Source organism: Typopeltis vanoorti, chromosome 3 (assembly GCF_054136105.1).
Source record: "Typopeltis vanoorti isolate ZY-2024b chromosome 3, IOZ_Tvanoo_1.0, whole genome shotgun sequence".
Classification (NCBI taxonomy): Eukaryota; Metazoa; Arthropoda; class Arachnida; order Uropygi; family Thelyphonidae; genus Typopeltis; species Typopeltis vanoorti.
The window spans coordinates 145,294,377-145,414,086 of NC_143551.1; the positions used below are offsets into that span (position 1 = coordinate 145,294,377).

At 35.1% G+C, this 119,710-nt stretch overlaps 1 protein-coding gene across 1 annotated transcript; it reads left to right on the forward strand.

Moving 5' to 3' along the window:
* The first annotated feature begins 200 nt into the window (after window positions 1-200).
* On the forward strand, window positions 201-83,354 carry LOC150108634 (uncharacterized). The gene is made up of 3 exons (XM_090416091.1): window positions 201-405; window positions 81,001-81,107; window positions 82,788-83,354. The coding sequence occupies exons 1-3, from the start codon at window positions 332-334 to the stop codon at window positions 82,940-82,942; spliced, it is 336 nt and encodes a 111-aa protein (XP_090272217.1). The 5' UTR covers window positions 201-331; the 3' UTR covers window positions 82,943-83,354.
* The last annotated feature ends 36,356 nt before the right edge of the window (window positions 83,355-119,710 follow it).

Here is a 119,710-nt window from a genome sequence, read left to right on the forward strand (position 1 = left end):
ATCGCTCACACAAACATATACATTGTCTGCCGATCCAGTTCTGCTGCAAAATAAAGGGGGGGGGGAAAGAAATCTACCTATGACGTCACCTCTCCATCTGTCTGTTCCTCCGTCAGAGGGCAGTTAGATCGTCCACTGCTACCTGCTCCCGGAATCTGTAACGGCACGTGCCGAATATTACACGATTGCACTTCCTACAGCCGCCCACATGCTGTGAGGTAAAGCTGCGCTATTAGAAAGGCAACCAGTCGCTTTTTCGGAGGATCGCACCTCTAGCCTAGAACGGAGTATACGAAGTACCAGTGTCATAGGTCCAACTGACGTTAACGACATGACCGAGCTGCTCTCTAAGAAGCCTGCCAAGAGTATTCTGCGGAAAAGTTCCACAACGTTCGAACACAGAGAGTAAGTACCCTCAAGTGTGCTTCTTATTTTTACGTTTTTGTCCATGCAGTGAAGCACAGATGATGCTAGTTTCTTTTCCTCTCTCTCTTCCCATCATCCGTGTGCATGCGTCAATGCCCGCGCGTGAAGGTGCTAGTTTGAGGTAAATGTTACCAGACATTTTTATAAGCATCGGTGCAAGCCGCTAGCTAGTAGCGTGCTTTTTCATTGAATATAGTGCAATTAACCGTTAGTCACATGTAAGCGCGAGTTTATCTTGTAATCATTCAACACAGGTCAAAATGCACATGCGTACTTTAGCAAGTCCAGCAGACGTAAAATGTACCAAGATCGTTACTTTAATGTTAGGTTTGCAGTTCAATTTTTGTTACAAAAAGAGGCCAAAATTTACTTGAAATTATTCGTTTAGTTTTAAATGTGACATGTGTGACTTATTTAAAGAAATGTGACAGTTTATATTCCATATCCAACAGTTGATAAAACACACTCAAGTATGGGCTTTCCAAATAATCATTAATTATGGTCGCCATGATTGTTGCCGTATTAGTTATGATTACAGAACAAAAGGTTATCTTGATATTAACAAATGCTGAAACGTTATTTATAATTGGCTGCACAATTTACCTGCATTTTTAGATATTTTTATGCACTGAAAACAAAATATTAGTTTTTTTTTATTCTTCTAATGCTAATCTGTTAATTTATATACTAATGGTAAATTAACTAAAATCTGTTAAATTATATACTAATGGTAAGTTGTAATGGTAAAGCCATTTCGGGAGCTGGGTCAACTAATCACAGACCGAGCTCGAACTAAAAGTTTCCTAAATGCAATTTTTCCAAAATTTCGTTTTGGCAGATAACAACTGCCATCTCATGAAGGATGCTTTGCCTCGTGGCACAATGACGTCCTTCATGAAGACCATTGGAATGTGAGGGGAGTGGCCAATGATGTATTGATTTAGACAGATTTTTTTTTTTTTTTTAACCTATGCTGCTTTCCATCTTAGCTTTAAAATAGAAATACTCGAAACCACTTGTCTGTGCTGCATAATATAAGTTTCTGGTATCAACCAAGAATACGTGGAACAAACTGAAGAGAGGCAAGATGAGAGGTTAATGACTACAGATCCAGGCAATGTTCCAAATACTACAGGAAACTAAATACTTGCACGTGGGACGACATACCTTACATACGCTAACACACAACGAGACTGATGGAAGCTAGAATACTGGGCTACGACATAATTGGAACCAAGAATTCTCCACCTGCCATTCATTAGCCTAACGTTTGTATCGATTTGGGAACTAATGCGAGGTTGTTGCTATCCCCGTGCGAACAGGAATGTATCAGAGCGTTGGGCTTTGCTGCTGCTACTGCTTGACCTGTCTGGATGTGGAAATCGAATCAAAAACATTGCCGTTTATGATTCGACTGGTCAGTCAAACTAGTTAACAGTTTTACTGACTGTTAACTAGTGTACATACAGACCAGTGTACATATTTAACAATACCTTCTCCATTTTATTTTCTCATACACTAAACAATAACGGACGTGTTGCTTTTTAACTTTTTTTGATCAGGAATTGATCACCTCCCTCCCCCCATACAATATGTTACGTGTTAAGATAAAATCAATTTCTGGAGTTTCTAATCCTCTCTTCAAAACAATTGCGTCTAACTACTTCTATATCGTTAAGTGCTTACGTCATCAGCAATTTATATTAATCTGCTAATATAATATCTGGCAGTCCCTTGTTCCCCGCACTACTATTAAAGATTTAGGTTTTACTCGTTGACTAGCCTCTGACGTCAATTGATGCTTGGATCTCATCGATCGGTAAAGGCAGCTTCCGTACTCATATGAAATGCTTAAAAATTGGCACACGTGTACATCAGGAGGAGAGAGAGATGAACCCCTTAGCAGCCGCTAGTCCAGTTAGTCTACTGTTGTCTTCAAAATCGATCCTGGATAAAATAGAATTTAAAGAATAGTGGTTAGTCTCCAGAATTTACTGGTAATTATAGCTGACTGTGAGAGACAATGATGGTGATATATATTTGATGAACAGAGTTTTCTTTAAGTCGAATCCATGATAGAATGCCATCCCCTTGCTTACAATCATGATGCATGCGTTTTCTCCATAAAGATATAATTCTTTATGGGGATGAGAAGGGAATCATAGCAATAGTTAGTGATAACGTACCCTGACTATATCTTTTGTAGGATGTGTACTTTTTTTTTAGAGAAAAGTTTCAAGACATAACAGTTATGGAATAAAAGAAGCACGTCCCCTTACATATCTGATTTTTTTTTTTTTTTGTGTGTGTGTTTATTTTTGGCCAGCCAACGATTGTGAAATCAATTTGTGATGGTGAAAATGGCTGATAAGCACCACTTGATTTTAGATTGCATTGAGATGCGTACGTAACAGCAGTTCAAGATAAGATTTCATACGTTTATATTAAAGTATGCCTTCAAGCACTCTGACCCGATTCTATAAATGGGTAAGAGGAAAAGGTTACTCAATGTCATCACCAGGTAGACCCACCATAAGGAGGGAGGAGGGGGGAAAGAGTCTAAAAAAAGAAAGAAGGAAAAAATGGAGGCAGCTTGTATGGATTCTAACAGCTGAACATGTCATCTTATCTACATCGTTTTCAGACAAAAAAAAATCAGTAAAAACTATAATACAGTTCCTATATACAGGAGGTTTTCCTACAATTCATGTAAGTTCGGGTAATTACCTCATCAATTACCTCTTCGCTTGGGGGAGGGAATCTACTCCTCTTCAGTTTTACAATGTGGATGCCTCGGGCTCTTTCTAGCTATAAATTATTCTAAGCATCTCGCATTCTTGGCCTACACACCATTGGCTAAAGGCTTCCAGTATTTCTCTTTTTAACCTGACTTTTCTTGGCTCCGCATCTGTTCTTCGAAGATGCTTTCACACAACTATTGATCGCCCCTACCACAGTGAATGTTATTTTGACACCATCACCATTCCTGTTCTTTGTTGTTTTAAGTGTGAGATTCGTTGTCTACTTTGTGTTGACTTAAAACATCGATTTATGATGAGTTTCTCGGGCAACGATCGCTTAAATGAACTAGTTTCTCGCTCCACCTCCTCCATGTTAGAGCACAGCTCTACATTGACCAGAACAGGCTATAATATTGTTCGGCATTTTATTTTTCCTTAGCCGGACTGTTTTTATTGGTTACTTCGTACGTCTACATGTCCTTTTTTTATTTGTCACGTTGTTTGGTTTTTAGTAGGTCATTCTTATAAGCTCAAGGGTCACCGTTACAATGATGTAAGATTCTAACCTCCGATTGTTCATGAAGCCTCACTTAACACTTACTCAACTGTTATTTTTATCGGAGGCTCGTGTCAGCTAATTGGGAGGTGTTATTATTTATGTGCATTCTTCACCTGTGGTGTATGTATTCAATTATAGTTTTCTTTCAATGACGTAGCTGTTTTTTTTTCAATAAACTTGTTGTTTTGTTTGACTAAAACTTGTTTTTCCTAAGAGGAATTCTCTTGTGTGTACGTGTTAATTAAAATAGATGACAATGACTTTCCTATTCAGTTGTTATTTATTGAATTAATGTATATACAGTTTTATGTGTATATAATTGTAACTTGGTTTGAATCTCTTCCGATCGAAGTATCCTTATAAAGGTTTCTTCATCTGAAGGTAAGTTACCTGGTCTCGTAAGGAAGTGATAGGGATTTTTTCTCCTGGAAACCAGAGAAGAAAAACTAGGGTTATATATATATATATATATATATATGTACGGCTAAAAATTTACCATCTTATCCTATTAAAATTATGGTTACGGAAGTCAAGGATAACTGGCAGGACCTGAGGGCCTGTAAGCAACACTCATGAATGAATAATGTAATCTTCTTGGATACAAAATCTTTCTTTCCATCAGATTACTTTTATTTTATTTTATTATTATTATTTTTTATTATTTTTTTGTATGGCTTGTTTGATGTGCTTCTAAACTAGTAGTGTGCTATCAACAGCGTATCAACACAGAATAATGTGTTGATACGTTGATATGAGTGAAATGAATTTGTATGTTTGTGTTCATGTGCTCTCAAAGACGAAAGTTTCTGTTTTGTATGCGTTACGATTAAGATATTTAGACATCAGCATATTAAAGACCTTCATACATCAATTTGTAATCATCGGATATGATGACAATTTCTCCTTTCCCCAACAACTTAGTTACTTATCCAGGAAAGAAAATGTATCTTCGATGGACGATATTTAGTTTTGTTCAAAGAGTTTCTTGGTTTTATTATTATTATAGAGTCCCCCCCCCGTAGCTCACTCGGTATAGACGAAGCCCTTTGGTCGGAAAGACCTGGGTTCGATTCCCGTCCAAGACGTGAGGAACCTTTATCCGATCTCTTTCGACTAAAGGTGAGTTAGCCGGTCTCATACGGAGGGAAAGGGTTTTTTCACCTGGAAACTCGGGTTTTTCGTCCCTCAGAACAGACAAACCGGCCCGTGAACACACACGGATCTACAGTCATAAAATACATACTCAATCCCTCATTAGGAGGGCTCGACTTGTCCTAAGGGACGGAAGAGGAAAGGGAGGAACCCCACACGAATAAATAAAAGAATATTATTACTATTGTAGAGATGGGAAAATGTATGATAGTTCATCGTTTGATCAACACATGGCGTTGGGTTTGTCAAAAGCTTAGATCCTTTTTTATTATTATTAAAAGAGTCCGTTAATTTGTCCTTTGAGTCCTTTTTTACAAAAAAGGACTCAACTGAATGCTTTTTTGTAAGTTATTTAAACTTAACTTTTTCTCTCCTCCTTTCCCCAAAAAGAAATTCACTTTTCATCTGAACTTAGTTGACGGTGCTTATGTTTCATCTTTATTTTATTAATGTTAATAGCAAAGCTTATTATACCATCAGTCCGCCTTCCCAGTCACTCAATCAGTTGGTATTACATTGAAAATTTAAAGAAATATAAAACGTTTCTGCTTTGATTATCAACATTACCAATAATTCAGTTACTGGCAATGAAATTAAGCAGTTGATGTGCTGCTACTGATTATTGAAGAATATCAAATGAAAACACTTAAGTGATCAAATGGGTTTAGTTTTGAGCTCAGGAATCTCTAAGGATGATCATTCAGCTATAATTGTTTCCAAATTGTTCCTTAAATACGCCTTCATATTTAAGGAGTAATTTTAAGAATCTTTATTCTTATTTCTTCTTAATTTTATTCTTTCATTTCTTATCATTTCTTTTATTTCTTCATTAAATATGGTTTTAAATTTCTTTGTGGTTTTAACTAGTTACTTTTTTTTTTTGTTTTACAAAAAAAAAATTCATGGATCATTAAAATTAACAAACGAAATTTAAATTAATTTTTTAGCTACCAAAACGTTTCACCAATTGTGGGAAATTCCAGTTTCTCAATTAAATACTATAAACATTCGTGATTTAAGTTTTTAAGTTAAAATTTCATCCTTTTAAATTGAAGTGTGTGTGTGTGTGTGTGTGTGTGTGTGTGTGTGTGTGTGTGTGTGTGTGTGTGTGTGTGTGTGTGTGTGTGTGTGTGTGTTCCATTTTACTGTTCAGAGAATGTCATGAAGTGACACAGGATTATAGGTAGCTTTCTCTCTCTCTCTCTCTCTCACACACACACACACAATATGCATTGAATGAATAGATGCAATTAGTTTAATGTAATGCCTACATGTCTAGAAAGTAGCCTGTGGCTACGTCGATGGCCACAGGGTTCGCCCTATTGCATGTTTACCTTGAGGAGTTGTCGTTATTAATTATTCGCAACTGCTATCCATCAACCCCTCTTTGGCCGTAGTTCATCTCTTTAGTAATGAGACTCACCTAACATCGTTACGTTGTCCGAAGACCGGGTCGATCGCGTAACGTATGACCTCAACGACGGCAAAGAGGCTTCATCGTTCGTTCTTCTGGTCGTGCATTTATGCTGCATGAGGTGTGCAGCATTTAAAGCCTTTCAGGCGACTGATGTAAGTGAATCCTAAGAAGTGTTAGGATAATGCAGAGAACAGCAGATTTGGAATTAGTACATTAATTCCGATTATTACGCAAAATGTATATGTTTAAGAATTTCTTGAAACCATCTAGCATATTATTGGAATATTTATAAGTTTAATTTAATATTTTTTAAGAAAAAATCCATTCTTTATTTAGGTATATCAAAAAAGTTAGCTAAAAGACCGAAAAAATATCCAACTTGACACAAATACAAATATTTCGTGTTCAAACGTCTAATAATGCGCCAAATGGAGCTTGAAAAATAACCCCTCTGCTTCGGAACAGAACAGTGAGTTTCCGTCTTTTTTATTATCCCTTCTTTGTGTGCCAAGATGTTTCAGAGAGAGAATTCTTCAGAAGATCGAAGGCATTTCTCCTTTTGGTTATTCGTCCAGTGGGATTTCCACCTTTTTCTTTTCTCTTTCCACCACTCTTTTTATTATCATTCCCTGTGTTTTATAAGACATCTTCTTTTTCTACATGATGAAATTCCTGCCGAAAAAAAAAAAACATTTCAGTTTTCGCCCCAGTTTTCTTCTCTGCAAAGAGCGATGCTATGGCTTTTTGCCAATCCTTTAGCATCTTCGATGGACGTCACGTTTATTCTTTTTCTTCATCCATTATATAAACTCGAAGATTTTAGAATTCTTACTTCATGTTTCTTTATTTTTGTTTTTCTAAAATGCCTTTCCACTATTTATTTTTTGGTATAGTCTGCAGTCATACTACAGTCATGTTTTGCAGTATATACTCATAGTCACAACATAATTTTATAAGAAATATTCGGAATCAATGCTATTTATATTGAAAGATACTGTATAAACCAGTATCATTTGAATAACCCAGTCTTTATCTTTTGGTAATGCTACATTGTTTATATGCAATAACTCCAATACTGCGTGAATACAGAAATGCGAGTAAAAATGCGCTTGCGCAGAATATTATTTATTTTATGACGATATTTCCTCTCAAACGCTAAAGCACCGCTAATTAACAAGCAAAGAAAATTAATAAAATGCATCGTATTAGGATTTCTTCCTCGAGTCTCACTAAACTGCAAGAATGTAAGGAAATTTAGATGAGTGGATTTAAAGTAAAACTGTTAAAATAATAACCATTCTAATTAAGTGTAGATTTTATATGTAGCTTTTTTTAACCCTTTTAAGATCACGAATTTTGAATCCATGTAAAGGCTAGTAAAAACCACACACATCTTTATATACGTCTGGGAGTTCGCTGTTCATATTTAGTGTTGTTTCACTACAATAGTCTAATTCTACCGTGACGTCCCGATTTGCGCAGAGGGCGCTTCCCAACGATCAGGAAATCTAACACAAAAGCTTCCTTCTAAATAAGCTCCTAAAACTTGCGGGTTACATCACTGTTTTATCGCTGGCCTACTTTTCTTAAGGAAAATGCGCTTATCTGGTCACCATGTCTGTGTGTGTGTGTGTGTTCCCTAATAACCTTTGAACCTCGAATGATCTTTATAAAAACTTTGTATGAATATCGTGCTACCGGAGGCAATTTAAATGTCATCTTTCGCAAATCTTCAAAAGTGCTGAAAGAGGACATTGAATGCATGCTCATTTCCTGTTAGAACTGAAATTTTATATTGAGTGTAAAAAAAAAAAATGAGTTGATCAGAAAAATATGAAATTGTTGAATAATAGTATAGAGCAGGGGTCGCCAAAGTTATTTGCCCGTTGACCCCTTCAAGAGTTTGACTTTTTATCGACCTCCTCTATTTTACTATTACGTAATTATAATAGGGCAAGCGAAAAAGACACTTATGCGAGTTTTTAGATTGTTTATTTTATAGTTACAGTGTTTATTGTATGTATAATATAGTATATATTATTATATTACTACTACCAGTACTATCACTAGTAATATCACTGGTATTACCACTGATATTAATATACTGGTATTAATATCACTGGTATTACTACCAGCGCTTCTCAACTCTTCAACATAGAGAAGTTTAGTTCGTGAATGAATAACGATTGAATTATAATATGTATGTTGATGAATTTTAGAACATTAACGCTCACTTGTATGTCGATGCGCAAAAATGAAACTGGGATCGAATACTTGTAAGTATCAGTAAATAAGAACCACGCACGTGTTGCAATCTCGCTCCCACTACCCCGGCCGACAGGAACCACCAACATCCGTTTATTGGTAAATACGTCATTTTGGCCTACTTGATTGGTAACTATTTTCATGACCTTACTCCATCTTACAGGTCCATGAATAGGACCTGTAAGATGGAGGTACTGACCCCACGATTCACTCTTAATTGCGTTGTCATTACCTCCATGTCTTTTGTCATGGAGATAATCCAAATTAACCGAATTAAATATTACCCATACAATGATGTCTTATATTTTTCTGTCGGCCCCCAATCGACCCCTGAGCCCGAATCGATCCCTAACAATGTTATATCGACCCCTTTGGCGACCACTGGTATAGAGCCATGAGTACAGAACTGCGCATGTTGCTTCTTTTACGTACTGGGATTTGAAAATGAGTTTAGTACTAAATTGGTTGCAATGAGGGATATGCGTGTATATATATATATATATATATATATATATATATATATATAATAATAATAATAATAAAAATCAGCAGCCTATTTTTCTACTCACTGCAGAGTGAAGGCCTCTCCCATTGCGGGAGGTTTTGGGTCTCCCACGGTGACTCAGTCCATATTGAGAACAGACAATCACAAACATCCATGCCTACGTAGGATTCGAACCCTCAGTTTCTTGTCTGGAGAGCGGATATGCTAACCACTCGGCCAACCGGGCCGTCCGTCTCTCTCTCTCTCTCTCTCTCTCTCTCTCTATATATATATATATATATATATATCAGTGGCGTCACGTGCCCGTTTCGGTTGGGTGTGATGTCGTGCATCAATAAATGTCTTTTACTTTTTTTTTGATGTAATTATTTGTCGATATAAACTATAAATACATTATTTTCATTTTGCATGAATTTTAATGATGTGGGTTTAATGTATGTGGGTTATAAAAAATTGACCGGCATATTTTATTAAAAATCAGCTAATTAATTAATCCTAAATCAAATTATTCAGTTTAAATAAAAAAAAATTGACTGGCATATTTTCTTAAAAATCAACTAATTAATCCTAAATTAAATTATTTCAGTTTAAAAGCAAAAAAAATCATAAAACTAACAAGTAAAATAATATTAAATTACATACACTTACCTTTTAAAAATGTATGTTTCTGTTTAAATTTGTTTCACTATAAATTTACAATTCACACTTCACTCAGTGACTCCCTAGACACAGAGGTCAAACGAACTGGTCTCACTGTTCACAAATCAGAAAAAGATGAACCAAAAACAGGAACACGTGTTTTATTGCTGCAATAAAACACATATTCTATGGCTACCCCACAACAGGCCAACCCATACTAAAATTTTAAGATAGACAAAGCGTCCCAGGGTCGAGGGGTGTAAGATTACATATCTCAATCAATTTTACGATTATAATTTGTGGAATTTTTTAATAGATCCCAGGGAGTAGTTCCTCCCAGTGGACGCCCACGACCGTGTGATTGCATTTTTATCGATGTATGAAAGTTTTGAGAGGGCATAGCACATCAGCGCTCATCTTAATTGGTCCAATGAAATTAATTGCAGGATAACTTTGAATACTTCTGCGTAAAGTGGGGGAACGATCTGTTTGTTTTAAGATTAGAAAACAACAATGAAGGAGAATGCTATATTTGGTTGGTATATCTGAAATACTCAAAGATGAAAATATGTGAACCATCATTTATAAGACATGTAAGAATAGGAAAGAATACATGTGAGTAGAAACACTTTCATTAATGGTAAACGAATAATTAATAATTATCATTTGTGATGTGTGTGTGTCCTATAAGTTGCTGGGTAGAGCGAATGGCACGATCCTATAAAGTCTGAACATGAATAAGTGAATTTATGATGGCATAATTAAAAAAAAATACTTATGAAGAGAGAGAGAGAATTGCAGGAATAAATATGGTTTGATGGAGCAGCAAATCATCTCGTAAAATTTGTTGCACATGTTATGTGTATTTCTCTGGTTTGTGTATATTTCGCTCCGTTTTTCAAGAATTTTCTTTTGTTTACTGAAACTCAGAGCACATAACATCCGATCATTATCGGAATTATCCACACTTTCGGGAATCCTACATTCCTTAGTTTTTTTTTTTTTTTAGTATCAGCGGTTCTTCTGTCTTATCAATCTCACATATTGCTGGTATTTTGTTGTAGATCAACAACGTCTTATAATACACAGAATATTCATTTTTATTCGGATAATTTTTACTGTCTGTTGTTTCTGAAGAGTAGAATAAAAATGTCTCTATACCGTTAAAAAACTTTGCAACCTCAACAGATGCTATACTGCATAGCAAGAGAAAAAGAATTAGCATTTTTCTCGTAATATCCACTTTCAAATTTTCAGTTCCAGAAAACATGTGTACCAGCTGTTTATAATACAGCCATCGCATACAAAAAGCACTCAACTCATGACAAGTGACAACGTTGAATTGGATTGGTTGACACAATAACCAATCACAGACGCTATGTGCTGGATGAGCTCAAAATGTTAGGTCACCTAGCCTGCCTTCTCAGCGGTTTATAAATATTAGAAAGCTAAGAATCTGACCCATTGTGCCCTCTTCACATCTTTTCGAAGGGCTGAAGGGTGTATGCATTTTGAAAGCACACCCGAGCTTCACGCAATGTTTACGCGTCGAAATGTGCCCTCTTCATGAAACTAATGCTTTATTGCCCTCCTGAAGAGGACAATGAAGCATTAGTATATTGTGTTCAATTTTAAGTCTGCAAATAAATGGGGGAGTCCTGAACGGGAATAAATGCAAATATATAATATCGATGATACTGATATTTCGTGGATGAGCACCGCACACCTAGCACACCCGAAATATTCGGGTGTGCTAGGTGTGCGGTGTATATATAATATAATTATATATACATATTATATATATATATATAATGTGGTGGTGCTCCATCTTGCTGGAACACCACATTTGGCTGATGACCTTCCAACTAATAGAGTAATAAACTAATAATTCACCACTGCCACTGTTTTTTTCCGCAAAGAAAAAGGGTCCCCAAACTTCAGAACATGACAAAGCACGCCAGACATTAACCTTTCCACTATCTCTTTAGAGTACTCGAATGAATTGAGAATTTTCTGATCACTGTATTTTGCAGTTATGACGATTTACCCCCCCCCCCCCCATGATATGCAAAACGTTGCTTCATCCCTAAATCCATATCCGAAGATAATTTAATTTTCATGAGCTTTAACTTTTGACAAAATGTCTTGGGTGAATTGGAAACACCGTGGTTTATCTTCTGGCTGTAAAGCCTGCACAATCTGCAGTTTGTAGGCACACAGTTGAAGGAGTTATGAAGAACCCTCCAAACAGTCGTGCATACCTAATGCAAAGAAGCTCGTCTAACTGATTTTTGTGGGCTTTGATAAAATGCGTCCTGGATTCGATCAACATCTTCCTTCGAAGTGCTCAGTCTTCCCACTCCTTTTTCGGTGCCGAGTCTCTTGAAATTGCTTTAACCTACGTTAGATAGCATTATTAGGAGGTGGATGTTTTCTATACGACGCTGCGTTGTGAAAACGGACTTTGTTTCGAAAAACCAAAGGACGCACATTGCTTTCTCTTGAACAGTCGCCATTTTGAAGGATGACGTCATATTATATCGCAGACATCAATGCGGAGAGTACAGCATTGCCAAATAAAACTTTTTGAGTTACTTTCATATTCTGTAAGCAGTTTTATTTTGTTCTTTCCGGTTTGAAAATTATAGGCCATGGAAATCCCGACAATAATTTAGAATCACCCTGTCTATTTAAATATCTGTTTACTGTGTGTTCTGTCAGTTTTCTAGTTGTAAGAAATAAAAATTCCGCATTCTGGAAGGGGATAAAACCTGCCACCTTTGAGGCCTAACTCATCTCTAGTTGGAAAAAAAAAACAAAAAAAAACATAAATATTCTTCGTGTTTAGACGGGATTTGAACCCAGATCTTTCTTTGAGAGCGAATTTTTTTTCTGGAAGTAACGAAATACTTGACGTAATAATATTCTTATGTGGATTCTTTTCTTTGTACTTCTGAATCATGTGATTAAAATATGGATTGTGCATGCTTCCGATTTCTTTTATCTTATCAACTCCTTCATATAACACTTGCATAACTACCGATTACAGCCGATTTTACACAGATACTACTTCAGTCAGGCACAGTACATTTCCATGAAGCGTTCTTGGTATCGTCGATGTTCGTATAACCTTTAAATACTAATTAAATCTTTCCATCAGCGCACATGGGATACCCTGATACCAGGGGCGAATGCTGGTCTTGAAATTCACGCTTGCACTTGTTATCATTCAGGAGTGAGAGGTGTGATTGAAGTCTAATTGTCGGAATAATGAATTACTGACCATTTAAAACTATATATTTAGAAATTTATGTACATTTAATCATACAACATTTATTTTAGAAATGATATTCTATATTTTTCAATTTAGCTACTTGAATACAAATTCTACCCTACGGTTCTTCTTTATGAACTGGTCAATAACATCGTCATAAAAAGTTGGCTGTAACTTAATTTTCCCAAGCAACACGCACACTTGTAAAGGCTGGCTGAAGCTCATTAGCTACAGCTACTTTGACTAGGTATGGTCTGTGTTTAAGACGACGTGAAGGGAGCGGAAATGGCTATGCGCATCATGAAATCGCAGTGTTGCTGCGAGGAGCTGGAAGCTCCCACAATCGAGCAAGCCAAGGTAGCTTTGACTAGACGAGCAAGCATCGGCCTTCGATACACAACGCAAAGCTCAATTATTGACGCGCAAGCTTAAGACGTCTTCTGTCTACAAAAATAAAAGCCTAAATGGAATGCTTATAAATGCATGCATTTATTAACAAATAAATAGTACTTCTTTCTCAATTAATGGAGAATTCGCCCCTGCCTGCTACTAATTTCGGGAAGAACTGGAGAAAGATTGTTTTCGTTATTAAAAAAACGGACAGGAGCTATCTTATTTTTGTGCCAACCTTTATAAATAAAACAATCTTTCGGATCCTTTGAATATCGTAAAGAACTCTCTCTATGTCTACTGAATGTCAAATAGAAAAATCAAGTAGCGCTCGAAAAGCAATCCAAATCTCATCACGATTCTCCTTGAATTGATGTCTGTTAACTGTCCCTAATTTGTACTCGTGGAGGACTGTCCTTAATCCATTTTATCTCGCGGGCCTTGGAAATATCCAATGGGTTTAAACACGTGCAGGGCATAATTTGCAGCAGTACGTTAGCCATTTTAATGAATGCAGATTGTTAATAGCATTAATATGCCATGAAAGTGATGCTCAGTCACGCCATGCATTCTTTAACTCCAAAAAAACTTTCCTAGCACAACGAGTGCCCTACACGATCTTGTGCTCAAGTTACTTACGAGTACCCGCATTACAATTCTCGGAATAATTCTACTAATCGTGTGCTAACTGACCCAGTAATATAATCCCACAGCGGTAGTAATAATGATTACATCAACAGTAGAGACATCTGGCGTTCGCTGTATAGTTTTGCAAGGTTACTTTCAACTGTATGTTTATTTCTGCTTGCTAAAAAGGTTTTGGCTTGGGAATTTGCTAACTTGTACGGGCTTTGTCATGCAGGAAGGAGAGACGAAGCCGATTAAAGTCATTCTCAATTAAAAAATAAAAGTTTTTGAGTACCTTCAAGTTTTTTTTTAAATCTTAATCTGCCATTTCGAATATAGGTGAACCTCCTTTTGTTTATTTTAGTTTTTCATTGTTTTATATGTATTGTGAATAAACGCCCCAATAAATCCGACAGCGAAAATTAGTACTTAATACTTTTTTTGCAAAAATAATAATTTATTTATTTGTTACATTAATTTTTTTCCAAACATTATCATGAATATAATATTATCATGATATTAATAATGATAATTATTAATATCATTAATGAAACTCAATTTAATAACTCAATTTATTATCATGATATTAATAATGATGATGATAAGCTTATCCGGGTTATTACAAAATTGATAGATTACACACACCAGTATAAATCTAACGCAACGAACTGCTCAAAAGTATTGGGATAAAAATAAGATAATTATGGCATTGGTTAATTTCTAAATATATACATTTATGCTATACAAACTATTAATTACTATATTTCATCATATTCCTGGCATATTTTGGTTCGTTTTGTTTCTCGTTAATTATAAATATTTGGGACTAAAAGTTAACACTGCCATAGATTATTATTGTTGTTGTTATTGTTTGTGATTTAGACATTAAATAGCTTTTAAACCCCGATCCAACCTGGTTGACAGAGTGGTTAACGTACTCGCTCCCCAACCCACAGACTTGAGATTCGAAATCCGTCATGGGTATGAATGCTTGGGATTGTCTTTAGGTGGGAGATGAACTTCATCACCTGATGTGAGATCATCGCTCTTCTTTTTTTTTTTTTTTTTTTTTTTGAGGGTGAAGTTGCTTGAAAAAAAAGTTCGATGTTTGATCTCTAGAGCAGTATTTCCTGATTATGTAAAAAATTAACAAAAATGTAAATAATAATGGGAAAAAAAGTCTTAGATCACCTACGGTACTAATGTACTATAGATTTAAACCTTTTGTAGGTGAGAATCACTTAAAAAATTAACAGCATCAACTCTAATTTTTTTCAAGTAGAATATTATGGGATATTGTGTCCAAAACTTTCTGCAGGTCTAGAAAAATTGATAACGTTTCACAATTTTATCATTTTGAAAGAAAAAAAAATTAAATTAATGAGATGTAATGATATTATTAACTTTATTGTTAATAGACTAAGCTATCTTAATTAAATGTAACAATATTGTCATCGTCTTAATATACAATATAAAAATATATACATTATGGAACTTATTTCAAAATATTCGCTGGTTTTGTAGAATAATAATAACCTGGAAAATCGTTAATTCATTTGAATAACATCGATCGATTCACCAGCCAAAGTTGCTAATGCGTTGTAAGTTTATTTTTTCGTGGTGTGAGATTAAAATTAAGTTTGTGAAGTTCAGCCATGCTTATTCAATACGTAGATTCTGTCTAAGAAGTTTTTTTTTCCTCCTAAAAATTGTACTAATCTAATTACGGAAAATGGGCAAAAATTTTGTAGAAAAACCAGAAGGGAGATCTGGTTTTAAATTTTAAGATAATTTCTGCATCCCTTTTTATGCACTAGTACTATTACAACTCTGTTCTACCGGAAATGAGCCAGTTGTCGATGATACATTAAACATTTGACACTCTGGCACCACACGTACTTTAATGCCATCTTAAATAAGCTGGAGAAAACAGATGGGAGCGCTCAGATTGACATTTATCATTAATGGCTTCTTTTATTGAGGGAGCACTTCGACTTTGTAGGTTGCAAGGGAATACTGTATTTGATGGATACTTATGAAGTTATTAAGGGAGCTGAATAAATTGAATTAAAGATAAGAATTAGACATTAGTAGTAAAATTTAACATAAATCATAACGTATACGTACTTTTCTTTTATTTTTCCATTTTCAATTTAAAATTTCCATTTTAACATGTCATAGTAATAGCCGCAAAAAAAAAAGGATTACTTTTTTTTTGCGGCTATCCATTTCGTCTCCTTAAACTAATTAGAAAAACGATACAAGGAATATATTTCATATTTTACTCTCACGTACTCAATGCGCCAACTGCCTTTCTCCTCACATTCACTCACGAAAATGAGTTGTATGAGAAGACGTAAGACTATATTTAACTTTTTCTTTGTCTGATGCTTCCTTTTAATTGTTCCATCAACAATCCTTGTCATTTCTTGCATCATTTCCTTTTCTTCTAAAAGAATGCAACAGTACAATGAGAAAAAGTCATTAATTGCATTTTTTTTTTGTTTTGTTTCTTTGATATGGCAACTGCTTCATTACAACTTTTGTCGGTCAAGGCTATGACGATGGAAAGAGGTTTCTGTCTCATTCCCCTCACCCCCCCCCATCCTCAGAGATGCCACTCACTAACGATGTACGATGTAATTAATGTTTCTGTAGAAAACACAGACCATTAGGACACTTATAAAGAAATAGAAAGGATGAACACAACAGTCATTAATTCGGACATATGAATATGGCGTCCTTTCATGCCGTCCAAATAACCTTTTAACCTTTTTAAGTGTGGATTTTGAATTAAATTATTTTTTTTTAACTCTGTCGCTTTTAATAAAACTTCATTTTGCGTTTACAACATCAGACGGGTGCTTAAGAGAAACTGGTTCACTTCTCGAGGGAGGAATTAACTTCTCTTTCGACATCGTAACACTGGATACATCTTATTTAAAGAGATGAAGAAACTCTACGCTTAGAGATGATGGCTAAACACGACTCTACAGGGATTGACTCCACGCCAGGCAAACATCCATTAATTTTGTTTTTCTTTAAAGGAGACTGGATAAATTCGAAGAACCACACTCCGAAAAAGAAAGACCAAAATGAAAAACGAGGTTAGCAGATTGATTTAGACATACAACCTTAGATAACTGCACCATCAATAATTAGATTTCATTAAATGAGTATTACTATTACTTTAGCTCATATATAAAATAAATTTTCTAATGCCTTTTATTCCCTAAAGGGAGTACGTGAAGCCGTTTTATTCCCAACTTTTGCAAACTAACTTTTGGAAACTCAGCAGCCAATCACAGATAACTGGCTCAAGATTATCAATGATTTAAATTAGCATGCGTAGAGGAGAGTAAGGCAAACTACTACCGCCATCTAGTGTTCTCTAACACTACAATAATATGGAAATTGTACTTATCAATTGATTTTGAGTAATCGAAATACCGTTAGATACCTAAAGGCGGTGGAGGAGCAAATAGTGAAAGCAACTATTAGCGAAAGTTCAGCAGTTATCTGAGTGAACCATTTACCAACTTAAAATTCAAAACTGTCTTAGGCATGTGCATTATTGAAACATGATTGGTAGATGATCTTGATTAAGAAATATCATATCTTATCTCCATTACACAAGGTCTAGTGTGCATAAAAATTATATCTCGTCACCAGAACAGGGTTGTGAGTGTTCTAGCCTTTGGTCACCCAAGAGTGTTAACTCGGGTACTAAATACCATACGTTTTCAACTGTTTATGGGGCACTAAAAGAGGAATTAAAAAATATAACAGCTAAGAGGGGAGAGCACTATGTTACACTAATGACCATATTTCATTAGTGACTATGTTACACTAATGACTATATCTCAAGTAAGAGATCCTTATCCTTAAGATAAGGATCTCTTACTTGGAGTTCCCCGCAAATGGGATTTAAATCCCAGTTTCTTTACACTTCAAGAAATGAAGTGTATGAAGAGCTTTCGGAGGCTTCTCCCACTAGGATTGTCGTTAGGGTATAATCCGCCCCTAAGCAAATATTATTTTGGCATCTCTAAATTCAAGAAAGTATGCAAAATTTTTTAAAGAAAACAGCAGTGCCTTTAGTGGGTTACGACGGCTCTGTCTAACCCCCCCCCCTAAACAGAACTGCTCCGCGGTTAATAAATGCCATATTTCACACATATCGATCCACTCAGAGCGTCCATGTTATGCACATGCGGTCAGACGCAAATTTGGGTTGAGAACGTTGAAGCTGAAAGAGTGCCTGATTGGCAACATTTCTTTTAAAAAAAAGTAAACTGTGTTGATTTACATTAAATATTCGTTTTCACTATCGCTACATTCCATCTCTCTCTCACACACACACAGCTTTTTTTTATTTTACTCTCACTCACTCTGCATTTATTTCTTCTTCTTCTCCTCGTGTGTGTGTGTGTGTGCGCGCGCGCGTGTAAATTTTGTACATGGCAAGCATAAGTTCCTCAACATCAGTAACTGCGTAATAAGCTCCCTGTCACTTTATGCATTCGAATCTCGTTTATACTATTAAGATTATTTTTTAAATAGAAAAAGAAGAAAAAATGCGATATTTTAACACATAACGTGCGCCGAAGACTAGCATTTCAATAATACTTTGTTGGTCGTAGTATGTTCAATACTTTAATCTAAAAGCCACCGAAGTATCGAACATACAGTGAAGAAGAAAATATTTGGATTAAACTTAAAATGGCGCACATTGGAATCCTTTCTCCTGCTATTGCAAAAGGCCAAGAGCTTTACACATCTGTAAGCTTCATCTGTGTTTTAGCTTCTGCGTGCGGTTGTTTTTGAGTTTCTTGAGGAAAAATACTATGTTTTTGATTATAAAAGGCAATTAGAGATTGATGAGAATAGTCTGACATTGCTGATAAAAAATGAACGTGTGAAAACCTTTTCCATTAAGATAAAAACACAGATGTGATGCGATAGAACGGTATTTCATAAATGTGAAAGTGCACCTTAAATAAGCATGCGCAGAATATTTCTTCATGGCCAGAAAAATTATTCAACAATTTTGTCGGTTACTAAGTACAGATCATTAGAGCCACCGTATCTCAGTCCGTTATCATGATGTCCTTTGGCTAGAAACACGTGGGTTCGAATCCCGTATCAGGACATTTCAATTGAATATGAGCTAACCGGTCTCATACGAATGCTAAAGGTTTTTCTCGTGGAAACTCGTTTTTTTTTTACCGTAATCAGGAAAATGTCTGGAAAACGCCCTCAATTTACACACAAAAATATATAATTAGACATAAAATTAATTATCTTATTCTAAAATTATAGTTAGGAAAACAAGTGGTGAGTCTCAAGGGTCCGTAAATATTCTTATTCTTACAGATGTAAATCACTTGTCTGCCGTAATCTCTTCACTGTTCCTCTAATTTTTCTCAGAACTCTCATATCCGTGGTTTATCTTTATTTCTAATTCAACTCTCAGATCTATAAGTTGAAATTGGTTTTAATGTTATTTTATATGATAGTTTAGGATTTGGGCTATTTTTTTTTTTAATGTGAATTCTAACCAAAAACTACGTACTCAGTGTATCACGAAAGATATATCAACGTGAACTGAACCGAGAATCCTACTTTAGAGACCAAAAATAGTACTTTTCATGCCTTTAAAAAAAAACACTTCTCATTAAGTACACGATGAAAATCTAAAAACATTTGCAAACAACGAATTGTTGTTTGCAAATGTTTTTAGATTTTCATCGTGTACTTAATCGTGCATCGTGCAAATGGATTAAAACCCACAGATTGTTGCTTAGAGAGCGGTACGACCACTCCGCCAGTCAGGCTGGTGTCTTCATGCCGGAGAAATTTATGCAATGGCTAGCCACCATAACCTTTGCTTATTCTGTTATAAATTTCCATATTTAATTTTCTATATTTGCCATTTTAATGATAAAAATTGTAGCTAAACTGGAAAAATGTTTTACTTGTTCTATAGGCTTGCCATTGAAAATATCGTGCATGTTTTCAATGATCATAGTTTTGTTTAATGTTTTTTATTACTGATTTTCGTGCCAGATTTCTTACAACAATTATTCACTTTAAAAAAACCTTTAGACTTGTGCCAGATTTAAGTTGTAATAATACCATCGCATAAAGTGAACAGGTAAGTTTAATTACTCCGACTTTGATATCAGATTTAAAACCACTTTTTTCTTTGTGATTATTGTTTAATTCCAAGATCCACGAGAACGTCATTTTTATTGAAGATATCATTTACTATCAAGAGCGTGCAACATTACAACTCCTGAAGTTTATTAACTTAAAAAAAATACGTATAAATCAAGAATTCCAAACACATTAAGAAAACTGCATTCAACTAAAACTGTATGAATATACTGCAAATATCCACGTGCGTTGAATGTTCCACAATTCAATCTGAACTTATAATACAGGATGATCCATAAGTCACGAAGGGGGTTTAAATTGTGTATAACTTTTAATTTTTTTTTTTCACGTATTCTAAAGAACATTTGGGAAGTTAATCATAGAAAAGTTCGCAACCCAACGACGAACCAAATACGTGCAATTTTATTTTTAAAATTAGCATTCGATTTCAGCGTTCTCCAGATCTGACGGCTCCCCACTTTTCCTTTTGGGTTTAGCAGAAGGAAAAGATGTACGTGAACAAATCCCCAGACAATCCAACAGCTGAAGGAGAACATTTTTACAGAAATTATGACGTTTCAGGCAGAAACATTAACAGCTGTCATGGAACGTGCCGCAGAAAGGGCCCGTCTTTGTGAAACCGAAAATGAAAGGTATTTAGGTGATGTGGTCCTGAATAACTGATAAAAATATCTCCAGGTTCTGTATTTCATTATGACTAAAAAAGAATAAAAATAATTAATTTATAAAAGTTATTGAATGTTTAAATGCCTTCGTGACTTATGGGTCACCCTGTATTAAGCGATGCACGATGCTGCAGTTATGAATTTATCCAGTATTGTCTTTGTAAAAAGCTTTCTTTACTCTTTTTCCTTTAAAAAGCATGGATTTTTTTTTATCCTTCACTGTATCTATGCATATATTTCTAACCTCCTCCTCCTCTCCAACTTACACCGCTGTCTGAAAAGACTTCTCTTTAAAGTACAAAGCCATGTTTTGTCAAACATTTTTCATACGCTTTCACTTATTTCATGTCCTTGGACAGGAAAGAACAACTACGGACAACAAGAAGAATAATGAAAGATTTTTGTCTTTCTTGTCATGTTCACCGACACCGAACCGCCAACAGAGCTTTGTTTTCGCAAATATTTGTAGATATTAAACAGCTCAAACCTCTTTTTACTTTCTAACAGCATAAAGCCAAGCAGACTACACAACTCTCGGTAGAATTTAGTGGAGGAAAGTACTCACATGTGGAGTGCTTTTTATTGTTTTTTTATTTATATTTTATGGGGGAAAAAAAGATCAACACGTCAGAAAGGATTTTTTTTAATCTGTTATTTGCTATTATTGAAGAAACATAAATTAAAAGAAAAGTCAAAATCTGACACTTATACAGTATGATAAAGGAATACAAACACAGAACGATATGTCCATTGTGCACGAATATTTGTGATTGTTTTTAGATGAGAGATGAACTTCACCGCCCGGTGTGAAACCACCGACCTGCTTATTGGAGGCCTGAAGTGGCTTTCAAAAGTTTTGTTTGGTCTCGAAATCAGGGTTTCCGTAGATAAAAAAAAATTATTTAAAATACGAACAATATATAAAATCAATAAAAATAGAAAAAATATTCGTAATCCATGCGTTAATGTATTACAGATTTACAATATTTTGTAGATGGGAGTTATATGAAAAAAAAAAAGTCCTGATTTTATAGAATGCTAGTAGACGCTAACAAGGGTGATGGGGAGAAAAAAATAAAATAAAGAAAAATGGTCAGATGATAAATAACAGCATTAAAAAAATACATGTAGGTATGTACATATCATAAGATTCTAAGGGGGGGGGGGTAGAAACAAACAGTAGCATCCACTTAGTAACTCAACGATAGTGGAAGTAAAATATCTGGTTTTCTTTTCTTTTCTTTTTTTTTTTTTAGAAATAGTCGAAAAAATGACCAAGAAACGATTTGCTTTTATTCTTTACAACCAAAGCGAAAGACGACACTGGTCGCCAACGAAAATGGATGAGATTGACATACCAAACGTGATTTTCCTGTTGATGCAGGTCTCTCCCTATGTCGTGTTTCTCATCCATATCTCGCTCGGTAACTTACCGGCTCTTTCTGAAGGATTTACGCTGGTTCGCCAAGGCAGCAAATAATTGAAGCGAGGACCAAGAAAGCGACACACTACAACAGATAACGACAGAACTTTTCAGAGCTGCCAGGATGAGATTTATGGATGAAAAGGCCCAATCGGAAAAGAAAAACTTCAATTTGTTCGAAACCGGTGTAGCAATTTGCGGACAAAGGAAATGCGAAAAGAGTCAACTCCAACGTATGTCAAACCTCATTACGGAAGGACATCGGGCCACTGAGATGAACCCGTCGAGCGGAAAAAACAGTAGAGTTACGTGTCGAACGACATCCTTTCGATGTTTGCACATGATTAAGGAAAAGAATGAAGAGAAGAGATGGAAATTTATCGGCTTTCATTCTGCATCATGCGAGATATCCGATGTGACGCATTTTTAATCTTTCTTTCTTTTTTTCAAATTTATTTTAGGAGGTATCAGCTTTCCGTGCGAAAGTTTATCCGCTGTTTACCGTAGCTATTTGAATCAGGTCACAGCCAAATAGGCTTTTTACTTATTTGTATTCAGAATGTACGCCTTTAAAAAATTGCTTCTTAGCTATATTTTTCTTGGCTGTTTAAGACAAGGCTGAAAATTTCAAAAGAAGAGGGCGTTGACATTTGCTACAGTTGACAGAAGCCTAAGATGCTCCAGCAACTCTCTATGATAGATTTGCATATTTTCGATAAAGGCTGTCTAACGTATTTTTCAGTATCCACTAAAGGCGACGATAGTGTTTGTATGAATATATATATATATATATATTTGTTTGAAAAGAAGCTTTAAATATTTTAATCACGAATAAATATCATGGTGTTCTTAAAGTTACCATAACGACGTCATAGCTGGGAAGGGGTGAGCGGGGCGTACATCTCTCAATATCTTCCACGATTTTCGTATTTTTAAAATACGTAGTAAAACTACCAGGGGTTGTTATTTCTTTAATTTATTTTATTGCTTTCTATTTTACTTTTTGATAAATCGTTTTCAAGTCTGATGGTTGTTAAAGAGTTCAGTCCTTTCCACTTCGTTTCTCAGATTTCAATCTAATTTCTCGATCTTTAATTTTAAACACATATTCAAAGTATTTTCGGCATCGTAGTACTTTTATTTTGTCAGTTTTATAATTTTACAAAGAGACAAAATTTTGAAAAAACAAAATGTATTGCCATATAGTAAGTGTTTTTCAACTTATTATTCGTTGCTGAAAGATTTTCATCCTATTTATTTGAAGAAAATGGCGTATGAGATGAAAAAATACTAATTAAGGACAACGAGCCTAAACAAAGTCACAATGTGACTTGTTATTTACAACAACGGAGATAACAACACTGATCTCATCTGTGCTACATTATTGCTGTACATCATTTTTCTGGCAGTTAAAAGCACAAAAAAATTCGTTCCGATTCCAACTCTTGAGGTATCCACATACGGTAACTGAACATGGATGTAATCATATCTTTATTCCCCACAAGTAACTCTGAACATTTACTTTATTGATTAACACAGAGAATGCTTAGGCAGACAGAAAACTGTAATTGGAATGGCATATCGGTTGGTACTAATGGAATTCTTGGTATCAATACATTTTCTTGCTTACCACTGCAGTCAGAACAGTTACTTCAATTACACATTGTCGTAGTTACTTAAATGCATTGCATTTTTTTTTTCATGAGCAATCTTATTGCATCTGGATTTTTTTTTTTTTTTGTGAAAAATAATAAAATGAACAAAAAACCTTAGCTCTGTGAGCTAAGGTTTTTTGTTCATTTTATTATTTTTAGTTATTTTTACATAATCCGGAAACTTGGATCTAGAGATCAAACACGGCAACGAGATCTCCAGTACACGTAGTAATGGTCTCACACTCACGATGAAATTCGCTTCCCACCTAAACGGATTTACAAGCATCCATGTCCGTTGTAATTCGAACACACCACTTAGTTGGAAAGCAGAGACGCTACTCTTTCGGCCAACCAATCCACAGCTCTTAACATGTCATAATATAATATATAACATGTAATAATAATAATACAATAATAAAATTGCGATGAAAAGTAACCGTAATGATACTAATATGAAAAGTACAAAACCAATGATGTGACTATCCCCCACCCCCAACAAAAAAACGTTTCCGAGCAATATCCTCGGTTCTTTCTGCCCCTTCCCTCCATAAAGTGAAGTATTTACCGTGTAGTTCATTTGAATCTTTTTGACGTGACAATATACTGTATATAGATACCACAAGAAGGTAAGTTTTTGCGTGTATTGTTTATTTCTTTACAGTTGTAAATATGAACTCCAGAAGATCTTAATGTGATCTTTAGTGATGAACCCATACACTAAGTATTATTAAGTAAAACACTGAGAATTTGATTTGCACGTTCATGTATCTTATATAGATATCATTAGTCATTCTTATATCCTTTGTCAGATGCGCCATAGCTTTCTGTAAGTGCAGCACATGAGCAAACACATATTTTTCAAATTAAAATTCTTTAAAATCATATCATCTAATGAAATTGGAAAACAAAAATCCTTTCCTCTCTCTCTCTCTCTCTTGATGACTAATTCGGATTCCTAGAGTTGGTGGTTATAAGTTTTACTGCTTAGAATACACGACACAAACAAAATATATCTATATATTCCTTCTACACACGCACACACATTAAAATTTTTTTTGGTGTAAGTTGACTCGAATACAGAACAATTGAATCCATATAGTACGATCCATTTCACAATTGAAATGACAATAATGGAACCGGTCGTTGTCACGGAAACATTATGTCACTGGTGTCTGAAGCATCAAACAAAATTAGATTATATAGAGAAAAAAGATGTGCAATATTTGTAACACGTACTAATAAAAAATACATTGGAAAATAGGCAACAAAAAGGACTATTTACATATTATAAGAATATACATTACAGAGAAAAAAAGGATTTTCCTTTTGGATATACAAACGAAACGAGTGTCAAAAGATACATGAGTGGTGGAGAGGATTTGTCTTTTTAGTAAAGGAGTGAACATTACAGTTCAGTACGACTCTTAATTATCTTTCAATTGAAGTGTATCGTCGTCGGAAATCCAGAACAGGTACCAGTCGGATTCCACTCCTCTATGAATTTCGCTACAGTTCTTGTTTCTTTGTAATAATCAAATTCCAGTGAAAGCCTGTTTTGTAGTTTCTGACGTAGGCTGCACATGAGGGTTTATACCGATTCGGTGATGGATGGATGGGTGATGGTTATTTCTTGTGTGCTTAAGGTAGAAGCTGTAGATGATGGCCTTAGAGCAGATAAAGAGGAAATTGCATATCATGTGTCCGTTCTCTTCTATGTGGACTAAATTCCAGTAGTCGTCTTAGCTGTGTGTGTGTGTGTGTGTGTGTGTGTGTGTGTGTGTGTGTGTGTGTGTGTGTGTGTGTGTGTGTGTGTTTACAGGTGTTAGAGGCAGTATTCAGGGCAGAGATGATCATCGCTTTGTTTGCAGGACAGGTTAGATGACAAGTTAGATATGCGTGTTCCAAGGTACTTGAAACTTCGCAGAATAGACACTGATCCGATTGTCTTAGCTAAAATTTATACAGCTTAGTAGGAGTTGGCAGGATATTATGCCATAGCCTCCACTGTATGTCGGAATCTGGTTTGGCACACTTCAATTTATATGGAAGATCCCGCTGAAAACTGAGTGGCATTTGCAGCCTTGTAGATGAGAGGGTTAAGGATGAATATACGAAGGACGAAGTTGGTGGCACTGACATGAGGAAGTGATATATTTTCTTGTAGTTGGAACGAAGAATTGGAAATGAAGCTTCGGATGATACAAGATGAAAGATGGGTTCCCCACAGTTTCTAGACGGAATACGGATTCGCTGATCAGGAAAGGCTTTTATAATAGCAGCTTGCATCTATTGATATTGCTTTTCAGATTCTGGGTTTTTCAGTGGTAGGCATGTAAATGTTTTCCACTTTAGGGTCTGGGTCAGGAGGTCCCCTATGATTCTTATTCCTGCCCAGTTCCATGTAGGGAAAAGAAAGGGCTAGCCAGTTGTGAGACTTGTTATGTTTCTGTTCGAAAACAGTGGTTATAGACAAATCGGAGCCGATCTATATACTGATACGGTACTACATACTTATAGCAAATATTTCAGTTCTGGTAATGCAGTGAGAACATAACGCAGTTGACAATTCAGAGAAAAAGTTATCACCTTACAAGTGAAAAGTCTTTTCTTGCTTTTAAAGGACTAAATCGCATGAGTGGAAAGGTAGAAGTTTTATGAGAAAAACTTCTAAGGCAGATGGTGTCTTGAGGCAACTAAAGTTTTCGACTTCTAAGTTCTTAGTTCTCCGTATTTTTTACGTTAAAAAAATGCGAGACGTAACTTTAAAACAGTGCTCTATTTTGAAAGATTCAACATTTTTCCCCTAGGGGATTTTTTACTTCAAATTCAGAACATCTGGCATTTAATTCGTATTGTTGGTACTCTCTAGTGTCCGATGAACTTAGAAAAGGAAGAGCATATTTATTCGGCCTTAAGTATCTCGAATGTTTGTAAGGGGGAGCGATCACAGCAGTTTTCAGTTGATTGAAATTTCAACAAAGGTAAGAACATATCCTGAAGTTAGACTGTTAACAAATCGCTAACAGACCATGAAACTAAAATTAAAACCAAGGCGGAAGAAACAGTTCAGTGGACCACAGCTAAAATACAAACGTGATCAGCTGAAGGACACATGCACCCACGCACGCGCACACACAACACAGTTATCAGTGTTTTGATCATTGACAATACTCGCAAAGGGATAATGTTCGCTAAGAAACGGGTACAGCATGTCAATATCTGGCTACAAGTGCTTTGTACGCGAAGCACCAGTTATGTATTTCCTGTTGGTCGTAAATTAAAAACTGTCACCAATTGTATTTCGGATTTGCATCAATTAAGTACTGAAAATTGAGGCTACCTTTATTTCTCAACAGAAAGGTCTGTGTTGTAAGTACTTTTTTGAAATTGTATACCTATAATAATATTGCGATTTGAACTGGAAATAAATTGTTTGTATGCTGATAAGTTTTACAGATAAGTTTATATCGCATTATCATCAGAACCCCCAAAGACCAATAAGTGTTAGAACGTCTAACCTGCTAATGAAATTGCCACACTGTGTAAAAATACCGAAATGAGATAATGCGAGGCTGTTTTAAATAGCCAATGGACGTCAAGAGGAAAATTCCAGTCGGATTCATCAAATTGTCCACTTCAGTTTTACCGGGATTTATTTTTTTTCTTTTCAGATAACTGAAGAGTTGAAGTGATAAGGACAAGTTGACTTACATTTAAGAGCTCTATAAATATAGGATAACAGTTAACTCTGAATGTATATCTAGATAGCCAAAGTAACTAAAAAACGAACAATGGACAGGTTGGAAATCAAAATGACGATTTAATTCAGGCAGTTGGGAATCTCAGCAACATGTAGTGGGAGAGGAATTTTATTGACACACGAAACATTTTTGAACATCCGCACAGGAAGGCGTTGTAATCCACAGTTAGCTTTTCACTATACAGGAAAACCTCGCTTAACGCGAATTCGATATGTGCGATAATCAGTTAGCGCGATCGAGTGAAATGATACTATTTCCTGCTTTAAGCGAGTGATTAATCAGTTAACGCGATTTTTTACGTTATGCGAAATTTTTTGTCGCTAATCTGCAGAAAAGCTGGAAGTCATTAAGAGACATGAAAGTGGCGCTAATAATACAATGACTGTGCGAGACTTGGGATACAGCTAGTCTAGAGTTTGGACTAAGATTAAATAAAAGCAAAGAATACAAAGAACAAGCAAAAGTTGCTACTGCTTCTTTAAGCATGCAGATCACCCGAAATAGAAGCCATTTAATGATTGAGATGGAGCGTCTTCTATCACTCTGGATTGAGGATTATAACCAAAAAAGAATACCTCTTAATACAAGGAATATTCTGGCAAAAGCTCTCAATATTTTTACCTCATTGAAAGAGACCAAATTTCAAGAGGAATGTGAAAGTTTTACTGCGAGTTTAGGATGGTTTGACCGTTTTAAAAATCGAACTGAACTGCATAACGTAAGAATAACTGGGGAATCTGCTAGTGCTGAGAAAGATTCTGCGGCCAAGTTTCCTGAAGAATTGCAAAGGAGGGTGATTATGACGATCGATAAATTTTCAACGTCGACAAAATTGGTCTCTTTTGGAAGCGTATGCTGACAAAAACTTTCCTAGATAAAACTGAAGCATCTCAACTAGGATACAAAGTATCTAAAGATCGTCTTACGCTTTTATTAGGAGGCAGCGCAGAAGGAGACTTTAAACTGAAGCCTACGTTAGTTTATCGTCCGAAAAATCCAAGATCTAATATTTTGAAGAAATCATCACAATTGGAAAAGAACCTGGATTTAATGAGCTGGATAATAAAGATGCCAGAACCTTGCTCCATTTCCTTTCAGAACAGTTAAGCGAGCATGATCTCCTTCAACTAGAACAACAGCGTGCATATGAAGAAGAAGAAGGTGTGCGAACAAGAAGAGAATGTTACGACTAAGAAGCTAACTTCAAAAGAACTTGAGCTAGTTTTGAATCACATTGAGGATGCTCAGGAAATTTTGTTTGATGTTGACCCTGATATGGAACAAAACTTTGAAGTCCACCGAAATCTTGATAAAGCGTTCGCCAGCTATCACAAATTGCATGACAAGATGAAAAAGTCGAGCACGATTCAAACATCTTTGCTTAATTATTTGGTAAAAAAGCAACTCAATCAAATGTTTAGGCATTAAATATCTAAGTAACTGATTTTTTTTATTAACTTTGATGATTTTATCCTCTATTATAGCTTATACTCTAATTTTTTCCTTAAATTTACGCTAACGGATGGATGAATTATAATTATTCCTATTGTTTATTGCATTCGCTTAACGCGCATTAATTGATGGATTAATTAATCGCGTTAAGCGAGGTTTGCCTGTGTATACACATATACACACAAGCAAACCGTGTGTGTGTGTGTGTGTGTGTGTGTGTGTGTGTGTGTATACACACACACACTTGCTTGGATAAATATGATAAGTCCAACACACCACTTTCCAGACGTAATTCTACTGGAAAACAAATTGCCCCAGAGTTTTACTGTTAGGATAGACCTGGTATTTAACATTCTTAAGTATAAATTAAAGATACCAAGAAAAATTATATACTTGGTTTAATCCATTATCCAAGTGTAAGCAAACAAAGTTTGCGCCCGAAGTATCTGTCAGGTCTGGGGCAACTCGTGGCAAAGGTGGTATATGACTTCACATCACTTGCCTTAGTATCCCATAATGCAAAGCACATCTCCTTGAGAACATGTATAATGCTATGCATTACGGGAAGGGTCACTACCCGACCTAGTCTCATCAGTGGGAGCCAGACCCGGAGATGAGATACCAAGGTTGAAGTAATGCAGAAGTCATATTTTCCTGTATGAGTTGCCAAAAAGTATCACACCTTATTATTAAAATACTCTGGATTAGAGATAGATAGTTGTTGAAAGTTTTTCACTTGGTTATAGTGATCCTTCCCATAATGCATAGCATTATACATGTCCGCAAGGAGATGCGCTTTGCATTATGGGATACTAAGGCAAGAGATGTGAAGTCATACCACCTTTGCCACAAGTTGCCCCAGTCCTGAAAGATACTTCAGGCGCAAAGTTTGTTTGTTTACACTTGGATAATGGTTATATTATAAATTAAAGATAACCAAGTGAAAAACTTGCAACAACTATTCTTGAGTATGTTAAATACCAGATGTACAAGGACTTTCACGTAGATATGTCAGACGCAACTCGAGTCGTCGTGTCGGGTGGTCCAGCGCAGGGCCAGGACTTCTCTAACCATTTCTTCCCCTTTCTTACCATACCCCCAGTGAGACGAGTGTTAATTATGAGGGCGTACAGACACACCCAGGAATGCGACCCGCTTTGAATTATCCATTTCCAAGGACATCCCTGTTAGAAGTTTAACAAGTTTAAGATCTCCTCATATCCCCATTCTCTTCGGGAACTAGGGAGATCTTAAAACTTTCTGATGGCAATCAACTTGACGTAAAAATGTCAGAGTCTACTGTCAAATAGATATAATACTTAATATGATTACTCTTAATTATTATTTGTAGTGTATGCGATGCAAGTAACAACTGTGAATACTTTCATTATCCTCTATTCAGACAAATTTTACAAATTGTAATTGTCCACATACTTCGCTTATCATTCCTGAAGTAAATAATAAATTAATCTTGTAGAACAATGTTTCCTATTACCTTTTTTTCAATGTTGATCACCTTATATATAAATGTCTCCGTGCTATTACAGATAAGTTGGGTTTATTCTATAAATAATGTTTGAATAATTAATAAAAATCTAAAGAAAGTTTTAAAGAAATTGTGTCTGAACGTTGGCATGTATCAGCTGACAGGGCTGCGTTGTTCGAACTGCTTATATTCAAAGTTTAAATTCAAATAGTTCGAAAGTTTAAATTTAATAATTTTTGTTTCTACGGTATGTATATTGGATTCGTATAAATAAAATTGTATTTAATAATTTTAAAAAATGTTTGACATGCAATAATTTATTATAATGCAAATATTAATAACAGTAAACACGGTTATAATTATTCCCGTATAAATGAAATATTATTGTAACTTTCCCCAAATTACCTTTTTGCTGTTTCAAAAGTGCAATAATTTCTTCTTCTTCTTCAACCATTTGATTCTGTTCACTGCTGGACGGAGGTTTCCCACCATGATTTTCCAGACCACTCGGATTTCTGTCTCTCCCATGCATCTCACTCCTGCAATTTGTTCCAGTTCATCCCTCCACCTTCTTCTCGGTCTTCCTCTTTGTCTTGCTCCATCCATTGGTCTCCACTCTGTTGTTTTTCTAGTCCATCTTCCGTCATTGCATCTGGCAATATGGCCAGCCCATCTCCACTTAGCCTGTTTAATGTATTTTACAATATCCATGACACCTGTTTGAGATCTTATCCAGGTATTTGTCTTTCTACCTCTTAATGTTATTTTTAGCATACTTCTCTCCATGCGATAATTTACAAGCACTAAAATAAAATACAATTATTTGAACAGTGCAATAATTACAATTGCTAAAATAAACAAGTTATTTTAATGTCTTATTATATTAAATTTATATGATATTTGTATAAAAAATGAAAAAGGTATCTTAAAAGTTTATTTGGAATTTCTTTACTCCTGAAATAAATTTCAAATATAATTAATATTTTATTAAATATTAATACTATAACAATTTTAGTATAGTTTTAGAGTAACATATTGTTAATACAAATAAAATAACACGAGTATAGCTGCATATAAAAAGTGAAGGTAAATCGAACTAAACTGGACTCTTTCGCTTTCTATTATAAATACATCTTGTAAATATCTAGAATTGCAATTAATGGAATTGATTCACCAAAGTATAAAGATGTAAATAGTCGTTAAATTAGCTGTCGTTAGCAAACCAAGTTTACAATCGTCTTTGCATTGCTATGAAATCTTTCTCAAGAGATGACACGCAAAATAAAGCCCGTCGTTTGGAGTTCACTCACTACTAGTACATAGTTCGTTGGGCGAAATATTTTGGTACTTTTCCAAATCTTTATCTTCCAGCTACGACGTAAGGCAACACGAAAAGCAAACGGTTGGCAAAATCATTTTGAATTCCAGCCAGAGTAAACGTTTGCCTTTCTTCTGAAAAAAACCTTAAGTTAGTTCAGTGTCCGCTTGACGTAACCGAACGTAAACGAACTCGGAGTTACTTTGGCTGCATCACCAATCTTTGGTCGTAGGCTATCATGGGTCAAACATTTCATGTGGAGTGTCTAGATAAGAAAACGTCCGTAAATCTTAATACTTGCCGACATAAAGCACTAACTGTAAATGCTATCCGAGTGGTGTTATTTCGTTTTCTCCTTTTGTGTGGTGGCATGTTAAAGAACATTAGTTCTCTGTTACTTTCACGTACATGAAAGATAATGATTTCTTGATAAAATAAACTTCTTATCTCCTCAGAGGAGATTTTGTAATGTTTGAGTTTGTGTAGAGATAGCTAGTCGGTGTTCGAAATTTAAGAACACCTATTTAAGACTATCCAATCTTAGAAAGTTCATACTTGCAATGAGTTTTAACTTTGAGAAACAAAATTATTATTATTATACGGGCATCTCCATGGAGTCAGAAGACTCATCACGGGAGACCCAAAACTATCTACACAATCTATTATACCTCTTCTTGAACACATTGAAGTTATTATTATTTTAAACAGAACGAACTATTTTGAGTAGTAGTGAAAACAATAAAGAAATTTCTTTATGTCGTAGAGGTAAGGATACAACAATTTTTTATATCTTTACTGGAATAATAAAAAAATAAATTACTGTTGCTATATTGCCAGCTTTACAACTGTCATGAAACAGATATTGGAATCTATACAACCGTGCGTTAAAATAAACATAAAAATGTCTCGAGGTAAGAAGAGCTGTCTTGGAATGGCGGACTGAAATCACGTTTAAAAGACACCAGAGACACCTTGAAATAGAACACACATGTCAACTTACTTTAGGAGGCTTTTTCAAAGTAGAAACGCGTACAGGCGTTGCAGCAAGCTTTAGTAGCTGTAACATAAGCGGGTGACAGCTGCAACGCACACCTGCAACCCCGAGTGGTTGAGTATGCCGTACTGCTTTTTTTCACAACGACAATCAGCCTTGAAGATGATTCCATTTCAGTTTAAAGAAGGGAGAGAAGACAGCTTCCTGTACTGAAATAGAGAAATCTCGTACGAGATTTACGAATCCACTGGCAACAGGTGTTACGAGTTCTGTTCTGTTCTACCAACGCGAACAAAATCTGTTTCGTGTCTTGATGAAAGTAATAAAAAAGGGTGACGCAGTTGCAAAATGCATGTAATAAGGAAAATCTTACGAAGGGGATCTGGAAAGTTCTGATAAACACGTAGAACAAAAGTGATATTAAAGCAATTGATATAACCACAAGAAAGAACATACTAGTAGCAGAGTTATAAAGGTAACTTTTGTTCTTTCTTGTGGTTATATCAATTGCTTTAATATCATTTTGTTCTAGATGTTTACCAGAACTTTCCAGACCCCCCCCGTACATGATTTCTCTAATTTACTGTTGTTTTATTTAGTCAAAAAACACAGTGTACGAATGATCTCAACACTTGAAGAAAGCAAAATAAAAACAAAATAATAAAAAATTTCAAACTTGCTAACAATCGGTGCAGAGGACATATTTTATTTAGCTTTGTTTTTATGTTTATTATTATTTTTACGCTCCCCCCCTTCCCACGGTAGGACCAGGTTGATTGGTTTTACACGAAAACGGGAGATTTCCTCTATCTCTTTTAAGCATTTTTTTTTTTTGAAAGGCTTAATTTTGAAACCAAGCATACATGATCGAATTCCGAAAATGCCACAACTATCTGTGAACTCGCCACATTGAATAAGGCTGATTCTCTTATCATATTACAGATCACGCGTCTCTGTGACATATTGCTAGCGGCGACGACCTTTCCTACCTCAGGTTTCATGTAGAGATAGCACAGTTTAATAAGCAAAATATCAGGTTTCACATAATATGTGCAAACAAGTCAGAAAATATATGCAGTTTTTAAGCATAATATCCTTCTTCATAATAGCCTTGGATTCGTTGACATAATCTAAAACCTTGAAGTAGAATCCAAATACTAAGATGAATGAATAGGAAGTGTACATACAGTTGAATCCTGATTAAACCACATCCGTTTGTGAGGGTCAGCTTTGGACAAGTTACCGTAGCTTCTAAGGTTTATATTCCTGCTTTGTAAGACTTATCTTAAATAAAACAACGAAAAAATCTTCGGAATTATTATCAAGGACACTTTCGTTTATTAATAAATGGTTGTTGGTTTGATTTTACGGCTGAATCAAACTAAGGCTACGAAGTCAGCGTTTCGTATCCGTTCAGAGTTTATCTGGTGCCGGTTTATCTGTTTTGCAGAATGAATCCGAGTTTCTGAAAGATAAAGATTAAAGAAAAAAAAATCTGCCATATGCTCATGAGAGGCAGATTTTCAACTGAGGTTGAGACCAGCTAACTTACTTTCAATGAAAATCTCTTATAAAGGTTCGCGTCCTAGACGAGATTCGAATTCAGGTAATTTCATTTTATATTTTTTGATAATGAAAGTACGATTAAATCGTCTTTCTAGTTTGAATTCACTCAATTTACAGACAAAATACTGATGGGCGGTAGATGTCGTTGTGTGTAGATGGAGGATTAAGCAGTAGAGACGATATATTGTATCGAGTGGGGTGTCCTTTCCTCTCCCACGATGAGTTATTATTATTTATTATTATTATTACGCGACACCTCCAAGGAATCCAGGGAATTATCATGGAAGGGCCCACTATTCCACTACAACCTCGCCGTCTCCAACTACACAACACAACACCATCTACTGTCTGCCGCCACCAATTTTATATTTTGTCTGTAAATTGTGTGTGTGTGTGTGTGTGTGTGTGTGCGTGCGTTCTCTTGGCTGATTTGCTTGTATGAAGATAAAAAACCCGAGTTCCCGGGAGGAAAAAACCCTGCTAACTCGTCTTCAATTGAAAAAGCCCATATAATGACAAGAACCGAGTTCGATTCTCATCATGATGCGTATTGAACTCAGATCTTTTCTAATCGAAGGGTGCAATATACCATCGTTTTTTCAGTTGTGCTACGGAGGTTTTCATGGAATCCTTGGAGGTGTCACGTAATAAAAACAATAACAATAACATGGTGTAACTTCCACCCCCCCCCCCCCCCACCCCCCCCCCCCCCCACCCCCCCCCCCCCCCACCCCCCCCCCCCCCCACCCCCCCCCCCCCCCACCCCCCCCCCCCCCCACCCCCCCCCCCCCCCACCCCCCCCCCCCCCCACCCCCCCCCCCCCCCACCCCCCCCCCCCCCCACCCCCCCCCCCCCCCACCCCCCCCCCCCCCCACCCCCCCCCCCCCCCACCCCCCCCCCCCCCCACCCCCCCCCCCCCCCACCCCCCCCCCCCCCCACCCCCCCCCCCCCCCACCCCCCCCCCCCCCCACCCCCCCCCCCCCCCACCCCCCCCCCCCCCCACCCCCCCCCCCCCCCACCCCCCCCCCCCCCCACCCCCCCCCCCCCCCACCCCCCCCCCCCCCCACCCCCCCCCCCCCCCACCCCCCCCCCCCCCCACCCCCCCCCCCCCCCACCCCCCCCCCCCCCCACCCCCCCCCCCCCCCACCCCCCCCCCCCCCCACCCCCCCCCCCCCCCAAATTTTTATTTAATAAGGTCAAAGCACCTTATGGTAACTTGTTTTGGTAAAATACTTATAAGCTCTGTATTACTTAACCTTGGTATTTCTAAGCCTGGCTCCCACTTGATGAGACATTAAGGGTAAATATTAAGAAAAGTGATCAGAGCTTATTCCACCTTTACCACGAGTTGCCTAAGACTTCCACTACTTTGCGAGTCACCCAGACTTGCACTACTTGCAGGAGCAAACTTGACTTACTTCTCTGTTTGCTTACTTGGGAAATGGATTAAAATCAGGTTTAAAATAGCTTGGTATCTTTAACACACACACACACACACTTTACTCTTTCCTGACTCTTCAAAAATATCTTCGGATTAGCGAAGCCGGAGTAAGACGTGTTTTGGGTGGTTTGCGAATTAGTTTTGGAAGAACTGCTAGCGTTATGGAAAAATAATACGTTCTTTTTCGTTATATACTGCATTTTTTTTCTTCCCCAAAAGGGATATTTATTCAAAGCTATTTGCCTTACACCACTAGACTAGTGGTTCCCAACCTTTTTCCACTTGTGTACCCCTTTTAAACAAATTCCTAAAAATTGTACCCCATGTTTTCAAAATAGCTGTTTTTATATGCTGACATATTTATTCGGTGCCTATCTTCTACTTTACTTGTTTTTTCCCCCATTACTGATTATTTTTCGTGTACCCCTGAACGGCCAGCAAGTACCCCCCCCCCCTCGGATGTTACGCGTACCACCGGTTGGGAACCGATGCACTAGACCATTACTGAAAAAATCAAATTTAAATTTAGTTGGATATGTAAATGATACAAATGACTTCTAACAGGAAATGAAAATGACCTCCAAAAGGCACTTATTTAAATTACAACATCTGCAGCAATTTGAACACGAAAATATCAACAGAGAAAACAAATACAACGGTAACTGCAAAAGAACCAATAAGATGTAAACGTAGGTAAGCAGAAAAATATTACAATTATGTAATATAATTTCAATACCCAGGAATAATTGCTACCAGTGAATTTCAGACAAAACTGTGTGAAAGCTAATAAAATAGTAGGATGTTTAAATCAACAGCGAGGAAATAATAAAGATCTAACAAAAGGCACAGATCTAACTATGAATCTTTTGTTAGATCCTTATGTTTCTTTAAATATTAACTCGCCCAATATTAACATATGCACGTGAAACAATAATAGAAACATCAAAAATACAACAAATAAATACTGTACATCGTGTGAAAAAGGAATAGGTTGAAACAATAGTTTTAAAACCCAAAAGATGTACTTGAACTTTTAAAAACAGCACTAACATATGTTATAACAAATTTGTTAGCACAAACATTAGTTTGTATGTGTGTGAGTGTGTGTGTGTGTGTGTGTGTGTGAATTTAATGAGGAAAAAACCTATAGAGTAAAACTAAGCGAACGTTTTCACGGAGCTTGGACCACCTTTGCCAGGAGTCGCCTTAAAATTCACCACTCTGAAGTATTACATACTAACTCGAAGCAGAAGTGGTTCATCCTCTGTAGTTCAAATTATTTAATATCATTTCTTTATTCTATTTGCTTCTTAGTCGAATTTACTTATGTAGAGCATCATATTTAAATCGTATAACAAGATTTAGAGGTACACCTTTTATTTATGAATATAGGTATAGTACTTTACTTTAACAGGAGAAGTTTACAGAGAATTTCTAAGATTAGGAAAACTATTGAGCGACAACTGGCCAGGAAAAGTAAAGCTGTTAGATACATTCCCCCCCCCCCCTACAGCAGTCACAGAGGATAGGATGGATGATTTTAATGAAGGAAGTATGTTGACTGAACCAGAATTAAGTCACTCCACGAATATAGAGGATGCTGCATCTCTGGATAATACTCCGCAGTTTTTGGAAACCAACACAGAATTCCAAACGGTCAAAAAGAAAAGGAAAATCTCCTCTACTGCAGATACACCCAAAACAGCGGAGATAGAACCAGATAATGAACTTAAAGAAAGGGTAACCCCAGTCGTCCTAAGAGCCAAGGAGCACTGGACGTCTGTTGCATCCGCACTGAAATCTTCAGATATCACCTTCATGAAAGCCACAAACACAGAAGAAGGGATACGCATACAACCTAAAACGTCATCAAACTACAGAAAAATAACCAAACTTCTAGACAACAACAACCTGCCATACCACACTTTTGCACTCAACAGTGAGAAAAATTGAAAAGCAGTATTAAGGGGAGTAACTGAAACACTACAAATAGAAGACCTCACTACAGACCTCCAATTTAAGGGATTTAGCCCAATTAAAGTCAGCCGAATGCGGAGAGCTGATAAAACACCTTATCCCCTAATTCTGGTAGAAATAAGTAAAGACCAAAAACATATATACAATCTCCAAACCATCTGTGATCTAGTCATAAAAGTTGAGGAATTGAAACATAAATCATCTACAACCCAATTAAGTATACTTAATTGGGTTGTACAATTAAATACTACAACCCATACTACCTCCAATTTAAGGGATTTAGCCCAATTAAAGTCAGCCGAATGCGGAGAGCTGATAAAACACCTTATCCCCTAATTCTGGTAGAAATAAGTAAAGACCAAAAACATATATACAATCTCCAAACCATCTGTGATCTAGTCATAAAAGTTGAGGAATTGAAACATAAATCATCTACAACCCAGTGTCATAGATGCCAGAAGATTGGGCACGCACAACGATGCTGCAAGGCTGAATTTCGTTGCGTGAAATGTGGTGGCAAACACGCATCAAATGAGTGCCATAAACCCCGCACACTTCCAGCAAAGTGTGCAAACTGCGGAGGACCACATCCTGCAAACTATAGGGGCTGTATAGCATTTCCCCAAAAACCAAAAGATACAACTCAAAACCATAAACCTCTTCAAGAACGCATGTCCTCCCATCAAACCATAGTCTCCACAACGGATGGAAGATCGTATGCTGAAGTTACAAGATCAACCTTCCAAAAAGACCCAAAACCAAATCAGTCACAGCAAACCAACAAACCTATCCTACTGAACATAACAAGCCACTTAGGTGAAATACTTGCTGAACTCCGACAAACCAACCCAACTCAAGAAGCCAAGGATATCATCTTAAGGCACAGACAATCACTCTTTATGGAAATTCTTAATGGATAAGTCTGAAAGAAAACCGAAATCGTTACAAATTGTTTCATGGAACGCAAATGGTTTATCTATCAAATTACAGGAGCTGCAGGAGTTTTCAGCAGAAACCCAAGCAGACATCATCCTCATAAATGAAACGCATCTTCGTCCAATTGATAAAATCAGAATCAATGGTTATAGCACTTACCGTACAGACAGATGCTTTGCTAGAGGTGGAGGCACTGCCATCTTTGTGAAAAGAAACATAAAACATAATTCAATAGCCGAACCTCAAACAGAACACATGGAAACTATAGGAATAGAAATACCTATGGAAAACACAAGCAGCATTACGATATATGCAGTCTACAACCCTTCAAATAAAAAACTCATTGAATCTGACTGAGATGTGATACTAAATACAGGCAGAGCAGAGCAGTGATTATAGCCAGAGATTTTAATGCCAAACATTCAGCCTGGAACAGCAGAAACTCAAATATTAACGGAAGAATACTTAACTCTTACACCACTTCAAGAAATATAACAGTAATAAGACCCACTGAACCCACACATTACGGAACAACCGGACGTCCTGATGTACTAGACATAGCTATATTAAAAAACATAGCGCACAGCTATCAGATACAAGCAATCAACGACTTAAGTTCTGATCATAACCCCATCATATTACAACTAGGCATCATACAAGATTTAACAGAAAACACCACCACATTTATAAATTGGAAACAACTTCCCTCAGCCTTCCAGGAAAACCTTGGTCCAATACCGCATATGACATCTGTCGAAGATATAGAAAAAGCAGTGAAAACTCATGAAAAACAACTACTGACAGCTATAACACAGGTAACAAATATAACCAAATGTGCACCATCAAATAAACTCCCAGAGGATATAAAACGTCTTATCCAAGAGAAAAACAGATTAAGAAGACATTATCAGAGAACAATGGTCTCTAATATTGTCTTCTTAAGCAGTCAATACAGCAACAAACCAGGTTCGATATGCCCTAAAGGACAACCGTAACCAACTCTGGAATAACAAAATTCACCAATTAAACACAGAGGATCAATCAATATGGAAAATGATGAAATCACTCCGTTCAAATCGTTTTACATTTCCTCCAGTCCAAGGTGAATCTAATGTTGTGTACAACGACGAGGAAAAAGATGAAGCATTTGCTGATAGTTTAGAAAAACAATGTAGTCCGAATTATATCAATACAGATACAAATTTCATAAGTAAAATTCACACGCAAGTGCGTAAAATAACTCAAAATGCCTCACTCCAATCCAATAACAAATCTGTGTCACCAACAGAAATATATGAGATTTTAAGAAAACTAAATAACAAAAAGGCTCCGGGTCCAGATGGAATAACAAACAAGGTACTCAAGTTACTCCCCCGCAAAAGGGTTATGCATCTGGTAGCCATCATTAATGCCATCCTCCGGCTAAAGTATTTCCTAGAGCGATGGAAAATCGCCGACGTTTTCCTAATTCCCAAAACTGGAAAAAATATACAGTTTCCTGAAAATTACAGACTAATCAGCCTTCTTTCATGCATAGGTAAGATAGCCGAACGTGCTATTCTCACACGGGTTCAAGAGGCAACAGATATCAACCATATAATTCAAGATGAACAATTCGGCTTTAGGAAATATCACTCCACAACGCTACAAATTTACAGAGTTATCGAACATATAACCCAAGGGTATGAATGGCACCAACACTCTGGCGCCGTTTTCCTGGACATCACTCAGGCATTTGATAGAGTGTGGCATCACGGACTAATTTTTAAACTACACGAAGTTGGTTTTCCATTACCACTAGTTCTACTTATCAAATCATATCTAAATAACAGAAAATTTAAAATAAAACTCAACGGTATCAGATCCACAGAGAGGAGATTCACGGCCGGAGTCCCTCAAGGCTCTCTGCTATCTCCCCTACTCTTCTCCATATACATGGCAGATCTCCCCCAAACTGTCCCCAGCTATCACCGCTCTATATGCCGATGACACAATCATTATAGCCAGATCCCTCCGCTGGCCACAATCAAGCTGCAAAGAGCAGTCAATGAATTGGAGGATTGGTACACCAAGTAGCGTATCGCAATTAATCCAAACAAAAGCTCTGCAGTACTTTTCACCAGACGTAAAGCAGAACCGAATACAAGCATACAAATGTTTGGTAAAATCATCTCTTGGCACAATTCTATCAAATATCTGGGAGTTCATCTTGATAGACGTCTAAACTTCAAGTCATATATGAATAGTGTCGCCACTAAGGCAAGTCAGACCATAGCACAGCTATATCCACTTTTGAATAGGAACAGCTTCCTAAGTATAAGCAACAAAATCCTCCTTTACAAATCGGTAATCAGACCGCAACTAACTTACGCCTCTCCAACCTGGGGTCACAAGACTAAAAGCAACATCAACAGACTTCAGATAATACAGAATAAATGCCTAAGAATGGCATTTAATGCCCCATGGTTCATCAGAAACATCCAGTTATATCAAGAAGCCAATCTTCCAGATATTAAGACCTACATGACAGGCATTGCGGAGAAATTCTTCACAATCACGGATAATCACTCAAATCAGCTAGTTCGACAGGCAGCGGACTACAAGCTCTCAGATCGTTTCAAACATAAAAAACCGAAATTCTCCATCGCAAGAGAAAGCTGATACAGCCTCAATGCTCACAATGAGCGGGTAAATTACCCACAATAATCTCATCACCCACAATCTAAAATCCAGATGAAGGGATAAAGAGTCAAGGACTCAGTCCATCAACCAATTAAGTTCAAAGTTCAAATTATGATATTAGATCCACCGGGACATAAATATCCCCTACACCTCTCCACTACTACGCTCCCTAGCAGAAAAAGTCTTTATGAAGACATCTACGCATCCAAATCAACTAATACAACAAGCCGGAAACTATGACGGTAATGACCACTGGAAACATAAAAGACCGAAAGCCACCCTAACATTCAACGACGTGTAACCACTTCTGCCCACTCAGAGCGAACTAAAAAAAGCTCACAAATCTCTCCCATCACTACTCCCGAAACAGACAATAGGGAATATAAAAAGCATCAAGCTTCACCCTCTGCGCCATATATGTCCTGCATCCTATTATGATATTATATGGAAGGTGAGGTGATGAATCGACCGTGAGATGCGGTGATTAATACCCTTGGAGGGTAATGGATGGCAATGCTGTAGCCAATGAAGTTCTAACTGAGGCTCGGCTATTGCTGTTACCCTCCAGCCATGACCAGAGCTTTATAGCTCAATAACACCTTATCCCTACACTGTCCTCTACAGATAAAAAGGGAAGATGAAAAGCATTCTTGCTTCGCCCCTTTAAGCCAGTCCTTATAAGGACTATTATATTATATAATATTATATCATAACCCAACGATGACACATAACCACCTCTGCCAACTCAGGGCGAGCTAAAATAGCTCACAAACCTCTCCCATCACCGCTCTCGAAACAGACAACAGGGAATATAAAAAGCGTCAAGTTATATTATGTTATGTTATATAACATATAATATTATATTATTATGCTATATATTATTTTTTTGATCTGATCCAGGGCAACTGCCCAATACCCTGGATTAGGGATGGGAATGGTGTAGCCAATGAAATTTTAACTCAGGCTCGGTTATTGCCGTTACCCAACCATGACTAGAGTTTTTAGCTCAATAACATCCCATCCACACAGATTTTCTTCAATCAGATGAAGATCAAGGACTCAGTCCATCTCTCCCCCCCAAAAAAAAATATAAATATTATTATATTATATTATTCCGTGGTGGCCAGGATAAGAATAGCGCCGCTGTAGCCCCATGCATGTCGTAAGAGGCGGCTAAAATGGGTACCCAGGGAGGGTAATGGATGGCAATGCTGTAGCCAATGAAGTTCTAACTGAGGCTCGGCTATTGCTGTTACCCTCATGCCATGATCAGAGCTTATAGATCTATATCACCCTATCCATACATTTTCTTCTACAGATAACGGGGAATATGAAAAGCATTCTTGCTTCACCTATTTAGCCAAAAAAAAATAAAAAATATATATTATATTATATTATATTATATTATATTATACTGCAACATATTAATGTATGTCCTTATCCTTATAAGGACTGGCTTAAGGGGGCGAAGCAAGAATGCTTTTCATATTCCCCGTTATCTGTAGAGGACAGTATAGGGATAAGGTGTTATTGAGCAATTAAAGCTCTGATCATGGCAGGAGGGTAACAGCAATAGCCGAGCCTCAGTTAGAACTTCATTGGCTACAACATTGCCATCCATTACCCTCCAAGGGTATTGGATTGAATGAATCAATCACCGCATCTCACGGTCGATTGTTCATCCTAAGATCAATAATGTATTGCTTTTTTCAATGATTTTAAAACAATTTTTTTTTTTTAAATTGCAGATTAATACGAATTTTACGATAAGAAAATATATTTACCCTAATTATCGCATAAGAGAAATCCGATTCTTAATTTGTTACGACATAGTCGTCGTCCTAATTATTTTTATCGACTTGTAAACGACGCATAACGATTAGTACAAAAGCCAGTGGGATTGAAATTAAAGCTTACAGTTGTGAATTTAATAACATCCGCTTTTGTTTTTATTTTTTATTTTTTTTACTTAAAAAAATGGGAAGTTTCGAAATTAAAAGTAATGTTTAAGACGGTGCATTTCTTAAATAGCAGTATCAGAATTAGTTGAATCCGGTTTTTTTTTCTCTTGATGTTTTTTTCGATTAACTTTTTTCCCCCGGTATTGAAAGTCTATTTATTCCCCCTTTATGCATGTCATTAAGTTGAACTGAATCGAAATTGCTCAACCGAGAATATCCCGATAAAATTTTCAGCGATTTATGTGTTTTTGTATATCTGAGGACTACATAAAGTACTTTAATTATTAATGTATACACGTAATGATGATTTTTTAATGTTTTTTTTTTGTTTTGCAAAAAAAAAAATAACCATTAGTTTATTTATTTATTTATTTTGAGAGAGAGAGAGAGAGAGAAGGCTGAGAAATTGCTTGATGGATTTTTTTTAAATAATTTTAGTATTTTATTGCTTCATTTTTTTATTATGATAAATACTTTTGGTATTTTAAGGACTTTTTAGGAGGGTGGTTGTAGCATCGTTCTCACATTACTCGCTTTTGTATCTCGAATATGGAAAAGATATATTTAGCATTCGATATTTATCGTTAGCTATATAAATATCATTACATAAATACCATATATATATATATATGGTATATATATGGTATGGTATATATATATATATATAAGGAAAACAGATTCAGAATACGTATATATATATATATATATATATATACGTATTCTGAATCTGTTTTCCTTAAAGATTTCAGGAAGAGACTGATCTCTGATGAGAACCAATGGTTCGAAACTAAGATTGTACTTAAGAGGATAAAAAAACATCTTATTCATTACCATAGAAGTCATATGTCAGAAAGCTATCATAAAATGAAACTGCTTCCTTTAATTTGGCTATAAAAATATGATGGATCTTTATATCCTCATTATGTATAAACTCATTTGCTAAATTGAAGCCTTTAGGGCTCTATATCTTGGTATTAAAAAATTCAAGATTTTATTAAAAAGAGAAGTCTGAAAGTTTCTTCAAATATTTCTTCAAAATAATTATAATAAATAAATAAATATAAAAAACTTTCATAATATTTAATAATCTATGGAATAATCCAAACTTAAAACCAATATAAAGACTTGCGAATGAAATTATATATATATATATATATAAAGAGATAAAAAAATTTCCGAAATAAAAATTTAAAAAAAAAATAATAATAATAAAGACGTAGACGAAATTGCAATGGCTACCTAATTCCAAACCTTGATATAAATTCTTGAAAATATAAACAAACGATACATGGAATGTGAGAAACAGCCGAGCCGTTAAATGTGATACGGACGTCTTGTACCACATATAATGAAAATTGACTGCCTCTTCTGTAAGCGTCTCTTAGAGTCCTTAAAAGGACTGGCTAGATGGGCGAAGCAAGAATGCTTTCCATATTCCCCGTTGTCTGTAGAGGATAATGCAAGGATAGGGTGTTATTCAGCTATATAAAGCTCTGATCATGGCAGGAGGGTAACAGCAATAGCCGAGCCTCAGTTAGAACTTCATTGGCTACAGCATTGCCATCCATTACTCCCCCCCAAGGGTAAGGGCAATTTCAATTCGTTCAAATATTTATATTTATTTTTATATTTATTTTTATATATATGCATATTACTACTCTAAGAAATAGAGAAAGAAAAAGGCGTTTTAAAACTTTAAAGAATTTGGTTTACTTAAAAATCAATTATATATATATATTCTTAAAATTTCAACAGCTATTAATGTTTCAGACATTCTCAAATACATTTTGTGTAAAAAAAAAAAAAAAAAAATTGAAAATAAGCTAATAATGCTTCGAGAAGGACTCTGTATATAGATGAAAGCTAAATCAAGCCACACCAGGCAATTTTCTTTATATTATATTATATTATATTATAAATATATATTGCGTACTTTTTTATTATGATGTAACTTTTTAATATCTTAACGACTTTTAGGAGCAATGCATGTTTTGTAAAAAAATACATAAAAATTCGAAAAAAAAAATGAATGTGCCTGGTGGTGAAAATTTATTTCTAGGTTTATTTTAATTGCGGTAGTCTCGATTTAATCTTTGTCATCAACGTTTTTGGAAATGCAACCTTGATGAAGAGTCAGTAATTGTGTTTATGATTTCACCAGTGGTGAATGTGGTGAGCCTTGCTGATATCTGCAGGTGGTTGCAACTCTTGATGACATAATGGCCACTCTTATCGCATGATAGGCTAAAAGTTAACACTCATACCAGGGATTTCTTGAAAAAAGTTCGGTTAAAATAGCACTCCCGATTCGCCTGGAGTGCTTAAAATTGCCTAAGATGCTGCAGGTGTTTCTGGCATTTTAGCTGTCAGCTATGCTGCAAGAGATCGCTCTTCTACGGGGAAGTTGTTGAATGCTGCACTGTAATTATGTCAGGTGTTGAGAAAGAGTATATTCTATGGTCTAATTCGTGGAGAGTAATCCTGCAGATATAATAAGATAAAGAGTAACTTCTTCAATTTATGTATTTTTTAAAATTTAAATGTTGTCCTCGATTAGTCTGAAAGAAATAGCTTTTAAAACTTCTCTCTTCTTCTTCTTCTTCTTCTTCTTCTTCCTCTCTCTCTCTCTCTGCATTTCTTTTAGCAAAGCGGTTAAAAATTAGATAAATTTTGAATTTTGCCACTCAACAAATGACGCTGAGAATTTTTTTCTAAGCAAATCGCATGTTTTATTATAGATCTCATAATAACAACTACAATAACAAATCTCATGTGTTAATATTAATTATATGGCTATTTAGCGTATTTTTAAATCCCATGTGTAATAACAAAAAAATCAACTCCAAGTACTAAAAATAGGAGATTAGCTACAATTTAGAAGGAACTGCTTTGTTGTCATTATTTTTAAGAGTGATAATGATATTGGTGTTAATATTGTTTGAATTTCAGAGGCGAAATTACGTAATGAACAAATTGAAACACTAATGTCAGCCAAGTAGGCGCTTTTAAATTTAAATTTCAGCCAATCTCATGCTTCAGCAATAGTTTTTTACATGCATGTTTTTTCTTTATGAGATATCAGTTTTTAGATGAAGTAGACAAAACAACCGAAGAATAACTGGTCGAAATCGGTCTGCGACATTAATGTTCTCCTTCCTTTACACCCTCCATTTTGGTCCGATTATGCTGAATGTAGGAGATCTGAAGCAAGACACTTTTTAGGGTGGTCGTCGCCATTTTCAAAAGTGTTTTTCCCATTAAATAAATTCAATCCTTCAGATATGGCAAGCTGCTTTTTGAATACCTTTTGTGGAATAAAAGAGATGATCGTAATATTCAGTTAAGATCTGGAGTTACAGCAAGTCCGGGCTTAAAATTCACTCACTCTCATGATTCTTCTTGACAGTGATGTGGCGATCTTATTTTCTGTACTAAAAATCGGGACAATACGATTTTTTCAAATACCGTATTAGTAGCGTCACGATCATTTTTTGCAAAAGTTGTACAAAAAAAAAAAAAAGAGTAAAATACCATCTCATCTGATCATTAGAATTAGAAATAGGGGGGATCTCTTCTTAAGTATTTTCTTCCCCTTCGTTGTGGTCCTTTTCAAGCCTCCATTGGGCCAAAGCAATTCAGTTTGACTTCCGCATTGCGAGTATTCTGAATATACATTGGTGTTATGATATTCTACTGCGCATATGCAAAATCGATCAACTTGTGGAAGTTCAGACAGAAGTAGTCATTTGCTGAGTAACCGTAATTAAAAGTCCCCTACTGTCAGGATTTTCAAACATCCCACATCTTAGTCACATATTTACAATAATAAGAGTGATGGAATGGCCTCAAGCGCGTGTTTCTGTGTAGGCAGAAGCAGAACTTGATTTCAAACTTCTCTATCGACTCCAGTGAGTCACGATTTCCTTGTAAATCTTGCTGACGGAGTGCACGTCAATATTTTGTAACACATCCGCCATCTCATAACACAGGTGGGGAAAGTTTAAACCTGTATGTAAACATGCTTTTCCATGGAAACAGGAAAAACACGTGAAATTTATATATGGAGAATCCTTTTCGATATTCATTTAAATGCGTGATTTGTATTCTCTTCCATAACCTATTTAGTGATCGATTAGCAATTTTTCTCTTCTGTCGACACGGAGAGAACGAAATGCATCATGTATAATACTCGAACGTCATGTTTAGTTCAGCTGAGTTTAAAATAAACTGGAAACACTGGCGAAATCTAGTTCAACGCGTTGATCTTATTTTTCATCGCTTAGATCATAACCAGTGTGTTCCAAATAAAGGGAAACTGGCTCAACGCTATTAGCTTAGTTTGTGAGAATGAATAAAACAATATATACGAACCTTCGGGGTAGAAGAAAACCTTATTTTGATCTCATGCTTCACAGTCATGTTCTTTATCTTTTGGCAAAAGAAGAATTTGTGTTACGTATTGGGTTTGTCAGACACTTGGCGTTGATCAGTTTGTTCTTGGCACTAAGCACTATAATTCTTTTTCTTTCTTTTCTTTCTTTTTTTTTTTTTGCATTTATTTGTAAAACCGAAACTAAATAATTGGTCAAGTATACGATTTTCCCGTTTTAGACGGCTTTTATTTCGCGCGCAAAGAGGTTCTCATAATTTCGATTGTATGCGCTGAATATAAGCCATATGCAGCTAATCTAGCAAGCTGCACTAAGAAATTAAACCGAACAGCTGCATAGAAATAAATCTTTTCTTGCATCGTATGCATAAATATCAACTCCGCTATTACTGAAGAGTTAATATGTATGAGGTATATTATTTCATGGGGCAGCAGCCGTCTCATATTAATTATAACATAGGGAAACTAAGTGTCTGCGGGTTCGAATCCCCCCGTGGGCATGGATGTTTGCGATTGTCGGTGAAAATACTAGTGGTGGTGGTGGTGGTGGGTGGCAGATGGCTTTGGTGTAGTTACAGTTCGTTGTAGTTGGTGGACCGAGTGGTGGAGACAGAGTTGTTGAATAGGTGCCCTCCCTCGATGAGTCTTTGGACTCCTTAGAGGCGTCACATAATAATAATAATAATACTTATCAGCTGAATTTTTCTTTACACTCCGGATGGTTTTTCTCACAGTATTTAAACAGTTGTTATTCGAAAGTTATTAACTAAGGTATATTATTATATTTCCAGTTTAACGAATTATCATCCAGAAGTATGTTAGTATGTTGTATTGCGAGTAGTTCAATTGGAAAGATCTAAGGACTTTTTAAGTAAAAGTGACTTAGGTGGTCATATATGGAAGCAGAGAAGATTTTGGTCTCATAGCCTTAAGTGCTTCGTCCTTATTCCTAACCAAACCAATCAGCAGAGAGTAGTCGACACCATATTAGTTCGAGATTGACAGCCATACAGAACATACGTGCAGAGGAAGAGTTATAACGAATAATTTGCTTTCTGGATACAGGGAACCCATGAACTTTGAACTAATGCAAACGATATCCCACTTCAGTATGCAAATTATTATTATTATTATTATTAATCAGAGACCTCCAGGGAGTCAGAGACTCATCGAGGGAGGCCACATACTACACGCACCATCTATCATACTTATTGAATTCATTCACACTGTTTGCACTCACAACATCCAATGGCAATCCATTCCAATCACGCACCACCCTATGAGAGAAAAATCTATCCCTCACCCCCTTCTTACTGGCATTTATTCTCAGCTTCCAAGGATGCCCTCTCGTCCTTTCCCCACCCTCAATAAAACTGAAAAATTAAATCAACTGAAATCCTGTAGGACCCTTTCAGAAGTTTTTAAGTCTCAATCATCTCAACCCAAATACAATAAGATATCTTTACATTTTATAAATGGGGGGGGCAGTAAAAATGAAGATACGCGAAGATTATCTCGCTGTTTTCAGAATCTACATCAGAGGAAGGGAGGGAGGAAGAGACGGAGAAATTTTATAGATCGTGGCAGAAGCGGCTGGTAGACGTAGTAAAAAAAAAAAAAAAAAAAAAAGACTAAGCAATCAGCTTATCCGTAATGTTCTAAGCATTTTTGTCGGGGATCAGATAAACAAATACGGAAAGAAACTAACACATTTTAATGACTGAAAAATAATAAATTCCATTTCATATAAAAAGAGAATGATAAATAAATATTCTTGGAACGCTACAGGATTGTGATATTCTGTAGAATATAAATTGTAAATCGAAAGCAAACATCATAAGTGGAAGAAACGAATGGTTGCAGAGGATTTTGCATTTCTTCTGATCATCTCTAAGCTGTTTCCAAAGTAAAATTAGGGACGAGATGTAAAAAAGAAGAAATGCAAAAACAAATAAATAAAATAAACAAGAAGTTTTAAAAATATACTAATTACAAAATAATAATATTAGAGATCTTTACCAAGAAAGAATGAAACAAATTTAGAAGACAAATACAAAAGATAATGTCAAAAGATGTCAGGAAAATATTATTATTATTATTATTATTATTATTATTATTATTATTATTATTATTATTATTACTCACAAAAGACAAACTACCAACGATCAACAAAAAACTACCGACACAAAGTCAACAACAAACGATGTATTTTCCACCCGTAACAAAACAGGAGCTGAAAGAAACAATCCTACAACTAAAACCAAAGACCACTCCAGGAACAGACAAAATAAGACTCGCAGACCTTATAACACACTTTGAACAAATAAATCCAATACTTTTGAAACTCGTGAACATAATATTCGACACAGGCATTATTCCACAACAACTAAAAACTGCAGTAATTACGCCAATATACAAACACGGCAAAAGAAACGATACTCAGAACTACAGACCAATAGCTACACTACCAGTCATCTCAAAAATTGTAGAAAAAATAACACACACCAGACTACATAACTATTTACAGAAGTACAACATCATCTCACAAAACCAATACGGCTTTCAGAAAACAAAAAGCACCATTACTTTATTAGAAGACATCGACGACACAATAAACAAATCTGTCGACAAAAACAAGTACGCCATCCTTATACTTCTGGACCTGACCAAAGCATTTGATACATTTGAACATGACATACTACTCACGAAACTATACTCAATAGGTATAAGAGGAACACTGCATACATGGTTAAAGAACTACTTCTCAAACAGAACACAAGTAACAAAAACAGGTACATGTCACAGTCGGAGTATACAAATAAAACACGGTGTACCTCAAGATGTCATATTATCACCCACTCTGTTCAACATATACATTAACGATGTTCATAACATATCCATAAGAAGTCAAATATTTCAATACGCAGATGACACTACGCTACTAGCAATCCACACAGACATTAACACAACTCTCTGCAAAGCACAACAAGACCTAAATGAAATCACAACATACTTCCACCAAAACGCAATTCTAATCAACGACATCAAAACACAGATATTGATAAGACACAACCCAAGAATCATATGCCCCGCATCACTATCGATATATTGTCACATATACCTGCATTAACAACAAAAATACCTGCCAATGTTCCGAAATCAAACTTGTAATACACGCAAAATACCTCGGTCTCTATATAGATTTCCACCTTAAATGGACAAAACATATAGAATACCTACACACCAAACTCCGGATCATCGCAGCAAAACTCTTCCAAGTTAAAGACATTATTCCATCCAACATAAAAAAAAAACTCCTATATCACGGTATCTGCGAATCCCTACTCAGATACGGAAAACAGTCTATGCAAATACATCAAACAGCCACCTAACAAAATTAGAAACATTACACAGGAAAATCCTGTCAACAGTGATCTGGACACCTTACACGCAACAACCAACCGACAAGCACATGGCAATACACAGAATTCTGAGCATTAAAAACCTGAACCACTACATGACATTAACAAGGAATTACTTCAACATCACCTATCGAAACAACAGAGACACATATCGTATAACACGACCTACAACAACTCTCTACATCCCCACACCCTGCAACAACTCATACGGTTCTTTTGTGAGATCACATCAGATACCCACGCAACTCAATAACCTAACAAGAAATTTAAAACACGTAGATAACTACAGAACATTAAAAAACGAACTCTGGAAAATATACCAACAAAGTTAAGATACCATTAACACTAATATACACATCACAAATCACTAGCATCCAATGCCGACATCCCATACATAAACAATAGCAACAACATAAATAGTAAAGGCTAAATCCCACTCTCTCCATAAAAGCTAACCCAAGCTTCGAAATAGGTGGGATTAACTTGCCTCACTCATCTACAAGTAATCCTTATAAACAAATGCAGAAATTTGTTTGTATAATCACTCTTTCTCAAACTTTGAAAAAATAAAAATAAATTAATAAATTATACAAAAAATTCTGTATAATCTTCATTGTTAATATTAGAAGAACATGTGTTGTAAATACATAATATAAAGGCAAAAAAGTCTTATTAAAAATTTTAATTGAAATCCAATGTAGGAATTGCAGCACTTAGTGCTGAACTACTCTGTAAAATTATAAGGTGCAATATCACACAAGATGTTTATTGTATGTATAAATATTTTAGCAATAAAAAAAAATCATTATTATAAAAAAATAAAAAAAAATAAATAAATTACATGACAGCTTCGTGACCCTTCCATGACTTATCACGAGAGGGCATTCTTTCATCAACATCTACAGTTATACTTAATCTTCTATCTACACACACTATGCCACCTACCGCTCACTAATTTATGCATATTAGAAAAGGCAAACAAAACATCAAGAAAAAAAAATGGTGAAAATTTTGGATGAGAAAATTGAAAAAACTATTAGAAACAAACGCCATATTGAATTATTTGTATAAGAGAACAAAGGAAACAGCCCAAAAGCATAGTAGGCCAGTGCATCAAGAATCTTGAGATAGGTTTATCAGTAATACTGAAGGCGATATTTATACGCTTGACAGATTTTAGCTAAAAAAAAAAAAAGAATGTAGAATTAAACTTTAAACAACCATCGAAGGATAGAACATTTGAAATCCTTATGATGCTTCAGAAGTTTCTAACAACTGACTTAGAACAAGTGAACACCGATATCGATTCAGTTGATAAGGAAGGAACTTCAAAATATACTGAAAACTTAAAAATACCCGGAGGCTACAGCTCTTGACAGCATAAACCCAGATCTTATTAAATGTAGAGGCAATCTATTACATGAAAAGTTTCGCTTCAAAATTTGCTAAATAATTATTGGGAAAATTATACACATCCAAGTGACTGGCTAAAATTTTTTGTTAGTTCTTTCTATATGCAAGGAAAAAAAGGTAATGATTTCTGTATTTGCTGCGAAAATTATAAAAGAATAAGAATTTCACATGCTCTCTTTATTGGAGGAACAAACTGAATTAAAACATGGTCAATTGCACATCGATGATCAGTATCAGCCCGAGCAAATTTTTGAGTGTGTGCAAGATTTTTTTTTCCCGCCCTTCAGTCGAAATTGTATATATATATATATATATCTTTAAAAGATAAAACCAGAAATTAGCACAAATAAAAATATATAAAGTAATTGCTAACATTAATGTATAGATCGTAAACATATATTCTAAACCAACAGCAATCCTAATAATATACATACTGCAGAAATGAAATTATTGAGATTATTATTATTATTAGAATTATTATTAGATGCACCTCCAAGGATTCATTCAGGGAGGGCACTCTACATCACTCCGCTACACGTAACCGTCTATCTTACTACTTAATTCTCCTACTGCACACAACTACCATCAACGCCACCTTCCACTCCTCATCACCGTCAACACACGATTGCTTCATTTCAAAGAATAAAGATAGTAGAAAACAGTCGTATATTCAATGTGTATATTCAAAGTGGAATACTGGAAATAATGGAAAGATTACGTTTAAATAATGAAAGAAGGCCGATACCAAAAGAAGTGCTATACCGTCGTCCAACAAAAAACACGAAACCGTGGAAGATCTTTTAAAAAATTACAATTCATAGTTTTATACATGAAACTGTCACTAAATGTAACGAGTAGTGAGAGTTAGTTTCACTAGTAGGACCTGTTTCTTTGTTAGATATCTTTTCTATATTAATCAATAGAATATAACGAAATTTGGATCTAGGATATCCATTTATTAAGCGGATAACTATCATAATTTTCTATGTATCTTTTTATATAATAAAATTTCTTTATTTGATTGAATAAGAGTGATGTAACATGCTTTCTTGTTTTCAAGCTAAAAGCAGTTTCTGTACATGAAGTAGCACAGAAGTTAGCGTATGTTTTTCAATGTTAGCTAAGTTGAACTTTTTCCATATCAACAATAAGGTGTGTTTGTGTGTAATAGATGGCAAGAATTGATAGATCAGTGCATTGCGCTCGCCGAAGCTGTAGTATGAATACGAACGTCATGGAGAATATCTGAAGGTTGGCCAGCAGCAGTATTTAATGGGATGTTGGTATTTAATTCACAATTCGTTGATTTTTAGCAGTAAATTTATGGAAACTGCAACAAAATTTAAAGGGCTAATTTTGTAAACATTGATGTTTCATGTTGAATAAAGGATCGAGTCTCCAATTTGATCTTTAGGAATTAGTATAGTGAGGGTTTTCTTGTCCAAATCCAAACAGAAAAATATTATGCATTTCAAAAGTGCAAACAGAACAAGCTTCCAGTCAATATAACCAGCTTCAGTAATGCATGAAATAGATTTTAAACTAAGAGTTATTTAGCATTACCACCAAGAATAAATTAAGATTATAAGGACAATGTATCATGCTTGTTTATTGTGTGTGTTCTCGGGCCTGTTTGTTTTGCGAGATAAAAAAATCCCAGTAACGGATAAAAAAAACTTCTTCCAACATATGAGACCAATTAATTCGATTTGAAAAACTATTTTTTAATATAGAAAAAGTGGCAGCAGAATTAAACGTGTTTTTGCAGTAAAAATGTAATAAGAAATCGACTGTTGGTGACCAGTTAATAAGCCTTATGACTTTATAAAAAAAATAATAATAATTAACTGCAGACGCCCAACTAATTAGACTAAACCAAACACGTAGCTCTCTGAAAAAAGAAAATAAAGGAAAAGCTTTTACGGTTTAGATAGCGAAATATTTCTTCTTCAACTCTGTCTTTGCCACTACTTTTATATCAATCAAGAGAAAAACGTTCTCTCTCCACTTCATTTTCCCATGATGCACTAGTTACCTAAACGAAAAGTGTCGCAGTATCAACCTAGACAACTTGCGCATGCGTAGTCCTATTCCCAAGCGTGGGAATTCATTCTCAAAAATTTCCCATCCCATCCGATACCTCAAGGTCACATGCTCAGAAGAATTTTCTTAGCGTCAGTAGTAGACCGTCCTCTGGATCGTAGATGCATGCATTTGCAATATGTGATGACATGTAGCTAATCTTCACATTCAAATCAGTTCGCAATAACTGCTCTCATCTTCAATAGGGAACTTTCATAACGTCATTTACAGCTTTAAATGTATCACGTGGGGAATTCTGATTGATATCCTATTTAGGAAGTGTGAAACTTTCCTTATTTCAAGGTGAGGAAAACCAAAGTTCTTCATAAGTTTAAATGTATTAAAACGTCTCATTGGTGGTTTTCATTGTCATGGTGGTAACAGTAAGCCTAGCAACACTCACTCGGGGATTGTAACTATTACCTGAACTGTACCTGTCATTTCTTTTCTCTTAGTTACGTTACAACTTAAAAAAAATTAAATAATAAATATGGAAACACGTTAAACAAACATTAATGATATTAGTGCGCACCACATTAGCTTTATTTAAAGAAAAACTAATTTTTGCATTGACATTGTTGTCGATGTCTTAGGCCTAAAACAAGATATATTAGTAACAAAATGTTAGCATTTAGATGTTTCGATGAGCATAGTAATTCGCTTTTGAATTTCTTTTTTAATGATTAAGATTTTTTTAAATATTTTTAAGTGCTGTGTTCCTAATCTGTAAAACTCCCTTCCTCCATCCTAAGATTTAAGGATAATTGCCAAATATAATATAAAAATTAACAAACAAAACTGAAATATGTTTGTTGACAGAAAAGTTTAAATAATGCATAAAAACTAAAATTATTACTTAACTATTATGTTAATACGTTTGCGGAAAACAAGCTCGCCGATCCTAAGAAATTCGTGTAAAATCCTGAATACCAAAATAGGTAGGATTATTAAGAATGATCGCTGAGGCAAAATATCATGAGACGAAAATACCATAGGATATTCTAATTTTTAAGTGCACCAGTAACCAGGTAGTTGTTGAACATTAAACCTTATAAAAATTAAATATTTATTTCAAAAATAATAAAATTTAACTTTATTTTGATCAAAATGGTGAATACATCGTATTAAAACAACTATGTTTTACCATAAATACAAAAATATAAAAACACCAAATATTTAATGTGATAAGAAATATATAATAATGCATCTTAACGACCAATGCTAAGAAACACCTTGTATGGCTTTGTGTTTTCAAATTGCCATTTAGAACTTAGCATGCTTGAAGTTTTAATAAAAGAAATTAGTTAAATATAACGCAGTGCGTTCTTTGCAACAAAACAGTAAACTAACTACCTGTGATTAAAAAGATGTCTTTGTTCTTGTTGTAGGGGAGATACTATATGGGCTGTGTACATAAATAATATATGGTTTTTAGCAGGTGGATCGCAGGAAATTCAATGTGATATTACGTGGACAGTACCATTAAAAGATTGCAAGAATCATCGATAACAAAAATTTTGAGAGGTTGTCCCTAAATGATTTAATACTGTTAAAATATAGAGCCGAAATGCTTCAAATTGGTGTAAATAAGATATTAAAGTGAAGGATATTATGGATCCTGGATCCATTCATCCATAATCTATAGCCAAATATAGAAAGAACTTAGTTTTGAAATTTTAATTTCAAATTTAATTTTGAATTTTAAAATTGTAAACATGAAATATCACCAATAATTTATTCCTTATTTACAGCATTTTCATTTTCATTTCTTTATGTCAAGTAGAGTGATTATTTTTTCTTTATTTGAAACGAGCAGATATATCTCTCTTCCCCACACTTACTCCATGATAATGTTTGTGATTTTACTATTCTTCACGCACTCTTTCAATGTTTTTTTTTTTTTTTTTAATCTCTGTACCAATTTTTAAATCTTGATTCTTATTGCTATCGCTTAAAAGAAAAAGGCATGAGTACCAATGTCTTAGATGCACTTAATGATTGAATGTAGCATTATTCTCATGTCTTTCTAACTTGTAAAATTTCCGATGTCAATTCCACTTGGAAAAACTTCCACAAACGGACATGTACAGCTCCCTCTATGACACTTTTTGACATTTATTGAAACCGCGTTGAGATAGCTCCGGTATCATAACTTTCAAAATAATACCGAGGTTGAATCGCAGGTTCAAAAGTTAAGCAGTCTACTAACAGTATATATTGATCTAATAATGATTCTGTCGTGTCCTCGATGAGTCTATCGACTCCTTGGAGTTGCCAGAAATAATAAATAATAATAACCTTCCTCTCCTTACAGAGAGTAGACTAATAAAATGACGTCATTCAGCATACCATTGTTTTCTAAAGAGCTCAAGAACAATATTGATTGAGATAAAAATAGCACATCGAAATAAATGTTGGGGTAGAATTGAGCATAATTGATTTTTTGAGAGAACAAATGTCAACGATGCATCTGGTATTCAAAATTTATTAAGGAAAAATCGCAGATTCACGAATTATATACAGATCAAAAAGAATGGTCTATTCTTTTCACTCACCTTTAGTATCCTGCACGTAACGTACCGCGATGTGTCCTGCCGTGACGAGTTTGGGGAAAGCAGCTGTGGCAGACCTAGTGTTCATGCTATAGCAGCAACGCGCTTATTTTCTTCCTAAAAAGAATTTCGAAAGAATTATTAAATAATTTATTTAAAAAGCCGTGTCTTCTTAAATATTTTCAAAGAATTTAAAGTTATTTTTAATATTTTTTTTTTTGTTTAATAAATAATAGGAAATATTTCAAACACCATTTGATTATTTAAATGAATATAATCATATATATAAAGCAGGCAGCCAAAGGTCCTTCTGGGGTATTTTCTATGGAACAAATCCCAGCCTTGTGGTTTTTCTGGCTCATACATCGAATTGTGATGCTAGAAAGCTTTATAGCTAGTTCCTACAGTATCTAATTATGGCGATACAGGGCCATCAGGATCATAAGCAGCAGCCTGAATGGTAGTATAAATTGCCACACACACACGTATCCGTTTGCAAATTTTATGGATGATGCTGACAGAAGAAGCTACGGGTATTCATAGACGCTAAATCATAGTAGCTATTTATGAATCAAAAATTATAATAAAATGCATTTGCTTTCATTTATTATTCTTTTTGAGTAAAATAAAATATGCATAGTTTTACCTTGGTAATTTTTTCTTCTTTATTCATTATCATACCGGACAGTTCAACGGTTATGTTGATATCCTACCTTTGTATATTTTTAAAAACACTAACGAAATTTTATTTGCCACCCACTTCCTGCAGAAGTTCTAAACCGGATGGTAGACTATTTGCATTCTAACCCTTTTATGTTGACCTGCTTTTCATTATCTTTTGCAGCGTACTTGGCAACAGCTTTATAGTATGTGCATCCCGGAATTGGTGCAGTCTTATTTACCATTCATTTCTTTGATAACTTAGAATAGTGTGGTGTTGTCTGTTCCATCATTCCCCCCCTCTCTCTCTCTCTCTCTGTTAATCCTCTTTTGCTTGCATCCTGCTCTGAAGGTAACTTCAGAGAATGATTGTATGGCTACTCCTCTAGGTGCAATAGCAGTTCTGTTCACAAACTACATTAAACAATGACCCTTACTGACAAAGCATGTACTCGTTATCGCGAAGCTATATCAGAAGAATTCGTTGATAATAAAGAAAAAACTATTGATAAAAATATGATTACATAACAAATGCTATAATTAGCCTCAAAGAGACGCACTAGAGCATGAAATCTATAGAATTTTAAGAGAGAGACAGACAGACAGACAGAAAGAAAAAAAAAAGAACTTTTTAAAGTGTATACTTTATTTCCTTTTCCATTTAATTATTAATAAGAATAAGATGTGATTAAGGAATTATCCTTAAAATATTGACACTTTCTCCTTTGTCATAAATAGACATCAGAGAGAGAAAGAATTTATGTAAAGGAAAAAATTTCAAAAGAAATTTTTCCTTTCTCTCATTTCAGTACTTCGCTATAAAACTATCGCTGTACTATATTTTGGATTAAAAAAGAAAACGATATTCATCTGGTGTGGCATTACCAACGCCTCGGCTATTTGGAGACCTGAAGTGTCGCAAGAAGAGAGAAATCCTTTTATTTATGCCCAACCTGTGGTTCCTAGTAATTTGGGAAAACCAGCGTTCATAATTGGATATGAAATATAAAATAAGACATTCAAATGAATTTATGCCGGCCTGGTTGGCCAAAGTGGTTAGCGTATCCGCTCTCAGGCAAAGAGACCTCCGGTTCGAATCCCGCCTGGAACTTTGATGTTTGTGATTGTCCTAGTAACTCCTTATGGAAAGGGTATCTGCGACCCTATCACTTCTTCTAGTAGAGGATTAATGATTTTATAATACTTTCAGCCGATCAATAGAGCAGAGTCACCTTGAAGTAGGGGGAGGGGAGGACACATAGCCCAATAACAAACCCCATTTGGCCAAGAACATGAGCTCAATCATGCGTTCAACTTCAGTATTTTTATAACAGCCATCTTCAAGGTGAAATCACATGGGTTTTGGCTACACCACTGCATGTAGATATTTCCACAGACCAATCAATCGCCATCCATGTGGCTTCCAACTCAAATATCTTTCACTCAAAAGAATTCATATGATCAGGACCTCCATCGAAGCAAATCTCTTGATTATTTAGGAGAAGAAAGTTGGTTATGATTAGCAGTTTAAGTCTGCGCAGTTTTTGTTTTATTTTTCAGTTCACTTCTTTTGAAATAATCGAGAGATATACGCTTCAGTGAAGGAAAATATCATATTTAGTATATATTTTTTTATAAAATCGTTTTAAACATTCCACTTTTCATCATAATTTCTTATATAGTAAGTATTTTCATTGATTTTTGAATTGTTTTCTCTTCAATGAACGAGTCTTTTAAAAAATACGATATAAAATTGTCCGTTTGCATTTCTAGTTTTTTGTTCATTCCTACAACTTGTTAATTTAAAGGGGGTGGATAAAATCTGTAGAAATCTTTTCCTTTTTTTTTTTTTTTGCGCTGTCCATTTGAAGAGGATTAAGAGCATTGCTTAGCAACAAACCAATTTCAGTCTGGAGTTTTTTTTTTTTTTTCTCAATCTAGCTCTAGCTTTCTGCATTCCTCTGCAATGAGAAAAGGGGGCTGATATCACAATATCGGAAACAAACGGAAACTAAGTCACGTGATTCGCTGCTCTATCTTAGCAGTAAATGAAGAGCGTTTCCTTCTCTCATTAAACAGAATAAAAAAAAAAAGGATTCAAGTAATTTTCTATATTTTTCTGATGCCCACATTTCTTTGTGTAGAAGGAGTCCAACACAAGAGGAAATCAACTCTTAGCAAGGGCATGTTTAATTAAAATCTCCGCCACACTGTCGCACACTATTCCGACAGCTGGAGCACAATTGTCTAACATCGCCGAGGCTTTACTGCGCGTGCAGATAGACTGCTCTGCATGAGGGTATGACCCGTACGACCTACATCCGGATGGAAGGAAGTACTCTTCTCATCTGTGATTTAAAAGTTTCGTAGGCTGTGTCGTGGTATTGTAGCACGTATCCCAATTGCACGTGCCGCACAAATGCAAGCTGATTAATAATTGATTGTTTGCTACTGTCGTTCATGTCGATAAAGCCAGAGATGTCTCATTACGCAACACTTCTACATACTTATTATAGAAGTACGTTATGTAACAAGTAGCCTTATTGCATGCTAACAATATTAGTGTCCGAATGGTTAATTCACGTGCATTTTTATGGGGGGAGAGGGAAGTGCACGCTTATCTATTAATAGTCAAATATTAATATGATAGTAATTATAAGAGCAACAGGAATGATTTCTTTGAAACACAACAGTCTGTTTTATTTATTTCATTTTATAAACAGATGTTATGTCTTTTAAAATTATTTTAAGAAAAAAAATTATTTAAAAAAACATAAAATCATTTTCATTAAAGGTTATAATTAAAAAAAAAACAAAAGTTACCCTTCCCGCAATATGTAGTTAATCTAGGGCGGGGGGGGGGGGGATTGTAGAATGACAATAACTGTTACTTTTGATTCTTCTCAATAAGAAATTTCATTTCACCTTAGGATAAAAGAAAAAAAATATTTTCATCTTTTGGAAAATTTTCTTGTTTCATTTACGATTGAAAAGAACGTTAACAATGCAAAAGTCACCACTCAACTTCCCGTAACACAGCTGAATCGAACACTGCTGTTTCATATAAACCTTATATAAACAATCCACCGTCAGAGGGAGACACTAGAGTGACAGATGAATACGACCAACTAAGTTTGTCGTATTTCAAAATAATAATAATCGAAAAATGTTACTACTTGTAATAGGGATAATTTTATTAACTGCAGTTAAATAGACAACATTTCACAGTATTTATGTTGTCCATTTAACTGTGAAATGTTGTCCATTTAACCAATTTAACTCCCACTCATCATGAAATAAGTTTTTGGTTAACAGTAAAATGTAGTATCTGTTCATGATACGAACAGATACTACATTTTATTTTTACCATTTCACTGTAGTTGATACTACAACAAAAGCATGAGAAAGAACAGAAAACTTTCTTGTGGCTGCATCCACTGCAGGAAGGGATACAAATTGTTGCTAAGCGGTAAGTGACACGGAAAGTAGACTCAAAAGTTCTTCGTGACCAGTAAAAGTAGGTTTCCCATGATAAGTTCATTCGACCCAAATTTCTACACGTACTTGAACATTTCCACTAGGAACAGCAACGTGATCACAAAGTTATAATCATCAGCGCAAACCCCTTTCAGCCTTGAACAGGATTTGCAGCTATTGATCGCGAAGTTGTAACCATCAGTGTGGAAGATGTTGACGGAAACATGTAAATCTAAAAGCCGTAAAGAAAGTCTTGAAAGGGGTTTCGCACTCATACGCACGTTTCATGTGAATAGCAGTTGCATAAAGTATTCATATCTGATGAGAACTGGAATGAGAAAGAGGACTGCGCCCTTGGCAATCCCGATATGTTTATCGCATAGTCCTACGAAACGTAATAAATAATTGGACTGTCTAATATAACTTAGACAAGTCATCATTCCTCCTCCCCCCTCCATAAAGCCTCCGTCAGTATAGACGAAAACCTTTGGTCAAAAAAAAAAAAAAAAAAGAAGAAGAAGAAATCCTTGAGTTCAAATCCCGTCTAGTACCCTAGAAGAATCATTATCAAAGTGAGTTCGCCAGTTTCATGCGGAGGTGCCACGGTTTTCGTCCTCCCGGAAACTCGGGATTTTCATTCCACAAAGCGACCAATAGAAGACACGCGATTGACAGCCATACCATGCAGGATTAACCGCCCATTCATAAGCAATACCATGTTTCTAAGAAGCCAAGTTACTTAGTTGTGATAGGCCATTGAGCCTAATACGACTACTTATCTTCCCAAATACACTACTGTACTTCCAAAAATAGTTTTATTTTATTTTTTTTTTTTTTGTGCTAAAGCATTCCATTACATTATTTCTGAGTGCGATTTCTCTCATCAGTGATGTTCGTTGCAGTTCGTTTTCGTTGCAGTAAATTTAAAAAATTATTTCCGCTCCGATGCGATTTAGTAGTAAGAGATTGTAATGTTTCCTTTTAACTTAGGAGAGAACATCTGCAAACTCAAAGTTAGACAGGACAAAAAAAAAAAAAAGAAAAAAGAAATTAAAAAAAAAAATCTTGGATGAGTCTAGTAAATTCTTGAGACACTTGAACACAATGTATTAAAAATGGGGGGGGGGGGGATGAAAAGTGCACAGCTTGAAGGTCTTTTGAATTTCCCCAACTTTCGATCAGAGCGAGGCCGTATTGACGTGCACTCCATACTGACGAATTAATCGATTTCCATTACTGCTCGAACGTCAAAGAACTTAACGATCTACTCTCTCTTTTTCTTTCTTTCATTCTCTCTGCCCTCTTTCCGCTGAGCTGTGCCAACATTGTGGAGAGTTTCTCTGGTCACAAGGACACATTGTTTAAGACTTGATAACCAATTTTGCTTTGATGGACCCTAATATTTGAAGGTGATAAATGGACAAAGTTGTCACTTTGTTGGAGTTTGTCTGATGCGAGAATAAAAGCTATTTCACGGGGTCTTGTTTCATTAAAAGCATGGTTTTAACTTCATTTCCGGTTTGAAATGAGATGAACGGATAACCGTTATCTGTTACTGTATTGCAATTCAACTACTGAAGGTGAGGCAAATGAATGGAGTACTCCATGACAGGAACAAATTTTGTAATGAACTTGCTGAGCGACCAATATTGAAACGCAATTAATATTTGGAGATATTCTTATTAACATTGTTACTCCTTTTTTTTTTTTTTTTTGTTACTTGCGAGTAGACATTGTCGAGAATAAATTACTTCGGAAGGTGTTGTTTGTGTTGGAGGGGAATACTGTTTACAATTCGTGAGATAACGTTAGCCTATTTTCGGCTTCATGTGTTGGTAACAGGAATCAAACTCCTGTCCCCAAATGACTAATTTTTTTAATGTTATTATTGAGGTCCTCAGTAGAACCTATTTTAAATGATGGAGACCATGTTTATCAGAGATGTATATTTATAGCGACATTTTCTCCATCTCGATCCACCTTTTTCCCTAAAAAACATTTCTGTGTAGAATATTTCCTTTAGTTGTATTTATACAAGCAAATGCCATTTAAATTCCAAGAGATATTACCGTAAATTTTCCCCCTCCCCTCACGGGGAAAGAGGATCTGCACAGTAAATGGTGGAAGAGAAACCGTTTTGGAAACCTATGGTGTTTCCATAGCCACATAAGGCTGTCATGTAAAATTTGATGACAGTAGGCCTAACAGTACAAATTTGCATAGTCGACGGACAGACAGACAAAAAACTGGACTTTGTATTTGAGATGGACTCATTTCAATAAGCATTCAAATAGAAAAAGCGGTCGATGGTATGGGGAATGCAACAGAATTGAGTTGTGTATTGTGACTACGTTTCAGATCTTCATGCTAAGTCCTTTCAGAAATTTTGCTCTTAGCACACAGAGGAAAATATTATGGTCATGCTTTGAGAAAAGATCACATAGAACAATGTTCGAATCCAACAATAATTTAGTATTTATTTTATTACTCGCCCGCTAGGTGGCACTACAAATGACATAAAATATAGTAGGAAAAATAGCAGTGTCTATGTTTAAGCTTTGGTTTAATATCCTGAGCTGTGCACGTATTATTTGCATGATTATTCTGTTCTAAACGGTTTGGATAATTCCTCCTTAGATTCTTACCTTGTGAGCGGTCAATACTATTTAAGTAATTTATTTTTCTCCTCTTGCTTCCACAGATTATTATTATTATTATTTTCATTTTGCAAAGATGTAATTAGTATGTCAGAAGAAGTAGCATTCATCTATTCATTCAAATTTGTTAGTCACATTATCTCATTGGGACAACGCCTTTTGCATTACTGTTCAAAATTATCTTGGTTTCGTTGAATGGTTATTTGGAAGACTCGAAGTTGTATGAAAAGGCTTAAAACCATCATTACACACCACTCGTTGTCTTGATCCTACTCATCTTTTGAACAGTCACAGGCTGCTTTTTTAATCAATTCTGAATGACTTAAAAGAGCCTCGAACTCTCTCTGTTTCCTCCCCCCCCCCAAAAAAAAACCTAAGTTCGTAGACTGCTAAGCTCTGGACAAATACAGATGACATACCCTTTATACGTTAACGGAAAGAGAGGAGTAATTAAAAAAGTTATGAATAAATTAAAAAAAAAACTGAGTTTAAAATGGCCAGTCAGATTTTAATGCAGCACACGATAAATGGCCATGTCAAGCCAAAAAACTTCAGGCAGTGTTGTTCGTGTACGAGAATTTCATCAACTACACTTGTTCCTTAATTAGCACGACAAACACAGCTCTTTGAGAGAGGCAAAATAAGCAAACAAAGTTCCTTTGCTTATTTTGTTTCTTTAAAATACCCAAAAAATCGATGGATGAACATCAAGTTTATAAACGCTGTTTATGAAACTATTTTAACTAAATGGTCTTTCACGGAATTCACATTAAAGCAATGGAGGCAAAAGATGTTATGTCAACCTTTGTTAGATAATATCACGCATGTTATTTTATGCGATATTTCCACGCTACTCTTACATTTTTTAAAAATAAAACTTTGGCCGTTTAGGCGGTCTGTTGTTTAAATTTTTCATATCATACAATACAGCCAAAGTCATATGCCCACATTTATAACTGGGATAAAATTAAGGTTCGAGCAACACATGTTGGGTGTTTACCAACGAAGTTTATTACGCCCATCTGTTCACGGTTCACTTCGTTCTTATCATAAGAGTTACGTAGATAACCATCACGATGGTTTCCTGTCAGCGCTGTTTGATGTGAGATGCAGAAAGCTTCGTGTATGGATTATCTGTAAAGTTGTTGGGGGATGTGTCAGTACAGGCTGTTGATTAACTTTCTTTTCTCACAGGGTTTGTTCCTTCGACCGTGTTAACATAATATCGGCGTGAACGCTATGATTACAATAGGATAAGTTGGAATACAAGAGAAACATTAACAACAGAAGTCTACTAAACTAAACGCAAAGAATGTAGTTGGTATTTTCTGTCGCTATTATACAAAAGAAAAAACTGCGCGAATCGAAATAAGGTGAGTTCATTCAATGTCGCAGGTATGACAAGATGGAGGGAGGGTTGTTGGCTTGCTCCCAACAGACTTATTTTAATTAACTGACACACACAAGGTAGGTAAACAAGTCAACTTAGAGGTGAATCTAGCCACGCGTTAAGGTTACATTTCCTCATTCTCGCCTTGCCAATTGCTGACTCATGCGACCTGGAGGTGTGCAATACCGCGACTGTCCGTAATAGGAGTTAATTTGGAAACCACTTGTAGCTGTCACACCAGCGTACAGGGTCCCTTCCAATTAGTGGAAAAGCAAGATTTTCCGAGCCGCTACCGTTCTATAATTAATTTGCAACAGTCTTTTAACTGGTGAGAGCCGATTTGGACTTTTCACCGTACTACCGCCCACGGTCGAGTATGGTTGAAAGCATGTGTATATGTTTGTTTACGGAAGAACTTTTTTAAGCAAATCGAAAGCCCAAGGTTAGAAAAAAAAGAAGATAAAAGATCAAAAGCGTGAAGAGAAAGGCGAAGGATATGTTTTCAGAAGTTAAAAATACTTATGAGTAGTTGACCACTTTTGTTACGCATTGAGTATCGAAGAATCTCATTAAATTTCAAGATAGATTTTTACACATCGCGGCGACCTTATACGAGTCAGTAGTTTATTTTATGTAATCTCGATAGCATAATGTATTACACAAAAGTTTTTTTTTTTTTTTTTTAGAAAATGTTACATCATTATCATATTCCCTTCTATTAAGCGGTGTCAGTCTGCCAGATACATGATTGCAATTTTTAGATGTAATAATTAGATAATGTAAGTTCTATTGTATTATTAATTAACGTAATTTTTTTACAAATAATATAAGGAGACAATTGTTCAAACATCGTTCTATATTATCGTACTATTTCTTTAATTATAAATGGTTTAAATAAAATTATTTGTTTTTTTTATGGTGCTCTTTATTTAAATTTTTGTTATGTATTTAAACATAAAAAATAAAGTGTTACATTTATTTTAAAAAATACGTAAATATTGAATTGAGTGCTACAAATATTAGCCTCGAGTTATACGATGCTTTTGCTGAACCAGTCTACCGTGTAAATATAGGGTTAAGTGTACATAATTTATTGATAATATTCTGCTACTGATCACAGTAACAAACACTTGACTACTGCGCCGCCTGTTAGACACAACCTAGATTTCTTATCTCGTGAAATAAACAAGATGGCTGAACGGAAGTAATTGTGATAACCAAACGGTAAAGAAACTTCGTTTATATTCTTTATTTTTGAAATTTCGCATCAATTAAAACTAAAAGAATTAATGGCAGATTTGCATAGAGTTTAGTATTTTTAGAGAACTTTTCTGTTGACACGTAATCACAAACCTTTTCAAGATGTACAAAGTGTTCATTTTTTGGTAATATTCAGTAATGAGTTTGTATCAGATGTAGTTCTCTAGCCCAGCTCTTTCCAAACTGTGGGCCGCGGCCCCCTTGGGGGACCATTATTTTTGTTGAGCGGACCGTGAAATAATGAATACAAATTTAAAATGTTTTAAGACTAAGTGTGCCATGTCAAAATGTGTATGTAAGATGCTAAAAATGTAATATTTGCATTTGATTTTTGCGATATTCGCTGTGTATGTTTTGTATTGAATATAAATACAATAAATATTATAATAATATATGTCTGTTTACGATATTTTTTTTTTCGATAGGGGCCGTGAAATATTTCAATTTCTCCAAGGGGGCCTTTATATCCATAAGTTTGGGAAGCACTGCTCTAGCCCATCGGTTCTCAACCGGTGGTACGCATACCCCTGGGGGTACGTGCTGAGCCGTTAAGGGTGGGGGAGGTACACGAAAAATATTCAATAATGGCGGAAAAACAAGTAAAGTAAAAATAAAATACAAAACGTTAGTTATGGAACAATAAATGTCAGTATTTGAAAACAGCTATTTTAAAAACAAGGGTTACAATTTATAGAAATGGGTTTAAAAGGGGTACACAAGTGGAAAAAGGTTGGGAACCACTGGTCTAGGAGTTTAGAGTGCCCCTATCGATAAAAAAAAGTAATGTATTTGCATTGTTATAACATTTTTGTGTATACCCGAAAATCGGGGTCCCTAGAAATCCACTTATTTCCTTTCCGCATTTTTCGTATTCTATTTTCCATTTCTAAGATTTCTGAATGTTGGATATCAAAATAACCAAATGCCAAATGCAATGCAGATCTTCTATATTCTTTCCAAATCTTTTCTATGTTTTTTTTTTTTTAATTATTTGTAATGTTTCATTCTCCAAGCTGCACAGTATTTTTTTAAGGGGGAAATCCATATTTTCATTTCTTTTCAGCTATCCTTAAATTGTTCCTTCTTTATTATTTATTCTATTAACAACGTTTTCTTCGGTTTTTTTTTTTTTCTTTCCCCGATTTCTAATTACAGGCAACTGTTGGGACGATCTAGAACTGCAAGTGGTACTCTTAACTGCAAAGTCAGTTGTTTGCTTCATCGAAATACTGCAGTCGTTTTGTTTAATATGGCAACGCTTCAACGGGAAATGAATTTTAATCATATATTCCGTTGCCACAACAAGTTCTCTACATTAGGATTGAATCTGCCATTGACGTGTTTATGAATATCTTCGGATGGTAGATGAATTTCATCTTTCGATGTGAGACCACACCAATAATTGAAGGCTTGATGTGGTTCGTAAAAAAGGTCAAGCCACTTATCTCATAATAATATATTGTCGGATTTACAACCTTTTCTGGGTAGGATTCGCATTAAAAACATAAATTCAACAGGTCATGTAGTTTGATGGTCAAAGCCTCTCGATCGAAGACGAGAGAGCGAGAGAGGAATCAATACACTGCAGGTGATCTGCAGAATAGTTTACAGGGTGAGTGACATGAAATGGTTTTCGTACGAACTTTCATATTTTCTTTGTCACGTGTCCATGGATTAATTTCGCTTTGCGTGTACAAGCCACGCCCACTTCATTTCCTTGTGACGTTCTTTGAACCCAATACTCAGAATTTTAACTCGCTGTATGGTAATTATTTCATCTTGAAATAGATTTTATTTAGTTACAGCGATCCATAGCCAAAATAGTCTGTACTTTATTGTATTGTGGCGGTAGTTATAAAGCATGGAAGCAATTGCACTTGCCATATGAAAACTAAAACATTGCAGCCCGTTCGTCTGGGAGTGGACAGGAATCATGAATAAATAAAAATAAAATACACAAAAAGCAAGTGTGTAAATGGAGTGCGGAGCCATGAGTGTGAATATATGCAAGCTGATTGATTTTTTCCAGCACTCAATTAGTTTATCATAGACTGTGATTGTGGAATTTTCTCTCTTTCAATTGATCCCGTTGTTTTCCCCTCTCAAACATAAACTCCATCTCAAAAAAATAAAAAAAAATAAAAAAAATAGTTTAAAAGTGTTATATGTAATTTAGGTTTTAAAAAGTAGAACTTTCGGTAATTCGTAGAGTTCGTGTCATCTCTATCCTCACATTATTACATTTATATCTGGCGCTGAACACACTCGATTAACAGGCAGTTGACCTTGCTATGAGGCATCTGTAGGTTACACCTGCGAATTATTTTTACGCACTTTCGCTTCTGCACTGAGGTCTTAATGTTGAAGCCATATCTGTCTAAAGAAGGAAGAAACCTCGCCTTTTTATGTTGCATTGCTGTAATTAAATGCGTTTAATTTCTTCTTCTAGAGCTGAAACTTTCTCCAAACATGTAATTAAAGATTATAAAAAACATTTCGAAGGCGTCGTTACGGTAAGATTGAAGTTCGCTTGGTTTGTTGTGGTCAGTGATCCTGTTTAGATGGTCGTAAACAAGAGGTCACCTCTAAGCGGATCACTGATCGAAACCTTCGTTTCGAAGAGGATTTTATTCCCATTTTTTTCTCAATTTTTATTTAATCCTCTTGTTCTTTTAAATTTGGGGATTTCCTTTTCTTTCAAATGATGTAGTTCCTGGAAAGCATAATCCGTGGCTTTAACGATTGATTGCATTAGTTGAGTTTAATTCACTTTTGTTGATTAAAAATCTTTTGCAAATAAAACCAAACTAAATCCACCATCTAAAGCTTCTGATTCTTCTTTTTATTAAAAAAGATCTTAGAGGATTTATTTTAAAGCTGTTTTTTTGTTCAAAGTACAATGTTATAAGAATGTTTTGCTTATTTTCAGCTAACGCCTTTTTTTATTCCTGTATATAGGGAGTAGGTGAGGCCATTTAGCCCTATCTAACTTTTGGAGTGGGCAATTCAATCTCCACTGGCATCCAATCAGAGATAGCTGACTCAAGGCTATCACTAATTAAGCGGCACGCAGTGAAGAGAGACGGCTCAACAAGTGCCGCCATCTCGTGGTCCCTAACACTCGTATTTAATGTCTGAAATAATGTGGGTTCTACGGTCAATTTTCTTGAGTTTACTGGACGAAAAACCCGAGTTTTCGGGAGAAAAAACCCGCTTGCCCGTGCCAGAGATCGACTAACTCGGGAACCGGTCGAAAAAAGGCTTAGAAAAATTTCTTCTAGTCGTCGACTAGATTCGGAACCAAGAAGTCTTCCTTCGTGCGGTTAAGCGCCGTGGTGTGCAAACGCCACATCCACTGGCTACACGGGCTCTTTTAGAGTTATTAAATTCTTTAATCAACTGTTATTTTATTTTTAACTGCGCAATCTTCAATTTAGTTTTGTTAATTGAGAAAGATTTTGCAAGCAAAAGCAAAAAAGATGAAAATGAACTGAATGATAAAAATAGTTTACGGAGAGAAAAGCAATAAGGAGAGCGAATGTAAGAGTAACTTTAGTGACTTTTTTTACTTTTTTTTCTTTGTAAAATAAAAAAAAAAGACAATGTAATTATATTTCTTTTAAGAAATTACTTTTCACGTTCAAGTATGAATTACTTAGCGGCAAACTTTCCGAAGACTTTTAAGTACAAATTAAAAAATTTCTGTTTTCTGTCTACATTGCATTGACAGAAAAAGGAAACCGGCTTTCAAGACAAAGCAAAAGTAGATCAAAAAATAAAAAATAAATCACAAAGAAAGGAAATAAAAGTCTCGTTGATGTCAGGACATATTCTGTTCACAATTAAGGTCACCTTTCTCGGTCAGACATTAAAAAGAAAACAAAAAAAGTATACTCACCTGAACAAACAGGTAACGGCTATTAAATCATTGCAGCCACAGACAAGTGGTAGCTCTTAGGACTTTGAACTACACTATGATAAAATTGGATAGTGCCAAGAAGACGGGGGGGGGGGGTGTGTGAAGAGAATCCAACTGTTCTAGCAGCAATTTTTATCTGGTTTCTTATAAGCAAGAACTGCTGCGATTCCTAGATACTGTATCAGAACCCAATCTGTTCATTTAATAGGAAAAGTGCTCGGTGCACCGTTAAGGAAATGCCTTCGAGCAATTTGTTCTCTTCTCGACCCTCCTTCGAGTAAGTGCCAACCTATTTCGTGACAAAGTGGCTCTTACTCGGACAAAAAACAAAGAAGAATAGAAAACCGAGCTAGTAAACTAGCTCGTTTTTCTATTATTATTATTAATAATACGAACATTATAAGAATACCGGTAAAGCTACGGATAATTATATATCTGAATTTCCATAACCGCTCTGAAAGAAATAATTCTGGCTTCATTCTTTATCTACGAAAAGCTTAGATCATCTGCACATGTGACTTCGAGTTATTACAACGAAAATGGTAATTGTGAACCAGCTGATTACAATCGCTCAACAGTTGCTTCAAAATAACCATGTAGTAGCAAGGCAGAACATAAGTTACTAGTGATCTTAATCAAGTACTATTAAAGAGAAAAATAGGTTAATTTTTTTTTTCTATTTCATATTAAATATAGCTTTATTTTCGCCAGTTAACGACGACATGCGGAAAAGCAGCTGATTTATTTAACATTGTCTCAAGAAATTTTTTATTTACTTTATATGCATATATCCTCCCCTTGAAATCATAGAATTCTCGAGGGGGGGGGGGGAGATAGCCCAAGTTCTCTCAATCTGTTGCAGTTCGTTCGAACCATATATACACCATTATTTATACTACTGGTCTTCTAGTATGTGATGCACCTTTTAAGTTAGAATGAAAAGACTTCTATAATTCGACGCCAATAATTTTGACTATTCGGACTTGAATACTCCTCATTGTATTGCTGACCTAATTTAAGTGTTACTGACTAGAAGGAAAGCAGCCGGTGGATGGTACCAGACACTTAGTAGACGTACTGGCTGTGCTGTAGAGCAGATAAGTAATATTGACTCTTTTGGATTCAGTTGACAAGAGTATGGTAGCTCTTTACATTCATAAAACCATCGTCAATTATGAACGTATGGGAGAGAGGGAGAGAATGACGTTTCTCTTCTCCACACGCTTCATTTGTCTCTTGTCTGCGCGGTTAGCCGAGTGGCTTTGCGCTTCGCAACCATATGCCTGGGGAAGGAGTGTCCTAGGTTCGATTCCCGTCAACGACGTGAGGAGCTCAAGGATCTGCCATAGCCAAGTTAGCCGGTCTTGGGCGTGGAGAGCAGGTTTTTTTCCGCCAGTTTATCTGGGGTTTTTCATCCCGCAAACCGGCCTTGGGAACTCAACACTATAGGACATACGATACATTGGGAGGTAGGTCTACCCACCTTATCCTGTGAACGGTTTGAGGTCCGATGATTAATAAACCCTCGACACCGCAAGGTAAAAGAGGATAAAAGGAAGATGAAATGAGATGAAAATAAAATAGTGGAATATTTGTTTTGTGGATTATATTTTTGAAGAGGATGCCGAAGAACAGTAATCTCTTCTCTCCCACCACTAAACCTTCTGGTTCAAGAATGTAATTCTGCAGTCTGTAATTCCGTGGACATGATAGGGACGATGTCCTCCGGATGGTAAACATCTAGAATCGATTCCATCGTAGTAAGAAACCTTTATAATAGTTGTTCAGTGAGACCGGTTTCATACTATGGCAGAGTTTTCTTCCATGAATCTCATATTTTCGTACTCATAACATGCGCACTAAACAGATATCGCATGCAAATCTATAGATAGCAGAACATGGAGGCTAATTCATACGATCACCATATGGTGCATCCTGATTGGTTACGGAAGTATTCACGTCTTGCCATAAAACTATTCGTGACAAAACAGATTTACAATTTATTATGTAGTCATTTGTTTGGAATGTAAAGTATCAACTATTAATTGTTAGATCCATTTGTATAGTCCTACAGTTCACATTTATACATTTATAAAAATAAATTTATATATTAAATGTTTATAAATATTTATTACTTGTATTTATTATTTTCAATATATATAAATATCTAAAAATTCTAAAATTTTATATGCATCAATACAGATGTTGATTAATAATAATAATAATAACACATACATTAATGTCATTGTCAGTGTCAGAAAAATTATATTTTTTTGAGTGCTGTAGTTTGTTCTGCATAATCCCTCTATTATTACTGCAGTTTTATAATAATTGCAGCAGCGCATGACCCAGAAAAACTTAACAACCGTGGTGTAAAGTATTATAAAAAACGTGATGCTGAGGCTGCACGATTTTCCATTGCATGCATATTAAGGCTACAGACCGAGGAAAATTTCACCATCGTTTGCAATTCCTGGACTGAAATATTCATCAGTAACAAGAGACGCTAAGCCACTAAGGGGAATTGTCATTACGTGGCATTCTTCCAAGTTTGGATGAAACAGGATCTTTGATGGATGACCCTCATCTTTTTTTTTTTTTTTTTTTTTCGCATCTCCTGCCACCAAGAACAACTGCTATACATTTCTCATTGAGAGAACTTAATTGTCCCCCGTTAATGAACTATCGTATTTATTTTTCCTCTTTCTCTCTTTGGGGGTCAAGAAAAAAATGCTGCTAGTTCTTGGTTTTCCCCTTTCTATCTCTAAGTAGTAACAAAACTGTCCTAGAAATAAAAAACAAAATACTCCCACGCTATCACAGTAATTACAGCAGACTTGGGGTCGTGACTGTATCATCCCAACAGGAAATGAGGCGCACGAAATAGGACTGAACGGCCATTTCTCCGCATCTCTCCCGTTCCCCCACATCGCCATGATACTATTGACCAGTGTTCACCTCCAGAAAATTCTTCCAACCCCGATATGTAAGCGAGCCGTAGTACATGACCCAGGAAGCGGAAGAAAGGTGCTTGGAATTTAAGAAGTTTCACATGCAACATGCTTCCTAACTGAGCCACCCGCTGAATGTCTCACACTGTGATGGCAATCGCAGTCAAGGAGATTATTGTATGCGATTCGCATTCTTCTGCTTCCCCGCTAACTTTTGTTATTGCAAAAGGGGCTGGGACAAGCAGGGTTTCTTTTAATACTTATTTATAAAAATATATTTTTGCGGGATTCTGTCCCACACATCAGATTATCCTTTCCGCTAACGGTAATTTCCAAACTGTTGGATGCGCCCTCTAGGGAGCTGTTCTGCGAAAAAAAAATCGCGACATAATATGGAGGTCACAGCGTATTAAATGTATTAATAATTATAACTAATATTAGTAATTATTAAACGTAATTTATTAATAATAAACCTTATTGATTATTCATACTAATTTATTAATCATTTTAATTAATAATTGGTATAATTAATTTATCTAATTTAATCATTTTAAATAATTAACATTTATTACACTGCAAAAAAGAATACCCTTGAGGGCACATACAAGGAATGATAACTATTATTGTGAATTAATATTAATAATTAACACGCTATTATTGTATTAAATGTAGATACAGCAATCCCTCGATTAATGCGCCTAATGCGTTCTTTAAAACAGGCGTATTAATCGAAAACGCACTAATCGAATATAATAACCTGTGGGAAAATGTATAATTCGTTCCTCAGATTTCTTTTTTAACCCTTAATTTTTTTTTATAAAAGAATTAAGGTATGTCTCAGGGCTTAGTTAAACGAAAACCATGAAGCTGAAAGACAATACAACATATTCAGAATATAAATTTATTATTCTGCTTCTTAACAAAGAATTGAGCTAACGTAGTTTGGCGGGCATTCTGTTTCTTTTTTTCACACAACTGACGGTATGGCCATATTGCCTCTTCTGCAAATTTTACTTCACCAGGGTCAGCCACTAAGCATTGCTGCTTAAAAACTTCGATTGTGCGAAAAATATTTTAAAATTGTTTCTGTGAAATCTCTTTGGACTTGTCAGTGATTAAATTTTCTTCATATTCTTCAGCATCTTCCCGCTGTGCATCTAAATTTAACAGGTCAGCATCACTCGCTTTCTCAGAATGAGATTTAATTAATTAGATTAATTTGAAAAACCTCTAAAATCATTTGCACAATGTGGAAGAATGTGCTTCCAAACGGCTCGCATATCGCCAGCAGTAATTTCATTCGACTTTGCGACTTTATAACCAGGCCGAGATTTCTCTGATTTGGCTAGAAAAGTCTTGGAAGGCATTCGCTTCCAAAAAAAAGGCCGGTTTCTTCGACATTAAATATTTGTTGATCACAATAGTCCCCTTCTTACACAATTTTCTTCTAAATTTCTGGATATCTCCTTATCCGCACTTGCAGCTTCTCCTGTGATTAGAACATTATGTAGACTATTTCGCTTATTGAAACGCCCAAATCACCCAGCACTAACGTGGAATTCTTCTTCTTTTCCATCATTGATAGCCCTTTCTTTCCAGGCTACAAAGAGACAATGCTTTTCATTTAATAAGGCCAGTGTTTAGCGGGATCCATTTTTGGTTGCAATCTTCGATCCATGTAAAAAGAAGTATCTCTAATTCAATCATTATAATACTTTGATTTCGAGTGCATGCATGATGAACTTGAAGCAGCCTTACCGTTCTCTTTTGTATTCAGCAGTTGATTCACCCATTTTTGTGTTCTTGTCCTATCTTTGCTCTGGACTCGCCTTGTTAATTTTTCTGTATTATTTCAAGTTTTTCTTCCAATCAGATTACTTTTCGAATCATTTTCACATTTCTGTTTTTTGCTCACTAATTCTTTTACTCGTGATTAAAGGTTAGGAAAATAATTTAAAATAAAAAAGTAAGGAAAACAATTGCACGAGATATGATTAGCAAAATGCTATAAAGCAGATGACATAAATGTTGGCGGTAAATTTGGAACATAGTGTACATGGAAATAGTGTAGTATGCCATTAAAAAATAACTTTGTAAAATGTTTTAAATCTGTAACTAAATTATTTCATCCTGGTGAGTTATTTTTTAAAATAGTTAGCCATAAAAAATGTATAGATCGAAATTTTTTTAAAATCTGGAACATTTATTTTTAAGATGTATGTATACATCTTAAAAATACAGGCGCACTAATCGAATTTGGGTATTGGAAAAAAAAAAATGACGCACTAATCGAAAACGCAATAATCGGGGCGCATTAATCGAGGGATTGCCGTACTTAAAATGCTTATTGCGATTGTGTTTATGTAAATTATTTACTGAAAGAAGAATGTACAGTGGAAAAAGTTGCTCAAATGGGGTGTGGCTATCTACATAGAGTTTGGATGAGAAACTCTATGTAGAGAGCCACACCTAAGTAGTTACCTAAGACTTTAAGTTACCTAAAAACCTTACGTGATAATGATGTTAAGTACGGTATTTATTTAGGGCTTTTAACCATCCCCTCATGAGTATAACTTTTATTGGAATGATTGTCAAAACAACATCGTTTTTTTTTTTTTTTTTTTGGAAACGGTGCTTGCTCCCACAGCACTAGGCCGCCTGAAGAAAGATCTAAGTTCATTTCTAGTCACCCACTACAAGCACTTTATCTAAGACTTTTTTTTTTGACCGGTTCCTGACTCGTTTACCATCTCTTCACTGGAGGCGACTTAAAATTAGTTATAGTCTTGGGGAAGACTGACTTGGAAATTAAACCTCCTCCCACCCTCAACTCCAAGGGTTAAATAGAGCTAAAACGGTCGCCTACTCCCTAGGGAATAAAAGGCGTTAGCAGCTTTGTTTAAATTTTCTCCACATTGAGACTAACTGTGATTAACTAATGCAAACCAGGTTTGTTAGTGACTGACTGTGTGTGGGGGGGATGAGGGGGTACACGCCTGCATGCCTGTTTGCACTGAAGACAAAATACAAACGCTCACAATTCGTTCTGAAATTACTGAACCCATGACAATATTTGTTTCTTTGTCCCTGGCGATCATTCGTCTATTATACTGTACCAGATTTAAGGTCTGAAATAACACAAAATTTGTCACGTTAAATTTTATTGCTAACCCTTAAACTCTTGGTCTTCAATTGCTTATTAACTATACATGGATGAATTCTTTCTTATGATCCATGCATATGTGGAATAAACCTTAATATGCGCGCCAATTATCAAGTTACTGTCTTCGTGTATACCACAGGTTAGTATTAAATCTGACTCAAGCAAACAAATTTCCTCCAGCATCGACGTCAGAAGTGAAAGTTCTGTAGAGTAACAGACTGATGATGGGCTCGCAACCATTAACAATAAAAAATTGTAAAAGTACAATGTATTGTAGACAGAAAAAAAAACATGCAAAATAAAGAATCAACTTACAATAAAGAATCACAAAGCCTGCCAGTAGTTAAGTAGATCTCTCTAGAACTTGCTTAAGGTATTCCAATCGTTGGTTACTTTTAGTCTAACCTATAATGATCCTCCATTAGTTTAAGAGTATATTCCCAAGTAAGTGATGCCTGCGGTTAAAACTTAGTCATCTTCTTAATGGTTATGTAAACTTTAATCAAATGCCCTTTTATTCACTTTTTCTCTAAAAGACTTTCAAAACTACAAAATAGAATCCCCCCCCCCATAAGAATAACCACTCATTCCAGAGATCAGTCAAGCTGGTCGTTATTCTCTGTATGCCAATATGTTTTCTTAAATGTCAAACTTGAAGATGATACTCACAATGAGGTCTTGTGATTAATCACATCTTTCTAAAAGTTAAGAAAAGAACTTTATTTGCAATTCGGGCTCTTTCTGTACTATTTTAGGAAATTTCGTGTTACACTGTACTCTATTCTTAGTTCCTTTTCGTCTTCACACAGTTTATCGCCACTTAATAGGGTTACATTGAATTAGATTTTTTTCTACCTACGCGTAAGAATTGAAATATTTTAAGCCGTTAAATCTTAATTTCTGTTCGCACACCAAAGGAATATCCTATTTTAAATCTGCCTGAAGCAATAGCCCTTGATTATCATTGTAGCTTTTGATATCGTCTGCAAATTTAGACGTGTTTCTAATCCCGTTAATAATATCATTGATGAAAATTAAGAACAATGAATCTAAGATAGCTCTGTGAAATCCCGTTAGTAAAGAGGGCTGTATCCCCCCCCCCCTCACTGGGGAAATGCTCATTCAGTACTGCTCTGGTTTCCTCTTAGCTCCAACAAACAAATAAAACACTAATGTTAAATACAATATTACTGTTTTTTTTTTAAGTTGTGGTGATCGATATTATAATCTAATATTGTTAATTAAAGTTGTTTATATATATTTGTGCATGCTACTAAATGACTGGGTGAGTGACGGATCAAAATGTTTATCCCCTTACTATGGAACTTAGGATATGAAATTGATTAAGAAGATAGCTTTTGGCGTGCACCTAAATCCGAAATTCTTGAGTTTAAGTGTATATTTTTTGTTTGTTTTGTTTTTTTGCGGCTGTTCTGAAAACTTATTAACACAATATAATATATTCTGTATTTTTTAGAATTTAAAGCGTTTCTAGCTCCATAATGTCACACTACTAGAAAAAAGACAATTATATGTTCAATTCTGGTCGCTAACTATAGAAAAATTTTTTCAGGTTTTTCTTTCTCCCGAATTCTCGGGTTTTTAATCCTGCATTTCAAAAAATAAAAAAATATTTTTAAAAAAATTGACCGTATAATTCTGTTTCAAATAACGATATGCTCATGTGTAGGATCACGAGATGGTGGCATTTTTTACTTCTTCTGTTCATTCTAGTCCTTGTAAAATAATTAGTAGCCATGAGCTCAGCTACTGATGACTAGTGAAGGTGGAGAACGACTACCTATTAATTTCCAAAAGTGAGTTGGAAATTAATAGGTACAAAAATAGCCTATTAATTTAGGTACATATTAATAGGTACAAAATTAATAGCCACAAAAATTCCATCCGCTCCTTTATAATAAGAAAGTGTTATGATTTTTTAAAAATTTATTGCTTGCATTTTGGAGAATAACAATACCATCTCAATACTATCAGATAATAATACATATGTTATTATCATCATTAGATTAAACCTTTTATAGATATTAATAAAAAAAATTCTTTCTGGTTATCCTACACATTAAATGTTACGCAAGCTGTGCAGTCCACAATATTATACGCAACTTGCAAGAGTAAATGCAACATCACAACAGATTGCATAGACATCCACCCTTGTATCTGCCCATCTGCTAAGTAACTTACTGGACAAGATAGCCTACTGTTGTAAGAACAGACAAATAGATTTGGCATTTCCAATATGTTATTTGTATCTTATACCACAAGCACGATATATTGAGATTGGCTAAGAATTTGTTTTAAAGCTGTTTACGTAAGAGATGCACAAAAATATTTTTATTTAAACTAGAAATACACTTCAAGATATGATTTAATGTGTTTTGTAAGTAAAAATTGATGAAAAGATGCGCTGGTTCACTTAAGCAGAAAAAGATTCTTATGGAAAAAGAAACTGAAAACCTCTCAAAAGCTTTCATTTTTCGATCGTTTGTAGGCGTGTTTGCTCCACTGACATTTGTTGACTGAGTTTGGAGAAAAGCTTTCCAAATTCGATTTTCTTTGCTGATGCACTAAAAGCAATTTTCTAGTATATTTTTGAAACTAACTTATGTATCTAACAGTAAAAATTAATTAACATCAAGGGTTGTTCTTACATCTACAGATAATGATAATACAGTTTAAAAGCTACAGGAATATATAATAACGTTTTTAAGCAGTCGGATACATGTAAATGACATAAATAAAACATGTATTTACGTCAGATATGACTAAATACATTCTAAAACTTAAAACTTCAGAATAATTTTCACAAACGAAAAAGTTTGCGAAATAACTTGGCTTAAGGGAACACGTCAGCTGTTTAGTCATCAATCTATATCGTTAAAAGTTTTTTTTTTTTCTCATTTCGGCAATAAGATTGTCACATTTACGGATAACTGTAGTATTAACTAGTGTAACACTTTTCGCTTCACTAAGAGCTTTATTTTTGTTTGTAACAACTGTACAACAGTAGTACGAGGTAAGTTTAAACTGCGGTATCTTTGAGTGTTCGATACGCCATCGTCACTAAATTTAATAATTTTAATCTTAGCATGTAAATATAACAATGTGTAATGTAATGTAACAGGTATATACGTCTTCTTTTTTTCACTGGAATCGACAGCACCCTGACTGTCACACCACAGATGCGAGACACTCGGCTGGCAATGTGCCAAGAAGAGTCAGTTCATGTTAAAGGGGAGAAAGGAAAGGCGATGTACGAATTGGTCACCAACACGCGAAATCACGTACTTTATACGCAAAAATTTCCAACTGTTGTACAAGCAAAATAGTTACCACTTTAAAAACTAGAATTTTCATAAAAGAAAAGCTAATTTTCCGACGTATAATAATAAACACTCATCCCATGAAACGCATTGATTACCCTATTATCGGGATCGATTCGCCTTCTTCTGCCATGCGCAGAAGTGTCGAGGGGTCTCGCATCTGTAGTCGCACAGTACTTAGAATTTTATCTGACATCATTAATAACGATAAATTAAAATAATAGTTATAAACAGTAGCTATAATAGTTGTAAACTTACCCATGTTGAAAACGCTTAGAAAATAGTAATTAGTTTTATTATTTAGAGCAAGATGCGAATTTTTATAATGTTTAACTTTACGGCGATACTTCTCTGGAAAAAAAAAACAACGTACGCAATGAATTTTTATTTTAATTGGTCACTTTGTTCTTTGGCCACTTTTATTTATTTATTTAGTTGTTGATATTATAAAATTACTGCATGAAATAAATGCAAAAATAAGTGAGTTCTTAAATTTTCGTGCCAGCTTGCAACAGGCAAAATACGCATTTAGTCTTTGATCAAACCCATAGTTGGTTATCAAATTATATGCATAAGGAGGATAGGATATCACAGTTTGTCTCGGCATGAATTAAAAAAAAAAAAATTGGGTACTCTGCTATTAGCTAATTAAAATATTCATATCATTATTCATGTCAAAATGAGTAATACGAAGAATGAAAACCTCCTGAGTCGCAATTTAGTGTAAATAACGTCTTTTGTGCGTATTCCCTTGTAGCTCAGTATTTGTTATTAGTCATATGACGTAAATAGTGACGTAAGCAACTTTCTATTTTCTTTTCTATTTTGCAGTGAAATTGACCTGGTAGCTGAAAAAGTTCACAAAGTCGTAGTAGAGCCAGATGACCCACCTGAACTGGACAAGGAAAAAGAGGATGAAGAAACAGAAGAAGAAAAAGGTTAGCCTTCCCATGAATGTCTTTTATGATAGCCAGAATTACCGCTGCTTATATGGAAATGTCGCCCCACAGGGAGGAAGAAACCGAAAAAGACAGTTTGTGTTAGAAATTACTAAGCGGAGAGTTAGATTGTGAAGAATTGTGTTAAGTCTGTTTATAATAAAATATTACAATGATTTTAGCTCTTTTTTAGATTGGGGAATCACGGAATATACCGCACGATAAGAAACATTATTGGCAGAGCACCAAGATTCACGAAAATCCATTAGATGAGGAGTTCATCTGCTGTGCTCTTATAACAATGTTCTCTTGTCCAGCTACATCTTGAATGCATTTAGTTCACTTTCAGTTTTCTGACCAAGATGGAATCAAAATGGGGGTGATCGAGTGACCGTTTATCAAAGTTGTTTGATAAACGGTTGCTCAGTCAAGGTTAGTATTAAATAAAACAAAAATTCTTTAATTTACCATTTTAAAAATGCTAAATAAATAAATAGCGTCTTTATAGCTCAGCGGACAAGACTTATGTGGGAATCTCATATGTAGAAACTCAAAGGAAATTTATGAAGATTTGTAAGTGAAGATGAGTCAGCGGTTCATCTTCAGGATTTTTATCCCACAGCGAACTCGCGTTTTTTTTCCTTCTTCTTAATATCCTTAAAATAAATGATCGCCTACGGAAATAGTCTTTCTTGTCTCCTATGTTCATTCTTCAGTGATTTATGAAGCAACGGTTAGGTTTATGAAAGCGAAGTTAACTTGGCTGAAACCCTTCAGAGGAAGAGTTCATTAGCTCACGAGACGTCTAGATTTGCCAAAAGGGAGTTTCTAGATGTAGTGTCACTTTTCACTGACGTATTCTGTTAAAAAGATGCCAAACACCTTCAAAAGCCTTTCGCGCTCTGACAGGTATTTTGTCTAAAGTCCGCAGCATTTCAACGGAAACACACTGGCTTTTCTCCCCCCCCCCCTCCCAAGTGCTTTTTTTTTTTTTTTTAATGAAAGAATTATATACACTGCATTAAATGTTTTTCACCACAAGAACGCGCAATTTGAACCCGAACCTCTATTTGGTCGATATTTTGATATTTTAGGAAATAGTGGACTTTTGGATTAGCAATCCAATTTACAAAGTGAACATAAGCAAAAGAGCACTTTCCTCCCCTTCTTGGAGGACATTTTTCGTAAAATCTAAAGTGAGTGGGGAGCGCCTTACGTTCTCAGTATTCCGTAAGGTGATTAACATATAGGAATATCTGAAAGATCCAATGAGCTACCGTAGCGAAGTCGGTAACAACGATGCTTTCTAGTTGGAAAGAGCCGAGTTCGATCCCATGTAGAATGCAAATAACTCTTTTGCGAGTGAAGGTGAGTTAGCCGGTCTCATGTGAAGGCGTAAAGGTTTTATCCTGGGAGTCTTAGTTGCTTATGACATAATTCCAATCATCCAACTCACATTAATGCACAATTTCTGAAGAACTAAAATTTTAATGTAAACTTGCCGTCCTGAATGGCTTGCAAATGGAGACCTGAAGTGACTTGTGGATAAGTGGATCTTGTTATGGAGTGAAATACATGTGTGTGTGTGTGTGTGTGTATCTTTCTTTCTTATTATTATTAAATCAAAGATAAAAATGCGATTAGCCTTTGATTGAATATATTTTATTTATTTTCCTTTAGCCAAAAGAAAAGAATTCGACTTCCGAAGAAAATTACACATGCACGAGGAAAGCTGTAAGATCCAACTAGCCCGTCAGTTGCTGTCGGAAGAGGATGATGAAGACGGAAAAGGAGAAAACAGTTGTGGTTGTTTAGAGACAGCAGAAGACGGTTGATAGGACAGAAATTTAAATCTACGTGTAGTCAGAAAGGACAATTTTAGCTTCATCATGATAGTTACATTGTACAAATGCCTTAACTTTCGCTAAAAAAAAAAAAAAAGAGAAAGATTTTTTTTTGTTTGGTGTAAATGGGGGAAATAACTTGTCTTGCAGATGTATATATTGTGCCAACAGTTGATGGGAGTGAATGAAATGACGAGAATGTGGATGTCCCTTCTCATAACAAACAACAAAAATATTTTATCGTGATTGTAATCGCCTTATTGTTTACTTCCAGTGATGGAATAATTTCTCCTGATGAATTATGTCCATTCTCATTGTAACTGTTTATCAAAGAATACTTTCTGAATAGAAAGAAAAATTTTGTTCTTAATCTCTCCAACGACTTAATAAATTCTAGTCCTCACATCCTATTACATTAATTAGCCACTAAGAACGTTACATTGCCAATGGATCCACAGACTATTTTTATTTATTTAAATTCTTAAAATGTTTTATGTGATAGGTAGCTATGATTTTGATTAATAATCCGATGGCAAATCATTCCGATATCTTAATTACAGAAACAAAATCCTTGTCTGGTTTCATAGGCTGTTGGAATCAAAAAGAACCACTCCAATTGATAACAATATTGAATTCTATAATATTAATTCCATACATTAACCGATTTATACATACGATATTTTAAAAAGTGTATAATCAAGATCATGATGTTTACTTAATATAGAATATTAATGAAATCTTGCCCCTGTTTGAAAAGAAGGTTGGTTGTTTTTATGGTCGATTGCCAGTTACCAGACTGTATACAAGATAAGCTGTTTGGACATATTACAATCTAAAACTGGTCGTGATAAAAGCACGTGCAATATCGAATGTTATCTAGAATATTCTGGGTTGTTTTCGTAAATTATACCTTTAATTTCACTATTTTCTCCGTCTCCTTAAAATATGCTCCAATCATAAGTTATTTTTAGATATCCGATTTTAGAATCGTACCTTAAACAGTTAGAGAAATCTTTGGCAAAATCTCAAAATCACATCATACAAGACAGAAAGACATTAAGCTCAGGTGTGAGCGTAGTAAAAGGTTTAGTGACTAATAATTTAATATTCATTCTCCTATTTGGTACCATATTTGATGCTTGCTTATTAAAACAAACAATGGACTTCAGTCTTTACCACGCCAAGAATTCCTAATTTAGAATAGTCAGACAAAATGCAATTATTTATGCAAATGGTTCGCTGTACTTGCAGTCGAACAAAAAACCATCACTATTACTTTGATAAATGACAATTAAATATGGAGCCGAAACGCCATCAATTATATAAAACTTGTGATTAGATCAAAAATAAATTACGTTTTATGGAATTGAAATCGGAAAATGGAGATCAGCAAAATGCTACCTACGTCTATTATCAACATTTTTGGAAATTTGTCAAATAGTTACAATATGAATAGATACTTAGATCTATAAAATATTCTAAAAGCACTCATATGTGTAATTAGAACGGTCCTTTTTTTTTTAATCAGAAAACTGGCTTTTATTGATAAATCATATATTGTTATATTTTCAAGGGATAAAGTGGTTCATACGTTTAACAAGGTATCACTTATTTTATTTGGGCCTTGAAAAGGAAACATCTTACCATAAGCTATGTATTGTTTCATTCATAGGTTTTAGAACTACCCAGCACCGGTGTAATTACCGATCTGTTAAGTAAACCTGTTTGGTGACTGACTGTATAACTGGTTTATCGAAATAAAGGCAGTTTTGATTCAAAGATAGAAATGATGCAAAATCAGTATATAGATTTATGAAACATATCATGTAGCTCCAATTATTTCATAATCATATGAAATAATCGAAGTTTAGCTGGAAATGGAGCCTTCCCTGTATACCCACTCCGTAAGCAACAGAAATATCGCTGAGCACCTGTCATTTGCAAGGCTACGCTTTGATTCATCTTCTTTCAAACTTGGTAATGCTCCTGTTTTTCAGAACCTGAACCATTCAGTTGTAATGCGGCTGCTGTGAATCATCGCCTATTGATTTCCAATCTCTGCTATATATATATATATATATATATATATATATATATATATATATATATATATATATATATATATATATATATATATATATATATATATATATATATATATATATATATATATATATATATATAGCAGAGATTGGAAATATTATCTTCTATCTCAAAATAACTACTGTATTTTGAGATAGATAAGATAAACAGAATGCAGTCGAGGTACCTAAACCTCGGTGTCTAAAACGCTGAAAAAAGCTGCTGTTCAAGTTACTACAGTCTGGGTGATACCAAATTTTGGGAAGTCTAATACGTCTGCTTCAACCAAATTCGCAGCTTTTAAAAGACTGTGGAAACTATGAGCGTGTGAACTAACGTAGTCGGGACAAGGATAGGTCAAACCTCTGTAGTGCTAGGAAACATTAGGCTGTTGTTGAGTTCCATTTGCGTAGCTTAATATCACAAATTTGCTTATGAGAGAATAAAAGTAGCAAGAAACTATGTTTCTGCTTACGAGAAAACTCCCAGTTTATTTTTGAACCATTTATTTTAGCATGCGACACGATATTTTCATACATCATGGAGGGGATGAACATTTCTTTTTAAGAGAACAGCTTTAGCATGGTTATTCCGCAGTTCACTGCCGATTTCGACTTGCGTTAAAGTATACTGTGAAACCAATTGGTAGCGCATAATTCAGGACAGCGGATAATCTTGTTTGCATGCAAAGAATCTATTACCATTTGAAATCACAACCAAGTATTCATATTGAAAAAAAAAAACATACAAAGAAAAGACACCGCCTAGCTTCACCTAAGGAAACTTTTGACTACTTCAGGGTAAAAAAATAAAAATAAAGATGACAAGCAAAAAAAAAAAAAAAAAAAAATACAAATCACCATAAGAAGCTGAAAGAGTTTATTACTATTATTATTAACGGGTATCTCCATGGAGGCAAAAGACTCATCGCGGAAGTCCCACAGCATAGTTCACAATATACCTCTCATACATGCACAATCCAATCAGAATACACTACCTACCATACCTCTCCTTAAATTGATTCCCTGACGAAGAAATAACAACTGCAGGCAACCTATTCCATTCATTCACTACCCTGATAGCAAAGAATCTAGACTTCATATTCTTCTAACTAAAGGTTTATTCAGCTTCCAATGATGACTTCTTGTTCTATAGTTATTATTATTATTATTATTATTATATCACACCTCCAGGGAGTCCAAAGACTCATCGAGGGAGGGCATTAACTCTGCAATCTCAATACTCCACCATCTAACACCAACGCCATCTACCGCCGACTGCCATAATCTATTATTATTATTATTATTATTATTATATCACACCTCCAGGGAGTCCAAAGACTCATCGAGAGAGGGCATCAACTCTACAATCTCAATACTCCACCATCTAACACCAACGCCATCTACCGCCGACTGCCATCACTAATGCTTTCACAAACATCCATGCCCACGGCGGGATATTTGTACTACAAATATCCCGCCATTTTTATACTACAACCACGTGTTGTAGTATAAAAAAATCGAAACACAAGAATACAGTGAAGCAAGCAAATGTCATTTATTTTTCTAGCATTGTGGATGGTTAGCTTAAAAATTCAATTCAAGTGTGTGAAGCAATCTAATAAATCACTTCTAGATATCACTTAGGACGAGTCCTTGGTTCTGTTGAGTGAGCAATGTGAAAAAACGACGGGGATAGATTCTCTAATCCGACAAGAAAGAAAGTCATAAAAAAACATTACATATTCTAGTAGGAAATGCCAATTAGACTATATAGATGGTAGATGTTCTTCATCGTCCGAAGAAACACCACCGACGTACTTACAAGAGACGTGATGTGGCCAATGTTTTTCACTAGAGTACGGCTTTCTGGTTTCTGACTCCCTCGTTAATTTTATATATAACTAGGGAGCCAGTATACCTTTTTCATTCGAGGATACAGCAATAAAATAGTTTCAACAGGCCAGCCGCCAGATAGCACACGGAAGTTTTTAATTACAGTTAAAAAATAGCCAAACAAACAAAAAAAACATACACCCCAAAAATCTCAATCCAAAAAATAAAATTGCATGTAGGTGGTATCTCATATCACTGCTATTAGAATTTAACCTCGGATGTTGGCAAAGTCAATCTGAAAGTGTTTTTTTAATTGTTATTATTATTACACGAAATCCTCTGCAACATCCTGCATCAACTTTCCTCATTACCTCCCATGTTGCCTTTCAGAATAAGTGCGGACTTGCGCATTTGTGAGGTCTTATCCCATGCCAAAAGGGCTATCGAACTTGGAATCACCTTTATATGATCTAAATTTGGCTTACGATTTCTTTATCGCATGTTACCTTCATTTTCTGACTACTGTCCCTCAACTCTGATGACTTCGCAAACTTATTTGTCTATCTCTGATTCATATACAGCATAATTATCCTAAAAGTGAGTAATCTTCCTTAGCGATTTCAATGTCCACGCAAACTGCTTCACTTCTCCAACTTTGCGGATCAAACTGGAAAAGAAGCCAAACCATGTTTGCTGTCAGTAATGATTTAACACAAACTGTTCAACAATCCAACAGAATTCCAGATAACTTCATTACTTTCAGAACACCTTCAACGTATCTTAACCAGCTCTCTCAAACACACCGTTGATGAATCTCTCCTCTTGGCAAGTCTGATCATAAGATCTTGTCCACGACTCGTTTTCTCCGGATCGTTCTTCTTCCAGTCATTCTCAGCCTGGTATCGTGTAGCATTACAATGATGCCATTTGAGATGACCTTCAATGATTCGTTTCTATGGTTTTATTATTGAATATTCTTCTAACTCCTAGCACTTGCTCTGATCTAAAAACAGAAATTATTCTCGATGGACTGAGTGCTTGTCTTCTTCATTCCACTCAAAAACCCTCGACCTATACTAAACCCTAGTTCTGTAACAATTCTGTTAACCCAGCTCAAGCTAAAAATTCAGCACATGGTCAATGGCTCCAGTTCGAAACTACAGCCTCTCACCGAACTTACACTACGGCTAGTAAAGAGTGCAAAAAGTTATCAACAAATCCAAAGCAAACTTTGTAAGAGCCAAATTCATGAAGTTTGTCTCCTGTACAAATGGAAGTGGAGTCTTCTGGTCCATTGCCAAGGCTGTTGGGAGACAATTCTATGTTTCCACGTTTCCTACCTCTCACATATCTCACTGGCACAATGGTAACATCTAAAGATAAAGCAGACCGCTTGGTATCAGTTACTTGCCAAGAAATTCTTCTTCATACTCTTGTATAGACGACCAAGGCAGATCTCCACTGTTTCGCAAACTATCCATAGTACATCTCCTCTGAAATTTCGCTAAAATTTCCTCTGAAATTTCTGCTCCAGAACTCAAATTCATCTTATAACGTATTTGCAAGCTATCATACGCATCTTACATATATGCAACCTCTCGAAAGCAAACGTTCATCCAGCCTGTTCCAAAAAGGGAGACAAAAGTCAACTATTAAAATATTATCCTATCGTTCTGACCTCAATGCTCTCAAAAATAATAGGAAAATGTCATTACCAGCCAATTGCTTCACTACTTAGAGACTCACCAATTACTTAACAATCACCAATATGGATTCTGGCATTTTCGTTCTTCAACAGACCTAGCTAACCTAACCCATCTTTGGACGCAAGCCATAGAAAAGTTCGGAAAAACTCAAGCAGTGGCTTTCAATATTTGCAGGGCAGTTGATTGAGTCTGACATACTGGCCTTCTTACCATGCGATCATCTTATGGTATTCCTCCTTCCTTTGTGAATGGATACCCAGTTTCCTATCCGATCTTTCATTTCTGGTAATCGTGGGATGGTTTCCTTTGCTCGTGTACTCCAGGATCCAGCGCTATCTCCTCTCTACATCCTCTACCATCAATAATCTCTTTCTGACATCCAATTATATTACTAGATTTGCTGATAATAGTACCCCCCCTCATCTTTTTTTATTTTCAAAATATTGTAATGCCTTAAACACTGCTTTTCTCCAGTGCACAACTAGTAAATATTAATGCTGCCAAAACGCAGACATGTATCGTTTTCAGAAGAAAGACTATACCCCATCTCCCTTACTTTTGACAATATTCTTCTCACCAATCAGGATCAAGTTTCTCTTCTTGGGGATAAATCTCATACAGTATGCAATATATCTTAGCATAAGCATATCAGGTACATAACCTCTTCGGCATCAAAAAATAAAAATAAAATAATAATAATAATAATAATAATAGGTTAGTATTATTTTTCGTTTTAAATAGTACTTCTCTCCTACTTAACTCCTGCTTTATAAAGCCGAAATCTGCCGAGCCTTAGAATACCGTTTCCACATTTGAGTTGATGCACCTCAGAATGATTGACTGCATTCAGAAGCGATCAATATTCTTAACTGATGATCACTCCCTCCATTCGCTTTTCCACAAATGCAACATTGTCTCCTCTTCAATAAGTATTCCGATGGGTGCAGCTCTACTGAACTGGCTGCTGCCATCCCTTCACTTTCCTCAAATCATACACGGATACGAGCAACTGCTGGTCAACATCCATATACAGTTTAACGCTAAACTCATTGTCCAACTTCTAATCTTCCTTCATTCCCTACATCTCCGCTTTTTGGAACAGTCCTCCCCGATTATTATAACCTTCAAGTCTTAAGAAACATATTACATTCGAGAATATATATATATATATATATTATATATATTCTCGTCAAAAAGAAAAAATATATATGTATAAAAACTCGTCAAAATATTGAGTCCTAAGAATTCCTCGCATTCTTATTCTAACTTTTAGGATGGCTTTCGCTTGTATGTTTATCATTTATTTTCCTTACCTTTATTTTGTACTAGATTGCATATCGCATGAATTATTAATTGCATTTCACTTCAACCATTTATCCGTACTGGAGTGAGTTGAAAGAGTATTTCGCTTAAAATATAGGGAAAAAGAGCTATGTGAACTGCTTCCCAAAAATACAAACATGCAGCGAATTGATAGTAGTCTGATTGATAAGACTACTATCAATTATTAATATGTTCGGCCTGTTCAATATCATGCCCTTATAGTAATCAAAGAGCAATCAGTTGATTAGAGGAATCATGTGTGTATTTTCTGTAGGTAAGCACAATTATTAAACTTGAATATACAGTAGCTACTCAATTATATTTAATTTTTTTTTTTTTATCACTAAGAGGTTGATTTTCTCTATATTTTCTGAGAATAGATACTTTTTTCCGAGGACTGGGCCGTGGACCACGTGTTGGGAGATGCTGGTCTAAACAATTGTGTTCATGAACAAACGGGCACTTTAGTTAACCGACTTCAAGGGAAATTATGTTCTCTGCCATATTAGGCATCACTATGTGGGATTGCAGCACAATTAAGAATGGAGATGTACAGCTGAAAAAAAGACAACTGATGAAAAGGAACAAGGGCTGAATATTTATTATTATTATTATATCTCCGTGTAGTCAAACAACTCTTTGCGGGAGGTCCGCTATCACACAGCTCATCATACCATGTCTTAAATACATTCACCACTTTCTCGGAAAAACGCATTCCAAAGGAAAAAAATTTTCCTTCCTCCCACCCCCTCCTTATACAGCTTCCAGGAATGACCTATAGTTTTTTTATCTCTGTCTGCAACCATTCTATGAAAAATATCAACCACAATAATCCGGTAATAACTTTACCAATTTATATATCTGTATTATATCCCCCCCCCCTCCTTCTATCCCCTAGATTGTGCAGAGTGCATTCTCACAACCTGTCTTCCGTTGATGAATCCTTTCCAGCATCTTTTCATCTTTTTGTAAACCAGTCACCTGGTTTACAAAAGGATGAAGATATCCCAACTTCGCAGAGTAATTCATACGCGTTCTTATCAAAGCCATATACATTATATGGCTTTGATAAGAAAAGGTCCCGATCCACCAATACCCCAGATCTGTCATTTCATCCAAAATATTTCCACCAATTTCGTATTTTGCAACCCTGTGCTTCTCGAATTTTAAATCATTACACTTTGTTACATTGAATAGGTAGCCCCACTCATTTACTCGTCTATTCAAGTCCACTTCCAAGGAAACAGCATTCGTTCTAATCATAATTCTTCCCAACTTCGCATCATTCGCAGACAACTGTATGCCATCATCCACCAAGTCCTCTCCAGTATTATTTACATAGAAATTAAACACTATGGAGCACACCATTCGTGTCTCTTTTAATCGCTTCCTCATCTACAACTTGCTGATACCTATCAGACAGGCAATCTCCAATCCAGTGCACTAGTCTACCATCCTACTCTCATTTGTTCCAATTTAATTACTAGCTTGTCATGTGCTAATCTATCAGAGGCTTTAGCAAATTCTAAATATATTACTATTTATGCACGTCCCTTGTTGTCCATCAAAGAGAATGTTGCTGTTATCAACCGAATCTTGAAGATTGCTCTTCCTTAGTCTAAAATCTTTACTGCAAACAAACAGATTGATTGTAATTCAAGGCCTTAAGTTGTTTTTTTTTTCATCCCCATTATGAAGCAGAAGAATTTTGCACTCTTTGGAGAGTCAATACTGTTGTTAACTCCATGGTGATATAGAGCTTTCAGCCTTATTAACATCAAGTTTACTCAGTTCCTTATATACTTCCTCCTCCTTTCTCCCCACTGCTCCCAAGTTATGTTACTTCCACGAGGATGAAATACCTTTATGAATTGTTCATTTAACATCTTTCTCAATGGCCATCATTCCATTATTTTTTCTAACCAGTATCATCCTTAAAAATTCCCTGGGATTTCTTTTGGCCTCATTAGATAAGGACTGCTCCTACTGAACTTTTGCTACCCTTACTAAGCGAGTTATATTTTTTGCTCGCTCTTTGTACTTTATTGAACTGACTATTACCACATCTTTTGCTACTTCCATAATTCCCTCTTCCACATTGCATGTTTCATCTCTTCATTCATCAATTTCACGTCTACCTTATTTCACCTCCTAACCTTGGGAACGCATTCAGACATTGCGTTCCCAAGTTTCGGAACCTGAACAGGTTCCGAAACAGCTATATGCTGTTTGGGACCACAATACACTGCCTATCTCCCAAGCTTATCATAATCACCAATCTTATAGTTCCCCATATATCCCATTCTCAGAGAAGTACTCATGTGGCCGACCACCACCCAAGTAATCACTTCTGATCACTTGTACTAAACGGAGGGAGATCACATCCTTAGATGACGATGTTATCTGACATTATACAGGAATGATTCAGTTTAAGCCGAGGTTAAGTTCCTAAGGTTTCCGGTGTAAATTGAAGCAAAAATATAATGGGAACATACTAAACAGGGTAGGTTCCATTCTACGATTTCAGTAATCAACGCAAAATACTTGTGTTGATTACTTGAAAAATGTTGTATGAAATTTATGTAATGAAAATTGTATGTTTAAGAAAAAGAAAGAAAATAGTCTGCTTTACAAACGATACATTTGATGTCTGTTCGGTTCTCTCCTTTTCTGATAAGTTATAGTATGGTTGTAGAACTGTCTCAATTAATTTCTCTCCCAGTTGGGGTTGTTGCTACAGAAAATCTCGCATCCCTTATTAAAAAGAGCACTAGCCTCTTGCATTGATTTCATTGTTAGGGTCCTAACCGACGTTGCAGAGTCAGCTTTACTTTCCTCTATGTTTTCTTTGGACAGTTGTTCAGCTAGCTCTTCTAAATCTTCTGTTGAAAGCTCTTCACCATAATTCTCAAGGAACTCATTTATGTCACCAAATTTTCCATCATCTAATTTTATTTCCTTTGCTATCTCTGTCACATTCTCTGTTATTGACACAAAGGTAGTGAGTGTCGTGTTTTGCGAATCCGGAATCACACATCATTTTGAGCTTGTTTGGTGGAAGGTAAACAGTCTTGACCTTTAGACCATTGGTATTAACCTTTTGGCGTCCTGTTGTGTAGTAGAAACCAGTGCATGTTTTTCAGTTCACTTGCAGCTTCTGTTCAAATTTTTAAATTATTTAAATTTTCGACAGAATTTAATCATTTATTATTATAGTATTATTGTAATGCAAGTTTTATTATAACGTCAAGACCATCTCTGTTTGGAAGTCGGACAGAGATGGTCTTGACGTTATAATAAAACTTGCATTGCAATAAAACTATAATAATAAATGATTAAATTCTGTCGAAAATTTAAATAATTTAAAAAATTGAATATAATAAAAATTGAACAGAAGCTGCAAGTGAACTGAAAAACATGCACTGGTTTCTACACAACAGGACGCCAAAAGGTTAATACCAATGGTCTAAAGGTCAAGAAGCAAAAGTGAAGTGGCGTGAATCGTCATACCTGTACATTTCCAATTTTCCTACACGTTTCCTTCTCACTGCCCTCCAAATCACACTCTATTTTCTTCTGTTCATTCACCTCCATCTCATATCATTCTGCTTCAAACCACTGCCACTTTTTGCTCCTTTATCTCTACCTTAAGTGGGGATAATTCCTGTGCTACCATTAACAACACTTTCTTTATGACCTATCTTCACGAAAAGCATCGTATCCACCTATTTTTATTGCTATCAGAATGTCTTCCTTATTCAACCATGTCTCACTTATTTCAACAATTTTTTCGTCAAATATGCTCTTTTAATACTACAATTCCATTCCCTTATACTGCTGGTATTTGTAAGCATACACACTACATTTCAGGTTCTATAACAGGTCCCAGAGATGCTACTTCTCGGATATGACTCCTCCAGTTCGGAGGAGTCATATCCGAGAAGTAGCCTCCCCACCTCCTCACCGATTCTCTTCTTTATCACCAGTGATCTCTTACACCTCTCCTCAGACCTATTTGTTTCCTCTACATCCCTGGTCACTCAATATTTTCTTATACATTCATACATCCGCCCCTGTATCCATCATCCACTCTTTCACACACACACATAGTTTCCATGTCCACCCCCCCGACTCTCTTCGTTTCCCTCTTTGTCTTGTGGTCTTTTTTCTTATCTCATTCTCTTCACTCATGCTGCTCATCTCTTCATTCACGAGCTATCCTAACCTACTTTTCTGCAACTGCACATCACTTCCACTACCTCTTGCTTCCTCAAGTCTTCTAGCCAGTCACTTCAGTCATTACATGCTTCCAAAAAGATTCTCCAGCTGACTCACACCAAATCCATTTAAATGTAGCCCAGCTTTTTTTTTCTTTTTTTTTTTTATACAGCTCCATCCATATCTCAAATTCGTCATACATATTCACAAAACGAATTATTTTTTCCTCATACAACTCCACTACCATCCCATTCATAATCTTCGCTCTCCGTCTCAACGGATATCATACCTGGGTAACACACTGATTACCTTTCCTAGTATTTTACTCTCTTTAGCAACCTCCTTCTTACCAACCAAATCATTCGCGCCTACTATTACCTACTCTTTTGCTCTCTTATTCTTCATACGTTTCTCATCGTGGATTGCCAGGAGTTCAGACAGCCACAGCTAGAAAGGTTTGTGCTAGAACATCACACACTGAAAATATCAGCGAGTCAGTCTCCATGGAAGGACTGTTACGAACAATCTTATAACTCGAGCAATGAACGAATGAATGCCCTTGCACTATTCGATGCAGAGGTCGCAGTGATACGCTGCAAAGCTGTAGCATGGAGTAAAAGTGATGAATTGCGATATACACTAGTCAATTCAGATGGATACCTTTAAGAAAATGTTACGATAATGCATCGTTCCATCCGCTAAATGTGATGTTATAAGAATCCATTTCTTGGTGAACCTGGGAAAATGAACATAAAACGCATTTGATATTATTTATTATTACGTGACATCTCCAAAGACTCATCGAGAGAGGGCACTCTACAACTCTCCTACATTTAATCTATCAATTGCACATAACCGCTACTACCATATTTTGGACAATTTTGTGTTGCTCACGCTAAAGCGAGTCTACTGAAACGACCCACATGAGTATGTTTTAATGCACTATGGATTACATAAGAGTTCCGATTTAATTCTGCAGAGTACCTTTGGAAAGAGTTAAAAGGTTTGAATGATGGCTTTACTAACATGTTCAACTTCGCTACAGAAACTGACTCCATTTCCGATAGATTAGAGCCGAAATTCCTAAAGCTAATTACTAAATAGCCATAGGCTTCATTTCTGCGATATAAAATGATATAGGAAAGTGATTGGAATGAATATGCGAGGGAAAGAGAACGAGGGAATCATTAGTTACTAGAATTCTCTTCTTTGAACAGCATCAAACATTACTAGGATGGTTTTTGGCGCATCACACTAAACATAAGTGTTCTGAGATTTGGTGGATTTGGAATTTGTAGTATTTAAAGTGAAAAGCGGTACCTATTTTAGCATGCTGAAGCTCGAGGTCTTTCAGACTTGCAGTTTATCGAATTAGTAGGAACGGAATGCGCTATTTTCACCAAAAGTATGGCTAAGTTAAAGATAGGTCATTTATATGTAGGAAAAACAGGGCAGGTGACAGAACGTCTCGAGACAATGCTTCATCGGTGAAATCTAAAGAGACCTTCCACTATGATAATATTGAGTGATTGACAAAAGAAAAAAAAAACAGGATATTTAATTAGAGAGGATGAAAGGGAGACCAAAGTGTACTGCACTTGACGTTTCAAGTGCCATGTGTTCAGATCAGTCACCAATTTGTTCAGCAAATGATGGCAATTTGCTGAACAAACATCGATTGTTCCTTACAGTTTGTTGCATTAAACTGATTCCCCCATTCATTTGTCCATCTGTCCAGTTCATTCAAATCTTACTGAAAGACCGCCATTTCGGTATTAATACTAATAACCATCCCTAGCTCCACACTATCTGCAAATTGAATATATTTTTGCAATCCACTGACAATGTCATTGATATAAAGGTTAAACATTGTAGGCCTCAGTACTGATCCAGTGGAATCCCACATGTGACCTGCTTCCTCATACACAACTCTGGTATCACAATCCAATTCACTAACCTAATATATCTAAACTCGTATCCTGTAATTTAAATATCAGCTTATCAGGTACCTTGTCAGTTACAGTATCTTTGCAAAATCATAAATGGCAATATATGTATTCCTTCATCAACCACTTCTGTTATGTATTTAGAAAAGGCAATCAGATTACTAAAACATTAATACCCCTTTGCTGATCCTCGGAGAACATTACTCTCGCCTGCCCAATGTTGCATTCGGTCTTTCACTAATTTCCCCTAACTCTTAACTATAGATGAAATACAAACTGGTCTACAGTTTGACACTTTCATTTTACTCTATATTTTGAGTAAAATGAAATTTTACTCAAAATTCTGCAGTGATCTCCTACAGTGATCACTTACCAAACTCAACTGCCTAAACTCTGCTCTTCACACTGTTCCCTGGAGTATAGCATATCCCATTAACTATCCTGTCCAAATTTTCTCAAAGAAACATCAATGTAGTCAGTATTTTTATACCTGTTATTTTCCTCCAGACTTCCTATGATTCTGCAATACACCATATTGTACATTCTCCCAAGTGGCTATTCCCACAAGAGACCACTAATTTAAGTAACAATAAGGCAGGTGGTCTTATCTCCAAGCAAAGAGATATGTTCAACCTTGTATCTGTTTTGCAGGGTAAACCAGTTTCTGGAAAGAAATCCCTGCCATCTTCATATGTAACTGTAAAAAGCATTTATGGGCACTTTTCCCATAGCCAGACTTTCATTGAAAAGCCAGATCAATTGAGCTGTCAATTCCTTAGCATTTTCTTAAAATGCGTGGCAAGATCCCATCCAGAGTACTTAGTATTTGTAACTTTCTCTTTATGCACTTCTAAACCTTGAACCTTTCCCCCTCTAGTAATGAAACCCGCTTTTTCAGGATGAAATACCCTAATCAAATTATCATTAAACACCACCACCATCTCTGCATCAGTCACTCGCCTCTCATTTTCGTCAATCATGACATTCTTCCGCAATCATTTCTCCATCTACTAGCCATACTATAAAAATAAGAATATAATTTAGTTTTAAATGTTTGGTATGTGGAGGTCTCAGGGAGACTTCCACATACCAAAAACTCTAATTCCTTAGAATTGCCCTTGAATTTCAGGCTTCTGTTCTAGTTTTGTCTTCCATACTCTGCTAGTCACTTTTCTGACCTGAGTCTTATATTTCTTCACCAGTTCCCATGCGCAAGTAATCATTCTCAATTCTTCCATCCAGGGAAATATTCCAATCTGCTTTTTAATTATTATAATCACATGCCTTATCGTTAAACTCAAATTCCCTTCTCCTTGATACTTCTGCACATCTTCATTCTCCAATAGTCACTTACTCCAACTGGGACAGGAATGACATTTCAGTTGCAATCAGATCCTTTGAGGTCAGGTCCAAATCGAAATCTACTAACCTTACGTTCCTTCTATTACGTTGCCCAAAGCATTTGCCCCACAAAAACTTCATTCCTTTACTGCTGCATGCTGTCTCATTTTCCTACTTTTTACTGCTGTAATTAAAATCTCCTACAGTGATCACTTGCCAAACTCAACTGCCTAAACTCTGCTCTTCACACTGTTCCCTGGAGTATAGCATATCCCATTAACTATCCTGTCCAAATTTTCTCAAAGAAACATCAATGTAGTCAGTATTTTTATACCTGTTATTTTCCTTCAGACTTCCTATGATTCTGCAATACACCACATTGTACATTCTCCCAAGTGGCTATTCCCACAAGAGACCACTAATTTTAGTAACAATAAGGCAGGTGGTCTTATCTCCAAGCAAAGAGATATGTTCAACCTTGTATCTGTTTTGCAGGGTAAACCAGTTTTTGGAAAGAAATCCCTGCCATCTTCATATGTAACTGTAAAAAGCATTTATGAGCATTCCTGCATCCTAGATGATATTTAAACCCTCATTAGAGGGAGAGAAAAAAAAAGCTCTTCTAAAATAAATGTCCTTTTAAACTTGTATCTTAAATTTGAAAATACTGGTACCCATTTAAACATTTTTTTTTCTGAATTCAAACCCTCATGTTATCTGAAAATATAGATGTGCAATATTCAATGTTTATAAAAAAATATGTCTCACATATAAACTGTCACCTAAAGTAAAAAAAGAAAAAAAAGCCAATCATGTCCTATAGTGCAATTACACTGTAAGTTATGTCAACATACCTTTTAAATCCAAAATAACAATCTTACACATGATAACACAGAACTGGAATCCATTCTCTATCTGCAGTACTTTTATGAATATTCAGGTCCTCCTGAAGAGTTAACGTAAGTCATTCATTCTCGGCTGTGCAACAATAAACTAATATTTCAGCATTCAAACTATTGACAGTTTTGTTAAACATAAATATATTAAGTAGCATGCATTTAAAAACAGTAGCAGTTTAACCCGGCGTTAGTGCGGTGGGTGTCACAGACCCCAAAGATTTTAAATTGACTATAACTTTTTAACAACACGTGGCAGTGAGTCATGCCTTGGTATAACTTCTCCCTCCTGTAACCCGCTTCCCAAATGGGCCGCGACCCCCTTGCAGTCCGTAGGTTTTGTTGTTGAGGGCCATGAAATAATGAAAACAAATTTAAAATGTTTTAAGACTAAGTATATTTCTTTTATGTTAAAAGAAACGTATTTAATTTTTATTATTTATTATTTCTTTTTTGTAATTTTATATATTTTAATGGGAAAAAATCACACATTGGTGCTGGTTCACAAATTTTGCTTCCTGCGTATTTCGGCGCTTAATGAATATTAGTAAATATATGCTTATTCATATAAGTTTCATTTCAAAGCAGAAATCTAAGACTTGCAGTTTCAAATATCTCACCTGATATTGATCTTTTGTGTAGCAGTATTGAAACACATCCATCACATTACATTGTTATTAAACTTCTTTTATGTTTTTAATTATTTCTTTATTACTAATCGTTTTACGTTTCATGTGCTTGTACTGCAAATATACAATAACAATTATCTATATAAACATGAGATAATGTGCCATGTCACATATGTAAGATGCTAAAATGTAATATTTGCATTTGATTTTTGCAATATTCGCTGTGTATGTTTTGTATTGAATATAAATACAATAAATATTATAATAATATATGTCTATATTATCATTTTTTTCGAGGGGGGGGACCGTGAAATATTTTAATTTTTCCAAAGGCAGCCCTGACATCCAGAAGTTTGGGAAGCACTGCCATAGACGACAGGCCGTTGCGCGCAAGCAAGTTTTGTGTGCAGAGGTGTAAAGTGTGCTGGGGTCCACCAAACCCAACCTTACCAAAAGTGTGACTATATTTATTTCCGAACTTCTATATTTTTACATACCAACTATAAGCAAATACGGTTTCGTAAATACAGGGCGGCCATAAAATAACTTTCCCTCTTTGGAGGCATCTGTAGCTAAAACCAATAAAAAGAATGAGACCAAATTTTAAATTGAGACTTTTGAAGGCATGCGGAGATGATTTCCGCGAAAAAAAAAAAAAAGAGAGATTTAGTACCAAAAGTCACCGATAAGGAAAATTTTTGCGCTGGCAGAGGCGAAAACAAGCGGATAATTACATTACAGGCAGATAAATGGCATAACATTTCGACGGTGTAAGCGACAGCCGCGTCACTCATTCCAGCTGGATATGTGGCGCGTTACAATGATAATAAGAATAATAATTCAACTAAAACAACTTGCGAGAGAGACAGAAATTAATGTAGTGATTGAACTCACAGGAAATGTTTTATTCATCAGAATCAGGGTCCCCTGGACACATACATGATTTTCAATGTGCTGACCTTTTGTGTACAACAAACTGAATCCGGTGTGTGACATGCTACACAGATGAGCATAAGGAGTGATATTGGATGTTCATAACAGCCCGTTTTATGTTCTTTCAAGACATGCAAGTTGGGAACACCACCAACATACACAACGGATTTCAAATACCTCCACAGCCAAAAGTCACATCGAATGATGTCCAGGGATTGAGGCGGCCATGCCGTCAGAAAGAACTGACTGATAACCCTCTCATTACTGAAATGCTGGTGTAAAAGGAGCTGCACTGAATGTTCAATGTGTGGCCATGCGCCATCCTGCATAAAAATTATGGAGTCCAAACATTGTCTTTACTGCAATGCAAGAATGACAAAATTTTCCAGTATTCGTCGATAAATCTCTCCAGGAACAGGTTACAGGACCTGTAGGGGTAATACGCTCAAAAAGTATGCTCCTATATGAAATCGGCTGTGAAGCCAGGCCACACGGTTACTTTTAGAGAATGCAGTGGTACTTGCTGGATTGCTTGGGGTTGTTCAGATGTCCCCAATTTTCCATAAGATTTTCCAGACTGTACCATATGTCATATCAAGTTTGCGAGCTATGGCACGAGCATTTGGACCAGTATTGGTCCGTGTTGTCGAACACCGGAGTAGCAACGTCTGTTGCTGTCTCTCCTTGCACTGCTTTCAGTCCTCTGCCAGGTCTAACTCCTAGTGATCGTTTCTTCGAACTTCTTAATCAGAGCTCTCAGTGCTACAGCTGACATAGGACCTGTACGCAGGTTATGAAGCCTTCTAAATTCCCGAAAGGCCGCTACGGCTTTGCACTGTTTAAGGTAAAACAACTTAACAAATAAAGCATGCTGAGCCAAGGTAGGGCACATATTGAGCACAATTCGTCAGTCATTCGAATAACTGCCTGAACGTTTCCAATCAATTTTTAAGTGGAATTGGTGGCGCTGCTGTCACGTACACACAGTAAAATTTGCATAATCCTTTTTACCTGAGTTTACTGCAAATGTTTGACTGCTTTCAGTTTCTCCAGCGCCAAAATTCCCCTATCGGCGGCATTTGGTACTAAATCTTTTTTTTTTTTTTTTTTTCATTTCCCCATGCCTTCAAAAGTCTCAATATAAAATGTGGTCTCATTCAGTGCATTAGTTTCAGTTACAGATACCTCCAAAAAGGGAAAGTTAATTTATGGCCACCCTGTATTTAGAGGGCATTCTGAGAATAATATATTTTTTTACTTTGACAGACAAGGAGCCATTTAGCAGAGATGATGATAGTGAAATTGATTTAGAATTAGTCAGTAACCATGAGTCTGATACAGAACAAGACTGTGAGGAAGAATCCACTAATATTGATTAAAAAGATATGGATTTCTATAATGCACTACATTATTTGGGTGGGTCTGTGGGACCCACCTTACCACTTTTGTTACATTTTCCCACCTCACCAGCACCAGGTTAAAGACACTGATAGGTCTTTCATTCTGCACTTTTCTTTGATTTCTGTTGGACTTTCACTTTCTTATCCATAGTACTACTAGTTTTCCAGTTTCAGCAATTTTCTAGGAATTCTTTCATAAGACTTTGCAAAGTCCAATAATGTATGTATGTAGTCATTTTCTTAAACAATTCACTTGTCACTTTATTATAAAATGAAACTAGATTAAGATGTCCCCTTAACCACCATACTGGCCATGATGTGATTACATGTCAATAAAAAACATGGATGCAGTATTCATTGAAACTGAAATAATGTATTTCAGTAGATAGTGTTGGTGTAAATTATGATAAAATAATGAGACGGAGATTTTATAGAGTTGGTGCTCTCCTTCAATGAGTCTTTGAACTCCTTGGAGGTGTCACGAAATAATAAAATAAAAATTAATAACATTTGGATACAATTGAAATAACATGGATATGAAGCATTATGTTATTTGATATATTTCATCCACATCACAAGTGGGCTAGTTAACAATGCCATGCTCACCCCCACCCCTCCTCCTTTCGTATTGCTTTCTGTCCCAAATTCAGACCACACTTAACTTCAAGACTAAGTGCCATTCCAAATATTAATTGGATTACAAGTGTCACTGTTTTAGCACCACTATACCCAGTCAAAGATACTGCCAATTCTTTCACACATTCACTTAACACACAAACATTTCACAGTGGCATAAGAACCTCAGTTTGAAATTCTACTTTAACAATCATTTTGATCACTCAACTATAGCGTATTAACCTCTGAAATGGCCTTTACGTGTTTACACATCAATAATTAGATGGATGTGAAATATAATAGCTGCCATTGAATATTATTTAGTAATTATCCATATTAATATTACATTTTGATACTACTGAAATAACATGGATATGAAGCTTATATTTTTGATGTATTTATTTGTATGACCACTTGGATAGTTAAAGTAGCATAATCAGCTGATTTAATTCACTCTCTCTTTTTTTTAAACAACCTTCTAATAATTCAGGTAGTCAAAATTCTATTTGTTAGAGATTTATGGGCATAGCAACAGCTAAAGCAGACATCCAACAAGTATTCCTGAGTTACTGGAGGTGTCCAGCAATAATGACATATCAAGTGTTGTCTCTTATTTGTTATGTCATTATTGCTGGACATTTGTTTCTTAGCATACCAAGGAAAAATATCCCATGATAATTTCAAAATAAAGGCTTTTGTTTTACTATTAATCAGCAATACATTTTTATCTAGCAATCAAACCAATATTTCATAATGCTGAGAAGTTTAATCATCATTAAATTTTCAAAATTTATTATCCACTTTCAATATAAAATGCTACTAATGATATATTTCATTTGTGATTGGTGTAATTTTAATAATGAATAAAGATTATTAGAAGAATTTGCATGACAAATTGTGTTTATTATTCTTTTCATAAAGTTGATTCTAAACAAAAAAAAATTGCACAAATGTCTTTAATAATGCCCACTTTCTGTACAGACATTTTCTAAGAATCAGCATTATAATAAATAAGCATTTAAAATTTCAGAAAGTTGTGGTGCAAAGAACAAAATTGGGCTTATTTGTGCTTCCCTTTCACATAGACAGCAAAATGAAATATCATTTGCTGATCTTCTATTATATACATCAAAGTTCTGGTATAAAAAATTAATAATCAACATTTATCAAATATAGCACATCTCTCATTGTGATGACTATGAAATATAAATATAACAATGCAAAGTGGCAATAATTTTGATTCCTCAAAGATAACAATATCAGTAATAAAAGTAATATCTGTAAGTATGTCAAATATAATAGCTGCTATTGAATATTATTTAGTAATTTGGTTCATGCTGCTGAACTATATTCATTTTCAAATAAAATCAGAAATCTGAATTTTATTTGAAAATAGGGGGTGAAATAACACCCCCTAGCAATGGTATGCACATAGTGATGAAATACATAGTGCAATGCAATAAAAATTCCCTTTAAATTACTGGTGAGAGTTCATTCACAAATGAAATAAAACAAGTTGCATATTTATAAAATAATAGTCCAAAACTAATTAATTCAACTTTAACTTACTGAATTAGCTTATAAATTTCATTTCAATAATTAGCTAAGCTTAAATAAGATAGTAAAGAATAGTATTAAGAGACAGAAGCAACTCTTAAGCATTGTACCATAGCCACTGATTATTCAACTTGTTGCAACCAATATTCAGCATGCAGCTCACAAACTCTGATGCATGAACTCAATTAATAAAAATGGATGTAGTTCAGAATTTACTCCCTCTCCCATTTGTCTTCTTTCTCTGCAAATATCATTAAAAGATGCATAACTGGACCAATGTAATTGTTATTTATGTTGTTTAAGGTCCCTTGATACTGGGCACAACTGAATCAAAATTGGAAGTAGGAAAAGTTGTATGGGTTACCTTTCTAAGATCTCTCTTTAGTTCACATTCAACTGATTTTGGAAAAATTTGAAATATGATCGTTTCTTGGATTGGATAGAATTTTTAAAGTTCCACAAGAATGAATTTCTGCAGTAGTAATGAAACAGGATGTGTTGAATTTATGGAATTCACCAGCAGTTGACTGTTCACTCTACTAGTCTATTCATTCATCTAAAAAACTCTTCAGAAAAACATCTCATATGAAAATAAATTGAACCTAGGTACTATGAAAGTCAGAGGTTGGTTGCAGTTTAGAAGCAGCTACTTGGTCAAGCTTGGCCAATTAATAGATTATTGTATTATTTGTTTAGAATTTAAATGCCTCTTTCTTTTTTACAATATGAAGTGTTTTAAGTATTAAGCTATATACAAACACAAATATTGCAATAGCAGAAGTCATGTGTCTTATAAAATTAATAAAATTGTGTATCACCATATTATTAAATACTCTGGATCAGAACCAGACGTAGTGAAACTTTTTTTCTTGGTTATGAAGTATATTATTATACTTCACAAATTATATTTTTGTTTAATCCTTGGTCCTGGATGCGATTGATGTCACTGGAGACAGCATGATCTGAACTGATGGTTATTTACTGAAGTTTTCATAACATCGTGCTGCTAAGAGGGATGATAATGAGACTGATGATAGATGTACCTACTAGTGTGCAAAAGTTTTTTTTTTTCTTTTCTGTAGATAGATAAGGATCAGCAAAGGAGTCAGATGAATAGAGTATCAACGAAAGGCAGATAACCGGTAAAATGAATCCTAGGGTGTACTAAAAACTTGTCTCACATATCCATACCATGTGGCTAAATAGAGAACACAATCAATGAAGCATAGCAATCCTGTAGCTTTGAGTGAATAAGTGTTTCAGGCCATTTTGTCAAAGTGTTCCATGCAAAGATTGGGGAGAGGGAAAGGAAGAGAAGAGAGAGAGAGAATGCCACAACAGTTGGCTAAGTGACAGACATTCAAAGGCTATGAGTTGTCCTACTATGCCATGTATGTATGCAAATGTTTCAGGTGGGAGAAGAATTTCTTAGCTTGATGTGAAACTATAGTTCTGATTATTGGAGACTTATAGTAGCATGAAGAGTTCCATGTTTAGTCTCTAGAGCAGTGGTTCCCAACCTTTTTCCACATGCATACCCCTTTTAAACCCATTTCTATAAATAGTACCCCTTGTTTTTAAATAGCTGTTTTTAAATACTGACACTTTTGTTCAGTGTCTATCTTAATATAAAATAGTGGAAATGAGGCCATTTCTGCCATTACTGAAAATATAAAATATATAAAATACAAATCTCACTGCATAAACTTCTATGGAGAGATAATAAATTACTACAATCCATGATAGTAATGTATTATATATTTACAACCTTACATAGAGGGAAGGAAAAAAATCTCTGGTTTTTGCCTCCTTTTCAGGATCTGATTACTGTTAACACTCTGTTTGAAACACTTACTCTGAAAATATGACTGATTTAATCCTTGTTGGAATGAAGGCTTTCATCCAAAATTCCTGACCACCTCTTGCTTTGCTAATAGATGTAGTAAAGCAGTTCAAGAAAAAATTTGGCATATCACAAGTGGTTCCTAAACAAAAACTGCAGCTTTGAATTTAGCTTTCACTCCTGTCTAAACAGCCAAGCTTACTTGTTCATCAAGATGACCATTTGGAACAACTTCTCTCACATCTAAGTACAATCATCTGGATAAGGTTAATTCAACAGCATTCTTCTCCAATTCCACTAGATGACCAAGGCAAATTACTTTCCACTATACCAAGAACAGCTCACTGTATACTTTCTCTGGCCTACAAAGAATCCTTAAATAACTTGGATACCATAAATATTCTATTCCTGATAGTATTCTGTCCGACTGTATTCAAAACTTGTGCTCCACAACTCACACCAATTGAGTATTGTCTTTACAAGCTATCATATACTTGTCTGGTATCTAATCTATAGCATCAAAACAAATGTATATTCAATTCAACCCTCCCAAAGAAGATTGGGGTTAGATGTCATCTCACTGCTCTTCTCTTTGGAGGACCACCAATGAATTCCAATGAATTAATTATTACCATTAATATGTATTATGCCACTCTCAATCCACAACAGATCTACTAGCTGACATTATCCACCTTTGGACAAAAGTAATGGAAAAATTTGGAGAAAGTCATTTAGTTGTTCTTGACATTTCTAGGACATCTGATGAGGTCACTGAAACCAAGCTACCATTTTATGGTCAGCCACTCTTTGCAATTCATTGTCAGCTTCCTTTCTAGTTGTTTACTGCCAGTCACAGTTTTTCCAACAGTGTCAGAATATGCTAGATTTCATTATTCTTTCAGCAACGTGCTTCCTTTTATACATAAATGACCTTGAAGCTTCTCACTAACATCAAATCCTATCCATAGTTTTAATGATGAAAGTATGCTTCATTCTTCTATCTGGCAACTACCCTATAGCAATTTAAGACTCAAGATTTTTCATATATAATGACAAACATTAATCTTACTGCCATTCCCCATTAAGGTAATGGAAAATTTGTGAACTTTAATGGTACTAAACTGCAGTTTTGTCTTATTTCTAGAGAGATCTCACTTCATTTTCTCATTACATTTGATAGTACTCTTATCTCCAAGGCAAGATCAGATGTCTCTTCTTGGGCTGACTTCTGACTTGTACATAAAAAATAAAAATAAAATAAATAAAAAAAAAACTGGTGTCTTTTTCTGCTAAAAACTACATCTCACCTGGACAACCGCTAACACTATTTAAATTCCAAATCCACTTGACCTTAAAGAATACTGTTCTTGCATTTGGGATAGTACTCCAAAAACCTCTGAAAACATGCATGATGCCACCCAGAAGAGTAATATCCAGTTAATAGATGATCCCTCTCTGACAGACTCAACTCCAATTACACACACATTATTTCTGCAATGATTTTTGTATAAGCAATTTTGTAGGCTATATTCTGCTAAACTAGCCACCTATCATTCATCCACTTTCCATTAATTATAAAAAAACATGAACAGTTTGGTTTGATTTATGGCTGAATGAACCACAGCTATAAGGCTATGAAACATGAAATCCTATTAATTGTATATGTTCATTTTTGCCTGTTTTGCAAGAATTTCTTGGAGATTCCAGAAGGGTAAACTATTACCACTGTATGAGACCCTCTAACCAGCTTTTAATCAAAAAAACCTTTGATAATTTATTGCATCCTACAAGGGAATTTTTTAACCCGACTCCTTAACTGTACTACAGAGGCACTCAATGAGCAACAGCATCAACATCCATTCACTGTCCATTTTGAAACCTAACAAGATGGCTTCTAGTCCTCCTCCTCTTCCATTTGTTTACCTCTGTTCTTTGGAACAGCTTTCATCACAGTTTTTTTTCTAAGGACTACAAACCTCTAGCTATTCAATACTTCTTTCCTTCTCATGAACCACTTCCCTACTTGCCCATACTAACATGCTAGCGGTTTTTTATGGGGTTGATATATATACAATATAAATCCATTACAAATCCAAAGAATAAATAAAGTGGATTATGGGTAATTGGGCCGCAATGGGAATAGCATAGTTTGGCCCAATTAAGCAGCTGCTCCAATTAAATGAAGTTGCATGTCAAGAGTTTAATCGGTATATGCATGTACATTAGGCAAAATACAAGTTTAGACAAAATTACTGACTTATAAACTTAAACAACTGGCTTTCATTAAAGTAAAATATTTGTCATAAAAATAATTTCATTCATATACATATTAAAAACACATACAGTTCCTTTAATGATGTTCACCAATTAATGAACATTCTAGGAACTAATTGAGCATGGACTGCCAATTTTTTTTTTTATCAACTGCAATTAAAAAAATCATTGCATGTATGTAAGTACAGATACAATATTTCCTTTCTTTCCTTTCTTACAGATACAATATTTGTAATCTAGTAATAAGGAGTGTCATCCTCATCAATTTCTTTTTTTTCTAATGTTCTCCTCAAAATCTTCATTTTGATTAAATTATCGAAGATGACCATCAATAGATACAAACGCTTCATAGTTTATAATGTGGTTCACATCTAATGAGATGTTATGCTTAAAACAATATTGAGCAAAACTGAATGGTCTTATTGCTTATTCCTTGCAAACTTCAGCCATAAATTGTATTCCTTGTAACTTTTGCACTGACCTCCTTAGCAATCGTCAAGAACCAGTAAATTTTTTTCTTGATTTTTGTTGTAATTCCACATCTTAACTCATAAGCCAATTCTTAAATAATTCAGATGTCATCCATGCATTTTTGTTTGCATGATACCAAACTGGTAAACTTTACATTTTAATCACTTAGTGATTTTTTATGTCAGGAACTAGTAAACGAAACTAGTTCCTGACATATTTGAACAGCATAACATTATTACACAATCTATTGCTTACAATGATCTAAACAGCATAGAGTATGTATAACACAGGGAACCATCCAATGTGGTATGATAAAATAGCCTTGTTTCATAAGTACTGCAGGTGCCATCAGCACTAAATTTTGAATAAGATTACATAATTTTTCTATCTCCATGTGGTAGAAGTTACTGACCGGCCCAATTAAATGGCATTGTGTCCCAAATAAACAAAGCAAATTCTTATGTTCTCATTGTTTCTGTTTTTCCAGACTTGTCCCAACAAAATGGCTGCACTGATTAACTCGAATTCTGCTGTATTAGAATAGAAATAATCACATAAAATTCTTTTTAATTTTGTTATCAGAATAAGATGTTAACAATATATTATATGGATGTTCTTATTTATTTTAAACAGCATTCTTATTCAGTGGAGTTCAGGTTTATATATATATATATAAACACCTGATAACTTTGGGGTATACATAAAGTGATTAAAATGATTAGGCCCCACCTCCAATGAGTCCTTGGATACCCTGAAGGAGCATATATAAATCACACAAGAAATGAATTTAATAGCACCAAGTAAAATCAAAATTCTCATACAAAGAAAAAGACTATTTTTGGGGCATTCTGCTATTCCCTCAATCAATTTTACTCTCCTGATTATTGTCCTAACTTCTATTTCTAAAATTGAAATAGCATTAAAAAAAAAAAGGAAGTAATTTGATGTTGAAGATACCATAACATTCAGAATGGGAAAGGAGTTAAAGAGCCTACTCTAGCAGAGTAGGCTCTTTAACTCCTTAAAGAGCATTGAAGAAGCCTACTCTAAAAATGTTTCATAAAGTGGAGGAAATGATAATAGTGCATTCAGATAGATCTGTCTTTGTAATAGTGTGTAAAGTAATAAAAAATAATAACAAATTCATACTTTATACATATATAAGCTAGCTTATTTAAGACTTGCTAATTATTAAACCATTATAGTAAGCACAGTATCCTTTGGTTCAAGGTCATTATTATAAATATATTCAGAATTTTTTTTTTTTTTTTTCTTGGTCATGAATATTGAATATAAATTTTATTCTGGACAATCAGGAAATGTTGATTTTCATTAACAGCTTGTTTTCATTCTTCATGTTGTTTTTGAAAATTCTTAAACTGATGAGTATTAAGTACCTTTAGAAATAATATTGCACATTTTTGATATACACAATATAAAACAGAACAAAATATTATGGCACTAATCTAGACAATTTGTACAAAATAATATTTAATTTTAAAAATGTGACTTGTTACAGTAAAAGGCATATAAAAAGGATATACTATATTTAAAACACATTACTCTCTTTTTTTCATTACAAATTAAATGCTGCACATTATGAAACATAAGTTGCTAGTACCTAAATGCCATATTTCCTTGATAAATCACAAAAGCTGCTCTCCAAATCTAACAGAACCATAACACTTGAATAATTATAGTATTTGAAGTAGTAAAAAATAGTGAATATATCAAAAAATTTGCATAGAAAGACCTTTCTGAATGATTGTTAACAGACTAACTTGTTCGGTTTTGATCAGAGTTTTCTGGGCTTTTATCATCAAAATACCAGATGGTTGTCACTTCTTGTGTCACTTGTGACTTCTTGGCCATGGCACATTAAGCACCTCTTCAGGCACTTATTTAACATAGTAGCTTGAGAATTTTTTCCCCCATCTTAATTGTATCAGTGACTTAATGGAGAAAGAGTTTTGAAAAGCTGAATGTGCATAAATTAACAATTTCATCAAAATAAAGACTAGCAACCTTTGTTGCTGAATGAATACAAGCTTTTTGCTTAACACGGCTGTAGGTCCAAATTCTATTATGGCATGAGTGCTTGAAAATTCTTTCCAGATTTATAAAGGAGTAGAGTTGCAAGGGAGAAAAAAAGTAGTATATCTTCACCAGTGGTATGATAAGATCATCTTGCTCAGTGGGTGCCTGAAATCACGGGTTCTCCAAAACAGATTCTAGCTTATCTAACCCACAAAATCAGTACTATAGATCTTTATTCTTTAATGAGTGGACTTCTTATTTAAAATAAGTAAAATACAAATCAGTAGCAATATTTTATATAACTAGTGATCTAAGTGAAATAACATTAGAATTTGGATCCATTATCACAGTGAATCGTTACAAGAACAACTGCATAATGATCCTAAATGCTAACCATTATAGTAAACACTTATGTAATAATTTAACTCAGTTCTTGGACGTCTTTGAATGTACAATTTGCATGCAAATCTAACTGTAATAACCACATAGAACAAATAAGCAAATGCATGAACATATATAGACTATACAGGTAATTATTATTTCCCATGTCAACTAAATGTTTGGGTTCGTTTCTATTGCCTGTGAAGTAAGTGAAGAGTACTATAGTCTAATATATCAGTATTCATATTTATGAATTTAGGGACACAAAACACACATGTTGAAAAGATTATTTTACTGATTATTAATAAAATAATCAAGCTACATGCTGTTGCACTCTATAAAGGTAAATTAAATCTACATTGTTAACTAATCTTTTTCTTAGCCTGACCTCTAGTGATAAAAAAAGTAAAATAAAAAAAATATATATATATTATATTAAATAAAAAAAATAAATAAATAAAAAATTATAAATAAAAACTACAATAAACTCTGCTCTAAAGTCCTCACGTACTAAGATTCTTATGGAATTGTACAGTTCACATTGTTACTTAAATATAAAGAGCCAATAGGCTTCATTTCGGTGATATAAACATTACTTAAATTAAGGGTTTTAAAACAATGTAGGATTTAATATCCCCTTAATTTAAGTAATGTTCATATTGTTATATTACGATTATCTTCTGGATTTGTACAGTACAGGTTGCTATGAAATGTTCAGGGAAAAAAAACACTTCACCAGTCTTCTTGTATTGAGATTTTTCTTTGTGGTTGCTATGAAGGTTGCAGATGGGTCTTCCACATTCTTGGAATGGTTAGACCATTTTTATTCAGATTCGGATTATATTTGGGCATTTCACATGCTTCTTTGAATTTTCGTTCAAACCAGGTTTTGGTGCAGTGTAGGGACTTGGTACCTTTCCAATCAATTCTGTGGTATGTTTGGAGTGCGTGGTCAGAAAGGCCGGTTTTCCCAAAATGGAGGTATTTAACGTGTCGTTTGTGTTCATCCTTCCTGATTGGAATGGTTTGCCCTGTTTCCCCTATGTATGGTATGTTACATGTGCGTTGTATTTTGTAAACCCCTGGGTGGGCTAGGTGTGGCAGAGGATCCTTGGAAGAACTGAGTAGGTGTCTTAGTTTAGTCGAGAGTTTAAAGGTGGTTTTGATGTTGTATTTGTGTAGTGTTCTGTCTATTTTTTCAGAAATGCCTCTAACATATGGTATGGCAATAGCATTCTTGAAATCTTTTTTGTTATTAGTGGTATCTCTGTGGAGGATCTTGTGAATGATTTTCATACTGTATCCATTTTTTATAAAGGTATGTTTGATGGTCTCATATTCATGGTTAAGAGCTTGTTCATTTGAACAAATAGTTTGAGCTCTGTGATCCCTAGTTTTTGTGTTGGGTGGTGGTAAGAAGTTTTGTGTATGTACTGGCCTGTGTGTGTAGGTTTGCGGTAGACTGAGAAAGAGAGACAGCCTGAAGGAAGACGTGTGACGAGTGTGTCTAGGAATGGAAGAGAGTTGGGTTTTTTTTATTTTAATGGTGAATTGGATGCGTTTGTGTTGTTTGTTCAGGTGGCTAAGGAATGTATTTAGTGCTTCGTGGCCGTGGGACCAAATGGCGAAAATATCGACATATTCGAGCCAAATTTTGGGCTTTAGGCACGACGACTCTAGAACTCGTTGCTCAAAGTCTTCCATATAAAAGTTAGCTATTGGGGGTGAAAGTGGTGAGCCCATGGCTGTACCCTCTTTTTGAAGGTAAAAATTATTTTGCTACACGAAATACCCAGAGCAGAGTACGTGGGCAAAGAGGGCCATGATGTCGTGTGGAAATATGTTCTGTAAGAGGAAGAGAGTATCATTGATTGGGACATTGGTTAAAAGGGAAGTTATGTCAAAGCTGACTAATAGATCTTGGTCATTGAGTGCAATGTTGTTAATTTTGTGAACATAGTCTTTTGGAATAAGACTAAGGTCATCCACAAAAACAGTTCTCCCTTAGTAAAAATTATGGAAATAACTACTGTGATACTACAGATATTGGTGAAACAGGACATACAATTCCTATCCATAAAAAAGAACATAAATGGCACATTAATTTAACAATTTTGGTGATGCAAGCCTCTTAGATACCCTACACAAACTGATTGGAAAAGTACCTGTTCTTTACATCATAAGAAAACCTGATATGAACACAAATTTAAAGTCTGTAAAATATTGATCTACCATCCTAATATTAACAATAATGGTAGCATGAAAATCCCAAGAATTTGGATGCCACACATTCAGCCCACTTAGGTTCAAGTTTTCTAGCAAATCCTTACTTTAGAACTCTAAGCAATAATTTCAGCTCTTACTGGCCACCATCCATACTGTTTTGTTCTAATTTATATGTACTTATGTGTGTAATTATGTGAGAGCATGTTGCTCTCTAGCTTAATATAATAAAACTTCAGTTTAATATAAACCAAAATAATCACTTAACATTTAGACCTTCACCTGTGGAGCATACACGTATATACAAACAAACAAGGTACATTACAATCTACATGGTATGCTAATGTTACATTCATTTGGTCAACTGTTAAAACTGCTGGCCTGACCTCTGGTGGAAAAAAACCTTACTATATCCAAGCTCGAGTCCTGTTATAATTATCTATTTGGTTAAAAATCATTAAGAGACATATTAAGTTAGAGATACATTTAGTTCTTCATAAAACATTAAAAAATGCATATAATATAGATTACAGTAAAACCATATCATCCCATACATTAAAGGGTTATCGGATAAAATTAATAGAATTCTACACCATTATAATCTTAATGCTACTTTTAAACCACCTATAAAATTAAAAAAACATATTCAATGGGCCATCCTGGAATACACCATATCCATTGCTTATGTCATATTGGTGAAACAGGACATACAATACCTATCCACAAAAAAAAAAAAAAAACGCAAACAACACATTAATTTAACAATTTTGATGAGGCATGCCTCTCAGATCACGCTCTTTACACTCTACACCATATTGATTGGAAAAGTACCTGTTCTTTACATCATACATTAACCTGGTATGAACACAAATTTAAAGAGGTCTGTGAAATACTGATCGACCATCTTAATCTTAACAATAATAGTAGCATAAAAATCCCAAGAATTTGGATGGTGCACATTCAGCCCATTTAGGTTCAAGTATTCTAGCAAACCCTTACTTTAGGAATATAAGCAATAATTTCAGCTCTTCCTGGCCACCATCCATACTGTTTTGTTCTAATTTATGTGTACTTATATAAGTAAATATGCGAGAGCATGTTGTTCTCTAGCTTAATATATCTCTTAATGATTTTTAACCAAATAGATAACAGGACTGAAGCTTTGATGTAGTAAGGTTTTTTTTTTTCCACCAGAGGTCAGGCCAGCAGTTTTAACAGTTGACCAAATGAATGTAACTGTAGCATACCATGTAGATTGTAATGTAGTTTGTTTGTTTGTATATACACATACTCCACAGATTGATGACCTTAATGTGAAGGTCGAAACGTTGAGTGATTATTTTGGTTTATATTAAATTGAAGTTTTGCTATAACATGGTAGTTGTTTCCATAATTTTTAATAATGAATGCTGACCACCATGTTAGCATAAAGGAAAAGAGTTCTCTCTTAGAATGTTTATACAAAATATGTTGTGTATAAACATATTTTATACAATTATTTATTTGGTCAGCATAGGTAAGCATGACCAAATCTGAAGTTATCCCTCTTATGGTTTTGAAATAGTTCTCTCCATACATTCCCTTAATGTATTTGAGACTGTACACCCCACCCTTGGTCATTTGCATGTAGCTCCTGCATTTTCATTGTTGAATCTGTCTATTCTGTTTAACTTAAAATTCATATTGAGAATGCTCTTGATACCAGAGTAAAATTTGATGATAAATAAAATTATCAAATAAATTATTCCATTGTATATTTGGCAGAGAAGATCGAATCCAATGGTATCTCAGCTATTACTATTACAATGTACGAGCACTGTACTAAGCCATGTTGTCACTAGAGTTTAAAGTTTCTTGCTATAGCTCCACCAAACTTCTTTTTGTGGAGATATGCTAATGACATTGTGTACCAAAGGAGGATAAACACAATAATAAAGCAACATCAGAATATCACTAATACCACTGCAACAGCATATGCAAGCATGCTAGAGCAAACAGAGATCGAGAGAGAGAATCAACTTGATTTCCACTGGGTGACAAGTGGCAGAGGGGGGTGGGTGCTCACAGCAAGGAGAAGTTGTATAACTATATGTAGAAATAAATTTTTGGATGTGCTCTATTTATTAAAGCAGATTTTGTTACTTATTGTAAATGTTCTCATTCATATTTATTATGATTTCAAAGTTGTAAAAGTTTCATTTCACGTAGATACTGTGTATATATAAACTCCTCTGTTACATGTATAGCATAGCAACACTTAGTTTAGCTTAGCTATTTCTAATTCTATATCATGAACAGCATCAAATGAAATATTTCTTTCACACATTAATTAAAGAGAATGAACCAAAGTTTGAATAAAAAGTTCCTTTAGTTCATTAGCTGAAAATGTTTGGTTGTGCAGCATCTGTATACTGGTGCAATAACAAAGGTGGGCAAAATAATCTTAAAGGTAAGATGGTTTGGGTCAGCATACACTAGAAATGAATTAACAACATACGAGGTAGTCTGAAATGTTCTTGGCCTAACAATGAAAAAAAGAATTTATAATTTCAAAATTATTTTTATTTTTCAACATAATCTCCCATTAATACATTTATTGCAATGATGCTCCAGCCCATTATCCCGTCCCTATAGTAGTTCGCAGTAAGATCTGCAAAATACCCCTCTACAGCTGCAATCACCTCTTGATTCAAAGAAAAAATGCTGACCAGTGAGAAAGAGATAGAAGTCAGAGGGAGCCAAATCTGGGGGAATAGGGTGGATGTTCCAACAATTCATAGTGAAGATCCCTTAATTTTCCCATTGTCAAAATTCCTTTGTGAGCAGGTGCATTGTCCTGATGAAAGATGATTTTTTTTTCTGCAAACTGGGTCTTTTCTCACGAATGTTTTTGTCTAGTCTGGTTAAAGGATCAGAATAATATTCCCGTTTATTGTTTTACCCTTTTCAAGATAATTAATCAACAAAATGCCTTGAGCATCCCAAAACACTGATGCCATGACCTTTCCTGTTGATGGAACCGACTTTGTCTTCTTTGGTGCTGAACAACCAACTTCTGTCCACTGTTTTGACTGTTGTTTGGATTCTGTTGTGTAGTGGTGAATCCCAGTCTCATCCATAGTAATAAATCGACGCACAAAATCAGTTTTATTCTTGTTAAAAAGCACTGTTCAGAGATTTCATGCGAGTGCGTTTTTGATCTGCTGTGAGCAAGTATGGCACCCATCTTGTGCAAAGCTTTTTCATTTGCAATTCTTCATACAAAATATATCCTACATGTTCTTTTGAAATGCCTATAGTCTCAGCAATTCCATGCACTTTGACTCGCAGGTCATCCAATACCATATCATGCACTTGATCAATGATTTCTGGTGTTGCTGCACTTTTTGGACGTCCTTCACGTGGATCATCTTCAAGGCTGGTACAGCCACGTTTAAACTCAGCAGCCCATTTCTTAATTGTTGAAAATGAAGGAGAAGAGTGCCCATGAACTTTGAATGATTTTCTTTTGGCATTAAACCTTCTTTTACAAAGAATTTTATAACCGCACGATACTCAATTTTATCCATTTCAAGGGATATAGACAACACTTTTGCTTCAGACAGCTGTATAAAACAAACTCCTTGATAAAATGACTTGCAATTTCACATGGATGCTTATGACAGATGTGCCAACTTAGAAAAATAAATCGTGCCGATAGTGTTTTCATTTATGGTCGAGGCCGAGAACTTTTCAGACCACCCTTGTATATTATATGTCTGTATACAATTAATTAAAAATACCTGTTACTATATACTACTGCACCAATATCCTAATTCTGTCAGTTACATAAAGGAAGGAGGAACTTTTTAAGAGAACATGTTATGATAATGGTTGTTATGATAGGTTGGTATATATATTACTGAATGGAAGGACAATATTTATGGTTTGTCAGAATAAAAATTCTAACATTGATAAAACTAAAAGATCAAACATTCTGGTATCTTAATTTGTATTAGAAATGAGTTGTTTACTTTGATTAAGCTACATGCAAAGTTACAAGATTGTGCGTTTGGGATCAGTTGGGATTATGATGGACACAGAACTATGAGACTAATATATTATGTCTTTTAATTGTGTATATTCTTCAGCACTACCATCTCTACATGAGACTCAGTGATTAACCTTCATCTGAAAAGTTCAATGTTCCTCATATCCTAGAACCAAGATCTTTCCTACCAAAGGGTAAATGATAGTGTCCTCACATCTGTACAACAGAGGCCCATCAACTCCAAGCAATAGCTGTATATCAACAGTTGCAAGTGGTTTGCTTTTAAGTAAATGAAGGACTAGATATCTAGATGTCATACCAAAGAAAGGTAATCTAGTAACGAGTCGGTTAACTGAACTTTGGTATATGATAATAAATGGTAATGTTAAACTATAAGAGCAGCATAATGTTAGCTACCTTCAATAAGTACAAATTTAAAATCTGAAAAGTAAATGAATCATAGTAAACATTCACATAACGTTAGTTTAATAATAACAATAATTTTTTGAAAGGACTTCTAAAAACCTTCAATATTCTTCACTTTACTGATGTACTAATAAGAGTATATTATTTCCATATTCAAATTTCTGTACCTTAAGCGAATACTCAATTTAAGAATTACAATGCAAAACAGGAATAAAAATAAATAATTTAATAATCAACTTAAATATTTACATGCCAATGGTTTTGTCAGCTCAAGCTAACATTATCCAGGTTCTCTAAAGACACACTCAAACAATGAAATGATCTAGAGAAAGTCACATGTATGAAGATGGAACAAGAGTTTTACTCTTATACATTAAACAATAAAATCTTTAATGGCAGACAGTTTCAGTAGGTCAACTCATAGTATTATCTAACAGACTAGAGTTTTTTTTTTAATGTGTAACTGGCCTATATGTTCACAGCATATCCGATAATTCTTTTACTTTATCTTGTAGCTCAAACTGTTTAAGATTAAAGTGATATTTCTTTTTGCCTTGATTATTACCTCCCACAGATACATTACTTTTGTGAAGCACTTGCATTTTTAAGTGAAGCTGAGGCCTCTAGCCTACGATATCTGGCTCTGTGTGGCGAATTTGATGTCTGCCATGATGTGTGAGCAGAAAGAATTTATTTTGTTTTTTTAAGCAGAATTGAAAGCTTGTTTTGTTGAAATTGTTATTTTATTGTCCAGAAGCATATGATCTAATGAGTTGTGGATCACCTTGTCTGCCTGAAGTTACAATGGGTTTTTTTCTTTGCCAAAATATTGTTTAACTTCCTGATTAAGCTTTCGTTTGCACTACATATTAAGTTCGCTTTTGGCTGAGAGGTAAGCAACGAACGTAAATATTAGGCAAGAATGCTCTGGAAATCTTAAGTGAAGATCATAGCATTTAGTGTTCTATACGTGTCTTGTATTTGCTCCTTAACACGGCTGAACTTGCTTTTTCACAGATAGAGTTCTCAAGGCAAATGAAAGTTCTGTTTAATTTTTATGCATGTAGGGATTAAGCAAATTGTCTTGAGATAGACTTATTTATAGAACTAGTTATTCCAGCAAAGTACATGCTAAATCTGCTAAGATGTTTAATAGAATTTTAGCACATTTAGAATGCATCCCCCCACCCCCTTTATATGTCATTCACACTCATGAAAGGTTGTAAGCTTATAGTACATTAGTACCATGAGTTAGGGCTAGGTTTTTTTCTATTTTTTTAATTAATTTTTATGCGTTTTTTATATTTTTATTTTTTACATAGTCTGAAAACCATGCACTAGAGACCAAACATGGAACTTTTTTCAAGCCACTTCAGACCTCCAATAAGCAGGTGGTGGTCTTACTCCGAGAGATGAAATTCATACGTAAACACACAAAATGAAATATTTTATTTACAAATATTTTATCTTGAAACTAAGAAGCCATCCTCAGTGTAGGAATGGTTGAATAAGGTAGAATGCTAATAATAGATATTATAATTTCAAAATACATTAGTGGTGCTAATATCTTTTGAAAGAGATGTTATTGGCAGCTACTCATGTTTAGACAAGATTAGAGGAATATGCTAATATATGAACAAAACAGATATTATTATTACATAACACCTCCAAGGAGTCCAAACACTCATCACTTGCTCTACAACTCTCGGTTTCCACCACTCAATCCATCAACCGCAACTACCTTCAATCATCTACACCAATGCCATCTACTGCTGACCACCACCACTAGTATTTTCACAGACAATCGCAAACATCTATTCCCACAGTGGGATTCGAACCTGCAAACTTTTGGCTGGAGAGCAGATATGCTAATCACTCGGCCAACCAGGCAGGCATATATAAAAACAACAATAAAAACTTGCCACCAAAGCAAAGTTTATTCCCTCATGAGTCAAAGGGAATAAACTCAAAGACTTCAGCCAAGACTATCTTAGTTAAAAACATTATGGTCAATCAAATGTGTCATAGATAAAGATTACTTTATCTGTGGTGAATATACAGTAGAATACTTAACAAAAAATTGAAAATATACAGTGAAAAAATATTATCAGAATGTCAAAATGGATTTAGAAAAGGATGCTCAACAATGGATGCAGCCTTTTGTTTAAAACTACTTATAGAAAAAAGAAGAGAATTTAATTTAGAAACTCATCTTTTGTATATAGATTTGTATATTTTGTATACAGAAAAAGCATTTGACAAAGTAAAAAGATATATACTGTTGGATATATTACAAAGAATAAATATACCTAATATTTTACACTACATGCAATATTAAATATATACCAAAGATAATGAAATAAAAATAAATGAAAAAATGTCATGAAAAACAATCTATAAACCAAGACGAGAATGCCCTCTGTTTCAACACTTTTCAATATTTATATTAATGAAATATTAATACAGTGGCACACCTTAAATAATCCATGTATAGAAATTTCCCAGAATAACAAAATAAATAAGCTATCATTTGCAGATGATCAGGTAATAATATCAGATCAGGAAGACAATTTAGAAAGAGCAATATATAATT

What these genes read in the sequence shown, in the direction of transcription:
- LOC150108634 (XM_090416091.1), top strand. Translation starts at nt 332, where the DNA reads ATGACCGAGCTGCTCTCTAAGAAGCCTGCCAAGAGTATTCTGCGGAAA. An exon ending in ACAACGTTCGAACACAGAGA is followed by an intron (nt 406 to 81,000) that starts GTAAGTACCCTC and finishes TCTATTTTGCAG; the next exon opens with TGAAATTGACCTGGTAGCTG. An exon ending in AGAAACAGAAGAAGAAAAAG is followed by an intron (nt 81,108 to 82,787) that starts GTTAGCCTTCCC and finishes ATTTTCCTTTAG; the next exon opens with CCAAAAGAAAAGAATTCGAC.